At 38.3% G+C, this 144,179-nt stretch overlaps 6 protein-coding genes across 7 annotated transcripts in view; 4 read left to right on the top strand and 2 right to left on the bottom strand.

Moving 5' to 3' along the window:
- Positions 1-11,466, top strand: part of psmg1 (proteasome assembly chaperone 1) — a 14,562-nt gene extending 3,096 nt beyond the window's left edge. Inside the window, exons 2-7 of the mRNA XM_004076777.4 lie at positions 444-547; positions 2,014-2,159; positions 4,518-4,580; positions 5,218-5,416; positions 10,305-10,435; positions 11,300-11,466. Coding sequence (XP_004076825.1) covers positions 444-547; positions 2,014-2,159; positions 4,518-4,580; positions 5,218-5,416; positions 10,305-10,435; positions 11,300-11,377 — 721 coding nt within the window. The 3' untranslated portion in view covers positions 11,378-11,466. The remainder of the gene's footprint in view (positions 1-443; positions 548-2,013; positions 2,160-4,517; positions 4,581-5,217; positions 5,417-10,304; positions 10,436-11,299) is intronic.
- A 625-nt stretch (positions 11,467-12,091) lies between these two features.
- On the top strand, positions 12,092-22,095 carry ccdc15 (coiled-coil domain containing 15). The gene is made up of 10 exons (XM_011483908.3): positions 12,092-12,484; positions 13,451-13,600; positions 14,118-14,201; positions 16,273-16,389; positions 16,517-16,591; positions 17,990-18,103; positions 18,173-18,276; positions 18,820-19,011; positions 20,143-20,291; positions 20,374-22,095. Exons 1-10 carry the CDS (start codon positions 12,305-12,307, stop codon positions 20,421-20,423), a joined length of 1,215 nt encoding a protein of 404 aa, XP_011482210.1. The 5' UTR covers positions 12,092-12,304; the 3' UTR covers positions 20,424-22,095.
- A 324-nt stretch (positions 22,096-22,419) lies between these two features.
- slc37a2 (solute carrier family 37 member 2) lies at positions 22,420-37,744 on the top strand. The gene is made up of 18 exons (XM_011483906.3): positions 22,420-23,030; positions 24,572-24,653; positions 25,027-25,117; positions 26,781-26,859; positions 26,951-27,086; positions 29,039-29,115; positions 31,483-31,649; positions 31,756-31,793; positions 31,874-32,023; positions 33,163-33,253; positions 33,338-33,400; positions 34,198-34,283; positions 34,865-34,913; positions 35,388-35,461; positions 35,530-35,608; positions 35,695-35,792; positions 35,872-35,936; positions 37,147-37,744. The coding sequence occupies exons 1-18, from the start codon at positions 22,972-22,974 to the stop codon at positions 37,160-37,162; spliced, it is 1,500 nt and encodes a 499-aa protein (XP_011482208.1). The 5' UTR covers positions 22,420-22,971; the 3' UTR covers positions 37,163-37,744.
- Positions 37,745-38,783: 1,039 nt separating this feature from the next.
- Positions 38,784-55,640, bottom strand: pou2f3 (POU class 2 homeobox 3). The gene is made up of 13 exons (XM_011483990.3): positions 55,522-55,640; positions 55,171-55,227; positions 50,449-50,477; positions 48,828-48,929; positions 47,611-47,716; positions 46,172-46,260; positions 44,620-44,796; positions 44,156-44,297; positions 43,786-43,919; positions 41,981-42,145; positions 41,514-41,556; positions 41,257-41,365; positions 38,784-41,131 (listed from the first exon to the last, which is right to left on the bottom strand). The coding sequence occupies exons 2-13, from the start codon at positions 55,217-55,219 to the stop codon at positions 41,089-41,091; spliced, it is 1,188 nt and encodes a 395-aa protein (XP_011482292.2). The 5' UTR covers positions 55,220-55,227; positions 55,522-55,640; the 3' UTR covers positions 38,784-41,088.
- A 998-nt stretch (positions 55,641-56,638) lies between these two features.
- On the top strand, positions 56,639-84,924 carry trim37 (tripartite motif containing 37). 2 transcript variants are annotated; one of them, XM_004076825.4, is made up of 25 exons: positions 56,639-56,862; positions 59,391-59,462; positions 59,577-59,678; positions 60,430-60,470; positions 61,266-61,382; positions 61,538-61,625; positions 62,655-62,777; positions 65,586-65,709; positions 66,904-66,971; positions 68,297-68,421; positions 68,546-68,596; positions 69,392-69,473; positions 69,580-69,656; positions 70,232-70,411; positions 70,500-70,614; positions 70,988-71,176; positions 72,716-72,849; positions 72,971-73,053; positions 77,426-77,653; positions 78,962-79,270; positions 79,942-80,088; positions 80,681-80,876; positions 80,950-81,035; positions 81,320-81,430; positions 83,198-84,924. In XM_004076825.4, the coding sequence occupies exons 2-25, from the start codon at positions 59,442-59,444 to the stop codon at positions 83,242-83,244; spliced, it is 2,844 nt and encodes a 947-aa protein (XP_004076873.1). In that variant the 5' UTR covers positions 56,639-56,862; positions 59,391-59,441; the 3' UTR covers positions 83,245-84,924. The 2 variants fall into 2 exon arrangements, with proteins under 2 accessions (XP_004076873.1, XP_011482207.1); XM_011483905.3 differs by lacking the exons at positions 56,639-56,862; positions 59,391-59,462; positions 59,577-59,678; positions 60,430-60,470; positions 61,538-61,625 and having other exon boundaries at positions 61,294-61,382.
- Positions 84,925-88,520: 3,596 nt separating this feature from the next.
- On the bottom strand, positions 88,521-143,097 carry ppm1e (protein phosphatase, Mg2+/Mn2+ dependent 1E). Its single transcript, XM_023962845.1, has 8 exons — positions 142,580-143,097; positions 142,281-142,474; positions 103,242-103,363; positions 98,688-98,887; positions 96,970-97,158; positions 96,750-96,893; positions 96,352-96,445; positions 88,521-94,732 (listed from the first exon to the last, which is right to left on the bottom strand). The coding sequence occupies exons 2-8, from the start codon at positions 142,463-142,465 to the stop codon at positions 93,816-93,818; spliced, it is 1,851 nt and encodes a 616-aa protein (XP_023818613.1). The 5' UTR covers positions 142,466-142,474; positions 142,580-143,097; the 3' UTR covers positions 88,521-93,815.
- Positions 143,098-144,179: the final 1,082 nt, after the last annotated feature.

The following is a 144,179-nucleotide window of genomic DNA, read 5'->3' as shown; positions in this document are numbered from 1 at the left end:
AGCTGACGATGAATCTTCACTTACATTTTCGTTTGAACGGCTTTTAGAGAGATGTTGCTTCTCCCGTCCCGCGTGCACATTACGCCGTTGCCTTGTCTCCAATGACTGATGGGTTTGCTTTGTTTTCCCATTTATCTCTTGAGAGTGGGCCGAACCCAAACACTTCAGTTTAAAAGCCGGCCATGCTGCAGCACAGAGTGCTTAGGAGAGCTTTCATAAAATCTGACTAATAGGTACGCCGTGTTTCAGTGGCTGTTCCTGAAATTTAAATGTAATTAGAAGCAAACAAACAAAAACAAAAAAATGTTGACCATGGCGTAAAAAACGGAAAAGTTCAAAAGCATCTTGCTTGTAAATGATAATGGAATAAAAGCTGCCCTTTTCTTTAATGATCACCAGAACATTATAAATAATTGTTTCTAAACTTCATCTCCATTCTTCAGGGAGGTAAACCTGCTCTGGAATCCCGAAACTTCGCAGTCGCTGGCGTCTGGAAACAAACTCCAGTGTTCAGATTTCTTCCTTGCTGTGGGACACAATGCTGCCAGTAAGTATTGGGGGCAAAAACGTGCGCCTCCCATTTATTTTCCTGCGCCTTTAACATTAGCAGAGGTCCTTCATAGCTGCTGGCTGGGCGTCAAACAATTTGCCAGAAAGCGAACATTTAGGTTTTTACTACAAAAGAGCAAATAGTTGACAAAAACAAGCTGCTGCCGGATTGGAGTTATGCCAAGAGTCCAACTCTTCTCTGCGTTTTATTAGATCTCCTGGGCATCATTTTTAGTTCTAAAATATTTTAAAATTTAAAGACACCACAGAGAAAGGGGAAGTTGAAGACCTTACACTTTAACAGATCATCTTTTCTCCTGAAATTGATTCGCATCCTGACAAGGATCCCCTCCCACAACTCAGCGGTAAATTTCTAATGGACTCCTGCCACTCTGCAGAAACTAGGTCTTAGAAAAAACAACACAGGTTTGTATTTATTTATGGCTAAAACGGAACTATTATGTTTAAAAGACCACTGTGAACACTTTGAAAATAGATCAAGGAAATTGATTGGAGTGGGACTTAACTGCTGCAACCAGGAAAGTTTAAGGATCTGTTTAAGATTTTCTGCTACAGTTTTGCACAAATACAGATCTTGTCATTTTAAATGGTTACTATTAAAAGCTGAATTGTCTTTTTTTCTTTTCTGAAGCACAAATAAGACAAAATATATAAATCATTATAAAAAATCATTAAAACTGATTCAACCCAGAAGGCTTCGTTTTTTATCACTCATTTGAAGAACAGTCTCTGCTTTAAAATGCTCTTTTATTCACATTTTCTAACCTAATCATATGGACACATGCATACTTATCCATTCAGACCAACGCATGTGAATCATTTCATTCAGTCACGCAACCTATTTGTTAAAAGGTGAGACACCTGAGCTCGAGTGAGTGTTTACGTTCTTCCATGGTGGATGATAAAATGTAAAAGGAAAAAGGGAGAGTGCCCCGGTCATCCCCACACCAGGACCCCCACCAAAGCAGCGGTGGTAGCCAGGACCCCCCGCCCTAGATAGAGATAACTGCCCGCCGGGCAATCACATCTGCCACCCAGGTCAGCAGGACCGCCACGGGGGCCCAATGCCAGACAGCAGGAAGGCATAGGGGGACAGAAAGTGCAAGAAAATTTCACGCACAACTTTTCTCACTTTTTTTCCCTATATATATTCACATGACAAATTTTCATCCATGCAATAGCCACAAAATGTCTGTAGTGGCTGTAGGACACGACCCTTACATGATGTTAAATTGCGGAAACGTGCAGGCCTGAAATGAATGTGTAAATTATTAACAAACCCCAAATATTAACAGATCATGAAGACAGTCATTTTCTTAAAATATATATATTTGTTTTCAGATTTGAGATGTCAAAGCAGAGCTTGTCAAAGATGGCATGAGCTGCAGCGTGAATAAAACAGTTTTCCTGTGAGCTGAATACTGAGCGGATGTGTCTTCACAGGCTTCCTGTCAGCGTACGTTCTCAGCTCGTCAAACTGGGACGCAGTTGGACGTGCGTCGGTGTGGAACGAGAGAAGCCGGGCTGTGGCTGGGCAAAGCAGCGAGGAGTCGGCATGTGTTTTCTACAGACATAAGGACATCCCATCAGTGAGTGACGCGCAGAGAAAAAAAAAAGAAGAGCATATGCTTTCTTTTGCCTAACTACCAGTAGACAGAAACGCCTCACTGTTGAACTCTTCAAAATTCTGTGTTCAGAAGTTTTTAAGTGAACACGTTATCACCAAATCAACACAAGATGGCTTGGAATCATTATTCTAACAAAGGATAGTTATGCCGTTGTTAAAATAAAGAATATTTCTGTTTTTGAAAATGGTCAGGGGTTATTTCACACCCAAAGATGAACCTGGAAATCTAGTTTCCGTTAAATAAGCTGTCAGAACACAGACTTCCAGTGGACCGCAGTGTGCGCGGAGGCGTGCGGTTACTTTCTATTTGCCTGCTGTCGGTGGCTCATGATTTAATTGGGATAAACGCAGCAAATGACCACGTTTGAAGCACAGAGCTGCTGTGGAGGCTACAGATTTATCACCTCTTCAGATTCCTGCAGGGATTTAATGTACTGAAGGACAGCAGAAGCAGCTGTGGGCAAAGAATACTGCCACAGTCTGCCATAAATTACACCGCTGCGGGAAATACAGTTACCACCAGGGCTGACTTCAACTTCAAATGACTTCCGTCTTTTACAATATTTTATATAATAATTACATTTTAATAATTATAGTTGATCCTCTTTTTATGCTTTTGTGGATTTTGAGGATATTCGTCCAGTTTAGTTTCAAAATTAAGTCTTTGAAATTTTAAATGGATATAAAGGTGGCCAGTTCCTTGGATGTTGAACAGTCGCACTTTAAACAGTGATAATCAGATGGAAATTGGGGGAGAGACTATGACTCACCTCTGTCACAAGTGCTTGAGGCAAGGCAATTTGTTTCTACATCACTTTAAAGTGCCCAGAGATGATTGCTGTAAAGTGACGAAAATTACAAAAAAAAAAGTCTATTAATTCTGTGGTGCTTTCATGAAAGCTTGATGGAATATTTTACGACTATGCAAAAGATTACAGACAGTTTGAATAATCAAAATCCTGATATTAGTGTTTCCAGTTTGATATGCAGATTGAAATGTGTATAAAGTTTAGATTGGCCAATTTTGTTATTTAATAGGAAGAAAATATTAATACTTTTTAAACTTGTTTCATTGAAGCTACATACATACATACATACATACATACATACATACATACATACATACATACATACATACATACATACATACCGGTACATACATACATACATACATACCGGTACATACATACATACATACATACCGGTACATACATACATACATACATACATACCGGTACATACATACATACATACATACATACATACATACATACATACATACATACATACATACATACATACATACATACATACATACATACATACATTGCATGCATGCATGCATGCGTGCGTACGTACGTACGTACGTACGTACGTACGTACGTACGTACATACATACATACATACATACATACTGTACATACATACACACTGTACGTACATACATACCGTACATACATATGTACATACATATGCCTTAATCACAACCGCCTGCATGGGCAAATACCAGCTCTTTCTAAAAGAAAAGCTCTCTTGATTGATGAGAGCGGTTGCCATAGAAATGTTGACCAAGACCAACTTGGACCAATCAATGCTTACTGACTTCATGTGGCTCAAACGTGGCGCAGTCCATGTTGCAAAAAAAATGGCGACTTAATTGACTTCGCTGGTTTAAAACTAAGGACTCACTCAGTCCAGTTCTTATATATTGTCAATAAATGCAACACCTCTCCAAACCTTGTTTCATTTGTGTGTATTGGACAGTTTTTGTATATGTTTGTAACTGTTGCCACATTAAGTGATACTTGTATTGTTTCTTACTGTCATTTGCCAGTTTTTAGAGTCTCACTCTGATCATCTTTTGATCTATTTCAAAGCGTTCCCAGTGATCTCTTAATTATGATTACGTGTTTCACTTTTAGCCTAAATCAAAAAGCCTGTGACGTTTTTAGGACATAGTTTTATGCAGAGCGGCAGTAGTTGATAAGAAATTTGCTTCTTAATTGTGGGCAGGACCGCTCCCGGTTGCTGAGAGCTCAAAAGAGGAAGCTTCTGACCCGTCCAGCATATTTTCAACGTCACAAATAAACCCCTTTTTTCGTATGCTCTTGATTCACACAATTTACCGGTAAATAAAGAAAAACTCAGAAATGTCATTTTGAGCTTACGTTTCTTATATAAATGCTCATCATCAGAAAAAGCCCAGAGAACATGTTTAAAGCACCAAAAACACATTTTTTTGTCTGAGTGGGTCTTTAAGTACTGTCTGTTTTCCTGCTGAGTTGTTTTTTTAAATATGTCCGCACGTTTGTCTTTGCAGGTGCTGATCTGCAGAGTGACCTGCTACATTGCAGAAGACCAGCTTTTTCAGTGGACGGAGAAGGTCGGTGATGTTTATTGCAGATGTTTCGGGCAGCAGCTGCTTCTCCTCAGCTTGTAAAAGCGTTTCAAATTTACAGCTGGCCCACCTTTTTTTTTTTTTTTAACTCTCACTCAAGATGCGGCGCAGCGTGGCAGCAGGAGGACATAATTAGCATCTGTTAATTTGCTGCGGTGTTAAAAGAGCGTGAGACGTGATTGTATTGATGGTAAACATAACAAGACATAAATATGTAAATACGGCCTGCTGTACACATTCAGACAGGATCAGGTTTCTAATGCGTTTCACACAAGGAGAACAATTATGATGGTGGACTGATAATTGAGGCAATCTTGAGAATCAGATGCTACTTTAAGCCTACAGTTTGGAAGAATTTGTTGTGCATCAGAGAGCCAAACCCAGATTTCACACTTTGGGCTTTGTTTTTTCAAAGCTCGTAAAGGAAAGATTGGAGAAATTATCGCGTTCTCGTCTGCTGCAGCACAAGTTTAACCAATAAATCCTATTTTCTACTAAAGATTTTTTGTTTGTTGTGCTTCTGGAATATTCTCGTGGCGTTTAATGAATAATTTCTGTTGGAAATGTGTGCCTTAATAGGCACTGAAGAAGGTGGTCATATTGTGACACTGTCGCTTTGCAGGTGTTCGACTGTGTGCAGCACAGGGGGCTGAACGTGACTGTGCTGTCAGACAGCTCTGTGGCTGATTACAAGACAGAAAATTATCTGTCCAGCAGCTCTGCTCCCTTCCTGCGCTCTCTCCACACCGCTGCTTTCAGTGATCAGCCTGTCTGCCAGTCACTGGAGCAGCCCAACATAGTCACAGGGCTTCCAGCAGCAGGTACGCTCCCAGCTTCTCTTACCTCAAGGGTGACATATCCTCTGCTTGTGCTTTGTCTCACATACAGTGGGGCAAAAAAAGTACTTTTTCAGCCACCAATTGTGCAAGTTCTCCCTCTTAAAATAATGAGAGATGCCTAGAATTTCCATCAAAGGTTAATCTCAACTATGAGAGATAAAAGAAGAAAAAGAAATGCAGAAAATCACACTGTCTGATTTTTAAAGAATTTATTTGTAAATTTTGGTGGAAAAATAAGTACCGGTATTTGGTCACCTACTAAGAAGCAAGATTTCTGGATCTCACAGACGTGTAACTTCTTCTGTAAGAGGGTTCTCTGTCCTCCACTCTTTACCGTCTAGTAACGGCACCAGTTTGAACTTGTTTTATATATAAAAGACACCTGTCCACAACCTCAAACAGTCGCACTCCAAACTCCACTATGGCCAAGAATAAAGAGCTGTCTAAGGACACTAGAAACCAAATTATGAACTTGCAAAAGGCTGGGAAGAAAGATTTAGGGGATCTGTACAGATCTCAAACGTGAGGTTAAAATGATCTCAAGAACAGTGAGCAAAAATCCCAGAACCACACGGGGGGACCTAGTGAATGACCTGCAGAGAGCTGGGACCAAAGTGACAAAGGCTACCATCAGTAACACACTACACCACCAGGGACTCAAATCCTGCAGTGCCAAACGTGTCCCCCTGCTAAAGCCAGTACAGAGCATTTGGATGATCCAGAAGAGGATTGGGAGAATGTCCTGTGGTCAGATGAAACCAAAATAGAACTTTTTGGTATGAACTGATAGAATGCCGACTTGCACCCAAAGATAACCATACATACTGTAAAGCATGGGGGTGGAAACATCATGCTTTGAGGCTGTTTTTCAGCAAAGGGACCACGTCGACTGATCCGTGTAGTGAAAGAGTGAATGGGGCCATGAATCGACAGATTTTGAGTAAAAACCTCTTTCCATCAGCAAGAGCATTGAAGATGAAACATGGCTGGGTCTTTTAGCATGAAACAATCCCAAACACGTGTTGCCCGGGTAGCTAAGGAGCAACTTTGTAAGAAGCATTTCAAGTGTCTGGAGAGGCCTAGCTAGTCTCCAGATCTCAACCCCATAGAAAATCTTTGGAGGGAGTTGAAAGTCTGTGTTGCTCAGCAACAGCTAAAGAACATCTCTACTCTAGGGGAGATCTGCATGGAGGAATGGGCCAAAATAAGAGCAGCAGGTTGTGAAAACCTTGTGAAAACGTTTGACTGCTGTCATTGCCAACAAAGGGTATATAACAAAGTATTGAGTTGAGCTTTTGTTATTGACCAAATACTTATTTTCCACATAATGTACAAATAAATTCTTTAAAAATTAGACAATGTGATTTTTTTTTTTTCTCTCATTTTGTCTCTCATAGTAGTGGGTTTAGGGGCTGTCATCTGGACTTGGTTTTAAAAGTTAGAAGACGTTTCACCTCTTATCCAAGAGGCTTTGTCAATTCTGAAATGGCTGGTCGAGGAGCTGGTATATATGCGCTCATGGGGGAGGAGTCAGACCTGAAACTGGATGGTATTGTCAACTTAGCCTACATGGTTTCGGGTCGTTAAGAGTGTAGGCTAAGTTGACAATACCATCCAGTTTCAGGTCTGACTCCTCCCCCATATATACCAGCTCCTCGACCAGCTATTTCAGAATTGACAAAGCCTCTTGGATAAGAGGTGAAACGTCTTCTAACTTTAAAAACCAAGTCCAGATGACATCCCTTAAACCTACTACAATGGAACCAATCTGGATGAATGAGAGTCTTCATAGACATCTTTGTATCTCATAATTGAGGTATACCTATGATGAAAATTACAGGCCCCTCACCTTTTTTAGTGGAAGAACTTGCACAATTGGTGGCTGACTAAATACTTTTTGCACCACTGTATGCAATAAATTCAGTGCCAAACATGCAGTTTCTATCTCCAATACTGCAGAAAATGTTTGTTTTTTTTAACACAGAAAAAGCTGTTTTCATAAATATTATTTTCTAAACCCATGTTTCTAATCCTCACATGAATCATGGATTTGAAAACACGATGATTACTTTGGCATAGTTAGGATTTGTACAATAATTACTCATCAAATTTGTTTTCTAATCCCATCCAAACAACAGTGTTTGACAAGCTGCTGTTGTCCTGCTGTTTATTAAAACCGTCAGCTATCAAACACCAAGTTGGAACAAAATCAAATGTACATTAAAGGGACATGTTACTGTAGAAATGATTACCTTACAAATGGAGGGAATGACCTTTTTGACCCATAAACCAATGATCAGGGCTGTGGATTGTTACACAAATGGCGGTTAGATTTGTGAATCAAGATCAACGATTCACAGATCAAACCACAATTCTTCCTAGAGATGTCCTGAATCAATTACGTGATCTGAAATGGAGCCACGTAGTCTAAGATTCCCTCTGAATTGGATGTTGTATCCCAATCAGGGTCCAGATATTTATTTTATCCTTATTTTTTTGATCAGTTTGTTATTTATTTAAAATAAATCCCCTAGTAGGATTCCATATGTCATGAACGGATCATTTTATTACCATGAAGTGCAGCAAAGGTATCGGGATGTGTTTTCATTTCGATCCAGTTTTGTACATTTGTTTAGGCAACTTGTTTAATTATAAATATTTTAATTCGTTTTTTTAGTTTTTTTTATCTTGTTTCAAGTCATTGCATCCTTGTTTCCTGGACCACCTTTACGTTCCCCATTTCCTGTTCTTTTGTTTTACCGTCTGCTTTTCAATGCAACAGCTTTTATTTACGTTCAAAGTTGCAGCAACTTGTTATGATGATGGGAAAGTTGGACTGCTGTTTAAAGTTCTCGACATCACATCCCACAGACTCTCAACGGAGCACAGTCTGGACTCTGTGGTGGAAAATCCATTTGTGAAAATGGTGGTTCATGGTCCCTGAAGCACTCTGCCTTAATTTGACCTTAATGGATCCTGGCTTTGTCATCTTAAAATACATTAATGCCGCCAAGGAGGAAAAATATCTATTGATAAAAGTACATAGTCATTTAGTACTTCCTGGCTGTCTGCTGACATCTTTTTAGGAAGAGGAGACGCATCAAGTCGCTGAACTTGAGGCTGACTGGCTAATAGGAGCCCAGATCATAACACTTCCCCCTTAGGACGCACTGCCGGCATTAAGCAAGATCGATTTAACCATTTAACTCCTTTCTGTTATTACTGTAAAGCTTCCGCCTCTCAAACACCAAATAAACGTCTTTCTAGAAGATGGTATTCATCAAAAACCTTTCAGGTTTTGATGTTGTGCTAAAAAGCTTCCATTTTAATATTTCCTACAATGTATTCAGCTTTTTATTAACAAGTGGGTTCACTGATAATAAAACGTTGCATGTGGCCGCAGACTTTGCCTTATAGCATTGTTTTTATAAGGAACTAGTTATTCACGACAACAGTTTTTAAATTAAAATAACTATTTTTGTGTTTAGAAATCTGGAATAAAAGGTCAAAAGAGAGAAAAGTAAGGATAGTAAACACAATTCCTATCACACATTTAGTTAGTTTTAGAATAAATTAAGTGAAAATTTTCTTTAGTTGTTTTATAGCTGGGTTTTTTTCAACTTTTTTTGTGGCAAAGTGCACTTAATCCTTTAATTATCACAATCTACACCACCAACTGAAAATATAACAACTTCTATCAAAGTGTCTTAAATAAAAATAAAAACAAAACAAAAACAAAACCTTCTTTTATGCTCTTTTTGTGTGAATCCTTTGCCTTTTTAGACGAACAGAGTTAACGTCCTGGCAATAAGACCAATTAGGTGAAATTGTATAATTTCCAACGGCACACCTTACAACACACTGGTAGAAAAACACTGTTTTAGAATTTTGTTTAAATTCGCGAGCTTGATTTATAACTTTGAAAAAAAAAAACAACATTGTAAAATATTTTGGGTGTAGTTAGCAAAAAACAAACAAAAAAAACCTCAGTTGTCAAGGAAGTCCAAAGGTTTTCTTTTGCAGATTCTTCAAAAAAATTACATAGACCTGTTCGTCACCCTCAGGTGACAAAGATATAAAATGGTTGCTATGGAGATAAAACCATTCTTTTTCTTATGAATTTATCATACGCAGCTCTGACCAGGGGGGCAGGGGCAGAGGGGGAGTGTGAGGGAGACATGAGGGTAGCAGCTACAGACTATACCACGTCGCTTTCAGCTTTCATTTTTTTTTTTAACTTTATTTAACAAACCAAAACATGTAACAGGAGAGACGTACTAAAAGCATGGCTATAGTTTCACCAATTACAAAATAATGAACCTGCCTTGTTATGGCATTATTTAAAAAGCACATTTCCTTTGTCGTTGGCTGTAACTTAAATACACTAAACTCACAGAAGCGTTATAATAGCAAACAGGAAATGCTGGATATCCATCCCGAATGTATCATTGGGCAGATTTGCTTTCTAACGTGTCCCTTTGAGGTGTCCTTGTGGGGAAAAACATGAACTTCCCATTGATCCTGATGTGTGTAAGTGGAGAAAACAGTTACTCAGGACTAATGCGCCTGCCAACTGAATAAAATGTGGAGCCATTATGCTCCACTGCTCTCAGGGAGCCCACATAGTCCTGCATCCTGATTAGGTTATTTTAGTGTGTTCACTTACAGACACTCAATCCAAGCAAACAGATGTGTCACCTGGATAAAGAGTTGGAGTCTTCATCACAGATGCGTTACCCACCTGCAGTCAGACATGTTCATTTGTCATCAATTGTTCCATTGTGTGGTGCTTAGATAATCTTGCATTGTTCTCTTTTGTATGTCGCTTTAAATAGATGACTAAAATGTCATTGTTTTTGTTTTTAACCAGTGCTGAACCACTGCCAGGTCCACTGCATTGCTGCTGTTGTTTATCAGTGTTACAGTGATGTCATTGGCCCCGACTCTGTCACCATGGAGACCTATATGCCTGTGTTAACCAAACTTGGCAAAGTGATGCAGGTGAGCCTCCCGTTGTCTATATGCAAATGCCTTTTGAATAAAAGTCACAAATGTCCAGCATCATCGGATTCTGGCCAGAACCCAGCCTGTGATTAAAGTGCAGGTTCTGACCGCTGATGGAGTTGAATTTTATAGTTGAATCTATTGGTGCCAAAAAAGTTTTTTTTTTTTGTTGTTGTTGCCATTTGAGTCAGTCAAGTTTCCACAACTCCAACTTTATGCGCAAATTTGCTATTTTATTTTATGTCCGTTGAGGGTTGTCCAACAGGTTTTCATGGTTTCATTTTTACAGCTCTGATGAGCTTTAACAGCTTTACTTGTGGAGAGGAGGCCAAATCTGAGCACTTCATTTTCATGAGAAAAACTGCTGCCAATTTAATAAATAATACAGAATTTATGATGGAGATGGCTGTACAGTAGACTCGCCTTTCAGGCATCTTGAATTCCACCTGACCAATTGTAAGAAGTGTCAAAGTTAACATTCAGGTTACTTTTTTCTGTGATTAAAAACTTCTTAAAGAACTTTTAGTACTTTGCGCTAGCTTCCCGTAGTCAAATGGAAATGTAATTCTTCAGCTGATTTTCTCCACATGGTGATAATGTAGAGTTATTACCGGTAATTAATAAATGATGGAGGTGTTCATCTGGATTTTTCAGAAATAACATGAAAATTAAACGTTTTAAAACATTTTGTGAAAGCATTGTATAAAAATATACGCAACCCAGAGAGAATACTTTAAGTATTTCTTGTATTTCTCAAAAGTTCTCACTTTTTGGCTAATTCTTTTCAATTTACCGGTATTGGTATGAATTTTTATTCAATTTTTTTCTTTTTATTAACATTGTCTGTTCCTTTCTCCTCAGCTGGACCAGCCTCCAACCACAGATGTCTTTCGCAAGTTTGTCAGAACCACAGATATTCAGAGTAACCTTTATATTTGAGTGCCCATGTTGAACACTCAGTAAATTCTTTTTCACTGTAAGGTGGTCTTATGGTTTTTTTTTTAATAAATACATTGAAAAGATGAAAACTTCTGAAAATGTCCTAGTCGCAGTTATTTCTTGGAATAAAAAACACGTCAAAATTCCTGTTTCTGTGATAAACGGTGTAAAAGTAAAAATAAATGTAGACAAAAAAAATATTCATAAAAAGCAATTAAAAGCTTTGTGGATGTCCTAGAATGCTGTGGAATAATCTACATGCAGAATGAAAATATTTTTTTCTATATTTTGCAATATATTATGTCTGCATTAAAATTCAAAGTGGGCATTGTGGAAGATTAGGCTTAGCATCTCCAAACTTTTTATGTTGCTCCACCTGCTGGTTTTGAGCTGTACTTTAAAACCCCATTTTTCTGCAACTATGACAGCTGGGTTTATCTTACTTTACTAGTTTATTTTTATTTACTAAATGGGCTTGCTAGATAATGTTTTGTGTGTTTTAATATTATTGTCTATAAGGCACCGTATTTTTTAAAAATCTATTAGTAGTTTGCATTTATGTATTTCATATATATTAAAAAAAAACTTAACACTTGTTTAGATGTTTAAACAATTTTAACGTAAAATTTTCTCGTAAATTTATTTTCTTTAATTTGTTCGTTGCTGTATTTTTTCCTGTTCTGTTGTGCAGTGGGTCCTCCTCGCCACAGGGGGCAGTCATGAGCTGGACCTCCTCTGGTCTCAAAGAAAATGAGCGAAACTCAAACAACTTGGTAGTTCTCGGTTGCACCTCCGTCCATCGGGTTCTAACCATTACATTTGCTCGGGCGAGACTCAATTACTTCAATCCCTTTATTTATATTTTAAAAGGTGAAAAGGCTCCACGGTAATTTCTGTAAGTGCCTGTTCAAAGCAACTAAGTTACTAATGAGTGCTAAACGGGTGAGAGGTCCAGCAGCAAACCGACGCAGCAGCAGAGCTCCGGTCAGGAAGAACGCGGTAAACCGAGTCCCCGCATCCAGCAGGGTTTTGGCCGAGAGGAACCCCGCAGTGGTAGCTGTAGGAGCCTGGGTCGAAGAGGGACAGGATTTCCCGGAACACCCGTCGGTGAGTTTTATGCTAACACACCAAGCTAGCTTTTGTTTGTGTGTTTCTAGCAATGGTTTCTAGGTTGTAGGACAGATGGGAGGGGACAAATGCACGTCACGGTGTAAGCAATACACTGTCGTTGTAAGGTTAGTTTTTTTTAAGAAGAAAACATATATATTTTTAAAGTTGGCAGATGAATTGATTTGATCTTTAAGCAGTTTATTTTTGTCATGGTCAGACAAGAAAAAGATTAAAATAATGGGAGCTCCACTGTTTTTTTCAGTTCATATCACTTATTTAATTTAATGGGAAAAAAACAAATTGGTTTTAGGATAGAATAATATTTTCTTTACAATAGTATTAATTGAAAAGCATCAAATTAAATCATGAACTGAGTTTTGATTTAAAAAAAAAACAAAACTATTATTTTTATACAGTAATTATATATTTTTAAAATCATATATACTTTGACAACATCCATATTTTAAGTTTGCCCTATTTATAGTATGTGTAGTAACACTAAAAATGTGCTGTGACGTGTACCATTGTCAAAAAGCTGGTTATTTCACTAGGTGAAAATAGTTAACCAGCTCATTATTTATTATCCCCAAGTTTGACGTATTATTCATCTAGTTATTACGTTGTTTTTTTAGATTTCAATTTTTTTTCAAAATAAATAAACATTGTAGTTTTTTGAAAATTTAAGGATTTGATTTATCAATGTACATTTCCTAAGTAAAGTTCAGTTTAATATTGATTTATTTACAAAAAAAAAACTTAAACTATATCAAGTATTTCATTATAGATAAACTTAGACATGTAAATTAAAACTCGCTTCATAATAACTCAGTTATTGAACTCTACATTTGACCACAATATCCAGGGGTTTAAAATACATTTTTCTTGTTTTATTTTAATAAATAATCTTGTTGCAGTTCTTAAAACAAGGCCCTGTTGAAACTGGTCTCTCTTTGTCTGTTGGAGGCTCTTGCTTTGCTGACTGAGGAGCTGCAGGCAGAGAAGAAAAGAATAAATGAAGAAAGCCTTAGACGATTTCAAGACGAAGTGCGCCGCCGTCTGGCAAAACGAGCACAAGTCTGCGAGAAGGGACAACAACTTCATCCAAATGCCGGGGTAAAGTCTTCTACTTTTGAAGCACCATTGATGCAGTTGATTTGCAAGTCGAGATTATGAAATGTTTTCGTGTGCAGATGTTTTAAATCAGCACAGTTATACTGCAAATGGCAGAAAAAAAATCTAAATCTTTGTAGAACCACAAAGACATAAGAAAACCAGCATATTTTTAAAATAAATATTTATATGAAAGCACACAAACCCAGTGTTATTCAAGATAATTACTTAGCATTCACATTTTTCCTTTACATTAGGCCCATTTATTAGTGAGCAGAAGTTTGGGCAGCACTTCTGGAGTGGTTTGAGATTTAACCTCCCAGTTGAACCCTTTACGGAGGATTTCTGAGCGCTTTTGGTTTGACCCGACTGTGGGTTCGAGTCCCCAGTCTTGCATAAATGGTAAAAAAAAACAACATTTACAATTCACCAAACAGAAGGTGAGTCTGGTGAAACTTCTCCTGCTCTTTCTCGTTACGGTCCAGTTGTGCTGATTGCTTAACTGTTCTGTATTTTCCAGGTAAACCCTGAACGATCAATTCAGTATTATCAGATACGGCCTTGGCGTTTGTCTGCCAGTGAGAAACAGAGGATCTCTGAAGGGGTAAGGCTGTAAGGTGATTTTAAAAAACACAGAAAAAGAAAACCTCCTGTTAATGAATGTGCTTCTAGCTTTAAATTAAATGTGTGGATATTTTACTTCCAAGAGTATAAATCTGACCTTATAGATTATTTTCTACACTTTTCATTTCTGAATTGTGAGACTTTTCAGAAAAATGCTTTTGTGCCGTTTACTGGCGTTATCAAAGTTATTCAGCAAAGTATGTTTTTCTTGACACAAAAGCAGAGTTTGAGAAATATGAAGATCAGGAGTCAGTCAACTGAGATTTTTATATAGATATGTTGGGGAAAAAACAATTAAAGTTAAGGTGGAAGACATTTCCATCTTTCTAGTGAACTGTTCAGGCAACAAAGAGAAATGTCAGTTTGTTCAGATCTTTTGTTCCAGCATTTAATTTCTCAAACAAAACTTTTTCACATTTATTCATGGGCCCATTGGCATGCAATTTTAGTCAGTGATCACCCCCTTCAAAATGTCTTCATTCTAATAAAAGCTTAAGGTCAACCTCAGATGCTGCAGATAGTGCTGCTGTCTACATGTTTGTGATCAGTCTTAACAGTATATTTTCTGAAGAAGACGTTATCGGTTTCCTTTAGAACAGCTTTTCCAAGAAAAGACGTCTCCTCATTTTTCATTGAAAGGTGCAGTAATCTGGTTTGAAACAATAAATCCAGGTTTTACTTAAGTTTCCACTAAAATCAAATAGTACCCCTTAAGTGTCTCAAGATTTTACAAAAAAGCTTTATTTTAAAAGGCTATAATTTCGTTTTATATTTTCATAGTTTTTTTTTCTGACTGTTCTGCTTTCTCCAGTACAATTTTACCTACATTTTTTTAAATTTAATGTGCAAAAGCTCCTCTTTTGTCACAATTGAAACACATCTTATGTTTGTTTACAAAGCAATTGAGATTTCTAAATGAGGAGTAAAAGTGTTATCTTGCACTCAGACAAAGCTGTGAATGAAAACAAAACCCAAAACATAACTTTAAACTTTAACTTTTAAAAAGCCAACATTCTTCTTCTGTTGTTTAACAGAATAATATTTCAAAGAACCTTTTTATCTTTAATAACCACTAAAATGATCTTTTTTTATTTATATTCAAATCATTCCCAGTGGTCTTTTAATTAGGATTATACTGTTTTTAGCATAAATAAAAAACCTGTCGTTTTCTAGGACCTAGTTTCTGCAGAGTAGCAGTAACTCATTAGAAATTTGCCCCTGGGTTATGGGCGGGACTCTTGCCGAGGAGTAAGCCTGTCCGCACTTCTCATCATCCACCTTTTTGCATGCTCCCCCAGCTAATTTACAGCCACTCCCACCCCCAAGCTAACATTTCTGGTGCAACAAAAATGCCGTGCAATATTGGAGCTGTACAGTTTTGAGCCAAATGCCAGCAAATAAAACAGATGTAGTTGTCTACAAGCGGATGCTTCAGATTAAAACGGAGCAGGGAGCTTGTGGCTTGCCGTAGTAACTTGTATGTCTCTCTTACCAGCTTGTTCCAATAGTCCGCTCCTAATCTTAAATAAAGAAATACTCATAAATGCTCATGATTTCCTTTATTTATGTTCTCCAACATCAGAAAATTCCACAAGAACATGTTAAAAACACAGGAAAAAAATTGAATTTTCATCAGGTCTTTAAGAGTTCCCAGCTATTTTGTCTTTGTGTTTGAAACGCTTAAAATGTTACTCGACAGTTTAAAATCATAGTGTACGGTAATAGTTAATCCACCAGAGGGCACTGACTAGTTTTTCTACACTAAAAACACAAAAAGTTTTTAATATTTTAAGAGCTGGAATTTTTTTTTTTTAGGCATTATTGTCGCTAAGCAGCACTTGCCATTAAATTACAACAAGATGTTCTGCTAAAATCCTGTTTTGTGCTTCAATCATGACAAAGTGTCTGTCTGTTACAACTGTTATTTTTATTCTCGTCGGAAAATCCAGTTTCATTCAGAATGATTGTGCCATTTCCTCATATGACTTATATTCATGCTTCAGTTACTAACGTGGAAGTATATTTATTTATTTTCCCCTTCTTTTTTCCAGCCGGATGAAGGCACGAGCAAGGTCAGACTTAGACTTGCTGCCTGTCGACTCACCCAGGAGGGGGAAACGGCATCAGAGCTTCCCGGAGACAGATGGAAGATCTCTCCGACCAGACATGTGAGTGTTTGTGTCGAGCGCTTGGTTCCTCTTTCACATCCACTTCCCATTATTTATTTTTTTCTGAGTGAGCGTCTGCATACGTGTTCAGTTTATAATGAAGAAAAACTGTTGCTTCCCCCAACAGGAAGTTGAATCTCCTATGAGGAGAACAGAGGAGGAGGTTCTCGGTCAACATGAATGTCCTCTTGTTCAACAGAAGGTGATCAATATTTGTGGTTTTTTAAAATACATACTATAGTCAATTATTTTGAAGGATCTAGTACACGTAGTTTGGAGTAAAATAACGTTTATTATTGCAACCAAATCAGTTTTTTATTCAAATAGTATTTGAAGGTACAGATTCATCATATAAGGTTTTGCTAAATGTTCACATTTTCAAAGTAAACCATCAGCACCAGCCGATTTAAAAACAAAAAAAAACGTTTTCTCAATTAAGGTCCATAAAACTGTAAGAAATGAAAAAAAAAGGAGCAGAGAAATCGACTTCACCATGAAAGTCACAATTTTGAAACAGTGATGCATAAAAAAATAAAGATTTAAACTATAATTTGGTTAAAAGCTTCAACGAATCAATAATATGGATCATATGCTGGGTCTTACACGCTCCGCTCACGTTGAGGCTATGATATTTTTCTCTCCTCTTTCTTGGCTTGTAATTCAGACTGTGAGAAGATCATAGAAGATCTTTGTGGTATGGTCTTGATAATAATTACTTTACTTGTATAACCGGTAAAATGTTTTATGTCTTACAGTTGCTAACAGGAACGGCTAAACCGGATAGCGGTGGGCTTCAGGCCAGTTTACTTTCTCGATTTTTTTTTTTGATCAAATCACCACCTGCAGGTTTAACTTTAAATGTAATGTTTACATACGGGAAACCCAGGAACAACATTTAAAGACACAAATTTTATGGCTCAATTAGTACAGGTTTGCTGTAAATGGTATTTGTCCAGGTTACAAGAAATGGTGCATGTGATCTTTTATAGTCCTTTAACTGCATCTGAGTCATGTGGATGAGAGATGTTTGTTTCAGCAAGTCCTCCATAGGCCAAAAACAGTTCACAATGTCTGCAGTCATCACACCCAAAGGACTTTGCTTTCTCTGAAGATCTATGAAATATACAATGTTCATAATGCCTCTAAAAGCTTACCTTAAGAATTGCAGTGTTTTAAGCTAGAAAGACAACAAAAAAGATGTTTTTTTCTTCAAGATTTGAATTCTTGTGGTTTTCTGAATGGGATCCATTCAAGAAAGACAACACAAACTCTATTCATGTAAAACACATCAAAGGATGTGTCTGCTGTTTCAGTGATACTAATACTTTTAGTAGGTTTTATGTTCAAATAGCCTCTTAAGTGTCAATGTTCATCTTTATTGAGCTCTATATGTGCAGAAAACATTCCTTTAATTCCAATTTGTCAGCTTTAAAACTAGACCAAAAATATTTTTCTAATTATTAAAGATGATTGGGTTTTGTTATTAAACTATAAATGATAACATTCTGCTGTTGGTATTTAAAAAAAAATCTCTTTTAAGCATTGTTTATAGATCGGTGCTCAATTTTAGAAATACTGATAAAGATCTTTTGTTTTTCAGATGAGTGGACATGGCCATTCAGATCAGGCTAAATCAAATCCTGATCCAGGTTTTAAGCCCACAACCCCTCTGGTTTCCTGGCCTCTAACTGAGCAACAGGAATTAAAAAAACAGGTAGGCAGCAGGTTTTGAATGCTAACTTGCGTCCTGTCTGACGATAATCCCAAATGTCTGTTTCTGCAGCGACAGTTTCAGTTCCTGATGCACCGACGTCTGGCCATGAGCACCGAACGAGAACAAGTGAAGGAAAACAGACAGCACAGGAAACACCTGCAGAGGTCGGCCAGGTGAGGACGCCTCCGTTGGAGTCCGGGACTTTTTATGTCAGCGAGGCTTGGGTGATGAACCTAGCTAATAGCTTTAGCATACATTTTATTTATAATGAAGCTAAAGTACACTCATGTAAATGTTACTGGTGCATTTAAGGATATTTTTCCCCCAAAAAATTTACACTGCAAGGTTTTTTTCTTCTTAGTTTTTTAGGTAAGAAATTATTTTAGTAATCATTGTTTTTCAGTTTGATCAGTTATGTGAAATTTACTATAAAACGTTGTTTTAAAAAAAAGAAAAATGTAAAATTTAATTCAATCCCATTAAATTAAAGATCAAATTGGGAACTTTTCGTTTGTGAAATGAATCAATTCAGTAGCTTGGTGATAAAACTCTGTCCTAAACCAACAGCAGAAAATATTCTGATGATCAAACGTTTGACTTTTCAAGATGGGAGCTTCTAAATGACGCCTCCCCTAAGCGTTCGGGTTTGCAGGGTCTTGGGTCCAAAACTGGCAGCAAAGGAGTTCATTTTGCCTTGTTTCCTGATCTCACTGAAGGATCAAAGCAGAGAAAGAACAGATTCGTCTGGAGGAAGAGAAAAGATTGGAGGAAGCCCAGCAGCTGGCAGAAGCCAGACACAATCTGGAGGAGCGAGAGCTTCTGATTCTAGAGCGACTGCAGCTGGAGGAAGAGGAGAGAGCCGCCCTTCTGCAGAGCAGAAAACAAGAAGAAAGGAAGAGAGGTGGAAGGTACTCCCAGTGCACCTGCAAGAACACTATTGCAGTTTAGTGAAGCACATTTGAGCTCTGGGATGTTTCACAAACATAAAAAAAAGGATATTTATAGATTTTCCTGAGACTACGCAGAAACATAAAAATATGATGGACGGAATTAGGAAAATTAGGCCTGATCAAGTCGTTACTGACTCGAACGAAACCGGATGTTGTCTCCAGATCAGAATCATATATTTATTTTTATTATTTTGATCAGTACTTATTTCAAATAAATGTCTTAGTAGAAGTAGTAGAAGTCTGCCTATCATAAACGGATCACTGCATTTTACTGCCGTAAAGTGCAGCAGTTTGAGCAGGAGGCGAACAAAAACATCTCGGGAAAGTTAGCAAGATATTCACGGACTCTGACCTCGGGGCTCCATAACGCTTTGAAAAACGTTTAAAACAGACACCAAGTGTCTCTTGCTTTTTGTCTCGACACAAATGACCTACAAAGACAATTTAACAGAAAAAAGATCGGGTTTGTGTTTCTTCCGACAGAGAGACGCAGTGAGACGGCTGCAAAGCAGGCAAAAAGGTGATTTAAAAAAAATAAAACTAAATAAATCAACAATCTCTCATAAATTGTTACATTTATATGAGCTGGTCATGAAAACTCATCATCACATTCATGCCCCAACAACGATTTTGGAAGAAAGTCGATGCTTTTTTAATTTTAATGGAAATATGAATCACATCTGATGAAAAATGTTCTGAACATACTAAGGCTTACAGTCACTGTAGTGTCTCAAATGACTACGTATCACCTTATTGTCCTGCTGCTACAAAGATTTATCTATCTTTTTGAGTATTTTTTATGTAAACAGGAATCATAATTAACCAAAATCAAATGACTGAATCGGATCTGGGACAGAAATATCTAATAGGGCATCCCTAGATGGAACAAATTAAAAAAGTAAAACCATTGTATTTGTACTTCCTGCCTTATGATATTTTAAAAAGAAGTAAGACATTTAAAGTTGAGCAGATGATTTATAGCAGTTTTTGTACTAGCAGAGCTGAAAGTTTAAACACAGTGGGTCCTGGAGTCACGCTTGTTCTATAAGCAACTTGTGCGATTGTGTTGCTGAGGCTGTAACTCTGCAGGTTTGTCGATGCTCTGAGGGCTCAGATGAAGGAGCGTCTGTCTCAGTTGAAGTTGGAGCCCCCCCCTCTGTGCTGCTGTGCATCCTCTTTCTGGGACTCCCACCCTGACACTTGCGCCAACAACTGTGTCTTCCACAATAACCCCAGAGGTAGGGACTGCACCCCGCCCCATCTGCATTTCCCCATCGTATCCTTCCACCCAGCTTCATGCAGGTTTCATGTCTTCCACAGCGTATGCCCGGGCTCTACATTCAACAATGCTGAGTGTAGATCTACAGTGAAGGGACCTGAAAGCTGCATACTGTCTAAGACCAGAACAACTAGTTATTCTAGTTGTGCTGCTGCTCAGTACGTGTCATGGGGCAGTCAGGGCCATGAATTGCATAAAAAAATGCTTTATTCCTTTTACATATTGTCTCTTTATTTCTGAAAACATTTTTCTCATATTGTGACATTTTAAAAATACTGATTATTAGCTTTTTCCTTAAGAGTTATTTCAGTTTTACGGAGGTAGTAATACTTTTATGAGTGAGAATGCCCTTATCCGTGTGAATTTTCTGATATCTGGAAGAAACTTGTAGATGTAGGGTTGTTGTTTTTTTGCCAGCCTTAGTCAAACTCGATGCATTTGTGCTGATAAGCAAAACTAAATTTACAACATCAGCTCTCTGACCTGCTGATATAAGCTCTAATGATACCCAAGCAGCCTCAGAAACAAAACAAGACATGACAGCTTGACCTTTTTCTTTTATTTTGAAATATTTCACCATGGTTTGGGCTGTAATTACAGTTATCTTTTGTATTTGACACTGGGCTCACGCAGCACATTTAGAGTTTGCTGTTTGCTTTAGTGATTTTTAAGAAGCTATTCTCAGGTAGACCTGCTTTAGTTTTTTGGTCTTTTACACTGTTTTTTTTATTGTAAATCCTATTGATCAAAGGAAATATTTATTTACCTTTTAGAAATATTTTATTTATTTTTATTTAACCTTTATTTTGCCAGGAGGATGGGTTGAGAACAAATTCCCATTTACAATGAAAACCTGGTAAATCAAATGCTGCATGTCGCACAAACTTTCTCCAAATGGCAATTGTGATTCTCAGAGTAAAAAGTTGCTTAATCTCTTGCTGCATTGATATAAATTTGTGTAATTTTATCAAGTTTAAAAAACGACTTTACACCATTATCTGTAACTTTCTAGTCATAAGCATGGTGTTAGAGTTACGTAATTATCATTTGCTTAAATGCTATTCTCACCATAATGTGATTGTCTCAGTTCCATCTTTCAGTAAGAAAACTAAGACGTGAGAAGTGCTGACTATATAAGATATGATGTTCCTGTACTGTCTAATTGAATGGCCCACTTTTATGTTCTCAACCCTGGCCACCAATAAAACCAGACTGGATACACTGGGAAGGCAGAACTCCTCTGACAGACGGGCTTTCCCTTCTGCAGAAGTCTAGCAAAAACTCTCATCTCCTGTGTGGTTCTTCTCTTTATTAAGGAAAAAGTCAGAACCCTGACACAAGTCACAGGGTTTCTATCCCTATCTTCTATTAAAAAATGTATATCTAGTGCTTGATTTTTGTTTGACCTACAACTCAGACAGGTTGGACATTTTCTTGTGTTTAGTGTCTAGTTTAGCGTCTCTGTGTCTAGTTTGGGTCTTTAATCCATTTTCACTGTTGCAGTGTTTCTACTGAGTGCAACTGATAAAACTTCTGAAGACAATTCCCATTGTGCCTTATTTCAGCACAATATGTTGCACTATTATTACGTTGAATTGTGGACTTACTGTAGCAAATGTGCCATTGGTTTCCCTTAGTCACTCCACAATAGCATTAACAAATGAATATCTTAAAGACGCAATCCGATGAAAGTTTTCTCTTTGATGTTTTTAACATGTTCTAGTGACACTTTCTGATGATGGAGGACATGTATAAAATTTAGGCTAAAAATGGGATTTTTGAGTCTTTTCTTTTTCAGATCGTGAATCAAGAGTAGACAAAGATGTAGTTTGAAAAAAATTGTATTTGTTATGTATAAAAGTACACTGGGTGGGTGACAAATTCCCTGCTCTGCTCCATTCTGATGTATCCACAGTAAAGGGGACGGGGGGGGGGGGGGGTGCTCTTCTCCAACGGTCCCGTCCACAACTAATGAACTACTGCCTCTCTACAATCAAAATTCAAGTTTCTATTTTGGCTAAAAACGACAATCATTTTTTAATTAATAAGTTAAATTTGTTTTAAGTAAAAACATGACGAGTCCAAGTTACTTAAATCCTTCATTTAGGGTTTTTTCCACAATGATAAAAAAAAGAACACGTAATGCACCCCTGCTCACATATTTTAGTTGCTCCCAGCTTACGTAATGACGTCACACGTCTGGAGCGACCCCGGATCCTCCGCCTGGAAAATTAGTAGATTCAGGAATAGTTACAGTCATTCCGTTCAGCTATTAACTGACATCGTTTTCTGTTGCTTTTTATAAAACTGCGTCGTTTTTGTAGGCTGGCGTTTTTCCCACCGTCTGTCTCTCTATATATAAACATACATAACTGCTGAATATGGAGTTCAGCTCGACGCTCGGTTTCCCCGACCAAAACATCGGACTGCAACCGTTCCTTTCGTCCAGCAGCTAGCGTCTACTTTGAACCTCCGGCTTCCTTTCACCGAGCTTTACGTTTCTAACTGGCTATAGCTAGCTCTCTTTCGCGGTTCATTTTGCACGCGCATCTGTAGTTAGGCATTTACATACATTTACAAACATGTCCCACGTCAAGCGTTGAGTGTTTTCATTGTTGTTGGCTGGATATCCTATCAAAATGAGGTCTCCCCTGGCTCCCGGTATACGCCTCATCACGTCCTTTTCCCGGGATAGCTGGTAAGTCCGGTTTATCTCATTCGTTCCAGAACTGCAGCTGTCTGTCAGTGTGTTCCCCACTGATCAACAATGATTAACTCAATCACATTGACTTATATGCTTTCTGTGAATTTACATTGAAGTTATTCAGTGCAAATAATAATCAAATAACTAAATAACTAAATACTTTTACTCCCAATGAATCAATACTGTAAATTTAGGAATTTGCCAATTGAAGGATTTCTGTTGGTTTGACAGGAAATCCTTAGGAAATTTACTATGAATTCAATTAGCAAAATTCACCTGATAATAGTATGTACTATATAACAGGATGTAGTGCTTCTTTATTGTTATTTATAGAAGAAAATTTTAAAATGAGAATATAACAATTACTATTTTGTAATTTCAGATTAGTCATTTGGTTTGTGTTGCTTCAGCTGAAAACATTTGGGTTTGTAGTTTCTCTTGGTTTGTTAAGTCGACACCAAACTAAGCTTTAAAAAAGGGGAACAAACATTAAACACAGACCTGACTGCAGTTATCCTCATTAACTGCCATGTTATGATCAAAATAGTGTCAACAAAATAGTCCTGCATGTATTTATTTTTATTTATCCATGTTTGCCAACAGGCCAAAACCTTTTTAATAGGCAAAATTACAGTATTTCATATAAAATATACAAAACAAATATAATAAAACACTAAATATAATAAAATAAAGAGACATAGTTTGTGTGATTGCTTAAAATAATCCAGTTCTAATTTAGTGAGATAAAAAAGAGACATGTTTTCTTTATTCCATAGGACAGCAACTCTGATTGCTTTGCATGAAATATTATTACATTAACTATTACATTAATTATTAAACTTAATATTTGAATTAGTTGAACCTAATTGCTGTGGGAATTGCTCTTGATGACAAATGTCATTATTTAATAATTATATGGTAGTAAATGGCCTCAACTATCACTGAATATATGAGGACTATTTTTCTTTCATCAATTTAATTTTTTTTTTACACTGGCACCTTTTGAAACTTGCACAAATCAAAAAAGTTGTGAGAAGACATATTTTTTTTTTAAAAGTACTTTATTTTGAGTGTTTAGCTAAAAGGCTTGGTTATGTTGTCATTCAATAGCAGTTAAATGTGAACTGATGCTTCTGCCATCTTTGTGTTAAAAAAAAATCTCCTAAATGTTCGCTCAATCTATAGGTTTTAGTGTAAATGCTGAAAACTGACATTTTCATTCTGCAAATATTAGATGCTTAGTTCACTCTTCCCAGTTTCTCAGTGTTCAAGGCCCTAAACTGGATTTATCACATAATCAGCTGCTTCATGCCAAGTGGGTTTATGTTATTGGATAATAATGTCATTTGTGTTTTCAAAACAAATTTTTATCATCGGCGGAAAGAAGAAAATAATCTTTTTTTTATTTTGTGTTTCAAAAATTCTTGTCGTCATTTAACGAGAAGCTTTTATTTTGTTTTCCGTCCTTACTACCGGTAATGTTCTTGTTCGTATTGTAAACAAATGCATTTAATTTCTTATCCGGGTCTCTGCAGGTATCGTGGCTTCATTCTTCTCCTCACTTTCCTCTTCTACACGGCTTACCATCTCTCCCGGAAACCTATCAGCATTGTAAAGGTGACAGAAGACATGACTTTACATATAAAATTAAAACACTTTTAGGAGTAGCTGCATCTATTTTCTTGCTGTAGGATAAAAAGCAAAATGTAAACCAGTTTCTCTTTGTGTTTTCATGTATTAAAACAATATAGTTATTTTGTAAATGTATCTAAAGTCACCATGTACTTTATTACTATAACTTTTTTCTTTAAAAAGTCTTCGGTTTCTGGTGTAACATTTGAATAAATGGCATCAAAACATTTGTTAGATGCAACAAAAGTCATCCTAATGAAAGGAGTCACAGCAAAATGTATTTGTGGAAACGAGACGTTCTCATCCGTTTGTAAAGACACCTGTTCTGTTTTTGTGTGGGTGCTGTGGTGGTCTTCAGAGCGAGCTCCACAGAAACTGCTCTACAGTCATCAGACCTCCAGGCATCAACATCACTGACAATGAGACCTGGTGTGACTGGTCGCCCTTCGGTAAGTAAAAACACGCCAACGCTTGGCAGGTGATTCAAAATCTATTATATTTGAAGGGTCTTGCTTGTCACTTAAAGACTCTGTACATAGCAATAAAAAGGAATACATTAACATAAAAGCAGAGCACAATAAAATAAAATCAATCAACCAAAGAGTAGACGAAAAAAGCGAGAAAGCTGATTTAAGCAGGTGACTTTTGAGTCTGGATTTAAACAGTAGATTTGGAGGTAAGCCTGGAGGGCTTTAAATGTCAGCATGACTTTGAATTGAATTGGGAATCAGAGCAACTGCTGGAGGACGGGGTGATGTGACCACAGATTAGAGTTCTGGAGATTATGCAGGCAGCTGAATTCTGGACCTGTTGTAGACAGTGAGAAAAGGGCGGAGACGGTTAATTTTGAAGATGAAAGTAGGCAGATCGAGTAATGTTATTAATGTGAGAATGAAAAGACAGTGAACCGTCTAGGATGAAACCCAGACTCTTTACCTGAGGGGAGGAGGAGACAGCAGCTGAATCTACAGAGAGTGTGATACTTGACATTTTAGAAAAGATTGAATGGATTTGTAGACTACAAGAAGTACTTCGGTTTTGTCACTGTTGAGTTTAAGAAAGTTTAAGTGAACTGGGGACGGGAATAGAAGAGAGGAAACAGGTTTACTGGACAATTCAGATTTGCTTATTTAGGATTTTTAAGAGATTTTTCCTTCTAATTTCTCAATGTTCACTGTGTCAGTCTATCAATTTTATTGTCAGGTCTCACCTAAGGATGATTGATTCTGCATTAGTTATTGTCATAAACAATTAGAGTAATTTACTCTATCCTGTAGTTTTTATTGAACTACATTTGATTGTGTATCCTGAAGTACAGCAGTAAGGTCATCAGTTTACAGGGAGTAAAGAAAAGGTTGTTTATTGATCAGCCTGAAGTTGTTCAGATACGGTTCTCGCAAAGGTTACATTTTCCAGCTGCTTCAACTGTCATCTTGTGACTCATCGTCAGAATGAAGCTGTTGGATTCCCTATTCAGATTTCTAGATGAGCAATAATAACATAAACTGCTGGGTTTTTAAAGTCTTCATTCACTGAGTCAAATGTATACTTAATAATAATAGATTAAATTTATCTGTGCTTTTTCTTGGTGCTCAAAGTGCTTAGATGTGTCCATTATTCATTCATACTTGGTGATGGTAACTACTAATTTAGCCTCAGCTGCCCTGGGGCAGACTGACAGAGGCGTGGCGCCAGCTTACAGTCACCGGGACATACATGCACATTCACACAGCGCACTGAAGGCAGGGAGGGTGAGGTGTCTTGCCCATGGACACGACGACAATGGGGGGGCTGACCCTTTGGTCATCGGAGAACCTTCCCTACCACCTGAGCCATGTGAAATATCGATGGTTTTTTTTTTTTTTAAAAGAAACCTGCATTTCTCTTGGTCATATAATTTATGAGATAGGGGCTGTTTCAGTATCCATTCATCCATTTTCTAAACCCATTTAATCCCTTTTGGGGTCACTGTTGGGTTGGGTAGTTCTCCACTTCATGGTATTATTTAAGATTTTTCTTCATTACTTCAGGTTTAAGAAAAGTGAGATTCCTTTATCTATCATTTTGAATTATTGTCATTGCGGTTACATTTGTATCCTTTTTTTTTCCCAGACCAGGACAATTATCAGACTCTGTTTGGGGTCTTGGATAACTCCTTCCTGGTTGCTTACGCCATCGGCATGTTTATCAGGTTGGTGTCATCTGATGTCACATCCCCAGCTCATGTTTTCATCTTTACCTGCTTGCTTCATACTGAACCAGATGAATTCTTGTGTTTTCAGTGGTATTTTCGGAGAGCGGCTGCCTCTGCGGTACTACCTGAGCTTTGGGATGGTGACGAGCGGATTCTTTACATGTCTGTTTGGACTTGGTTTTTACTGGAACATCCATTCATTGGGGTACTATGCCTTTGTCCAGGTACAAGCCTGTCTAGTTTGGTCAATATAATGTTCTGGCTTTAAGAAAGCATTTTATTTTAAAGACCCACTCTGATCATCTTTTGATCTCCTTTAAAAGCGTTCCCAGTGGTCGTTCAATGATGATTACGCTTTTTTTTTTTTTGCTCAAACAAAAAATCTCAGGTGTTTTCTAGGACATAATTTCTGCAAAGCGGCAGTTCATAAGAAATGTTCCTCTGAGTTGCGGGGCGGGTCTGTTGGCACGGACCAACGCCATCCCCCCTTCAGCCGTACAGTTTTGATCCAGATTCCGGCTTGGATGAGGAAAACAAAAACTCACATGGATCTATTTGTCTAAAGTGGATTCATCAGAATGGAGCGGAGCAGGAAGCTTGTGGCCTGTCCAGCATATTTTCTATGTAACAAATATGCTCTATTTCAAATTACTCTGTTGATTCACAATGATTTGAGTAAAGAAATACTCAGAAATGCCTTTTTAATTTTGTTAATCATCTAAGGAAGAAGAAAAAGAAGAAGAAGAAAATGTTACAAACACCCAAAACACAATTTTCATCAGAGTGGGTCTTTACTGAGGATTAGCAGATCTGATTTATTAGACATTTAAATACAAAATATTTTAATGCTTCCCTGATGTGAAAATGGGTTTATAATAAATATTCATGCTGTCAGGAAATACATTTGTGAGAATGAATCCTCAAAAATGGAAGAAAGTCTGACTTGGCTAAATGTTCTTTGCACAGATGAATGCTTGTCTAATGAAAGAGTGTCTCTAATATGAGCTCCATACCGTACTTAGTTCTTGTTCGATAGTTAAAAAATCGAAATGGCGCTTGTTATTTTTGCGTAAAATGAGGAAACTTTGAACATCAACTTGTCTTTTTCAACCACAAAAGCAATGGATTTGACTAAAACATCTGAGCAGAAAAGGGAAAAAAGGAAGTAAATGGATCAGTTAAGCTCTTTGTTGCTGATCCAGTGAAAAGTACTGCAGGCTTTTAGGTTTCATTTGCAGCCGCGTTCCGGCTTATGACTACATCGGCATAATGCTTTTGTTTCACTTTTTGCCTCCTAATGGTTTTTTTTTCTTATCTACTCTAACCCCACCCACTTAAATGTCAGAAAAGCAGATGATCGCTAGAAGGGAAAGGAGCAGTTTCTGGAAAAATGTGTTTCTCCTCCAAACACCTAAAAAGTGTAACGGATGTTTTTTTTATCAACAAAAATCCAAAAATAGTTAATTACAATAACATAAATGTTTAAAACGCCGCATCTCTGTGCTCTACTGAAGTTGTTGAAATTTAAAAGTCCCAAAAAAAATTAGCATTTTTTATGCTCCACATCGTTCATTTCTTTGTGTTCTGCTTTATTCCTTTTTGATTTCATTGTGTTTTACAAAAAACACTGCAGGTTTGACTCTGGAAGTCCCACTTCGACCATCTATTGATCTATTTTAATCGCATTCCCCGGGGTCTTTTAATTATTGTTATGCCATTTTAAGCCAAAATCCCAAAACCCGTGTTGTTTTTCTAGGACATAGTTTCTGCAGTCCGACAGTACTTCATTAGAAGTTAGGCTCTAAGTTGTGGGTGGGACCATTGGCGTGGAGCAAGAGAAAGCACATTTTTATGAGCCATAATGTAAAAGAGAGTTCTAAGCAGTTCTTAAAGAATCACAATAGAATAAAAGTAAAGTGTTCCTTTGCCTTTTTCCACTTGTGACCCTTTGTAAACTCAGATACTTCCATCCTTTGAAAAATGTAGAGATCTCGTGCTTCCCTCTTCATCACATGACTGAGTTGCATCATGTGACTGCACTGGAGCGTGATGGGTTTGAAGTGGGAATGTTAGGAATCAATGGTCACTGTTCATGTCCCTTTTTTCCCCCAGCCAGGAGTGTTGTTCCAGCATTGTGATGTTGGTAGACATTTTCTCCCTCTGCTCCCTCCTGCAGGTCATGAACGGACTCGTGCAGACCACCGGTTGGCCCTCTGTCGTGGCCTGTGTGGGAAACTGGTTTGGAAAGGGGAAGTGAGTACCGTACACAGCCTGCTGAGCTTGCAGCGTTGGATGCTTGTTTTTCCAACTTGCTGAATCATACAGACACACTGGCCACCTTTCAAGAGCACAGTCGAGCTCTTCCCTGTGGAACATTAATCTGAACCTGTGTTTCTATTGAGCCACAGCACATTTTAATACATCCACAAACTCTAGGGCAGAGGTGTCAAACTCATTTTCATTTTCACATCAGCAGAGCAGCTGTCCTCAAAGGGTCAGATTTAACTTATACATGTAACTAAATACAATAAAAAATAAATGTAACTACTCATTAATGCTAAATAACTCATTATTTATTCACTATAAATTTTTAAAGTGACAATTACAGTTCATAGAAAACATATATTTGCTTGTTACTCTAGCATAAACCCTTTTAAATTTGATTCTGACATGTTAGGTTATATGGATAGTGTTTAAGTTCTGATCTATAGTTTCCCAATTCGATATTTCAATTCTGATTTCCCCTAGATATGAATAAATACACATCAATTTTTATTATAAAAAATTAAAAACTTTGATGCTCTTGCGGGCCACATAAAATGACACGGCGGGCCACATTTGGCCCCCGGGCCTTGAGTTTGACACATGTGCTCTAGGAGCAAAGATAAACAACACTCTGTAGCTTAACCCAGTGAAAAGAATAGAATAGAGTAGGTCATATGTTTTCTAGACTCGTGTATAATAACTTAGGGGTAAATCAGGGTTTAGCTGCTCTGTCTTTCTGGTTTTAGTTTTTATTGGAGTCAATATGTCATGAAACATTTAAAGTAAAATCAAAAAAGCTGTACTCGCCAAAATAGAGAAGTCCTTCACAGCAGTCAACCGAAACTTCCCAAAGCTTCATACCACGATGTTGGTTTAGTTCAGACAGCTCCTCTTTCTCCTGTAAAGTTGTATCCTTATGCCGTGTAGGTCCCTAACCCAGTCAAAGCTCAATGTAAAGACCAGTGTGAGCTTTGCACGGTGCAGCAGTGCAGACATACTGTTTCTCAGCAGGTGGATACATCTCAAGGTTACCTCTGTTTGCTAGAGCTGCCCCTTTAAATGGAATCCATTAATTGTATCAGTGCTTGAAAGCAGGATTTTTTTGTATTTTGGCCTTGAATTTATCGTAAGCGATGTTCAGGAAGAGGCCAGCTGACACTGGAAAAAAAAGAAAGTTCTTGAGAGAGGAGCCGGTGTGAGGCAAGGCCTCGATCCCTGCAGCCGGCAGGTGTTCTGAGTCTGGGATACGTTTTCTATTTTGTTCCCAGTTTTATTCACAGATAACTAATTTTCAGTTTTCTAAAGGCTAATGAATTGAACAGGATGTGTTCTCCCCAGTACACCTGATGACCTCTGGTCTACCGCAGACACTGGTTAAAATCCCTGATCTATATGACTGAATGTTTCTTTCTTAAAGTTTCATGTTTACAGCTATGGATTGTGTTTCATGTTTACATGCACAGAAAAAACTTTTCTGTGAATCTTATTGGAAAGTAAATCACGACAGGTTCACATGCACAGGAGCTGATAGAAGACATTTTCAGACATGCACAGATACTGGAACAAAGACAAAGCTGGAATAGCAGATTGCATGTACCTTAAAAGTAAACCTTTTCCCCATTTATTTGATTAATTCCTTATAATTAATAAGGAAAAAAACATGAAAACCCCAAAAATCCCAATTAAACTTTGAAGGGTCAAATGTTTGATTTTAGTTTTTGGGTTCTTAATCTGGGGTTTGTTGGCATTTGATTGCACAAACAATAATTTCAAATAATAAAATCAGAATTTCTTTTTGTTGTTTTGAAACAAAAAGTACTTCAGATGGCTGATATGTGTTAAATGGTCCAAACTGTAGATGCATGATTAAGTCATAGAATTGATTCATTTGGTTCTAACCAAAGGTCATCACGATGTCCACCAGCACCTTTAATGATTTTTTTAACTACAGAAATTTGTATTCTTTCTGTTCCTAAACTGGAGTTTTGTGGAATTAATTTGTCCTATTTTTTAAATGAAATGACAAGGAAACAGCGAACAAATACACAAAGTTTTTGTTTGTTCTGTGGCATCAGGTGTACATTAAAGGGCGTTTTATTTTAATTTTTGACCTGATGGAGAGAGCTTCATCTCTACTCCCTGATGCTCACCTGAAGCCTCCAATCCTCCAAATCTTTTATTTTTATTTTTATTTTTTTAGGTTAGCTTCTCGTGAAATGCCAAAAAAGGCTTCCAGGGGGGGTTTGAACAAAAACTGTTAATAAGTAGAAAACCAGGAGCTCTTAATGAAACTTGGTGGATTACTAAAGGCTTCACAGAAGCTGCACTGTGCTTATATGTGGTTTTTGCTGTCAGGCGGGGATTCATCATGGGCGTGTGGAACTCGCACACCTCCGTGGGAAACATCTTGGGGTCTCTCATCGCAGGAGCCTTTGTCTCCTCCGCGTGGGGGATGTCCTTCATTGTCCCTGGACTCATCATCACTTCCACTGGGATCCTGTGCTTCTTCTTCCTTGTTGAAAGTCAGTTTTCATCCAACAGACAAACAGATAGATGGAAATCACTCTGTCACATTCTCATGTTGTGTTTTTACCTCAAATGCTGCATGTTGTGCCGTCTCCTGTCCAGAACCTGAGGATGTGAACTGCAGTCCTCCTCAGCATCATGTGAGCTTTAACTGAGCACCATTGATTTGAATTGACTCATAACGGCATTGCTCAAGAACATATTGGTCTTTGTGTGTCAGAGTGAGAAAGAGAACGAAGAGACGGAGCCTCTGCTGCAGAACTTACCCAACGGCAACCAAACCATCAACGGCGGCGTCTCCGCCGAGTCTCCGGTGACTGTGCACGATCACACAAAGGCAATAAGTTTCACTGGGGCGCTCTGCATACCTGTGAGTGGAAATAACTGCTTTTTAAACTGCTGCAGTGTCAATAACAAATCAAATGTAATGCACTGACCACCATCTGCATCAATGAAATGTTGATTTAAAAGCCAAAGAAGAAACAAAGTAAAAAAAAAAGGACGTCTTTGGCTCCCTCTAGTGGTTACACGAAGAATGACGGAAATTTGTTCAGAAAAAAACTCAGATTTGTTATTGTGAAAAGTGTATATTTGGGATTAAACTTCTATTCACTTAAGATCACTATTAATTATATATTTCTTTACCATCAGATGTTATTAGCTTCTGTATGTCCATAATCTAATCAGTCAAAAAAACACCTGTTTGTGGCAATCACAGCAATAGTGAAATACATGTATTTGTCAATAAGTATAGTTACAATTTAAAGTAATAACATTACCATGGTCTCCCTTTTATATTTTGGAAGTAATGTTCCAAAAAATAACTTGTTATAGGTGAAATCCACAAAGCGAAGTAGTCATCTTTATTTACTACAGTAATTAGATAATTTAAGGCTGTAAACCCCTCACTACACAATTCATATAGACTTTTCTCAGACATTTTCACATTTCTCTCTCTTGTTTAAACTCTTGAAGTTCAGATCTTCATAGAAACATAAGTCCAGTATCATGAAATGAAAACAAAGATCTACTTCCGATCAAAGATTTGTGTAACTTTGATAAACTGAATGCAAAAAAAAAAAGAAAAGCATGCACAAGTGAACGAAAAATAAATTTGTGAACCCGCATGAACCGCAATAGAGCGAGTGACCGCTGTAAATGGGCTTTTTTGTTTTCCCTATTTTGCACCGAGTTTGTACATATTTGTGTGGTGGAAGAAAATCCAGTGGAAGTCTGTTTTTCCCAAAGAGTGCTGTGTCGCCACCAAAACAAAAACATAACTTATCGCAACTACACAAAACGCGCAGTACTTTGCACTGCAATGATGCAGAGCTGGTTCCTCATGACATTTTAACGAGAAAGGACGAATAAAAGATGACTTAACAGCCTTTTTAAGTTTAGAATTAGAAAAGTTGCAGCATCTGCAGAGACATACAACTTTCAAATGCTACTTTTTGTTTCTGTTGTTGTCCAGCCCCTAACGGTGGCTTGTGTTTTGTTTTAACACAGGGAGTGGTGGAGTTCTCACTCTGTCTGCTGTTTGCTAAGCTGGTCAGCTACACGTTTCTTTACTGGCTTCCTCTCTACATCTCCAATGTTGGTAAGTAACTTTCACACTAATGCCTTTTAGTTTGATAGTAAAATAGCTAAACAAATTAAAACGATGTTTCCTTTTCTTCCTCAGCACATTTTGACGCCAAACAAGCTGGAGATATGTCGACATTATTCGACGTGGGAGGGATTGTGGGTAGGCTTTTTGTCCGTCTGAGTCAAATCCTTGAATCTGTTTTTAAAGTGACTGTTTGAGGGACAAGTTTCAAATATGCTGTTGAAAGTTTATCTTTATAATCAGCCGAAGTAAACAAGAGGACACACATTTTTAGAATCATCAGAAACTTTTCTTTTTGACATTTAAAAATCAGGCAAAACCAAAACTTAAATGTTTGAAATGTTTCTCTTGTGGTTGATTGATTTCAATTTATTTCAGCCATAAAACCTAGGAAAAAGACAATAAAAATTATAAATACATACAATTCATCAAATCTATTTAAGGAAATAATTCATAAATTGATTGGAAAAAATAAAACATGTTAAATTCTTGGCATATCATTGCTTTTAATCATAAATCGCCATATTGGTACCTTCCAATAAACACATATGGCACATTTAATCCATTGGTGGTTTTTTAAACTGGTAGGAAATATATGAATTTTTCTGAGGTTTGTGAAGAATTGATTTATATTATTTTATCATTTTTCTATCATAATTCTAAAAAATCCTCCAATAAACGTTTTTTTCCATTAATCATGAGTTTGGAAGCTAAAATTATTCTGTATTCTCAAAATTCAAAAGTTTTTTGTTACTATTCGATTCATAGTTATTCCTCCAATGATTTTTCTTTTCTTTTAGGATACTCCCATAGTTCACAGCAGTCCCAAACAGCTATAAACAGCATGTCTATTTCACGACGAGAGAAAAATAAATAGATCTACTCTACTTCAGATCTCTCTTTAACTGGTCTTTTGTACGTCTTCTGCTCAACAGGAGGAATCTTTGCCGGCCTGGTGTCAGACTACACCGGTGGAAGAGCGTCCACCTGTTGTGTCATGCTCATTGCTGCTGCCCCCATGGTGAGCATTCACTTGTTAGATTAGAAACGTCCAGATTAAGCAGTAGACGGATTGCCCCACAACTCTGGAACTCCCTCCCTTCTGATCTACAAAATATGGACTCACTTACTCAGTTTTCCAAACACCTCAAAACTCACCTTTTCCGTCATGCTTTTAGCTCATAATATTTAAATTGCTGTTTTTAACTGTTAACTTATTTTGTGTTCTGGAATTTTACTGTTGTATGTTTATGTTTTTACATACTTTGTTCTGTGAGGCGACCTTGAGTGCCCAGAAAGGCGCCATATAAATAAAATGTATTATTATTATTATTATTAAATTAGCTGGAAATGATCTCTTTGGCTTAATTTTTAAATGTCGGTGTTGGGCCTACTTTTAACAGCTTTACACTTTTTCTTGTTTGATTAAAAAAACAAAACACAAGAGAACAACGATCATTTTCTGTGAAAGGAAAACATAAATTCTTCTTTTTCTAAACCGGCTTAATTAGCACACAAGAGTGAATGTAGTATGTAGCTGTTAGATGTTTGTTTTTATCTCCATTTGACGCATATTGATCTTTTGTTTTGTTCTTGTTCCAGCTTTTCCTGTACAATTCCATTGGTCAAAGAAATCTCGGAACAACAATAGGTATAAACTTTATTTTTAATCTTTTTTTAGATGTTAGAAATTATTATTCAAGTTGCTATTGACAGATTACCGGTAAAATCTTTGATTTCAAAACAAAAATCCATAAATTGATATAAAAAGGAAAAAAAAGTGCAGTTTTTAAATTAGGGTTTAATTTAAAACAATCAGAAACCAAAAGCGAAACGTTTGGTTTTATGAACTTCAGCCAAAGAAAAAGAAAAAGCAGAGAAACTTTTGCCTGCAAAACACAGCTCTGATAAAAGTGTGTGACTTAGATATTTTCAAATTGACCGTGAGATAAGGTGGTTGTTCAGCAGATGACCTATCGACCGCTTGATCACACGTTTGCTTCATGGTCCCAAAGAAGACGACATGCTCAGACAGACGGTGGCTGTTGGAACCAGTTTGAACTGAAGAGGAACTCAGACGTTCAGCATCTCAGTGGTTTGAGAGTGACGTGTTTCGTCTCTGCAGGGATGCTGTTGTTGTGTGGAGGCCTGGTGAATGGACCGTACGCTCTCATAACCACGGCTGTGTCCGCAGATCTGGTCAGATTTTGTCGTTTGTGCTGCTTTAACCCGCCGCAGCTCCGTCCTGACGTGTCTTTGTGTCGCAGGGAACACACGAGAGTCTGAGAGGGAACTCCAGGGCGCTGTCAACCGTGACCGCCATCATCGATGGGACCGGATCAATAGGTACACGGAGCGGGTTTGAATCTGAGGGATGGATTTCATTTGAGTGCGTTAGAGTGACCGGTCTGCTTTCGTGGTGACCTCTGCAGGCGCTGCGTTAGGTCCTCTGCTCGCCGGTGTGATCTCTCCCACTGGCTGGAAAAACGTCTTCTACATGCTCATCACTGCCGACGTCCTGGCCTGTCTGGTCAGTGTCCTCCTCATTAGTGATCAAACATCTCTGCCGCCACACGAGCTTGACTTGATTAAAAATATTGTTTTTACAGTTCTTGACCCGACTCGTCTACAAAGAGGTCCGGGGCTGGTGTGGACGCAGCTCCAGAGCCAGAGGGTGAGTGTTACCATGGCAACGTTGGCTTCAAGGAGGAGGGCATCATTTTTTATTGTTTATTTTAGGTTACATGTGTAAGAAATCAGAGCAGTCAGTCAGGATCAGTGTGAAGAGCCACTGCGATCAAAATAGTGTTTTTGGTGTTTTAACTCGTTCTTGAGATGATGCAGGACACATACAGACAAAATTTATCTTAAAATTAAATCTCTGGGAATGTCTTCACTCAAAAATGTTGTGAATCAAAAAATTGAAGGTTGAAAAAGATCGTATTTGTTAGAAAATACAGTGGGCGGGACACAAGCTCCCTGCTCCGCTCCATTCTGATGCAGAGATAGATCCATGAACGTCTTTGTTTTCCTTGTCTGAGCTGGAATCTGGATCTAAATTGTACGGCTGGATAGCTCCAAAATGGCTCGCCATTTTTGTTGCCTGGTAATGTTGGGGTGGGGGCGTGAGGGGCTGTAAGCTAGCGGGAGAGCATGATCACAAAGAGCTCTCAGCAACAGGGAAGGGTTGCTTGCACCATCAGTCCCGCCCACAACTCAGAGGGGAATTTCGAATGAACTTATGCCGCTCTGCAGAAACTATGTCCTAGAAAACGACATAGATTTTAAAAAAAAAGATGATCGGTCGTCAATTGGATTGAAGCCCCGCCCCCACATTTATTTAGGATCACTGCCAAAAATAAAAATTCTGAATTGAAAGTGTAAATTGTAAAGGGATTGAACGTTAAGAGAAATGAAAAGAACAAAACGAAAAAAAATTCAAATAAACATTATCTTTAATTTGGTAACATTTTTTAATAGTTTTCATTTAAATTTTCAGTATTTCTTCCAATTTTAAATACTTTTTTTATAATTTACTTTTTTTTCTTACATTTTTAATATTACTTTTAAGTTTACAATTGTTTTCAAAATTTAATTTTTTATTTTTAAATTTACAAACTGGTTTTTATTCACTTCCAGCTTATCCTGATTTGACCCTATAAATCAAAGCTCAATAGAAGCCGATGAATAATCTCTTCTGCCATGTTATGCAATTAGATTCACATTTTTCAAGTCATATTTATTATCATAACTTCAAAATTTAACAAGAATGTTATTTATTTTTTTGAGAAAGCTTAAAATAATGAATCTTTTAGACAAAAAATTCTGTAGCAACTGCATGAAAACTTAAGTTTAAAACTGTTTTTTGTGACTGTTTACTGCAGGATCAAAGACATTTGAAACCAAGCAGAGAAAAGCAGCAACACAATGGATCTCTTCTCTTCAAGGCACTAAGCTGTCAACTGAAGCCTTCTCACTGTAAAACAGAACCGTGTCTTTTTTAAAGACTAAAATCCTTTTTCTACTGCTTTCCTACTCATTTAAATGTTTTATTTTATCAATAACGTGTAAATATTTTAATTGGTTTTATTTTTTTCTGTTGTTTTATGTTGTAAGTAGTGTAGAAAAAAACAGAAAAAAAGCTTTTTTCTTTTTTTTTTCAAGACAAAAAAAGCTTTTTACTGACTTCTTTTTTCTGCAGGATGTCAAAAGTCCACCTGAAGAAAGTTGCTGCGACTGCTTTAACCTTTCTATGAAAGTCGAAATCTTCTATTTTCAGACAGTTTTTGTTGAGGTTTGGAAATCAGATCAATGATGGGAAAGATGATCTAATCTTCAATCCTTTCTGAGAAGCGGAAGGTTTTCCTTGTAAACCGACAAATAAGTTGATCATAAAATGTGTTGTAGCAGCTCACTGTTCAGCCATCCACGAATCACTTTTTGACTAAAGGAACGCAAATGAAATAAAACTATTCAACCTCCTATGAGTCTTTTATTGCCTTCTTAATTTATGTAATGAACCCTTGTGCTATCCTAGGCACTTTAACATTGGGAGTGGGTCATCTAGACCCACTAGACAGTGCTCTGAACCTTTTATCTTCAATGATTTGTGATCTTCACTGGTGTCCATGGATTACATGAAATCTTTCCACCTTTATCCACCTTTTTCATAGTAGGGAGAAAACGTCAATGGAAGGGTGGGGTCATCTAAGATAGCACAAGAGTTAAACAAACACAGTTTATCAAATGGTTCCAGACAACAGAAATGCTCCTTGACAACCAAAATTACTGCATAATTAATGTTAGGTTTAAATATATATATTTATGCTTTATTTTGATTTTTCAACAGAACACAAAATGTGGTACAAGATTCATATGATTCATATGCTCAAACAACATTTTAGTGAACATCAACAATAGGCATAAAAAGAAAGAAAAAAAAAACATGGAAATGGGGATCATATATACATTAAGGTTTCATTTATCTTATAAAAAATGTTTAAATGGTTGCCAAATTTCCTCAAGAGTGCTCTATTATTTTTTCTTATCTGCTCTATTTCAGGCACAAGCAGCATTTCATTCAACCATGTTTTAAAAGATGGAGCAGAAGGAGACGTCCACTGTAAAAAAATTAGGGTTTTTTTTGCAGCCAGGGTACCCTAATGTGAATAGATGTTTCTGGGGAGAGGAAGAAGATTTTGCAGACGCAGCTAATCCATGTGTGCTAAATGTAAACATATATTTTTAACAATCCTTTACAGGGTTCAGAAAAAAAAGTTATGAATTCACAAACCGAATCATCGGTTTTGTCGCATGTATTCAAGTTTTGGCCCTGAAATAAAATGCAGAACTACGTTAAGAAAATAACCAAGACATCACAATCAATTAAAATAACTAAAATGGAAATAAAATTGTAAAATAATAACATTCTAATTACAAACTTGTCTTGTATCATCTGTCCTAATGATTGAAAGGACGGTAATAACCAGCATGAAAATAATGTTTCCACAGACATAAGGAATTCATTGTGTTTGATTTCTTTTTATTAGTTATTTAATCAAAAAACTCCTTCTGTACCAGAAAATGCCAACATTTTGCATTTAAAGTCACTGTTTTTATTCAACAGATCTTTACATTTAAGCACAACATTTGATCAAATATACAATAAGCACTCAAAAATGGGTTAAACAAAGGGCCACAAAACAGTCAACTGATAAGATACCTGAAACTTGACAAAGAATTGTAAATATGAAGTAAATGAAATGGCTTGATAGAGAAAATCAAAAACTCTGACATTTATTTTAAGTTAAAAGTTTGGTTTTGTGTTTTCTTGCTCTTTTTGGGCCTAATTTTTATGACTAACTTGCACCTGTATTGTGAAAAAAGTCCTAATAAAAATAGTTTTGGTAAAGTTTGCTCCTTATTTCTGCAAAACTGTTTCTCCATTCAGAGATATTCCATTCGTTAATTACCTGTATTCAAGAAAATGTTGAGCATTTAATTTGAGAAAAAAAAGCAGAGATTGTGTGTCTTTTTTTTAAAACCAGTTAAAGTTGTAACCATTACAGTAATGTTTTACACAGATGGAGGGAATTTTCTTTTAAAAACTCATAGTGGAGCTGTAGGAAACTGACCATGTATGGAAATCTTTATCCAAAGATTATAACCCGTTCGTGAAAAAGGCCGAACATTTTAAACACTCATCCCTGACTGAGCCCATTAAGATGAACAGAGGCAACCCCTTACCGAAAAACAAATTCCAAACTTTGTGTCAATTTTTTAGAGTTTGCAGATCATCTGCAAACTCAAACAAGTGGTTATATTCCGTTTAATCAAGTTAATTATTTTAAATTTTAGACCAACATCATGTAAGGATGTTTGTAATTGAATTTAACAGTAATCACTTTGAAAATGCTGTTTTAGTTTCAACATGGTCTGTTCATGCTTGTCTCGAATTCATTACAGTTTAGGTCTTTTATTTTGCCCTGCATTGAAGATTTTAGGTTGAAATTGTAGCATAAATACAGTATCTGAGAGGTAGTCAGCAAATTTTAGACTGTCAGGACTCCAAATTTCTGAAATAAAATAATAAGTACACACTGCCTAATTCCCAACAGCACTTAAGGAAGATTGAATTAATCTTGTTTGATGCAGTAAATTTCATTTTAACCGTTAAATGCATCATTTGAGTTGAAACCACTCCAGCTCAAATTACAATATTTACAAAATAAAAAGCAAATCAACATGTTTTCATTTTTAAAAGGTGAGGCTTTTTTTTCCTGAAGGGGGATTAAAACTGGCAACCAGCAGGTATCAAGGTGGACCAGGATGAGCACAAATTTCATTACATAATGTGACATAGAGCAATAGAACATGAGCACAAACATCCTCCATATTACCTATAAAAATTAGGTTACTGACGCCCAGAGAACAGAAAGATATACACTTTTAGTAAAGTTGTAGTTAAAAGTAGGAAAAACGAATCCAAACCTCCCTTATTTTTGTGCTTTTACTTCTCAAAGGTTCAGACATTTTCAAAACCACACAGTGTCAGAAACGTTTAAATGAGGTAAACAAATGGCAGATGAACGATAGAACAAATATTTGTACATTTATGTATTTGACAAAAACTAGACTAGAAAAGCAGAATCATTGAATAAAGAATAATAATTGACAAATATTTTAGAATTGGACCACTAACAGATTTTTTTCGTCTTTTTACTTCTCCTTTGCAGTCTACCGACAGCATCTCAGTCAGATTAGTGTCATAACATCAAATGTTAAATGACCAACCTCACATTTATCACAAAAAGAAGTAGGAGTGCAGAGTTTCAATGAATTTAAGCTACCCATCTCTGGGCTACAAAATTGATTCTTCTCCTGAAAGTTTATTCTTTCTCTTGAAATGATATAGTTTGTTCAGCCGGAAAATAAGTTTGCATAATTTAGATTGTCCTTTTTTTCTCTTTAATCTCCAAAGACTATTTTCTTAAATCCTAAAGTATAAAGACTTGTAACAACAAAGGCATGAATGTAACTTCACAAAATGTGGTCCCTGTTTATATAGGATAAACAAGGAAACGACTGCCTTTAAATGTCTTTTCAAAATAAGAGCGACCACAGATTGATGAATGGAGCAGCTGGAGGCTGCAGGTGATGGCATGAATGAAGGCTGATGAAGTGTGGTCATCAGTGATGCTCTGCCCTACGGAGCGTCTCCCTCTCAGCTTTATCATGGTAAACTGGTTCAAAACAGGGGAAATCTTCTAAAACTCTTCATCCCCGCCGAACTCCTCTTCAAAAAGCCGAACATGATGCAGTTTATCTCAGTGATGATATGCAGTGGAATTCCATGTGCGGTACCAGGGTCTAAAAAGGGCACAAAACAGTTTAATCAAGCAAAAATGATGATTGTACAGCAAAAATACACAAAAAGGAGGATATTGTTTTTTCTTAAAGTGCAAAATTTAGCAGTTAATTGTGATTATGTTTACCCTGGTGAGCTGTAGGAAGCTGGGTTGATCTGAGAAGTGATAGAAGCCGTGGAAAGACCGTTAGGAGAAGGTTCACGGCTTCCACTGTTCGGAGAGGAATTCGACGATACTGAAGGATGGAAGTAAAAATGTCAGCTTTAAAACAATAAAACAAAACAGAAAACATGTTTTTAAGTAAAAAATATCTGTTAAAGTAGAAAAATACTAGACTTTAGGGGACAGGTTGGAATCACAGTTATCAGCTGGAAAGCATTTACCTCCTCCTGAGGCCAGAGGACTGAAGGAGCGGGATGTTGCAGCCTGAGATAGAGTCAATATTTTAGAACAGAACAGTAGAATTTTTAATACCTTTAATACCTCCATGCCTACATTTATTTTCCATTTATATAAAAAAATATTCTTCAGTGTTTTTTTTTCTTTCAAAGTGATGCTAACTGAGTGGAGTCCTGGATTAAAGAAACATTGTAAATCAGCATCATACAATGTGAAGGAGTTAATGGATTTCAGTCTATAGTATAACTATATTTCTGTACTTTCATGAACATAAAAAGGTCATTAGCATTTACATTTACTTCTGTTGATGCAAAACAAATGGGATTGTTGAATAATTGAATAAACAGTTTTGCGAAGGTTCTGTCTTTGAGAACAACCTTCAAAGACTAAATGTGTCTTGGTCATGTGACCCTCTATGACTTGGAAATGTTTTGCTGACATCCTCACTCACCATCCTGGAGTTGTAGCTGTGAGACTTGACGGGGATGGTCGCCACAGGACAGTAGATCCTCTTCTCCTTTTGACGACGGTTACAGAACCAAACCCGAACCACCTCCTTCTCCATGGACAGCTGCTCGGAAATCAGGCTTATCTCTTCTGAGTTGGGTTTGGGGTTCTAAACCGCAAAAGATTGAACAAGATTTCAACTCTAGTTTACAATTTTAATGGTTGACATTTTCATATTTTCTTTGGACAGCACTCCTACATTTTTGTTAGATGAAATACCAAATTAATGTTTCTCATTAGGTAATCAGATACTTTGTTCTAATTGCCTAAAAGTGAGACCTGGCAAATGTTACCAAACAAAAAAAACTTTGGAAATAGTCTTATTGTTATGTGGAGGTTCTATTTTTTTTCTGTATATAATAAATTGATATTTTTCTTGATTATAACTTTTCTGGGGTTTTATCTAGTTTATATTTGTTTTAAAATGGTAAAAACAAACAAAAAAGGTAAGTTTTTGTGTGGAAGAATGTCCTGACAAAACATTTTGGTCATCTATGTTACTCACTATATATGACACTATTTGTTATATGTGTTTAGACATTGCACAATCCCCACAAAAATTGCCAATTGATGGACAAAAAATTTGCGAATTTTTAGATTCTGAGTTTTACTCTAAAGGGTAAGAAAGAGGTTAACCCCACATTTTAAGTGAAGCTTCACTTAAAGAGAATCCTGCCCTTTTTCATGACATAAAGGTCACAAAACCTATCAGCATTGAATATTGAACATTTTTTTCTCATTGTTTCAGATAGGGGGTCTTGGATTTTGATGTTAAAATTGCAAATATGCATGGCATTTTACCATCAAATGCAAAAAAACCTACACAGGTAGGTACTTTGAAATATATATGTATTAAAATCCAGGATTTGTCACCGATAAGTAAATAGTATGACCGTCATGCTGTGGAGGAGTTAAGCAGATATTTATTTAACCTAATTGGAGAATACTTAATTGATCCATAAAGGAAAAATAAAAAATGTCAAATGATTTGCTGTGGCAACCCCTGATTTGCCGAACGAAAGGTCAACTACAATGTTGGTTTTGTGGGAAGGTTCTCTTGCAGAGGTCAGTGTTGCAGAGGATTTGAAGAAGCCTCTCCCTGAAGACACTGGCTTATAAGAAATATTATACATTTTCATCTACATTAAATCTAATATTTAGTTTTAACCACTTTTTTGGTCACCCGTTTTTAATTTTTAGAGCCTTGCATGGACAAACTCCTGCACGTTTTGCTGACCTTTTAACCCCGGACTCTTTGGCCCAGTCCCTGAAAGCTTAAAACCAAAAACTCTTACAAATTCCAAAAACCTGCTATAAACCGGAGGAGACGTTGCCTTTCAAGCGGTCGCTCCTCGTCATGACAATACATTATCGACACGTTGAGAGTTTTCAAAGTCAGGTCAAGGCGTTTTTATTCAGAAGAGCTTTCAGCTCATCCAATTTTGTGTTTTTGATGTCTTTTACTTTGTTTGTCTGTGATGTGTCTATGATGACTGGTTGTAATTTTTTTTTTATTTTTTACTATTGTGAAGCACTTTTCATCTGAGAAAGGTGCAATAAAATAACATTTACTGAGCTTAACAGGAGCGTAATTTCTGTTTTTGTAAATAAAATAACTGAAATAAAACAGTTTGTTGTTTTAAAGCTTTCAGGTTCAGATCCAGTTTTGTTTGGAAAACCAAGTGTTTGTACAATTGTGAGCAACTGACTCCTCCATATGCTGTAGAATGGGGATCATTTGAACCTTACATCATGGAAACGTTTCTCCAGAGTCATCTTTATGTTCGTTTCAATGCTTGTCCTCTTTTTTCTTTTGCGTCCGTAGCCTTCCATCAGGGGCGGCAGGGAGCTTGAACTTGTCATGGAGTCAGACGGGGAGTTCTCTGAGTCAAAGGTCAAAGCAACATGAGTGCAAACTCTTGACATGTCCCAAAATTCACCGGCTAAGTGGCAAAATGCAGTGTGCAGCATGGTCTCAGAATTAAATCATAACATGATCAGATTCTCAAAAATTTGATTAGTTGTTACGAATCAATGCTTAATCAAAATTGTGTGTTTGTGATCCTTCTTCCTTCTCAAAATAGTAATGTATAATCACTGTTTTGTTGTTGTTGTCTACCTGCATCGCTCAGCCACTTTTCCAGCAGAGGTTTGAGCTTGCACATGTTTTTGAAGCTGAGATTGAGAGCTTCAAATCGAGAGATTGTCGTCTGGCTGAAGTCATTCCCGTACAGTTTCCCCATGGCGAGGCCGACGTCTCCCTATGGACGAAAACAAACTTATGCAGTCTGTGCCGGAGGTCTATCCACAGTCAAAATAAATTAAATTTACAAATAAAAGTCTATGAAAACTCTCATTCATCCAGGTTGATTCCATCATAGTAGTAGGTTTAGGGGATGTCATCGGGACTTAGTTTTTAAAGTTAGAAGACGTTTCACCTCTTATCCAAAAGGCTTTAACTTTGATTTACAAATAAATGTTTTAAGATCAGTGTAGTTTTACCACTAATAAATGTAAAGTTTGCAGGATTTAAAGAAAAAAAGACAAAATGTTCTTGTGTTCCTTGTTACTTTTTTTTTTTACCTGAGTGAATCCTAGCTTGATGCGTCTTTGTTTGAAAGCTTTGGCAAACTGCTCCAGTTCCTCCAGATCACTGGGTTCATCCTGTGTCTGTACTGACAGGTGTTTGGGTATCTGCAGGTGAGCCATGTCCATGTGGTTCTCCATGGAAGACCCGCCGAGACCAGAACGGCTCATAGCCTGGACCAGAAGAGACATCAGGTGATGCAGAACAACAACGGGAAACTGAATTTTTTTATGTGAAACAAAATGTATCTAGACCTAGATGGTAATTGACGACAGTTAAGAAAAATCTGCAAAGTCAAAAAAGCTCTGCCTAACCTGTAAAAGCTTATTTGCAGCAAACATGTTCAGAAAAAAGTTACTTAAAAACCCCAAACACACCAATCACAAATGTAAAGTGATTTAAAAAAGAAAATTGAAACCCTTTAGAATAGTAGTTTGAATTGCCAGGAATCTTTTAGTATGCCTCTAAAAGGATTTAAAATGTTTCTAAAATATATTTTGAACCTCTTATCATCTAATTGTTTTCTTTTTGAGAAAAAGAATCCTTTTAAACTGAGAAAACGGGCCACCTAGAAATAATTCAATTAAATTTTATCAGCCCAATATTACAACACAGTTATCTCAGAACATAATATCAGTTATAAAATACAAGAGCTGATTGCTAAAGTAAACTAAACAAAGTTAGCTAAACTGGTCATCCCTGCCCTTAAACCCTGCTTCTCGGTAAATAAGACAACAATACTTAGAATTTGAAAACAATAAGAAAAAAAAGAAGAATGATTCTAGTCTGTAAGAAATGTTTTCTTAAACTAAGATGATTTATTTTGCTTTTGGAAAACTTAAGATTGTTTTTCTTGCAAGACAGAAAATACGATAATTTTGCTTCAAACAAGTTTTTTTTTTTTTACTTACTTAAGATTCTGTTTCGGCATTAGCTCAAAATAGTGTTTACAAAGTCGTAAAAAGTAAAAAAAAATTCAAGTTCTGCTTGACTTTAGTTAATGTGTCTTTTTTTTGTAAATTTTTCTGTTTTTTAATCTATGCATTTTATCATTTCTGTAATGAGTTTGTTAAATCTGTGTAAATTCTTTATTGCTTTGACTACAATGCTTGAAATAAATTAACAAATCAAATCAAGTTTGTTAGAGATACTGAATGTGAGGCCTTTGTAAATTAAACAGGTAAATACAATTTTAAAAATATCTAAAAAACACCTTTGTTCTAAATGTCTGAGCCAGAAAATATCTGCTTGTGGCCATTCATATAAATATAAATCAAATTTGTTCATGTTTGGTGAAAATGACTTTTTGAAAGCAGTTGACTCTGAGCTCTTATTGTGGTAAAGGCTACGGGAAACATCTGGGAGTCTGAATTCACCAGCAGGTTCCTGCATTTGTCTGCTGACCAGACTCAGCAAATCAATAAACAGTGTGGGTCCCATCACCATCTGACGGTGCCACACCGTCACAGTCACTGTGTGCAACAACAGTCAGATTTTTGCGTGATGAACCAATGACTGCATCTTTCAGAATTGAAATATTGTCTGTACCTGTGGAGTCAGAGCCAGGCCAGACTGATGCTGAAGAAGAGCGCTCTGACTCGGGCTTGGAAGAGAGAGCAGGTTCTGCTGCAGGAGAGCTGCAGGACAAAAGAGCAGGATCTTCAGAAAAATGGTGGACGCAACCAGAAGACAGGATTCATGGATCAACTGGGAGATTTTGTGGACATGTCACTTTGGGCCCATTCTTGATACTAAGCCACGCTAGTCAATAATCTTCCTGCTAGCTTGGATAAAAAATGTTTTGACTCAGGAGCTCCAAATAAAAAAAAAAGAGCTTGGAAGTAAGTAAAGTTAATTTATATATCACTTTTTACCAAAAAGAACTGCCAAGTACTAAACACGATGGGTAAAAAGTACATAAAAACTGGATTAAGAAAGGGAAAAAAAACGTAAGGATAAACTAAATGTTAAATTATAATATCTCGCAAAACTAAAAGCCCCATTTTTAGCTTAATAAAAAGTTCTTCAGGTGTTCTGTAACCCATGTGCTATCCTAGGCACTTTAATGTTGGGAGTTGGGTCATCTGGACCCACTAGACACCTGAACCTATTTTCTTCAATGATTTGTGATCTTCACTGGTGTCCATAGATTACATGAAATCTTTCCACCTTTATCCACCTTTGTCATGGTAGGGAGAACACGTCAATGTAAGGGTGGGGTCATCTAAGATAGCACAAGGGTTAAACGACTCTGTTGAGTCATAGAAGTAGAGTTGAATGTCATCTCTTGGAACGTTCAACTCCTCTAGTTTTATTATATAGAGAGACAACCAATAAAACCTGAGCAGAGAAATTAAGAAAACACCAGAAGGTTTGTGGGTTCTGAAGACCTTAGAGACATAATGACCATGTGGAACTCAAAAAGGGAGAATTGACATTTTTTAAATGGATTCTAAAATGTGCTGGGAGTCAGTGGGGGTTTTTAAAACTGCAGTGATGTGTGCTCTTTTGCCTGTGTGGGTTAAAAGACAAGTTCTGAACAGCCTGGAGGCAGTGAAGCTCCTTTTGCCTTAAACAAGTAAAACACAATCCATTCTTGAATGTTCATTCCAACTTCCATCCTGGAGACCAGAGACCTCAAATTGGAGATGCTACTCAGATGGACTGGTCTGGACGAACGGGCCAAAAGAGAACCATTATGACGTCTGATCGATGGATCTTTTCCTCAGGAGCAGTGATTCAAGTTTTATCTGGTTTAACTGGAGGAAATTGGCACTTAGACACTGAATGATTCAGCTCAAACAGAAAAGAATAATCAAAAATGAGCAATGCCAGGGTATGTTTTCACAGCAAAACCAATTGTTTTCCTTAGCTCTCCTCAGATTCTTAGCAACAGGAGCTTTTTACCCTGCAAAGCTGCAGTCCATTCAGCGTCAGTACATCAGCTTAAATGACTCCTTGGTGGAGTTTTCTGGTTGATGTTCTACCTTGATGGCTGGTGGGACTCTGGGAAAGCAGGAAGGGTGAGGGCGATGACAGGTGAGTGGGCGGCATCAGGACCAGCTGCTGCATGGGATGCAAGGATGTGAGCTCCTGATGCAATACAAAAACACACAAACATTAAACCGAGCACAGAACCTGGTGTGCACACACCTCATGTAATGTCTTTGTTTGTGCTCAATAAATGAGCTAATCTTACAATGAAAAAATTCACTTTTAAAAGACATTTTCTTTTATGTAGTTCATATCTTAAACTCTTTATATAAAATATTGGAACGTCTGCACTAAATATCTAAAAAACTGTTTATTTATAGACAACGATTAACAGTGGTCACATTTAAAACTCAACAAAGGTGACATAAAAAAATTGTAAATCAAAAATTGTAACATTTTAAAATCAAATTTAACACCACACGTTTACAATGCTAAGGTAACTGTGCATGAAGAGGCAGAAATTGCACATTTTGAAATTATTTGGCACTTCTCAGCATAAAAAGATTATCAACTCAAAATAATACACTATAGAACACTGTCATTTTATTTTTTTTAAATAATAGGTTGAGTTATTCAAAACACTTCATAAGTTAAAAACTACTACTTGAAGAATAATACTTCTAGTTAAATTCCTGTTTAAATGAGGTTTGGTTCCCACATGTTGTATATACATGTTACTTGCAAATCACCTGTAACTTGCATGTTACACATGTTACTTGCAAATCTGAAAAAAAATCAATCCGAATTTTCATCTTCCAAAATATTCCGAATTTTGTGACGTTGTAATATACTTTTAAATTTTGAACATAGAGACTTTATTCTGAATTTCCTTTCTGTACTTACATGTTATTGACTCTGTGCACATAAATTCACATAAAAGGGGTTGGCAGGATGACTTTTACACACAATTTTCAGTGCACTCAAACGATGGGTCTTTCATTCATCAGTGTTGAACATAGTTTCTGTTTTGTTGAAAACTGAACAGATCTAAGACCTAGGGTGTGCAGAAACAACTAACAGTGTTGATAATGTGACAAATAATTGTCACATCTGAGGATGTTAGTTTGACATTTCAGTTGTTAGGTGGCAATATGATGTGGACACTCGTTTAGACATACATTTAGAATTGTGGTCTAGTATTTTGTCTTCTTTGTCTTTCTTCCTTTTTTTCGTTTATTTTTAATTCTCAGGAGTTTTGATAGTGTCTTACCCCACTCATCTGACCTCCATGGACCGGAGAGGTCTGTGACAGACATGCCGTCTTCAGCGAAGAGGCTGAATGAGGTGAATCATTGAGTTCCTCTGTTTTTATCTGAGAAATGTAGCATAAACTATATTCATTATATATATAATCATATATTTATATATTATATATATATCAAAATATTGTCTCATATCAACAAAAATATATAAGTTCATGGTCCTGCAGGGGACGTCAAACAGTTTTTAAAGATGTCATGCCTCGTGCGACTGGCTGTACAGAGGTGAAACTTTCTCATGGTCCAGTTTGCCACTAAACATAACACAAAGAGTGATAGACACTCTTCCTCCCTTAGAGCAAACTGGTATGCAAATATCTTCCCCCCTCGCTATCCCAGCAGCTAACCCCTGCAGCCATGGCACTTCCTGAAAGCACAAAGAAACGTTGACCTGAACTAAAACTAATAAACAGAAAAAATAAAAATAAAATCCAAAGAAATGCAAAAAATAGTTCTATTTAGTTTAGCGTAAAATTTTATGAATTATCCATGTTATGAAAAATATTGCCCATAAACTGACTTTAAAGCTGGCAAAAAACAAAAGATTTACCTGGAAGTGAAAAATAATACACATTATAAACAAAATAACCCAGTTTAGACTTTTCATAAAGAGTGAATTTTAATAAAATCAGTGGACCTCTGTCTTCACACATTACTGTTTATCTCTCACTAATATCAAGTAAAAATCAATTAACTATTTCTTTGATGAATAAGGGGACTTTCAAGACAAAAAAATAGTAAAGGAAATGACAAAATACATTCAAAACATATCGCATTATATAATGTGAAGTTTGTTCAAAACATATGTCAGATGACAGATGATTATTTTGCATATCATCAATCATTACTATTTTCAAAGCATAGATTTTCTTTTAGAGTAAAAAAAAGATCAAAATACTTATTTTTATATCCCAATTCCGACAAAAACACATTTTTTTCCTTCAGAAACCATGGATGTCTGGGGACGTGTTTGTTTCGACCTCAACTATGAGTTCTACTTAATATAACAGAATAAGAGTTTATATTTGCTCATAATAAAAAATATGTATATAAAAAGTCTAAAGCTCCAAGTTAGTAAAATGTATTTGTGCATTTTGCATGAGTAAGTCACACGTCCATAGAGTGTTTGAAGCAGAAAAGAGTGAATGAAATATGCCTTAAGTTGCTGATTTAACAGCAGCTTGGATGCTTTCAGAATTTAGTTTGTGCCAAACAGATGAAAAATGGAAAGCCTCACAATCAAATGAACAGCGCAACCAGTGGAGGGACTGGCCAGCTGTTTCATCTTTCTGTGGAACCTGAATTCACAGTAGTGCATTGTTTACTGGTTTCCTGTCATCTCCACACTCGACCCAATAACCTAATGCAGGTGTTTGATCTTGAAAGTTCAGAGGAATCCAATCCAGCTACATGAGAATTTGTTTCACGAGGACATAAAAAAGAAGGCGCACGCAAGCGAGCAGGAAAAAGCTGAACAAAGCAGTTCAAGTCAACCCGATGAAAACAGAGCCCTCATTCATGCAGTCCTCATTCATGCGAATTTGAGCGCAGGAAGTGAAACTCAGCACTTACTTGAAGATTGAAGTCTATCCCATTTCGTTCTGAAAGTTAAAAAAAGAGAGAGAAAAAACAGGTGTTGAAATAGAAAACGACTTCAGCATTCAGAAAATTCAGAAATAATACTCAAATTACTTCTGAATAATTTAATTGTTTAATGTTACAGATTAGTGTGAAAATAGTTCTGCTCATTTATTGAGGTCTTTTCTAATTCAGCAATATGAATTTAAACAAATGCAGTAGGGTGGCATAATTATTTTAAATCATAATCAAAACAAAAATCTTTTAAAGTCATTTTGGATTATAATATGTTTAATTCACAGGACAGTGCGTGTGACTTTGCAGCAGTTCTCATGCAGAAAAGGGAATTTATTACTGACATCAGATCTGGTCTTACTGACATGTTTGGTGCTGTTGTGCTGTTTTTATATGCCGAAATAAGGTAAAATCCTGTTAACCAGGGAGGAGTTTTTCCTTCAATGCTTCATTTGTGGCAAAATCATTCAGATAATGATAACATGTAATGTTTTAAATTCGATTTTTGCAGATACAGTTGATGAACAGCTGCGTTCAGCTGCTGGCTGCTTTCTTTTGTGTGATTCTGTAAATCCTATTTGGACATAAGGTTCAGTATTTTATTGCAGTGAAGAAAAGAGGATTTAGCTGTGTGTAAGTGCTGAAAGTCAGGTCTGAGTCTGTTGTGACACCAAATTAAGTTTTAGGTTTATTTTCACAAAGTTCAGCTGCTCCAATGGACTCTATAGGATCATGGTGGTTTAGTGACAGGGTTACGTAAAATTGTGTGTCACGTCACACAACTAAGGGAGAATGCAGGGATTAAACAGCAGAGGGGCAAGTACGGCGTTCTGAGCTACTCCATATGTCATTGGTGATACGATCATATTTCTGATTTATAACCCTGGTTTCAACCAACTGTAGAATGTACCTGTTAATTCCACCCTGTAAAGAAGGATTTTTTGATCCACGGTAAAGGTTGAAATCAAATCAAGCAGCAATAAAACCGATGTTTTTCATTTGTCTGTGACATGACTGCTGTTTAGCACTTCAAGAAGTGTTGTCTCTTTAGTGCTGTGAGATTTCATAAACCCTGACTAAAACTTGTATGAATTTCTGTTCAAAAGATTAATCCGATTTTTTATAAAATAATGTTTACAACCAAAGGAAGATTAGAAACTGACCTGCAATAATTACTTGTGGCGCATTCAATAAGAACTGAACCCAAGAGCGTCTAAAGATTATTTAATGACCAGTGTTGGGAGTAACTCATTAAAAATGTAACATATTACACATTACTTTTGTTATCAAAAGGCCCAAAGGCTTAAGTTGGAGTAAGAAGCTTTGTGAAATGTCTTATCCTATATTATTATTTTTTGTGGTCTAACTTGACTAAAATTGAATTTTGCTCCTTCAAGTGGTTAACCTGTTCTTTCGCTGTGTTTTTTACTTTGTGCTTTTTATTTTAGTTTTAACTTCGACACCAGACCCTGACATGGAATGAAGCTTGTTGTCCAGAGGGTACCGTGCTTTTCCCCTGCAGTAGCTGGGATTGTATCCAACAGCCACAATAAGTGAGAACAGAGGATAAATGCATCCACCTTATAGCCCCTCATCCAAACGTGAAATCATTTCCAGTCAAGTCAGATTGCTATGTTTTATTTTTGGAGGTAACATAGTAGCTTAAAAGTCTCGCAGGTGAGGCATTACCGTTGAATGAGGAGTAACCTGTTATGCACCACAGTCCACACGTGTTATTATTTAAGTTTAATGTAAAAATTCTTAGAAAAAGACCAGTTAATGCAATTAAAATGTTCTTGTCTGTGTTTTCAGTGATTAAAATTCTGAATCTGATTATTTTTCTGTTATATAAAAAGCTAAAAAAAAACAACTCTATGGATTGACAAACAATGCTACAACTTGATCCCTTTATGTTTTTGCATATATTTAATAGCTGTGATAACTGTTGACTGAATAAAAGATTAAATGATTGTGGGAAATGTAAACTTATAACTATTTTTTGTGGGGGGTAAAAAACATGTTTATTTAAAATGTTTACATTGCACTGTAGGATCTGCATATTGCAGCCCTGCAAGCTGCACCAAAATAGACTGATCTTTTCAAGAAGCCTCAGCTGAGCGCGTGTGAAGGGGCGGATTACAATGCAGGACGGCTCAAAGGTTTTCTGGATAAGTCACCATCATTTGAATGTCAAATTGGGCCTTTTGGGATGTGTGTGAGTGAGAGTGCGGGAGGCAGTTTAGTTGCTGGAGACACATAATGCAAATATACCTGTGCCCCCCCTTCCCCCCCTCCAGTGCACCAACTCCTCTACATGTCGCTTCTCCACCTCCACCCTTCCCTCCCTCCGACAGCACATCCAACCTTACAGTCAAGGTTCCAGTATGTAAATGACAAAACATGCAAATCAGGCCTGAATGCAGGAAGCTTGTGTCTACACTCACATGAAGACACACACGAGAGCTAAAAACATAAGTTGCACCTTGTTACTGAATCCCCAAAAGTCTGTTGCAGGACTGCTGTTTTTATTTGTATCTTATAGATTCTTTTTTTTGTTTTGTTTTGTTTAAATTCGTTCGGGAGTCCTAAATGGGTGCAGTTGCGCCTTCTATGTAGTTACAGTTAACAGTTGAACCGTCAAAAAAGCACCGGGAGTGACTGGAACGATATTATCTGTTTCCCACCCCCACACAGAAACCCTGAATGAAGAGCTTCACTGTTGTGACAGTTTTGTTGTATATAAAAAAAAAGGGGAAAGCACAAGTTCACAGTTTGGGTCACAGCCAACAAAACTCCATGAAAAACCAGTTAGTCCTCAAAATTTTGTGACATGTGGGGAAAACAAATTCCGCTCTTTTTATTTCCATTTCATTTCTTTTTATCAGATGTTACTAATATAAGGATATTTTTGAGAATATTCTATAAAAACCATTAATTTGTATCCTTTCCAGTCCTTCCCTACACACATTCAAAAACCTGCTTGCACAGTATTTGAAACAGTATCTGCTATTATTGGCACCATTTGTTTGAAATTTGACTTTATTTGATCTCTTATAACCTGTTACACTGATTTTCTTTGTCTAAGTTTATCAACAAGCATGACTCCGGCCTATAAAGGAAATCATTTAGAGTCAATTAAGCCCTTGACTGGCTTGAACTGTGCAGTCCACTAAAAAAATAAGCTGATTACTTCATTTGTTATTAATTGGAACTTCATGACAGAGGGGAGGATTTTATTAGCTAATAGCTTTTCTTCTATTAGTTGCTCCAGGTGTGAAAATATAACAAAGTATTAGAGAGAACTGTTGTGTGTAGCACAAAGCATGGTGATCAAACTTTGGTGAAACAGTTTTTCTCTCTTCTGAAGCCGAACTTGACTTTCAGTCACTTTCCTCTTTTTTTTTTTTACAGCAAAATAATCAAACAAAAGCATCATTTCTGCACGTCAAGCAGCAGCTTCTGACTTTTAACAAGCAGGTGACATCTGTTCTTATCTGCCACAATCATGCTTTTAGACTTTTTTTTGCCTATTTACGGAACACTTTTAAATTTCTATTGTTTTGTTCACTTCATATTTCAGTGTTTAGACAAAAGAAGTGTAAAAGCTCAGCACCACAGTTGAGCTATGAGAGCAAGTGTCCCAACTCCATGTTTTCCTCCGAATATATTTCAAGACCTTGTTGCCTTAAGCATTTCAGCCTGCGTGGTGTTTTCCTCCCACTTCACATGACATAAGTAGAACTTATTACTTACAAATGAATTATGAAGGAAGGGGAAAAATGATTAGTAATACTACAATATCGCCCTTTTTGTTAGTCTCCAACATTTAGGGACAATTCTGAGAATAACAGGGCTTTGCTGCTTTCTAGGGTCTTTTTGTACAGAAGGATTTAGGACTTAGAACACATGACGACAGGTTTTAAAAAGAAAGACTTAAAACATGAAGATGTTCAGTCCGTCCTCTGGGGAAACACAGTTGAACCCCAGGCACGTCTGATCATTGGTTAACCTAAAATGTTAAGTTTGGATGTTCTGGAGAAAATCAAAAAATTTCGACACAAAAAGGTTTCATCGTCACAGAAATTGATTGTTTTTCCTTCCTTTTCTGTGTTTTTGTTAAGACTCCACTAGTTACAGTAAATACCAACAAAAACACATACATTTAACACTTCCATGCAGCAGAGCCATCCACTTCCCTCATGCAACCATTGTCTCAATAAAAGTTCCACATTTTTCTACTGCAGGTTCCTGGTTTTTGTTTTTGCAGCGGCATCTGCAGCTTCTGAAAAGTCTGTTTCTCTGGTAAATTAGCTCTCATGTGCATTCCTGTACAAAGACCTACTTCTCTAACTTCTCATAAAATTCAAATAGTTTTAAGGTGCATCTATATACAACTACAGTGGTGAGAAACAGTCCCCTCATATTTTTTAACTTTTTCTCCATCAAGCCAATATGGCGATAACTAGAAATTAAACCAGATGAAATGATCAAAAAGCGCACGCATCCTCTCTGATTACCAAGATAAATAGGCATGTAAAAAAACATAAAGATACACTTCATTTACAAAAACTTGACTGAACTCTCTTACAGTACTCTCTTTAAATACCCAAGTGAGAAATCATATAAAGAAACAGCTTGAAAACAACCTTTTTGTTCACAGGTTGTTTCAATTCAAATGTAATTTTGTTTAAACGTCCTTACCTGTCTGTTTAGCTGGAGCCTCCGACTGCTCCACAGTGTCTGCGCTCATCTTAATATCTGTAATGATAAATATAGCTGATTTTCCTACAGGATTTGAACTTTTCCAGGACAATGAAGCACTCAGGCCACCCAGGAAAATGATCTTGAGAGTATTCTAATCCGCCCTCCCCTCCACAACCAACTCTGCTTTGGTAGTACCTACTTATAATTCTCATAATTAATACAATTAGTAAGCACAAAAAATCCTACATTGATATTTATGCATGTAGAATGAAATGGATAGCAATTTGTTTAAAAATAAAATCTTTGAAAGTACTGCAGAGATTATATGATGCTGCTAGAGTGACTCACCTCAACCAGAGAGTTTGTGCCGCTCTAATTCCTCTGTTTGCGATAGACTTTCTAAAAGATAGGAAGTTTTGGTACAAAAAGTTTTGGAAATTCGCAGCTGCTCATCAGCATTTTCCTAAGTGAAGAAGCGTTCACTTCTGCAGTACACCCTGCACCGCTCATTTGAATATGTCTCTGTGTGTCCTATCCAACTTCAGACTCTTTGCATAAAACAACAATGGAGCTATGCTGCAAATTCACAGCACTGGTGTGTGCACGTGTGTGTGAATATGTGTGTGTCATTGTGTAAGTTTTTTGGAAATAAAAAGGCTGAGTGGAGCCATCCTGAGGGTGCTTTGGATAAGAAGATGACACAGATGTTTTTACTGTGTTTCTCCCCACAGATCAATGATTTTATGTAATAAAAAAATCCAAATAAGCATTTTTTAACTGCTAATCATATTTACCTTCCCCGCATAATGATGAGAAGCAAATAAAATTCTAAACAAAAGCAAAAAACTACCAATTCAATTGTTTTTTTAACGTTTCATTAGATGTTGCATGTTTTGTTAGGAATAACAGGGTAAAAAAAGACTCCTCTACAGCATAATAAACTGTTTCAATGTGGCATGTTTAATTGTTTTTACCACCTGACACTGTTCTATTTTTTTTATTTAAGTGTAAAGAAATATACTTTTTGTTTCCAAAATACTGATTCTTTTATTATAATTTTGTCCTGTTTTGTTCACAACAATAAAAAATTTGGGGTTAAGAAAATGTAACATTTTTCTATTGTAGACTAACAAATTTTGTTACTTTATAAGTTTGTTTCACGGTTTTCCACACATTTTACATTTAGTTCCTGAGAATACTAACATAGTTTATATTTAAAGGCATAAACGTGTATTTTAATTGGTTTATTTTATTTTAAATGTTTTAAACATATTTAATGGCCTTTTAAATTAGCATAACATGAATTAATTTTAATTTGAATATATATATATATTTTTAATTTTGTCAGTATGACTGATGAAGGCTTAGTTTCTGGTAGTAGTCCAGAAATTCCAGTAGTTGGCGCTAGGGGTTAGTTTCAAACAGCAAAAAATAGATCGGCGAAGAAGACAAACGGCGCCATCTGATTGGTTATTGCTAGGGGACAGACTGCCTTGGATGCTCCGCTGCGGTATCATCTTCAGTTTGGGGCAAAAAGCAGTTTCTTTAGATCACAAACGAATGTAAATCCGTTGACGCGTGTGAATGTTTGCTAATTTTGTTCGTATGTGGAGAAACCTGTAGAGACAACGTAAAATGACTCAGCTGTTTCAAACGCCTGGCTTTTAGGTGTGACAGCTCCCCAGAGAGGTAAGAGTCCCTCTGTGAGAAAAAGCTAGCCTCTCTCTGCTGTGTGTTTGCGCGTGCGCCTCACGTCGTGTATTTTGTTTTTAATCCTGGGCTTCTCTGGAATCGATTGTGTTCACGTCACTTTTGCTGCAAGTCTTTTTATCCTGCTTCCAGCGGATTATTGATCCGTGGGTTTGCTAATTCTGCCTCTCACACAGTTTTTGATTCTGTCGGTGATATTTTCTCAGCAGAAATATCACGTGGCAGAGGAAAACAAGATGTTTTTTATAGTTTATTAGCATAAACTCTGCACTTATGGTAGCGAAATTGTTTAACAACATGTTCACATTGCTGTATTTTTTCCCTAGTATCTTTACAGTCTAATAAAGGGATATATTAATTATTAAAAATATAATTTAATAAATATGAGGTCATGTGAGGTGTTGCACTCCTCCAAATAACTTATATTTTTGTATATCTAATAGCTCTAATAGCTCTCTTTTCATAGCTTTAACTCAATCGGTTGTTCCCATTAGAAGTGTTTGATTTTACCAGATTTTTAAGAAAGAAAGAAAAAATCCTTTCTAAACTATACTAATCAAATATGTAAGTAAATTCCTGGTCAGTTCTTATTAGATTTTCTACATTTTAATTTTATATGCTTTAATTTAAGTTCCAGACTTGTCCATAGTTATAGTGACATGAATAGAAGTCATCCAAACTGTTCGTGAGGAAATGAGACTTTTTTGCACAAGGGAATATTTCAAAATCATCAAATACAAACGAAACTAAGTGCTTCACGTTTTTTTTTCTTAAGCCATTATCCTTGTTGCATTTTTTTCTATATTTGATCATTTTGCTGCCAACTCTTTACAGTTTTTGTGTAGTTAAATGTTTTTCCTACTTAAACATAACCATGGTTTCCCAGTAAACCAACAAAGCTGTGGGTCAGGTGGTATTTGAACTCTATAACTCTGCATTAAATAAGCTGAGTCGGTTTGAACCCTGTGCTTGTAGTTGTTCATATCTCCAGTCTGCTTTTCTCACTATTACCTGTGAACAGGTTTGTCTAGGTTTAAACCTCTCTCAGGCTTTGTTCAATTCAATTCAATCCAATTTTATTCATATAGCCCAGCATTTCAACAAAACTCGTATAATAAATAGGAAATAATAAAAAAACATGAAATCGTAGAATTCAATAGGCAATCGCTAAACTAAACAGACTAAACTAAACTGGGCATCCTTGCCTTAGACCCTCCTTCTCGGAAAGAAAAATTTCCAGAAAAAAAACCGAAGAAACCTCAGGGGTGTCCACATTAAGGAGCGATCCTCCCCCAGGACGGACAGGCGATGTACCAGAACTCTTAGAGAAGAATTGCCTAATCTAACTCTATAACTACATGTTTAAATAGTGCAGCAGATGAGCTTCATCCAGATGGACTTCAGGCCTCATTTGAAAGCTATGAGAGCGATTAAAAAAAAAACAAAAAAAATACCCAACAACCTCAGAACTTGATTTTGGAATAGAAAGTAGAAAAAAAACATCAAATTTAAACAAATCTAACGAGATTGTGAAACAAGATTGAGACAGATAAAAGAATGTCATACATAAAAGAAAACTAAAAAGTAAATGTGAAATGTTTCAAACTTTAGTTATTTCATTTAACCAGCTTTGCCTTATTATTTTTCTAATATCTTTCAAACATAAACTGAAGATGTCTGTAAGTAAAGATGTTAAATGTTTTTTTTTAATGTCTTTTTATGGTGAAGTGTATTTCCAATAACCTGTTGCGTTGTTTTTCTACGGCCCCCACACTTTGACTACACTTTATGATGGTTATAGAATTTTGACCCGATTCTAGTTGACGAGTGATTGATTCACACAAGGATTCTTACCTGCTTTATGGTGGCGTTTTTGTTTGCATTCATAAAATAATTGACATTACAGCTTATTTTTTTCATATTACAAGAAAATAACTGGCTTTATGTCTTCACAACTTCTTTTTTCATTCATCAGTAAAACGGCAAATTGTGTATACTTGTATTTGATTCATAATTCTACACATGCAAACATTTAATCTCCCATTCATTTAGTCTAAGACTGATTAATTTAAAGGGATTACGAAAACTGTATTGATATACTTAAACCGAACACAAGTGGAATTTTTGGAACCAAAAAGCAGGATTATTTCAATAAAAACTAACATTAAAATGTATTATTTTTCAAGAAATGATCAAGCAATTGATTTAAACAAAAAAATGGTTCCATAAATTTGATGAATCAATATTGTTTAATTAGCACCATTCTCTATTAAACAGAGCCCTCATCATGTTAAAGAATTATTATTTCAATGTTGACTAAAATAATCCCGATTAAGATTTAAAAGCGTCAAATGGGTCAAAAAGTTTTGTTCTTTACGTGCAAATTAGACGGCATTGAAGCATACATTCTGTTGTTTTTGCCTTAAAGCTTTAGTTTGGGGATATGTCGGTTTTTAACTGTCTTAAAGATATTTTAAGTGTACCTCCATGTGTGTTTTTCTCTCCAGGCTTTTTTTTTTTCTAGCTTTTGCTTAAAGAAAATCCTAAAACTGGATGAAATGGATGAACAAAGTGTTGAGGTAAGTAAACAGTGTTATTTTTTTTGTTTTAACTCGTTTCCGTCCCTCTCACACGCAGTCCGTGTGTTTTTGCCGCTGTGGTTTGGGTGGTAAATGTGCGTGTCTTTCCCACAGAGCATTGCAGAGGTGTTCCGCTGCTTCATCTGCATGGAGAAGCTCCGGGATGCTCGCCTCTGTCCACACTGCTCCAAACTCTGCTGCTTCAGCTGCATCCGAGTGAGTGTTTTCCATCCAACACAAACCTGGCTGTGCTGGACACTCGTCACTGGAACATTTTATATTACTCAATTAATGTGTTAGAATTTAAAGGGTCTGAAGAAACAAAAAGTGTGAAAGCTGCTAAACTTGAATAGCTTGAAACTAGGCCTTTACAATAGATTGCAAATTTATCGTTATCCCGATATCAAGTTGTGCAAAACGCATATCACAACTTCAATACTTGGAGATTTTGTCTTTGGTGGAGGAATAAAGGATTGAAGTGGACGGTGGACGGCTGCAGGGACACTGATGACTTCACAATCGGATTGCAGAGATCCTGCAAGCCACCCAACAAGAAATAAAACATGAATAAATCGCTAATCAAACAAAGGAGCTTCCAGACATTTGTAACACTAACAATAAACATTCAGCTCACCTGTTCAACTATGTTTAGTTGGTCTGCTCTGCTGCTGCGTGGCGTTCACTTGCTGCACTGTTTGCTTACTTCGCATTTTCTTCTCTCGTAAATTTACGACTAAATTTCGTAATTTGACTTTTTGTTTTTTTGGTGGCCATAAAACGCTGTTGTAGCGCCAGAACAGTCTTCTACTGCAATTAAATGTATTTGCTCTTCTGTTAATTGGGGAGATGGGAAAAGGTTTGGAAAATCAAAGAACATTTTTAGCTAAACTCGTAAGGTCTTAGAAGGATTTTTTTGTCCCAAAACGTGAAGATTACCGGTATGTTTAAGCTGAAATGTGTTTTACAGAGATGGCTGACAGAGCAGAGAGCGCAGTGTCCTCACTGTCGGTAAGATTCATATTCCATCACTTAAAAGTTAAAGCCCCTTTCTAGTGAAAATTGTGTTTTTGATGTTTTTAACATTTTTCTCATGATGGCGGACATGTATAAAGAAAATTTGGATTAAAACTACGTTTCTAAGTATTTCTTTATTCAAATTGTAGTGAATGAGTGGCAGATGAAAAAACGCAGTTGGAAAAAAAGCTTGTAGTTGGTAAATACAAACTACACTTGGCAAGCCACAAGCTCCCTGCTCCGCTCCATTCTGATGCATCCATTTGTGGACAAATAGATTCATGTACGTCTTTGTTTTCCTCTCATGGACAGCCTCTCTATTATTCGCCATTTTTGTTGCATCGCTGATGCTAGCTTGTGGTTGTGAGGGCTTTAAGCTAGCGAGAGAGCGTGTAAAATGAATGATCATGTAAAATAAGCGCAGGCTAACTATGTCCTAGAAAACGACAGATTTTTTATGATTTTTGCCTAAAAACGGCATAATCATAATTAAAAGACCACTAAAAAGGCTTCTACAATAGATCAAAAGATGATCGGAGTGGGACTTTAAAGAAATAAATATTATTGTAGGGACTAACTAAATATTTTTTAGTGAAATTTGAATCATATTTATTTTTCTTGTATTTGAAAGACTTTGAGTATTTATTGTAGTTACTATTTTGTTTAAATCCTCAGTTCATGAACTCCTCTAAAGTTCATCCTTTTTTTAAAAAGTTTAGACAAATTCAACTGATGCATGCTGTAGATCAGTCATTGGGGTTTGTAATGCAATGATTTTGGTGCATTTAGAGCTCCGCTGCAGCTGAGGGAGCTGGTGAACTGTCGCTGGGCAGAAGAAGTCACCCAGCAGCTGGACACCCTGCAGCTCTGCAGCCTCACCAAGCATGAGGACAATGACAAAGACAAGTAAGCAGCTCAGAAGTCCTCAAAGGTTTTGGTCTCGGTTCCACCTTAATGCTCACAACACATTGTGATTAGACACCCTCATAGGGGTTTATTGTTTTTATATTATCCACAAAACTGTAGACTATCTGATTGTAATAGTTTGTTTGTCTGTGCAGATGTGAGAACCACCACGAGAAGCTGAGTGTGTTTTGTTGGACTTGTAAGAAATGCATCTGTCATCAATGTGCTCTTTGGGGAGGCATGGTAAAGTCTTTGCAGAACAATCTGTGATTTCTGTGTTTGAAGTTCATTTGGTTCTTAAAACAACACATTTGTACTAAATTTTTTACACCAAGTCTTTTCATTGGTATTTCACATTTAAAGAGAGGGTACTAAGATACAAGTTTGACAAAGTGTACAAACATCCTCCCGTCCCTCCCATTACTGTACCAATCTCTTTCAAACTGCAAATATTTTGTAAAATATACATTTTCAAAAGAAAATAAACCTCTCGCCTGCAAATTACCGTCAGTTGTTAAATATTTGAATGGCAGGAACAACTAAATTCTTCATATAACTTAAGAAGGGATTCCAAGTGGTATAAAAGTCTTGTGTGTAACCTCTTGCAAAAAAAAGGAATTTTCTCCAAAACCAAAAACATGTAAGAGATCATTTATCTTAAAAGTTGGAGAAAATTGATCTTTCCATTTAAGAAGAAAAAGTCTTCTAGCAATCAAGGTCCCAAAGATAATTATATTTTCTGCTTTGTGGTTGAGATTAAGATCTCTTGGGACTACACCAAATATTGTTGAAATTACAGATTTTATAGGCCTTTGTACATTTTTACTAAATACAATATTCAACCTGGACCATAAAGGACTGGGCTGAAGCATTGCACTTATTGAAACCCATAAAATAAGAAAACCCACGGATACAATTCACACAGAAATGTTTATATGCCATGAACGGAAAATCAAAATACTTCACAAAATACATATTCATGTGTGCACATACATGTATAAAAATGGACATTCACAAATACATGTTTACTAAAACATAATTAAAATTTCACTAGCATTGACCAATCATTGTACATTTTACAGTATTGACTAATGTACAATCTTTATCTAAGCAATTTCAAAGTTTTGTTTCAAATAAATAAGCAATATCCAGGTTTTTATTGTGGTTTTACCTTTTAAAATGATATAAACCAGAAGAAAATGTAACTGCCTCTTTATGCAGACATGTCAAAGTAATAAGAAGAGGATCAACCAATACTACTTTTGTTTACAGCATGGTGGCCACACCTTCAAGCCTCTGGTGGAGATCTACGACCAACATGTGCTGAAGGTGAAAGAGGAGGTGGCCAAGCTGCGCCGTCGCCTGATGGAGCTCATCAGCCTTGTGCAGGAAGTTGTAAGAACTTATTTTGCCTAAAAAAAAATCAAATGAATTAAAAACCTTGACATTCAGTGCACATGTTAACTCTAACAGATAGTAGTTACGATAGTAAACAAACAAACAAATAAAAAAAAAAAAACAGATTCAATTTTTTTTTGGGCATAAATCAAAATACAAAATGATAGATTCTGAATTTTACTTTGAACTGAAAGATACAAACTCACCCTTTAAATGATTATTCCAGCTATTTTTTTCCTTTAAAGATGACAATCATTACATCCCATCATATTAGTCTTGTCAGAAGTCACTGGTTTGGTTGCGGGCGCCTTTTGACAGATTGCGTCATTTTCTGTCCTTGTTGGTCAAAATCTTCTCTTTTTTTTTAAGGAAAAATGGTAGACAGAGCCACTGATCACTTCCATTTATTTTAAACAAAGTATTTGTTTTGCTTAAAGAATCATCTTTTCCTCTAACTGATAAATAAAATAATCAAAATGATGAGTGGAAAATCATACAACACACAAAATAAAGGAAACCGATGTGATGTACTTAGGATATGTTTAGAAGCTCATATAATAAATGTACATCCTTTTCTCTGGTATATAGGGGTGTGTATTGGCAAGAGTCTGGGGAAATGATGAGTATCACGACGATATGCATCTCACGATACGATATGTATCGCCATACATCTAGAGCAGTGTTTTTCAACCTTCTTTTAGCCACGGCACACTTTAACCTTGACAAAAAATCCTGCGGCACACCAGCATCCCAAAAAAAAAAAAATGGAGAAACTCTTTAGTCTGTATTGATCTACAGTCCCTCTGCAATCTCACATGCATTTTTGTGATAATTGTGGCAGAAAAAGCTGGAAGCTGCAGCTGTTTTTTCTAAAAGATGTAATAAAAGTTAAGTTAGAAGATTTAAAAACTGTTTGATGTGTGTTTGTTGTGGTTTCAAGACGTTTAACAAGGAAGACGCATTGTGCGCTGAGACGCTGTCACTTTAACCCAATGCATCATGGGAGATGTAGTGCAAACAGCTGCCAAACGCAGACTGACTCGCGTCTCTGAGCTTCATTGTTTTGTTCACATTTTCCACGGTCTGACACCAGATTCTGGGGAAAGCTACACCGCTAAAGATGAGCTTTAGCTGTTATTTTTGTTGGAACTTTATGAGCAGAATCAGAACAAGGGAGTGAAGACTTTAGCCACTTCTGATTGGTCAGACTGATGACGTGTGATTAAGCATCCAAGAATGATTGGCGGAGACAGTTAAAGGGGCGGGTTTTTTCCGAAAACGTCTGAAGCTACAGCTAAATCGCGGTACCGTCATTCTTATCAAAATGTCTTTAATAGAATCAAATAAACACAAAGAAAAAAGTATTTTACGATCTTTCATATTCCTAACTACTCAGTGTTTTATCAGGGCCTTTTTGGATGAACAAAGACCTGATATCCTGGAGTTGGTAAAGTTCTTTAGATCAGTTGATGAGGGCAATTTCCCACGGCACACTGGTTGAAAAACACTGATCTAGAGTATCACTTGTCCTCATCGGAAACCCACTTAAAACCCACACAATCCACGTTTTATGTGGTACTGGCAGCAACGTGGCACAGACTTTCAGTTCGGTATCCATCCCAAGCAAAATCTAAGTTGGACATGTCTCACAACATTAAAAACTGCAGAGGCTGACTGGACATTTAGTGTTTAACACGAACTGATCTCGTGAGATCTTCTTCTTTTATGCGGTGCAGAGCTGCTCAGAAAGGCTCGGTGTGCTGTGCTGCCAACTAGCGGTCTGGGGTTTAAGTGGAAAACAAGAGTGAGACGCTGAAGGACTCTCATAAATAAAGAAATATCGTTCTGACAGCATTTTCAATCCATGCAAGTATCGCCAAATGAAATATCGTGATATATCGCCAAAACGATTTTCCTCTACACTCCTAATATTGACTAACATAATTTTTCAAAATGTTTACCAGCTTTTACAGGTGCAGGAATGACAGGTTTAACAGAAACAACTAAACATGAATATTTCTTTCAGTAATTGTGACATTTATTCTGTTTATTCGGTCGGTCAGAAATATTTTTGCAAGTAAAAATACTGAGAATGTGGCACAGCACCATGCTAAACGGATTAAAAAAAAGAACTTGTTTGCCCCATAGAGACAGAAACGTCGCAAATGATCCAAATCTGAAATCAGCATGTCTTTGAATAAACCATGAGACAGTTAATGAGGCACTTGTAGACAAAAACACGGATCAGATGAGCAAAGAAATAACAATTACAAAGAGATTAAAAGTACATTTCTATATGTTAGCAGTTGAAAATGTTTTTGTGAAGTAAGAAAAACTATAAAATAACAAAATTGATAAGATATGGCATATTTTAAATACTCTCAGCTCAAACTGAAAGCGAAAACAGATGAATGTTGTTTGCAGCACAAGCTTTTCCTCGCAGCACTCAGATGACGGAGGAGACTGTATTTAAACTGACAGCCACATCTTTATTATCCTCCCATCTGTGCTCCATTTCTTTTAGGCTTCCTCTTCATTCTACACTTAGGCAGTTTGCAAACCCAAACCTTTCAGAATACAGCAGTACATAAAAGAACTAAAACAGGGGAAACTCTGGCAATAGTTTTTAAAGCTTTTACGAGGGTGCGGTTCTTGGGGTTCGGTTCCAATTAATGAAAATGACTGAAACCATTTATTTATGTCAGCTGCTTTAAAAAAAAACAGGTAAAGGCAGTTGTGATAGTGAGACTGTTTTTATATCCATCTCCTCTAGATGGCTCTGATGCGTTTGTGTTTGCTCCTAAGGAGAGGAACGTTGAGGCCGTCAGAGGAGCGAAGGACGAGAGAGTCCGAGAGATCCGAAACGCCGTAGAAATGATGATCGCTCGTCTGGACAACCACCTGAAAAACAAACTCATCACTCTCATGGGTATGTGCTCAGCTCGCATCACTGCTGCCGGTTCTTATGTTCTTAAATTAAGATTAAGTTCATCTGAATAAAAAATAAAAATCTCTTTTGATGCTTTTGTAGCTTTTTTTATATTGATAAGAAATTTAGATCAAATGTTTTTACATTTTTGAAATGACTTGGGTCACGTTAATGTGAAAATCATCAAAATAACTCGTCAGAATAACAGAGGCTCATTTCAGAGAAGTACATAAAAACATGTTTTTTTCAAGCAATAAAACCAAAGAATAAAAGACAAATCATTAAAATGTATCGATATATCAAACCTATTGAAGATAATAATTCATAAAAATATTTACAAAATATAGAAAATAACAGAAGATGGTGTCATCTCCTTGACATTATCATCAAAAGACATTTGCATGTATTATACAGAATCCTAATGCCTATATTGTCACCATCCACATGGAAATCTGTCACCACATCATTGCAAAAAAAATAAACATATAGTATGTGCACCCAGAAACCAAGTAATGGGTAGGTAGCTTTTTTAATATTTTTACCTATTTAAGTAAGTAAAAATGTGCAGTATATTGCAGATAAAAACAAATAAATAAAAGAATAAAAGTCATTGTTGTAAATAAAAAAAGCTATTGAAGTTAAATAAATAAATACATTGATAAGCAAATATACATTTACATTTTTATGTAAAATATTGACAAATAGTTATGTTTTACTATTTTTTTTAAATAGTTACCATAATCTGGTTCTTAACATTTATTTTAAGGTATTTATACTTGATCAGTCCAAGTCCTTATTGATTATCATCAGAAATTGAAGAGAAGCTAACATTTGTGTGTGTAAGCAATAATGTTTAAAAAATAGCAGATCACAGACATTCAATATCAATAAAGTTTATAATTATTGGTGTAAAAACAATTTTTGCAAGAAACTCCACCTGCAGTTAAAATTTCTCTTGAGTTTTAAAACTTTTCTCTTCCAAAAATACTGACGCTCCAGCCTAAAACACTGAGAGCGACCATTCATAGACACCAGCTATGTGCTTATGAAATATGCATCCTGAGTGAGTGTATGGCCTCACTCAGCACCCACAAACGCAGCCCTCGCACCCTTCCACCCACTCTCGCCAGCTTCCATCAGGGCCCACAATGTGCACGAGTGCTCTTAAAATAGAAACGCGTTTCTCCTCACCAGGCCAGAAGACGTCCTTGACCCAGGAGACGGAGCTGCTGGAGTCTCTGCTGCAGGAGGTGGAGCATCAGGTTGGTGCTTCGCAGCAGATCAAAGCCTTCTTTCACACGGTTTCCACCTCATGCTGCTCTGAGTTATGGGATAAAGATGTGGCAGCAACATTAGCTCAGCAGCAGCTCCACTCAGTGGTGCACATGCTGTCTCAGACTGCTACAAAACATTCTTACTGACAGCATTTAAGAAGAACAAGCTGCAAAAACTCATGACTTTATTGCAATATATGTAAGATCTGTTCTTACAGTTTTCTTTGAATTACATTGGTATAAACACAAAATAGCAGCTCAGCATTTACCAAAGCAGTTCAGGAGAGTGCACAGCTTTGTATCTGCAGCCAAAGAAATCAGATGGAGACCTGAAATTCTTCTAACACCCATTTAATTGTTAACTTAATGGGTTTTGTGTGTTGTTTTATTAATTGTTTAATAATAAGTTTGCATTTTTACCTTAAAGGAAACATTTTAAGTCCTGTAGCAAAAGTTTTGCAAAAAATGCAGCCTAAAAACCATGCAGGAATTCATTTTTAACTAGAAATCGGACAGTAAGATATCAAAATCTGGAAAAAAAGGGGTTCCACACAAACATTCAAAAAGGAAGAATAAGCTTAAAAAATCAGTTAGAATCACTTCAAATTAAATGTTATTCAGCTCTAAAGGTATTCTTTGCTAGTTCAAAGCTAATGGTTTGTATTTTTTTGTTTTTTTCTATATACCCCATTGTAGTTTATTTAAGTGACAAAAAACTAGTGTAATAATTGGAAACGACTCATTTTAGAACAAGATGTGAATTAAATGAGAATGCGGTCTTTGTTGGCCTGTCTTAATAAATCCTCACAGAGTGTAAAGCTTATTCTTAGAACATATAAATCTAAATTTTTGTTTTCATAATAATGATAAGAAATGCCGGTTTAACTGGTCAACATTTATCGAACTTTAAAATCGCATCCTTAAAACTGAACCTAACATTTCAGTACAAGCAAAGCTGGAGAGGACACAGCTTTGCATCTCAGATATAGACCTGACAGAAATTCCACTTTCATGTTTTTTGTGGTTTTTTTTTTAATGTTTTTTTTTTTTAATAACATTTATGGATTTTTATTTATCATTACCTTTAAAGTAAACATCTTAAGTCTCCTGCTCTGAAGAACTCCAGTTTGACAGCATGATCATGTAAATCTAGATTTCAGGTTATTACTGCTGCTGTTTGTGGCTCTATCAGTCACATATTACTTCAATGCATTTCACAACAGAGGTTGATGAATTTATACAGATCAAACCTTACAGTGACATAAGGTGAAAGCAGTAAACTCGCGTACATGTTTTTTTTTTTTTTTTTACAGCTCCACTCTTGCAGTAAAAGTGAACTCATCTCCAAGAGCCCAGAGATCCTGCTCATGTTCCAGCAGGTCCACCGGAAACCTATGCAGTCCTTCGTCACCACGCCGGTCCCCCCAGACTTTACCAGGTTGTCTGCTTTATACAGACAAATGTGCCTTTGACAGCACATGTCGTTTTTTGGAATTTTCCACCATTGATTAATTGACTCTTAAAAAAAAGTTTAATTACTGTTTTTTGTTGTTGTCTTAAAGTGAGCTGGTTCCAGCCTACGACTCCAGCACTTTTGTTCTGGTTAACTTCAGGTAAATCCTCTCTTAACTGAAGAGTAGTGTGCGGTCCTGCCAGCCCTGGTCTGGGGGTCTGGCTGGATCGCCCGGCAGGCAGATTCAGACGATTGATGATTATCTGGATTTTTTTCTTTTTCACTTTGTCTCTCATAGTTAAGGTCTACCTATGATGAAAATTACAGGCTTCTCTCATCTTCTTAAGGAGAACTTGCACAATTGGTGGCTTCTCAATGTACATGCTGTAAAACAGAGAATAATATGACCCACATTCCTGACGGACACACAACTAATTTTGCATCTCTAAATGAAAATAAACAAAAAAAAAAGAAAGGGATTATGGTGTCCTAATGCCATACGTGTTTTTATTGCAGTTAAATATATAATGTTTTAAGGAAAGAGCTTTTCTTTGTCTCGTCAACATGCACTGCAAAAATTTGATCATTGGAAAGTAAAAAGACCCTTCCTCTGAGAAAAATTGTCTTATATTCTGTCTTAGAAGAAAAATAATCTTGTCCATAAAATCTTTCAAAAACAAAATAATCGTAGAAAATATATCGTCTCATCAAGTCCATTTATTAACCAGATTTTTCTTGTTTATTTAAAGAGAAATTCAATTATTTTTAACTTGTTTCTAGAATGGTTATTTTTGTAGTGCACATTTTTTATAGTTTTTATGAAATATCAATTTATTCTAAACTGCCAAATATCTTTTTTAATGGACAACTAAAATGAGGATCTTTTAAAATGATTTCAACAAAATTAGATCTAGTTGTTACATCAGGTCTTTCCTTGACATGTATGTGTTTGCAGTACTCTGAGGCAGCGGGCTGACCCAGTCTACAGCCCCCCACTGCAGATCTCCGGCCTTTGCTGGAGACTCAAAGTCTATCCAGTAAGTTTTCAAACAATTGTATGATTTTTCATCTTTAAAAAATGTCATTTAGCCATAAACGTGGGATTTTTACCAAACCAGCAACTCTGCTAATGTGTCTCTTCAGGATGGGAATGGTGTCGTCCGTGGAAATTATCTGTCTGTGTTCCTTGAACTGTCTGCTGGACTTCCTGAAACATCAAAGTACAAAACATTTCCTTAAAAAATCCCTTCCTTCTGTGATGTCCACATGTATTCTCCTAAATTTTCCAGTAGAATGAATCAAAACATTATTGCGTTTTTGTTAGGCTTCTATCTTCCCTCAAAAAGTGTTTTTTAACATGTTCTTATGACATTTTTCCTCATGATGGAGGATATATATCACGAAAATTAAGCTTAGAGTTGCATTTCTGAGTAAATCTTTAAGCAAATTTCTAATGTACTACTGGCACTCTGCAGAAGTGATGTCCTGGAAACTTACAGATGTTTTGATTTTGGGCTGAAAATTTCATAATCATAGTGGAAAGACAACTGGGAACACTTTTGAAATGATACTTGGAATGGGGCTTTGACATTGTCATAAGTAGAGACTCATATCTGTGTTTTGAAACCACTGCTTTTAACGTTTACATGAAAACATTATTTTCGGCTACTACACAAATTGGAGTTGGATCAGCCTCTGTCTTTCAGTCCAAATCTGAAACTTATTTGTGCTTCATGTCACTTTTTACATTTCAGAAATGTATATAAACATATATGTATAAAATGGATTTTTGCAGATATGAGTACCGTGTTGAAATGGTTCATCAGGCTTCCAGCGACCCGACCAAGAACATCATTCGGGAGTTTGCCTCCGACTTTGAGGTCGGTGAATGCTGGGGCTACAACCGCTTTTTCCGGTTGGACCTCCTCGCCAGCGAGGGTTACCTGAACATGCAGACTGACACGCTGGTTCTCCGGTGGGTCCAGACTCGCCTTATCCCACAGCAAAGGCTCACACATACTCTTTTCAGGCAGTAACTTTGTTGTCTTGATTGTTCTGCACAGCTACCAGGTACGCTCACCGACATTCTTCCAGAAGTGCAGGGATCAGTACTGGTACATCAGCCAGCTGGAGTCGGCCCAGAGCGGCTACGTCCAGCAGATCAACAACCTGAAAGAGGCATGTTGTGTGAAAGATGGAAACGTGCTGAATAACTTTTTTTGAGATTTCTTTGAATATTGTATTCTCATAAACATAGGTCAGTGTGTTGAAGGCTTTTGTAAGCATGTTGTTTGGTTCGACCCAATGTGTCATCAATTTAGTTATTTTAAGAACTTTGTGGGAAATATAAAAACAGATGTAAACCATAAAAAAGGAGAAAAATGCGTGCAATGACGCAAGATTACAGAAACTTGTGAAGTAAGTGAGATGTCGTGTTGTGAATTGTCTACAAATGGACAATTAAGAGACAACAGACGTGTGCCGGCTTTGCCTTTGACGGCCTAAAAACGGTCTTTTAGCTGCTTTGAGTGATGAACGTATTTGATTCCAGAGGCTGGCCATCGAGTTGTTTCGCCGTCAGACATCACGCAGTTCCTCGCCCCCTGACCTGAGGCCTGCTGCAGGCACCACAGCATCTGAAAGAGACCCGCGGTCAGTGAAGAGCGACGGCGACATCCAGAATACTCTGAGCAACAATAAGAAGGAAGAAGAAGAAAGGACACAGCACGATGACTCGAATGTAAGAGTTGCATCAAACTGAACTAAGAAATTTCCAATAATCGTTTTAACTATGTTCAAAGCATTCCCAGTGGTCATTTATTTATGATTATGTAGTTTTTAGCCAAGTTCAAACAACCTGTGTCATTAACTATCATTGTGTTTCTGCAGAGCGACAGGAATTAGTAAGAAATGTACCTCTGAGTTATGGGTGGGACCGTTGGCATGAAGCAAACCCCGTCCCCTCTTCCCATTGCTGAGACCTCTCTGTTTAAGAGAGGTTTAGGCTGTTTAAGCAGAACAGGGAGCTTGTGGCCCACCCAGCGTCACAAATACCGTATTTTCACGGCTATGAGGCGCACTTAAAGTCTTAAATTTTCTATAAAGTGTAGGGGGCGCCCTATGATGCGGTGCGCATAATGTGTAGATGTGGGGCGTAGAAGGAATCGGCGTGAGAAAGGGGGAGAGAAGTATGGGCCCGCTGGAGCATCACTCTCAGTGCTGCCAATTTTTACAAATTCAGTAAGGGAGTGGTAAGCAGGGAAGTAGTTTGCCCACCCTCGTTTGCGGCATTGCAACCCATTTACTTTAATCACAGACAAACATTGTAACAACATGATAGTGACTTCTCTTCACAGCTCCCTAACTCATGGTGTGGGATATCAACACCTCGCATGAGTCTTAGTGGCCATGGGCGGGGCTAAGCCCCGGGTCCCCGCAACATTGTTTACAAAATAGCTGAAGCCTTATTTAAACTGCAGGCTATCAGCTACTTGGATTGATGGATTTTCAGATGCTGTTTTATGACTGAAAAAGTAAATGAAAAGTAACTCCTGCTGCATTTTTTAAACACACACCAAGTGTTTGTGTGTGTGCTTTAGCTGTCGGTGTCTTCACTAGCGCATATTCAGGAAGGAGGAAAGCAGAGATCCGGCGTCCCGTGCTCCCGCGTGAAGAACAAGTAGGGGGGGCCAGGTGCTGAGCGCAAGTGAGTCTGTGAGCGCGCATTCAGTTTGTGTTACTCAATTAAGGGGAACTGTAAAAAAAAGAACAGAGACTGGTACTTTTATTAACCCGCTCTGGAGGCTCTGAGGGTCTGAACGGGGCGTTAACGTGCCCGTGCCTTAACACCCGGTGCCCTTTTTGTATGTGTCAAAGACTTAAAAATCCCTCGTAACTGAGACCGTGCCCTATAACCCGGTGCGTCCTATGGTCGTGAAAATACGATAAGCTCTTTTTCAAATTGCATTTTTTTTTTTTTGTCAACTCTAAAATCACAACAATTTGAAAAAGGAAATACCCAGAAATGCAATTTTATTTTTTAATTTTGTTGATATGTCCTCTGTTATCAGAAAAATACCACAAGAACATGTTAAAAACACTAAAATCTCACTGGAGACTTACTCGTAAGTTGGTTATCTTTTACATCAAGTGTTATGGGAAATTTAAACCAGAAACTAGACTATAATACTTGATGAGATTTAGTGTTTTTGCAGCGAGTGGCACAAACTGTCACCAAAGATGGGAGATTTTACTTCATTGATCATTGTTTGGGGTTCAGGATCTTTCGGACGGAGACCTGGAGGTGGATTGTCTGACGGAGGAGGAGGTGAACCCACTGGATGGGAGCAGCACGTCTGGGAGCTCCACAGCCACCAGCAACACAGAGGAGAATGACATAGACGAGGAGACCATGTCAGTATAAAATCCCACGTTCTATTAGGACTCAAATGATTGTTTTACATCAAATAAGCTTTTAAAGATCACCCTGGATTTCAAAATAAAATGATAGTCTCTTTTTTTCAACTCTGCACAGGTCAGGAGAGAATGACGTCGATTTTATCGGGAATCTGGAAACTGAAGAAGGCGAGCTCCCTGACGACATGGTTGGAGCCACAGGTACGACTCAATCACAAGCATCAGCCATCTTTTCTCGTCATTTTTCTTTCTTTCTTTGCAACTCCTGGAGTTTAAACACTGCTGTGGGAATGCAGCTTTCAGAAAGATAAAGTTGCAGCTGCTGAGGCATTGCTGCCTGGATGTTTTCTGTTTGAGGGTCAGTGTCGTCTCATAAAACACACGCAGGCAGCTCAGAATTTATGACTGTGCTGCTACTGCTCACCTTTGCATTTGCAGGCAACCGCTGCATTATAAATGACTCTCTGTGCATCTCTGTTTTAGAGCATATTTTGTGATGAACGACAACTTTTTTTTAGAGTGGTCATTTATAACAAGAGCTTCACATTTTGCTTCATAAATCTTTAAAAATGACGCATGAAAGTGGTATTGTTTTGTGACTTCCCTTTTTGCTTTTTGGTCATAGTTTCACATTCAGTGCTCTAAATTTTCCTTTTTAATCCTTTTTTACCTTAACAACTTTATTTTAATTATTCTTTAAGTTTGTTTATATTATAATAAATAGCAAAAAATTGTCCTTTGTATGATTTCTTATGTCTCTTCTGTTTAACTTAATATAAAAATACAGAAAAGGTGAGCTTTTGTTATAGTCTACATATTTAAAGGTAGAATTTGAAAATTTTGAAGTCTAAAGTCAGTTGCCAAGTCAGAGAAACGTAAACAATTACTAAAGTAACTAAAATGCAAATTGGATTATTGATTGATTATCTTGAATTAATACATTTAAGGCGTTTTTCCACTATAAAACCTAAAGAGGTGGCTTGTTTTTGTTTTTTGGTCACTTTAAACATCTGGTGTGGTTTTAACAGAGACCTGTACAGAGAGCTCCATTATCTGTCGCTTTGATGAGATGAAATCTGTGTCACGCCTAAATTGGCTTCATATAATGTTGCTACAAACCGCAACAAAAACAACACCAGACACTTTTATTTTTCCCAGTAAAAAGATCACATCCTGGCACCATAATCCTGTAAAAGCTCCTCTTTCCATTTACAACCAAATTATAAACTAACCAATAAAAAAAATCCACCCGGGCTCCCACTGTGCTGATGTGAGTAGCATCTGTCATCAGGTGTTTACCAGGAGTCGAGAGGCAAAAATTGAGCAGGAACAACATGCAGAGTCTAACACTCCCCAATAATGTATTGTCAGAAGTGCTAGTAGTGATCAGTTCTAAGTCAACCTGGATCAATCAATCATGCATAAGCAATCACCTGTCAGCAGGAGTACTCTTTGGTACTGATCTACCTATGAAAAAGGTTTGTTTAAACGGGGCACTTAGGACCGCTTCCTGGTGTTTCTCCTTAACCGACTTGCAGTGATGCTTCACCAAAACCCAGATGAGAATCACTCGTCTGTTTGACTCATAAATAGATTACAGTGAACTAAAGAGACAAAATGTAGTGAGAGCACCAGGGCAGACAGACCCTAGCTTCATTTTACTCTAAAGAAAATCATGTTTTTGGTGTTTTGGACATGTTGCTGTGGCATTTTTTTGAAGACTGAAGGCGTATATGAAGAAAATTGAGCTTAAACTTGCATTTTGAGTTACTTTTGTTAAAATTGTTGTGAATCAGGAGGAGACCGAAAAAGGCTATTTGTGACTTGAGGGGAAGAAGGAAGCAGGGTTGCTCCACACCAACGGTCCCGCCCACAACTCGGAGGTGAATTCCTAATGAACTACTGCTGCTCTGCAGGAATTATGTCCTAGAAAACAGTTTAAAAAAATTTGTGGCTAAAAAACAGCATAATCATAATATAAAAACCACTGGGAATGCTGTTAAAATAGATCAAAAGATGATAAGTGTGGATCTTTTTAAAAGAAATTCCAAAAGAGTTGGAAAAAAATGTGGTGGCGAAACAAGAAGCACTGTGGAAACCTGAGCTCCCCTTCATATACGGGTAGTTTGAGGAATAAACATGAGCATTTAGCTCTACCAAGACTTTCTTAGTCCTGATGCTTTTCTCTGTCTTCTTTGTCATTGCTTGATTTTTAGAACACCATCTCCAAATGTTGGGGCGGTTGTCGCTGTTTGATGTTGTCTTAGGGGTTTGAATGAATCCTTTAAACAAATAAACAAAACTAAACTTTTTCTCAACTTATTTTTACCAGTCAATCAGTTTAGGTCTGAATGTGAGCTACATCAGCCTTGAAGAACCCAAAATGACTTGAAGAAATAAAGTGATGCAACAGTCTTTGGAGTTTTCACACATCGACTGGGGCAGCCTCTAAAACTGGAGCAAAACCGGAGAAATTTAGACCGTCTTCTTTAACATTGCTGAGGCTAAAACCATCAAAAGTTAATGTTTTCTTATCCCCCGAAGGCTCGGTTTTCTCTACGGCTGAGCCACACCAAATCACGATCTCCTTCGCGGGGTTTTAAACCTTCCATTTGTGTTGTCTGACATCAGTATGGGACTAACAAAGTGATGGGATGGCAGGCCTCCCTCAGTGGCTGTGTTGGTGTTGAATGTATTAAGAGATGAGTCATTGCTGGTGCCCTGTGCTCCTTGCTGCATGCTAATATTGGAACACTTGCAGTTTGTACTGTATGTTTGGAGGGGAGGGGGTCTTTTTACTACAGTCTATCAACACACACTTTATTTTCAGCGGTCAAAGCTACACTGCTAACATTATTTTCTCAATTTTACACTTGTGTGAACAGGTTTTTTGTGCAAAACATTGACTGAGAATAAAATACCCCAGGAGCTGGAACTGGGCCAGTTTGGTGTGGAGTGCAGAGATAATGACTCAGAGCCTCTTGAAGCCGAATCACAATTTCTGTTCTCCAAGTTAAAAAGGAGTTACACAACAGCTTTGAAAAAAAAAATAAGAATTGGCTATGCGGCATTCAAGATATTAGTTTTGTCTGTTTGAGTGCTTGCATCAGCATCGCATTTTAATGCAAAAAAATGCAGCAAATGTGTCGGATCAGGAAATGTTTAGGGTTGGTGGTAACTCTGCTCAAAGGGTGGATGGAGTCACATTGATGCAGAGACAGAAATGTGACTGTTTCCTTTAGAAAGATTACAAAAATATACAGGAATCTACCAAAAAATGTTAGTACCCACCCCAAGGTAATTACAATCATTGTATTGATTAATAAATATAATGAATGCTGATAATATACAGACTTTCTGGGTTCATAATATGCACCTTGGTTTTGGCACAAAGGGAAAAAGCAAATCATGTTACGTTTTTTCAGCCGAATTTGAAGCATTCACTAAATCAGACAGGTTCCTTAGCTGAAGGGGTTTTTCTGTTTTATTAAATTAACTTATAAAAGTAAACGGAATCAGTGAATGCCTTAGGGATTTTTGATTATAGGAGTTGCAGCATAAACGTTAATGCAAACGCAGAAAACATATATTTATTATGGTAGAGTGAAGCAAAAAAGTCACATACTCTGCAAGTTGTCTCATTTAAAAGACAGAAGTTTGTCATCTTCATCATGGATGCACTTTGAAAAGGAGATTCCATCTCAAGAGACTTACTATTAAAATGAAGTTTAAATGAAAAGAAAAATAAATAAACTTCAGCTGTAAGAGACAGAACATTAAAAAATCCATGATATTGTATGGTTTTAAAATAATTTATTTGTATAATTCTGCAGAAAGTGTGTATTTAATTTCAACAAACATGCCAGAAAGATGTCTCTGGCAGACCTGTTACTTCTTCTGTAAATACATATACCCTACATTTAACTTTCAGAAATCCCGGCGTGGTTAAGTATTGATGGGAAAAAAAGAACATATTTCTCCTGATTTGAAGAGTTGGAACACAACCAAAAATGTGGATCAGTTTTTACCTCATTGATGATGTTTGTCCTTTGTCTTCCCACCACCACTTGTTAAAAGCTTGGTAAAAGTTAACGCGAGGCTTCCTTTTGTGGCTTTTTCTCTATTTGTTGCATGTTGGTGATGTTTTCTACCGTTTTAAAATCCAACATACTCTCCAGTTCTCATCTGAGCTCAGCCTCCTAGGATTTATATTTTCATCATTCATGTTTTTTTGCCCCCCTTTTTATGGTTTTTTTTTTCAGATTATTTCCAACTATTTTTTTCTTATTTTTTGCACATTAGTACCATGATGTTTTGATTTTATTACTAATACAATTTTCTGAACTAATATCATTGAACATTTATTTTAATAGAAGAAAATATTATAAAAACGGCTATCCAGATTAAAGTTTTTAAGAGATGAAACTTCTTCAACAGATGATTCTATAGAATCATCCTGAATGAATGGAAGTCTTCACGGACAAATTTAAATGAATGTTTTTAAGAGAGTTATTTACATTTTGGTCTTTATTTTCTGTCTAATAGTTCAAATAAATCTGTTTCTGATCTGCAGGTGGTGCCAGCTCCGGCCTGCGCTCAGCTCACCGCAGCGCCCCTACTGGCCGCAGTACAAACGGCAGTGCAGCTGGTGGCGGTGCCGTCGGGCCAGGCAGCAGCAGCAGCCTCCTGGAGATCGACCCAGTCATCCTGATCCAGCTGCTGGATCTGAAGGAGAGAAGCAGCGTGGAGTCTCTGTGGGGGCTTCAGCCTCGGCCCCCGGTTTCTCTGCTCCACAGCCAAGGTGTGCAAACACGTTCAACTCGTGTGTCAACAAAACACTCCAGCTAAACCGACAGTCGATACCTGAACCCACAAGCAGAGCTCCTCAAATAAAAAAATCAATTTACACCATTATGTTCGGCAGAGGCTTTAAATGTGACATTGATCCTTCGTTTTCACATCGCAACTTTGGAGGCAGAAAGAATCTGTTTTTTTCCTCGCAGAGACTGAAACCAAATGACATAATTAGTTCCTGCTATAGTATTTTGCACACACATTTCTTTCAATTTACAAATACATTTTTCAGTAGTTATTTAAGAAGTTTATTTTATTTGTATTACGCTTCCTCCGGCAACAAATGTTATTTACAGGAATGTGAAGGAAGCAACAGGGTCTTTTTTGTTTTAGATTAGAAACGAGGTCTGTGTGTTTAGACTTTCCCTCCATATAATCCAGCGGAATATATGTGAAAAGTGGGTAAAATGCCATTTAAATAATTTTATTAGCGATTCTGATCTATAAGTATTTACGTATATTTGACTCCAATCTTAGAAATGAAACCTTTTCACTAAAAACTTCGACCCTGGAAAGAAAACTTAATGGACTTTGGTGTTTAATTTCCATCCAAAATGCTGTGTTCACACAGAACGCGATTAACGCGTCAAATTTACATCCCTGCCTCTTTTGACTCGTGTCAATGTCACTGCTAGACGCTTGTCCAAAAGTATGTTGGTAAACCTGACAGTCCCTCAATTGGTGGGAGGAGCTACTGTAGAATTGCCATTGAGAGATAAAGTTTATTTATTTTGAAGAGTCCTACAAAAACAGAGGTAATCCCTATCGGTGTTCATGAGATCCCTCAGAGACGGTACTTCTGTCTCTCTGTGACCCAGTTTGATGATTTGCTGTCCCACATTAGTCCAGGAGGGGAGGGGGGAGCAACGAGAGGAACTTTTTATTATTGTCTCGATACAAATAAGTCAAATATCACAAAGTTCAGGAGGAGAACAATTAGATTCTTCCCCCTGTTTTGCTTTATTTAGTCGCTATATAATGCTGTCGTCGCTGATTGCGTCATCAAGTCACAGGCCAAAGCTGAGTTTCTGATTGGTTCAGGAGACACAAATTCTTTGCCAGATATTTCAACTCCAAAAACGTGGGGCTACAACACCTGAAATACACCGCCGCTACAACATGATTGTTCATTCACCTTCTTACATCCTGTCAAATGTGTCTACAAATGTCGGAGAGCGTTAGTTTAACAAGACAAAGCAGCAAACAGAGTTTACACTTCATAAGCCTTGTTTCCTCTGTGTTGACTCACCTCCAGCCCATGTTCACTCGAGAAAAGAACGAGAGCGGCGGCCTCAGGCGGTGCGGCGATCGGCTCCAGACTCCAGCGTCTTGATCCGCCTCAAAGCTCAAATGGCCGAAGTCCGCAGCAAGATGTCGGATGTCAAGAGTCAAATGCTGGAGACCCGGGTGTCTGCGGAGGCCCGGCCCGGCCCATCTGGTGCTTTCTGCGCGGAGGAGGTCTTGTCTCACCATGGCGATGCGGAGATGACAGCCTGCCGTAAGCCTGGTGAGCTGGAGCTGGGGACAAGATCAGCGGCAGCTCGGCCCAGGCCCTGCCACTCTGGTAAAGACCCTTATAGGATGTGTACAGTAACTCAAATCATTTAAATGAAGTGTCAAAGAGTTCATTCTGTCTGAAGACCACAGACTCCTCTCTGCTGGCGTTTGCAGATCCAGAGAAACTTGAGGATTTCATTGACTCACAAATCACAGTTTTTGACTTTTACGTCTTAATATTCTGCTTGAATTAACAAAATAATGTATCTTTCAAAAAAAATTACCTTCAGCGTTTGGCAGAAATCTAAGGACAGGTATTAAATAGTAATGTGCCCCAAAAGATTTATTCATGACTTTATACATTTCTGTAAAATGTAAGTGTAGAATGTAAACCCTCGAACTGACTAAAAAAGGATTTTGGCTGTGATTTTTTTGTCTTGCATGAAATCCTTGAAATTTTCATTTGGATGTCAGGATGAAGAGTTTTTTTTTAGAGGTTTGCCTCCAACAAAATCACTAAAAAAGCTAGAAGATATTATCAGGACTTTGTAAAAATATTACATATGCACAGATTAAAACTTAAGAAAGCTTATTTAAGAATAAAGTTTAGCAAATATTGTTCGAGCAGATGGACTTCTTTTCAGGTGATAAAAAAAATAGAACTTACAAAGACAAAGTCTTTACAGCATTATATAACTTCCGATAGAAGAATAGATGTTGCTTTTTTCCTGTATGCAGCCAGGAAGTCGCTGTCCCCCGTGCTGGACAGCAGCTCTGTGGTTGTGAAGAGGAGGAGTCCAGAGGAGATGGACACAGAGCTGAGAGCTGCAGAACCTGCTGCAGAGCTCACCCTGCATCCTGCAGATGTCATGTCCACTGCAGATGGTCAGCCATCCTCCTTTTTTTCTCCTCATAACCACACCTTTTACCTTTAGTGGGCCTTACGGGAAATGATAAGTTGTAAATACGGTGTTCTCCTGCTATATCGCCATTCACTTTTCACTGTCTCACTTTTTCGCAAATTTATTTTGTTCTGCGTCCTGATTGGCTGTTGTCGAAAATGGATTGTTTGAAAACCTCTCCGTTGGTTCTTTGTTGTTTTCTCTGAAAATGTTCTGTGAGTTTGGCAGTGTTCGCTCTTTCTTCCTGCTTCCTTTCGTAGCACATTGTGTTACCATTTCACAGCTCTCTTTACACATTTGTCACATTTGATTAAAAATAAAAATATGTATTTTTTTGTTCTCTAGAACAAACACTTACTTTACACAATGTTGACTTTGTTGAACTTTAGATTGAAACTTCACACTTCCCTTCGAATACCTTTTACTCTCGAGGTTGATAAGGACGTTAAAGGACTTCTGTTGAACTTGTTCATCTTAATTAGGGACAACAAATAAACTTCATTCAGTCATGTCTTTAATGGATCACTGAGTTCTACTGCTGCATGTGACATTTATTTTGGTTGTCTCTGTTCCAGGAGCGGTGAAGGCTGACGTTCTTACAGGGACCCTGGTGTCCCTCGGCAGCTCCACATCAGAGCAGATTTCCTCCTCCAAGCAGCAGTATTGTGTGGAGCAGCAGCTGTACGGGGCCTCAGGATCCAGAGACGATATCTTCACCCTTGGGGGGCCAGGCTACCTAACCACCAGCAAGAGCTGCAGCGGCAAAACCGGGTGCGGCTGAGGTCCGTGGTGTATCTGTCTTCCGTGGGCTTTTCTTACCGCTCTGCATGTCTTCTTCCTGCAGAGCTGCTATGTTGGACTGTGAGGCTGGAGGCTCAGGAAACTCCCATCAGTCCTTGCTGGAGGGAACCAATGCACCGCCTAGTGAAGGTTGATGTCTTCTTGTAAATCCGGGCCCCAGCTTTATTCTCAGCATCTCTACTATAAAGTTTTTCTGACATAAAAATGTCTGAACTCTGAGCCTTGAAAAGCATTAAAAAACTAATTTGAGATATGAATTCTTCAAAGTTTTTCTTGCAGCATGACAGAAGTTTCCTAAAGTCTGCTTCATTTTCATGTGCAAGATGCTCAGAAATTTTACTGCCGGGTGAACAAAGAAGTGAAATATTAGATCTAATTGTAATGTTTTTGTCTTTTTCTCCCCATAACTAAAGATCAGTCATCGTCCATCCTGGTGGCGGCAACCAGCAGTGACAGTGACTCTGAGGATGAAGCTCTGCAGAGCTGCACCTCTCGCTATGACAACCACACTCCTCCCTGCACAGGTACATACACTGCCCCAGGTTTCAGTTATTTATTTATTAGAGACGAGCCACACAAACCATAAAAATCGATACATTTTTAAAAGTAGTTGATCAGCCTCGTAGGCCTCTTAGTTACCAATCAGTGATAGAATTGGTTTTGATCACTGCGCTAGCTTCTTTAAAAAACAAAATTTTGCTTTAAAAACAAGCGGTAAGAGGTGAACTTTCTCTCTGAACCGATGCTTTATGTATGACCAGCATATACCGGTATATCACCTTTCTTTGCCGCTGCAGCCGAGATTGGAGGTCGGTGCGGCTTGTTGTCACTGTAGCGTGACAATGCGCCGCACCAGATAACAAATAGTCTACTTTGTGTGAAAAAAGCGATCCAAACCAAAAAATACCAAGAAGAAAGTACTGAAAACTGATTGAATATTTATTTCTTTTGTAAGTGACCATGGTATAAGTGGGTAATGGTCTTCGAAGTTTGCATTATCAGACATTAATCCACTTTGTGCGTTAATTTCTGATAATGCACACTTTGTCGGCCATTAACCTTTAATTAATAGGATGAATAATAACTATGGGTGTGTATCTTTCCCTCTAACGAGATTCAATATGCATCTCCATACATGGCCCACAAATCGAAACATGGAAGGTGATAGATACAGTCTTTTATATTAAGTTTTTTTACTGGCACTTAAAATATGTTTCACAAAATCGCTTCAAACATAAAAAAATCTGTCATTTTGGGTCTTTTAGACTGTTTTGTTCTTCGTGGTTCGGTAAAAGTGTGTCACTTGTATTGTTTGAAGTGAAAAAAGGGTTATAGTATGTTTAGTGCACACAGCACACATCCCTCATTGTAGTTTACCTTCAGTCAATAGTATTTGACTCGCCATGGCAGAAGCTAGCTTCTTCTTGTTTGCCTCACATGTACATAAAAGGCAGCGACAGTAGAAACACAACCAGAAGAGAAACTGACAAAGTTTACCAGAAATTGATCATTTACTTCCTGATTGGTTTTTATATTAATTTTTTCCAACATTCGTATTTGTGGTTTTAAGCTGATACTGCTGTTGCTTCCATAGCTAGATTAATTTTTTGACATGTATCTATTCTCTTTACATTTTTATTATTTCTATATCATCTCTATTATGCCAGAAGGAGAAAAACTCATTGAGATTAAAAAATATATATTTTTCAAGTGAGGTCTGGGCAATAATGCAGCAGAATAGGAACAAAATACAACCACAAAACTAAAATAAACTCCATGAAGTACATCTAAAGAATTGAAATGAATTTCAAAAACAAGAGCATCCTTAAATGGATGTTTGAAGTGGAAAAATGTTTCCATGATTTGCTGTTTCTATTGTCTTCACACATTTAGCTTCTACTTTGGGGATATCACATGTATTAAAGTAAAAATAATACTTTGTTTAGCTAGAACTTAGTAGGAAGCTGGTTCTGATGAACCCCAGCGTGGAATGATCTACTGAATCTGAGTACTAGATAAGACATTTTATAATTCAACACTTGTAAAAATGCTTATTATTTCCCAGAATTCCATGAGAAGCAAAAATGGCTTCTGCAATACAATCCAACCTTTAGTAAGGCTGAGTTTCTTCATATGCAGCATCGAATCCTTCTTTTTTATTCATCTTAGTGACATAAAATGACCCAAAATGTCAAGAGTTGACCGAAAACTGTGTCAAGCAGTAGAAGCGTTTGCATTTCTGTCCTTGTGGATAAAAAAGGCGCGCATCGTCTGTTTCTGCTCTGATCCAGGAGAACAGCTTCTGTCCGAAGACACGAGTCTGCCCGGCGACAGGTGATTCCCTCCCACCGCTGCTTTATCCTGCGAGGACAAGCGGCAGCGCGACGCCACGACGGCCGGAAACAGCCACACGCGTGCGATTCCCACAGACCTGTAGAGTAGAAACTGCCTGCTGTGCATGAGTTCACTAAGAAGACGATTCAGGAAACTGGATCTCCTGCTGCCTTCAGTCAGTATAGGACCAAGCTTTCACCGACCACGTGGACCGGTCTTCACTATTCCAGACGATTGCATGCTTTCGTCTTACTCACTCTGGTCTGGTTTGTCTTGTGATTTAAAAGTTGGTCGTCATGTTGTGTAGGGGGGTGCACATACTTGGGGGTCATTTTAATGTTACATCTCAGACCACAGTGTTCCACCGTGACTGAAGCGCACGCCATCATCGGCGTTTTCTACCGTGCTCATTGTTTTTGTGCTTTCGGCTCTTCTCCTCAATTTCCCATTTATTTTTAAAAAACCTCTGCAACCTGTCAGCTACTGAACAGCATTGTGCGTTCTTTCCGGAGGTGAACTCTTTCTGATCATTTATGTAAATGCCTTCACCGTGAATGGCAGCCGCGGCTTCGTGCCCGTTCTGAAGGCGCATCAAGGACTGAACCGCATGGAACGTGAATCCCAGGCTGCTCCCAGAGCTTCAGGCTAAAAGCTCCGCAGGACGCCGCTGACTCCAGATGGATGGCAGAGCAGGTGTTGGTTTCTTTCCCCTGACACGGGAAGGCGTGTGCAACACCCCTGCGTGCACGTGCAGCTTCTACACTTCCAGATTTTGTCCAATTAACTTTAACACGCAGCTTTTGCTCAATCCGAGGCTCTTTTTCCACATTACAAGCTATTATCTGAATTATCAGGTTATTTGGATTTTTGGTGCATTTTTTTAAAGGGGCCAGTTCACTCTATTCACAGAAAAATGTCCTCAAGTCTTAAATTGCAGTTAGAGACACGTTAAGAGCAGCTTCTTTCTCATTTTTTGATTAATTATACCCTTTGTAGTTCATAAATTACTTGTACATTTACCCAGACAACTGGATTTTCATTTCTCCTCTTGTCTTGTAGATGTCCTGTCAGACAAATGATCAACAAACGTGGAAAATATCAACATTGTTTTTGTAAATATGAATGAATAAAGATGAATGTCAGCAGTCCTGTGGTACTAAACTTAAAATATTGAAAACTGACAACAAGCAACAAAAACTCATTAATTTTGTGTGAAGTGAAGCTCTGCGTCGTGCTGTCGGAACAGTTCTCAGAGGAAGCCGACATCCACACCCAATAGAAGTTGATTATATAACAGATTTTCTGCTGCACTCTTGGCTTTTCTTGATGGATTTGTCATTTCACACCTCAGTGATCAAACAAACAGAGCAGACACAACGTAAAGGTTGCAGCAGATTTTTGCACAGCACCAGGGGAACAGGCAGTTTTTAGGGCCTTTCTGCACCTTATCTTTAAATGTGAAGTGGAGCCAGACTTTTTTTTAGCATTTGAAAACATACTTCTAACCTTCAAGAGTCATTCTTTTCGTGTTGATAGAAAGTCTTGAACGGCTTTATTAGGCGTTTCCCCTTTAAATGCTTCTTTTTTGTGTCATCTACTGAATGTTCTCACAATGCAGCCTGCATTATTCTGTGTATATTCTTCCTTTTTGGTGTTAATAAATAGTTTTATGAAGTTGCACTAATTTCTGTTGGATTCTCTTATTTTTCAGATTGGAAAATAACATTTACTCAGGAATATATTATGAAATACCGTACTTTTTATTTCTAATTAAGGAAGGGCGACTTTAGGAAGAACCAATTTGTCACAAAAAAGACAGACACATTTTTATTTGTTTTGTTGTATTTTCACTGAAGATTTAGCTGGTTTTTTTTAGCAGGTACTACCTTACCCCTATTGGATGAATGGCTGCCCTTCACCCATACATGAAATCATGCATTGCTTATTTTGCTCAACATTAAAACAGAATTTTGGATCCCGAAGATCATAAATTATTCAAAAATAGTAAAAAAGTAAACATCAATGGCGTGCAAAAATTGGCCCAGGGTTTATTATATGTGTTCAGACAGAACAGAAGACTTGGCTGTCTGTTTTCTTAACTTCACAGTCCTGCCCTACTGAAAGTCCAAACTGGTGTGATGGAGAATCAAAGGCAGATTAGAAGTGAGGTGAAGTGAGGAGTCTTTTTATAGACGGAATGAGGAGGACCGACCGACCGCTCATTTCTGCAAAGCTGTTTATGTAACGTCAGACAACACTGCTCCAGGAGAGCCCTATTACAGCATCACATCTATTCAAGTTGCGACTTCCAGCATCTCAATCTGTATACCTGAAGAGAAACGATTGAGCTTCTCTTCCAGGTAAATAAAATAAAAAGAACTTTTCAGCATGTTAGCACAAGCTGCAGAGGAAGCAAAAAAAAATAATTGGGTAATCAACTTTGGAAATGATATTAACCCTTGTGCTATCCCAGGCACTTTAACATTGGAAGTGGGGTCATCTAGACCCACTAGACAGTGCGCGGAACCTTTTTTCTTCAATGATTTGTGATCTTCACTGGTGTCCATGGATTACAGGAAATCTTTCCACCTTTATCCCCCTTTGTCATGGTAGTCATCAGTGGTCACTGCTGTTTTGATTTCTGAACCTCCAGGTGTTAAAACTTGAGACTGCAAAGAGACTGTAAAGTGGGACCTTCGTTGGTCAGATTTGTTTCTCAATCCCGAGTTTAAATTCCAAACATCTTGCAACCTTTTTTTCTTTCTTTAACACTCCCTGAGTGAGATCCAAAGCTGCAATAAGGAAGCAGTAGGTGGCAACTTCCAGCTGAAATCCCAGATGTTTTTTGCTGAAATGTTTAGCAGAATGTTTCAAAAATTAAATCTACTGCATAGAAGTTTGGGTTTGATTTTACAGTCTAAAACATCAAAATCAACTCAGCCCAGAAAAATACAATATTTAACTCTTCAGAAAAGGAAAAAGCATCAGCCAGAAACTTGGTCTAATCTTTATATATACATTATTAGTCACCAGTTACAGTACACATTTATATACTACAGGAACACCGACAATACAGGTACTCAGTGTTTTTTTTTCTTTTTTTCCCTTATCTAATCTGCATGTTGAAGAACAACCAATCATGGGGTTTGCCTTCAATCCTTGGGGTAGGGGGCAAGAACGGGAGTCTGCCCCATCATAAGACACCATCCACTGGTCTACATTTGAACAGTCCAACAAGGCCTCTCGCTTTTCTGCTGAGGAATGCCAATTCAACGGAAATGTCCTGCCTCCTTTATCTCAGCTCCTCTGAAGGAAGAAAGCTTCACATTCACAATTTCATCCACATAAAGATCCTCTAAATTTAAAATGAGAAATTATAATCTTGGATTCCTTATGTATTCTTTTCTTAAAAAAGATTGAGGAGTGAATGGGAAACTGACTTCGTAAACCCTGCAGTCATGCTCGTTCAGGTATGGCTAACAGAACAACATTTTGTTTCATCCTTCAGCAGAAGACAAACCCACAGAGCCTTTTATTTTTTAATGCAATGTTATTATTGCTTACAGAGAAAAAGAAAAGCTTCTCGTGTACACAGACACAGTGCAAATAGATTGATGGAGGTCCCTATAGTTAGATAATGGGAGCGTAGAGCTGAACGTCTTGTTTTGCCACCGTCGTGAGAGGAGGAACATTTTTATGCAAGGATGAGCAAAGTATGGGGGTGACACGAGCGAAGCCGGGGGGGGGGGGGGGGGGGGGTCACCACGATTGTTAATTCTTTTATTGCTTGTGATCATCTCAGGGTTTGATTAAAAACAGCAGAATTAGGACAGGGTAAGTGCAGGTAAGCGGAATGGTGTTGCATTGTTTTTGAGGACCTCCTGTGATCCTTAAAATAAACGTACAAGAGGCTATGGAAAGGTACAATTGCACTTCACAGCTGCTGAGTGGCCACGAGTACATCATGCTTAAGTGTTTTTAATCTGCACAGATGATAAAACAGGGCTACAGTCCACTTCCTAAAAAAAACACCTTGTTAGTCTTGAACCATTTTGTTATGATAGGGAATAATTTATTTTACCAACGCAATTGTCAGGACGGTCACAATTGTAACCCCACTGTGAAAAAATTGGGTTTTTGGTGTTTATAACATACTCGTGACATTTTTTGATGACGGAGAAAAATGAAGCTAAAAAAATTTACATTTTAGTAGTTTTTTTTTAATGAAGTCATTGTGAATCAGGAGCAGATGAAAAAATGCAGTTCGGAAGAAAATACACTGGGCTCTCTTAGCAACAGGAAGGGAAAGGGGGGCAGGGTTGCTCAACTCAGGTGAATTTCTAATGAACCACTGCCACTCTGTAGAAACTATGTGCTAGAAAAAGACAGTTTTTTTTTTTTGGCTTATTAAAATCCTAATTTAAAAACCACTGAAAACAATTTAAAGATGTTTAAAAGATAATCAGAGTGGCTCTTTAAGATTTCCACTAAACAAAGCATTTCGTCTTGTTTATCAAGCCTTATGTCATGAGGCAAAGTCATCCGTAACCCTTGTGCTATCCTAGGCACTTTAACGCTGGGAGTTGGGTCATCTAGACCCCACTAGACAGTGCGCTGAACCTTTTTTCTTCAATTATTTCTGAACCTCACTGGTGTCCATGGATTACATGTAATCTTTCCACCTTTATCCACCTTTGTCATGGTAGGGAGAACACGTCAATGTAAGGGTGGGGTCTTCTAAGATAGCACAAGATACATTATCAACTGTTGATGGCAGCTCTGACTTTTCAGTTTGCAGCCGCATTGATATTAAATATGAAAAGATCGAATCCATCCGCTAAAACAGTTGCAGCACAGTGGCCAGTTGTTTAAAGCGCTCCATCACCTGCAACTCATATTGTTGAAGTGAAATCCTGATTCAGTTCACTGATTTCTGCCTTAAAAAAAAGAAAGGATGAATGAATGAATTGTCTCGTTTAGAAAGTCGTTTTATGGATCTTTTCCAGGGTGGCAAAGCAGCAAAGTCGTTGCAGAACAACCCAGTGAAAACCAGAATGACTCAACACCTTTACACTTCAAGTTTCCTATTAATCAAAATCAGATCCTTCTCTTATTTCAGGGATCTATTCAAAGCAAATTCAGCAGATGATGTGAGTGAGACATGGCTAGGACGGCTGATGCGTCACACATGTTCTCCAAGAACTCGCTTATCCTACAGTTAGTACTGACAGCAAACATGCACATCCATGTCTATGTGAATTCTTTATGACTATGATTTCCTTTTTATTTCTTTATTTGGCAGACATTGTGGGGATAAGTCCACAAAATGACTCATTCGCTTTTTCGTTTTCAAGAACATTCCTTAAAGCACCCCTTATAATATGACGGACAGAAAAAAAAAGAAGCACACCAACTCCTGATGACCTAATTCACCACATTCTAGGACATGAGGTACATTCTGCTCTAGTGACGCTCTTTGATAGTGAGTCCATAAGGTTTTCGCCAGATAATTTTAGGATATCAACAGCAGGAGCAGAAGAGGAAAGGATACTGGGAAAATGCTCATTGGAATGCTAGAAAGGTTTGGCCACTGTTAAAAAAACTAAATAAATAAAATTGCCGGCCTGAACGAGGTCATTGTCTAAGTAGTATGTGGATTCTGCACATACCAGGTCGCATGTTAAAGTGCAAGGAACGCATTTCTGTTGGTGAGAAATCCTATTATCAGAGAGAAAACTAACTTGACTCAAGATTATGAGACAGTTTCTTAATAAACAATGTTTGAGTTGGCATTTATTGGCACCAAAGAGGGCAGTTCACTACTATTGTTCTATTAAAATTACTTATAGGTCTTCCCTTGCCGAATCTTTATTGTAGTTCTTTCAAAGCAGCAGCTAATAAGTAATAGTAGCAGTAAGAAAGGTAAAAATTATTTATTGAAATAATGGCTCCATGTGGAATGAAATTTTCCTCCAAACATACAAATTAAACCCTTTCCTTTATCAGTGCAGCCTTTGTCTTAAAAAAAAGGGGGAAGTTAGGAATATATCATCAGCATATATTGATATTTGCACTTTTCTGAATCGCTTGTGTTACTGAGAAAAATAAAACACAATAAAAAAGGTTTTAGGTTCCCCATAATTTGAAACTGTTTTTCTTCTTTAAGTTGGGTCATTTTAATTTCCTATTAAATCAAAAGAGAAAAGGTTAAATGTTGCTATTTAAACAATGTTTGCATTTGGGACAAATGTTTAAACATTTGTTCATGTGGGTCTCATATGTTTTTAAACTTGTCCATAGTGAACGCATGCTTCTTGCTGTCACTTATCCTTAAATCGCAGGTAACCAATCAGAAAGCTGGACATAGTCACGGGACAGTTTCTTCCTTCTACTTTAAGGTTTCAGTGTCGCACAAAAGCTAAAGTTGAGGCAAAACAGTTTAGGAAAGGCGATTTGAAACTGCAGCAGGGAAAATTCTGATTTAGATTTAAAATTGTTTTTTCAAATTTATACAATGAGAAATACTTTTCTTAACAAATTAAGGATGGGTGTGGTTTAGTTTTCCTTATATGTGGTTTTCCGTTAAAATGTTTTTGCATGTCACAATTTTTTAATATCAGGCATTTAATAAAAAAATACAATTTAAATTTACAATTTGAAATTCCTAAACACTACACTGACTTCATTTGGACATTAATTGTTGTATTCAAAAGCTTATTTAAGTCAATTTTAATTTTTAATCATCAAAATGTTGTAATTATTTTTGCTGTAATTCATTTTAAAGACTATTAATGTCCTCCATAGCATGGGCTCTATTGCCTAAACTTCTTATTAGGGATAAAGATTTTTCATTTGAATCATAAAAAATATTAGATTACAAATATATTGTTTTTTTATTTTCTTATTTTTATTATCTTTAACAAGAGGGTGCTATATTTTTACTCCTAGTACTTTTCTCTGTATCATTAGGTCTTCCAACAGGAGCTACAATTCATTGTAGTATCCTTGAAAAAAAAATTACAGTGTTTGACACTAATGAGCCAATAATGTCCATGTATTTATTAATGGGGAAATATAGCACAAATTTCTATTGTTTAAACAGCATAAAAATGTTCTTTTTGGGTTTTTTTGAAAAAAAAAAATCTGATCTCTAAAAGCAACTGCTACACAATTAATTTATTGAATATTTCTTTCTTTAATTGCTTGTCGCACACGTTAAATATAGAACAGATCCAAATTTAAAATTGAATTTAATTAGAAAGAATATTTTTACTTTTTCCTTCTTCAATTAGAAAAAACTTGACATTATGAAATACTTGTTTAAGTCATGTTACTTTAAAATCTGCAAAAAGAAGTTCTAACAAAGAAATACTTTTCAAAGACAAGTGCTAACATATATTAGTTAGGTAGTAGTACAAATGTGGATACAGACTTGAGAGCAGTGTCAATTGCCATGATACTTTTTACATTTTTGCAGCATTTTCCAAAATATTTAACCCTTGCTCTGAAGTTCTATGCCCTCTGTAAAACAAGATATTATAATGACAAACGCCTATTAAATCCCACTTTTAGCTATCTATAGCGCGAGGACAGCAGGGGTAATAAAAACAAATAAAAGGCACTATTTTCGTCTTTTTTTAGCTTTTGTAGCAATTGATTAAAATAGTGCATTTTTGTGAGATACATAAATTCTGCCGCATGTGCCACAACACCAACAACATTTTAGTTATCTAAATATTCCTAATAACTCATGAAGACTTAGGGTTTCTGTCCCCATCTGGAATACTGAACCATAGAAAGAAATTACTCAAGTGTGTGAATTCTAATCTTTTATAATCCAACACTATGAGCTTTCTATTGTGGACAAATTGTTGTTTAATTGCTGGGTTATATACTCCACTACAACGGGCAGAACAACATGCGCCTTCAGAGCCTAAAACCAGGGGCAATGAACGTGCAGGACTTATATGTAGATGTTACCAAAAGGATTGCAGAAGCAGGATGGGCCAGTGAAGCTTAATGCTATGCAGTCACTCGACATTCTTCCTATCTGTTGTGACAAAAAGATGACATGTTAGTTTTTCCTAAAAATGATGTAAAACAGGAAAAGGAAAGACAACAAAAACCCATGAAACCAACGAATCCTTTACTCACTGCTGGTATGGAAAGAGGGGCTGTCATTAGGCCTCGATGCATGAATGGAACGATCATCCACACCACAAACAATGAAATTTTAGTGTTGTTTTTGGTCTAAATATTAGTGAAAATGATTTTTCAAATCTTAACTGGAATCTAAAGCTACAACAAAATTTCAGACGATGTGTTTTCCCCTCCTCAGGCGCGTTTAGAGAAGGATCAGGCTTCACAAAGTAATCGTTATGGCCATTATTTTCATAAACATTTGAACAACTACATGATATGTCTAGGAGGGTATGTATATATATATATATATATATATATATGTATATTATATCATCTGGTAGATTAATTACAATACAGAAAGACAAAATATAGGTTTTCAACTAATGTATTGCTCCTATGGCTAAAAGGGCGAAAATCCCTGCAGGGCTTTACAACATGAGAATGCCTGATTGGCTCCTAATCAGACATTGTCCTAATCATTAGGACAACCTTTTGGCCTTATACACATAAATATAAAGAAGCAACTTCCAAATTTATTTTTTATGCCTTCTGTCCAAAATAAGATCCATCTGTTTAAAGAGTGCAATAGAAACACCAGGGGTTACTAATATAATGCTAAAAGCCTCATCAGACTGAATGCAAACTTAGCTTAAGCCTTAGTCACATGCATCCGTACAGGGGTCGACCCATGCCGGTGCTGCCAGTTTTTGGGTTTGTCCGGGCCTATGGAGGGTCGTAGAGAGGAGCGGCTGCCCCTTAAGAGGAGTGCAGGTGTGTCGAACAGTTACCTAGAGGCTCCTCGGTTATCTTAAGTAACACCGTGAAAATTGAACGTACCATTGTCATGCGTGTGGTAAGTGTATCATGACGTATTTGTGTTTCTGTCTCAGTTACTCCACCCGTACTTGCCCATGATCTACACTGGTCCATGTGCAGTCCGTCTCCCTTGCGCTGCCTGGGGAGTCCATCTCACAACTGTCAGTTAGTTTATGTTATTGCTGTTGCTCTTATTTCTCTGGCTTCTGGAGAAGGGGGTTTGTCCACCACCCCGTGTCATCAAAACATCCAATACTTTCACAAGCCCTCCTCCTTACAAAATTAAAATTTGTCAAAAAATGGACCCCGGTATTATCCGGTGAGTTAACAGGCGTTGTCTTGTGGGCATGTCACATAATATAAAATAAACAATTTTGAAGTTTTATTTTGAAAGTAAAACAGAAGTTTTTATTTTGAAACCTGGACCTGTTTACCATTTCTCCAGATTTTTGTCACAAAATTGACGCGCTGATAGACTGGAAATAGAAGTCTTGCCTATAGCTTGCGTCGATTGCAGGGGGATAGACAGCAGACACAGCAGACAATGATGGAGGTGATGTTAAAATTCACACTGACTAATAATCCTCCAATTTTTTTGTATCAACGCAACGGAGACGCACTGCAGACGGACCAGTGTAAATCAGCCTTTACCCTTTTGTGTGGTTTAAGTGTTCCCTACGACCTGCCATGTGTAGCATGCCCATAGAAAAATGTGAACATTATCACTCTGGGGGCTCACAGAACAGCCTACGACCTTGATATTCCCTGTGCGACCTGCATGCGTTGTACAGGGTTTGCCCATTTTTCGCCCACATATCAGTTGTGACTAAGGCCTGAGCTTTACGGTTCGTAACAAAACTGAGTGCATACTCTCTCACGACGCCTTAATGTCCAGCTATAAAATGTCATCAGAACTTCATTTGTTTTGTTCACCCTGACTGACACAGATCCAACTGTGATTTCAATGCCTGCAGTAAACGTGTCACCCTGCTCTACAATTCATTTTACATTCACTTTGGACACAACCGACATTCCCAGCTCTGGCTTGATGTTAGCCAATCAGCAGGAGAGGGTTCTGTTTGGGCTTCATCGACAGGATGGGGCGGGGGCTTGAAATATGAGGGTCTGCTTAGGTTTGAAAGCTTTCAACCGAGGACGGGGAGCACCAGTCCTCTGACAGAAGCTGTGTTCAAATTAAGCATCTGCACACTCCGAGTGCACCGAATGCCATATTCTCTGAAGCCCAGCAAGAATACAAGGCGTAAACTGAATTCGGCCACAATTCCAACCCATTTCCTGTCTAGCCTTAGCCGTTTTCATTGTCTTTTAGCTCAAAGAATTTTTGGATAGGCTGCTCTTTCGTAGTTACTCCCACTGCAGCCTTTTCTGCTGAAAATAAAGATAACTACAAAATTTTACCCACGTTTTTAAACACAACTCCACGGAGGATGCAGCCTCTTAGTTTGGACACAGCGATAGATTAAAACCACATAATTACTGCAGGAGCAACAACTACCTACTATCAAAGAAAGATGTGTTGTTAAAGGCCCAGGGGGCTTGGCTAAGGGGCGAAAAGACTGAAGAAAGGGCTGAGATGATTTGGATTGGACCACCCCTTCAGAAGGTGGCATCAGGGGGCAGGTGAGGAACAACCACTCCAGGCCTCCAGGTGGAGTAGCACTGCATTTGGCTGGATGGTATCAGAAGCTCCCTGGATTTGCTTGGCCATCTTCGGCCCCACCGGCGAGAACCGTGGTCGCCGCGCCAGGGGTTCCGCCTTACTGCTTTGCTCAACAGCATGGCTGTCTGGGGCCACAGTGGGTCCGTGAAGCCAGAGATTCCCGGCTCCTGAAAGAGAATATTTGACCTGCGCCCCAGCGGGCGCTCTTCGCGATACAAGTGAGAGGTCGTGAAGAGGTCAGGGCTAAAGTTGAAGCAGGCCTTCCTTGAGCCTCGTGTCAGGGAGATGCGGCCCTCCAGCGACGGCCCCAGCAAGCTGAGGCTAGTTCTGTCCGTGAACGAGTCAGTTCGGTCTTCGTAGCCGAGGTCGGCGGGAGCTGAGCACTGCTGCAGGGGCCAACCTCCGCGGCCCTTCCCCCCAATGTCTGCAGTGCTGCCCCCCTCACCACCATCACGCTCAGCTCTAACCGTTTCATCTTCCTCCTCCTCTTCTTGCTCCTCTTCTTCCACCTCTGTTGCATCTTCTTCCACCGCTTGTCCCTCCACCATAGCTTCATCCTCCTCCTCTGTGCTTGTGGGAGGTGGAGAGCGGGGGTCCCGCAAGAAGACAACTATGACAGTTATGTTATCACTAGATCCAGCGTCTCGGGCTGAGGCCACCAGCTTGTGTGCGACCATGGTGGTGTCTCCGCTGTTCTCCTGGAGATGGTCGCTGACCACTCGTACTGCCTCCTCTGGACTCACGGTGTCCCAGAAGCCATCGCAGGCCAGAATCAGGTAGTCTTCGGAACCGTCTAGAGGAAAGACACTGTGGTCCGCATCACCGCAGATGTAGGGTTTGTGCTCAGAGTCCCCTGTCATCAAAGGCAGCATGTTAACAAATACTTTAAGTAAAGGATCTTGATGCAAATTTGTCCTCTGTAGACTTGAATATCTCCCAACCACTGCATGCTGCTGAATTAACTTCTTTTGAGATCCACTGAGGACATTTCGGGATTGTCGATGATACCAACAGTAAAGGGATGGGGCTCTTGAAATTTTCGTTTTTGGGAGATTTAAAACAATTTTGACTGGGCGAAAGGTTTTTATTTTGGTAGTCAAAGGGTTAATACCTTTTTGCTTCAGAAACAGATGAACAAAATGACAAATTGAAGTCATTTTATGTCAGACAGAACACAGTTTGTTTCTGCAAACCAGCTTTTTCTGCTCTTGCTCCTCGGGTTCTGCATGTTTTCCTGCTTTAAAATCCTGATTTAAACCTAAAAAATATCAGACATTAACATAACCTTTAAAGTCCCACTCCGATAATCTTTTCACCTATTTCCAAAGGGTTTCCAATTGGTCTTTTAATTATGATTATGCTGATTTTAATTTTCTTCATATATGTCCTCCATCATTAGAAAAATGCCACAAGAACAACATTTTCATCGGAGTGGGTCAATAAGAGCAGGATGCTGGAGGATCAGGATTTATAAACCATGAAACTTTCTCACAACTAAAGTTGTCTTGGTGTTTTACAGTAATCCGTCCTTAAATCACTACTTTTTGTATTACTCCACACATGCCTTCATTGGGTAACATTAGAGGAGAATGTCTCATATTTCTTTGTTTTTTTTTGTCATTGGCTTTTGGCTTCTCCCTATAGGGGTTTCAATGGCAAATTATTCGACTTCATCAAACCCGTTTGAATAGAAACCTGGACTCTAAAAGAAGACTTAAAGCTGTCCTTACAGATTTTGACTTTGAAATATTTTCTCTGAAGGTTAATTGTATTCATTGTAGAAACTACTCAAGACAGCAGAAAAATTTAAGTTTCATGTTTTAGGCTCCTCTGCTTCATTTGCCAACACTGTGCAAATAAAAGATGGCATCAGGGACTGATTATAGTCAAAAATGAGAGATTTCTTTCAGAAATGTCTGGATTCAGGATCACCGTCTGCTTTGTTTATATGGTTCCCATCAGAGAAAATACATCTATTCAATCAACTGTATTCTATTAGACATTCTATTAAAGGTTGTGTTCTGAATCCATTTATTGAATTAAAGTAATTCAATTTATTTTAATCAGATTAAGTTCAGTTTAAGATAGAGATTGGTATTATGGCCAAAATACTGAATTGTTTTACTGTTTTGTTTTGTTTTAATTTATTTATCACATTTCCACTAAAAACGCCAATTTTTTTCTGCACTGAAATCTGTTTTTACATAACTTATATTATTATAAATAATATAAAGGTTGAGATGATAATTCAACGATTTTTAAGATTCTCCCTAAATTTAACACAACGATTTAAATTAAGGATTGTACAACCACAGCCAGATAAAAACAAAAAAGAAGTGGTAAATAATAAACTCAAGTTTTACGAATAAACAAACACAACCCAAAAAATGGTTTAAATGCAAAAAAAATAATAAAAAAAACAACAAACAATTGCATCGGTTTGAGTGATAACAGGTCACATAAATTCTTTACCTATTGCTCTGGAGACAGAAAGACTACCATTGACCCTCCATGTGCCAAACCAGATCACGCATCCTCCCAGGGCTTCAATCCTCTTCTTCTCATCCTGCAACAAACCGGTGATCTGTGTCATCGCAGCTGCAATTCTGCAACCACTGTTAAATTGCAGCACTTTTCCTCCCTGGTGGTTACTGTAAGCTGTTGTCATTGGGTAGGTAGGTCTACTTTGGGGGTTTGGGGACAAAAAAAAACCTGAAATGTGCGCTAAAACTGACAAAATATCTACCAGGAAAAAACATTATTTACAGACAAAAGGAAATTTGCCACAGCTGAGCTATGAATTTCCAAAATAAAGTTTATTTAAGCAGCTGTGAAAGCTTTACATTTAGGGGCTCATGTTTGTCCCTCACCTCTCTGTCTGGTTTATGTGGTTTCATCAGCTCCACCACTTGCCCTCTTCGAACCAGAATGACCTGAGAGTCTCCCAGCCAGGCTACGTACAGCGTCTGGCCTCGTAGAAACGTCACCACTCCTGTGGTCCCACAGCGGAGTTTCTGCCCAGAAATCCCACACATGAATAAATAACTGGAGCTAAAGTTTTACATCTATGAAAATGTTACCTCTCGTTACCTCTCGTGAGGCCTTCTTCACAAAGCGCTCATCAGTGACCTTGAAGGCTTTGCAGAGCGCTTCGATGGGATCCTGGCTGAAGGATTCTTGATGAACTAAGTTGACGTGCAGGTGGTTGGCAGCGTAAATAGCTGCATCCACGCCTCCGTGACCATCGAACACAGCAAAGAAAGCCTGCTCCTCCTGATCCTGAGGGACCAAAGAAAACAATCCAAAACAATAAATATGATAACATCCAAAAAATGTTCTTTTATAAAGGTCAGAAAAAGGAAATAATCGTGTGAAGCAGAAAAGAGCTTTTTGTGCAGCAGCTTATAGTTTGCATTGAAAATACAGGTTCCTTGAAAAAGAAGTCAAATATTCTTGGAATTTGAAAATTTGTCTTTAAATAAGAAAAATGAGGTAAAATGCCTTCTTATTTCAAGAAGAAAATCTGTTCACCAAGACATTTTGTCTCAATTTAAGATTATTTTTGCTATTAAAAAAACGACAGAACATATTTTATTCTTAAAACAAGGGTCTTTTTACTTTCTCAAGATTCAGATTTTGCTGTGTGATGCCTTAGTATTTCAAAATCTTTCATTCATTTGAACGTTTGCATTTGAACAGATTTACTTGAAAATAAGATGGTTCATGTCTGTGGTTCAAGTGTCAATAGTGGGAAATTTGTTTGCCAAATGTGACCCATCCCCTGAGGTAGCAGCTGTAACCCCACAGTGTGGAGTCTACAGCAGAGAAGCATTTGTTCTTAGACGATGGCTTGAGCCAACAGCGGAATCGAACCGACCATCTCTCAGGCATTACTCTAAGACCTTCATCACATGCACCTGTACTGAGACTATGGGTTTTTCGGGTTGTGGAGGTTCGTAGAGAGAAGCGGTCGCATCTTAACGGGGAACCCAGGTGTGTCTTACAGCTCCTTTGAGGCTCATGCCTCCCACCACAAGGGACATCATGGAATGTAAACATACCATTGTTGTGTGTGGGTAAGTGTATCTAGCTATACACACTTATGATGTACAGGTGATGCTATTGTTTGGTGTCCTTACACACAGACTGTGCTTTGTCTGATTTTCTATTTTCACACACTTACCAAGTGCAGAGCACTGACGGGCTTCCTGCAAAGTATTCAGGGGGTTGAAAGAATAAAAATCCCCACAACGTGCCTGCATCTTACCTACTTCCCACTTCCTTACCCTTGCATGTTGTTTTAAGTGTTTACCACAACCTGTTGCCTGCAGCATGCTCGTAGAAAACCACGCACATTAACTATTTCACTCTAAGGCAGGGTTGTCAGAATCCAGGCCTTGAGGGCCAGTGTCCGACATGTTTTCCAACCAATCTGCCATTGAAGCTCCCTATTGGCTATGCACACCTGATTCAGGTGATCAGCAGCAGATGAGGCAGGATTTCTGGAGAAGCACCTGCAAACAGCTTGGATCCACCCATTTATGAAGGTTGTGATGTTAGTCTTGTCCTGAAAAGCTTAGTTTGATGCTGTTTTGGAAGTTTTCGCTAGTTTAATGAATCAGATTAAAAAATGAGATCTCTGTTTTGTTTTTTATATTTAAAAAAATATTTTTAGCTCTGAAATTATGTGTAAGTAATACTCTATCACTCTGCCTGATGAACCCAGACTGACAGATTGTGACATATTTCTTCCCAGTTTAGAGAAAATGCTGTTACTGTTAGCTACTCTGCTGAATTTCTTTCCATACCTGGATGTTGAAGAGCGTGTTGAAGTCTGGGATGATGACGTGTTTGTCCTCCATCTTGCGCCTCATGTTCTTGATGGCGTGAATGGACGTTTCATAGTACGGCAGCGGACGGCGGTGGAAGGGGAGCTCCTTCAGCCAGAGGCAGCACATCTCAAACAATATATTAAACACGAGTCGGGCCACCGTCACAGCCTCGATCTCTGCAAAATCAAACAAACAAAACACGGTTAGACAGGGGGCTGAAAAAAACCTACCACTCGTTTCTGTCATTACTTTCTAGATTCAAGCTTAGAGGAAAATATTCTCCTTTATTTATTTTATGAATATCAAATTTCTTCTCATAAACATCTGCTGCCTGAAGATTTTTACAGCCTAAAAAGTGCATGCAGAAATTTATCTTCGAGTGTTTACTTATGTTTTATGACGTACATTTTCTTATAAACAGCTTTTATTTAAGATTATTTTCTCGAGGATCTTTTTTCAGAAAGAAAATGATCAAAACAATTTAGATCTCCAGATTTTAACTCTCTGAGCTGGAATAAAAGCTCCGCAGCAAAACTAAACGAAAAGTTTTTTTAGCTCTACATACAGAAGTGCTCAAAACACAGACATGGACCAAAGTGTTGATATTCCTCTGTTAATAAAAGACTTGGTCAGTAAGATAACCTAGAATGAACCAAAGTATAGGTAGGTAACAATAATAACTGTAACGGACTGGAGACCTGTCCGTGGTGTGCATCGCCTTCGCACTAAAGTAGCTAGGATAGGCTCCAGCAACCCTGTAAACCCTAAAAGGAATTCAGCAGGTTTCAGTAACTTGTGTAAAAATCAACCAAAAAAACCAACCCAGATGTTTCTCTTGAGTTTCTACTTAGCTGAGTCATTTAGAAAAAAGAAAAATTGTGGAAGCATAGCCAGGTATAAATGACAAAAAGACAAAAAAACTATATGATCATTTAGAAGATTTAAGCGGTAGCCTTGAAATATGCTACCTAGTGTCAGAAAGACCTTTTATTTCCCTCAAGCAGGTCATTTTAACCCCACAGAAACAAAAAAAAAACAAGAGTGAAACCATTTCGAAATGTCTTCCTACAAGCCCAGACGTAAATCCTGGTAAAGATCTGTAAAAGCAGCTAAAACGTGCCGTCTGGAGAAAGAAAAACTGAGCTAATTAAAGTGTACTTATGAGGGGAGGGTAAAATACCTGCACACAGGTGCAAAGGTCACATGTAATATAAAAGATTACATTGATTGACCACTTCATGTCCCGCTCTGATCAAATAGTTTCTACAGAGCGGCATTAGAAATTCACCTCTGAGCTGTGAATGTGTGTGGGTGGGAGGGGGGGGGGGGCGTTGCTGCTGAGCAACTCCGCCCCCCTTTGCCCTCCCTGTTGCTGAGAGCTCTGCTTATGTGTTTTCCCGCTAGCCGACAGCCCCTCACACCCCCAACCTAACATTATCAGAGCAACAAAAATGGCGAGCAATGTTGGCCAGCCGTACAAATTTGCCGGGAAGTCGTCCACAAGTGGATGCATGGCAATGGAGTGGAACAGGGAGATTGTGGCCCACCCAGTGTATTTTCTGCATCACAAATAAGCTTTTTTTTGGTCAAACAGCATTTGTGTTTGTTCAATTCAATTCAATTCAATTTTATTTGTATAGCCCAAAATCGCAACAACAGTCGTCTCGATGGGCTTTGAAGTAAAACATGAAATCAAAAGGATCACGAATACAAAGAGTTCAATAGGAAAATACTAAAATGAACTAACAAAATGACTAAGCTATACTGGCATCCCTGCCCTTAGACCCCCCTTCGCGGTAAGGAAAAACTCCCCAAAAAAAACGGATTCCGGAAAAAACGAAGAAACCTCAGGGGTGCCCACATAATTTGTTTGTTCTAGATTCACAATGTTTTTTGAGCAAAGAAATGCTCAGAAATGTTTATTTTAATCTTATTTTTCTTTTTATATGTCCTCCATCATTAGAAAAATGCCTCCAAAACATAATTTTCATCGGTTTGGGTCTTTTGGTGTTCCAAATTGACTGTTTTATTACTTTAAATTAACAACTGTTAATTGGTGGATTTTCTGTACATTTTTACCTATTTTCCATTTGATCAGTTTTAAATCTGTTTTAGGGAGCGTAGTGGGTTTTCTTTTTTCTTCAGAGCGGCACCAGCAGTTCTGTCCATGTGTGTTTCTAAAATAGAAAGGAGGGGAGGGGGGAAAAAAAGAACGGCGGAGTGCAACGAAGCAACTGCAAACAGGATGAGGCGGCTGTTACACAACATGTGAACTTTTAGTGAGCACGCATGGTGAGCTTCGGCGCAGGTCCATGAAGATCAAGCCTCCTCCATCTCCCATGACTTATTCAAGAATGAGATTACCAAACACGTTCAAGGGAGGATGTCTGTCGTATCGGACAAGAGCCGCGTTGTGTTTTCATTTGAATGAAATAGTAACAGTGGAGCTTTTTACCTGCATTTCACTTAAAGCAAGAAATTTGGACAACTTCACGCTTCAAGCTGTTTTTGTGAGAAGTGTTTTCTTTTTCTTCAATAGTTAAGAAGGAGTTAATAGAATTAATTTTAAATTGTGTTCTATTTTCTTGGGTTTATGTTTTTGTTCGCCACATAAAAAAAGGGCTGTGAGCCACATTTCCATCTTAGAACAGCTGTTCACAGCCAAAACTCAGAAGAGGAGAACATCTGCCAAGCAGTGTATTTCTGAGAAAGTTTTAATGAACGTTTTCTAATTCACAAGGTCATTTCAGCAGAAAAAAATATGTTTTTTAAAGCACAGCCTAACAAAACCTCTGCATGAAAATGTTGTTTTCTTATAGTTACTGTATTTAAAACTTTTCATTTTTTTGGTTTTGGTTTTTGAGCCTTTGCTGATTTCTTGTCTGCTATTTTCCAGATTTATCGTATTATTCATAAAGTTCGATAATTCATATATTTTTTTAAAAAGACTTCAAACAGCAAAATATAATTTAAATGTAAAAGCTCAGTTTTCTTCCAAAGTAGTTTTGGAAATATGAGATATTTCCAACCATAGCCATAGTCATCATTCCCTGTTGTTGTCATACCCTGAAAACATATTCATTGAAATAAATGCATTTTTTTGGTAACCTTTCAAACAAAGCTTTAACAATTTAAAAATCTATCATTTAAAAACCGCTTTGCTTTCTTACTTTTTGCAATTTATGCACAATTAAATAATGTTTGCAAACAAAAACTGCACAGAAAAGACAAAAAATATACAACGCTGGCATAGAAACCTAAATAAATAGTCCATCTTTGCTAAGCTAAATAGCAAATGTCAAGCAAGGCTTCAGTTAGTAACAAATTATTCAAACAGTTACTACTTTTATTCTGGTTCCACCCACGTGAATGACCTCCTGACCCAGTGTGTACCAACCTAGTCATCTGGATTGAATTGAACTTTATTTCACTCAGAGAGGAAAAAATTCACTGGCCTTTTGTCAATACTTACAAAGGCCCAGAAGTGAAAATATCAGCAAAAAGTCACTCAACGCAAACGCATTTTAAAGATCACAACAATTAAAAAAAGCAAAACAAATAATACAAAAACACTTTTATATTTTAGAAAACCGAACAACCAAATTCCTGAAGCCAAAATACAATTCCCCCCCAAAATTTTTTAGAAACAAAAAAGAAATGTTTCTGAAAACCAAAGTCACTACTAGTAATCAAAATAAAAACTACGAAATGAAACACAGTAAGAAACCAGTAAAGGTAGGTTCAATGGAACATCTCTGATTGGATAATGACATTTGAGGCTCTTTACTGTTCGTGTACTAATAAAAGTTTTGTAATTATTACGGAGCATATCCAGTATCGCTTCATACCAAAATAACTTTTGGTTTCAATGCTGGACAAATGTCATCATCCACTCAGCAATGTCCCATAATACCTACCTCTTCCGGTTCCTTTAAAAAAATAAAAATGTTTCAAAAATAGATGTAATTTCCGAAAATCAAAATGTTAAAAAATGAAAGAAAAGAAGAAAATGGAAAAGGAAGGTACTATTGCACATCAGTAAAATGTCTCATTTTGATTTTGCATCATTGTCATTGTGATCTTTAATATGTTTTTGCGTTGAGTGACAAGCTACATTCAGCTTCTATGCTCCACAGATCTTTTTAACAAAAGTTTACATCCGCACTGTTAGTTTAAGCTTTTAAGCTTACTGTAAAGCCTACTGCTTACTTCAGCTCGGTTCCAAATTTTTATTTGAAAATTCACCTCTTTCATGTTTCTTTTAAATTTGTCTTGCCTATGCGAGGGCACTATTGTGCGTCCAGATGAAAGCAAAAGTTCTTTACGCCGTTTCCTATCTACATTCCAGCTGTGAGTAAATCTTTGAGCCTCATCTGCGCCGTCCAGCGGTCAAAGCCCTCTTAGTGCACTTTGCATGGGAGAACTGGGACAAAGCCCTGGTGGTATCATGCATGCATGTGTGAGTGTGACGAGAGAGAAAGACCTAGTTTGTGTGAGACAGTGGTCTCGTGGGGCCCCCGCGGGACTCACGTGGTAATGGGTCAGCTCCGTCTTCTACAGTCTTGTTGAGGTGGTGAATGGAGAGGTCAGTCTGAAGGATGCTGTCTGCGGTGGCTCTGGCTAAGGCGGCTGCCAGCGAGCAGGGACAATTGCTGTGGTGGGGAGAGAGCACAATGGGGAACAGGTCAGAAGAAGAAACCCAATTCTGAGTCCTCTTTGTAGGACAACAGGGTCACCTTTCATTTTTGCAGTAAAACGTGTCCAAATGTGCAGAAAGTGTGCAATGTTAGATGGAACCCTAAAGCAGCAGTTTGCTGTCTGAACTTTGAAAAGTTTCAGGCATGGACTCCTACAAGCTGCACACCAAGTTATAAACTTTATTACTGCGCCCCCGTCACTGCGAAATGTAACACGAGCTGATGACATCATCTGCAATTGGAATTTTACGCCCGTAGTGCCTGCATACCGTGCCATTTAACCTGGACTGCATTTAAGCAATTAAAAGACGCGATGGCGGAGCAAACTCAATCCAGAAAATTGCCCTTCCAGAATTTCAAAGACAAGCCCACCATTACTGTATTCTAAATACAAGAGGGGTTAGATTCAGACTCGGTCCCAAAAAAAAAAAAGAAAAAACATTTTCACTGCATATTGACTTTCTAGTACTGGGTTTTCATGTGAAAATGTGTGAGAGACAACCATACGGCCTGCATTCTTTCAACCTTTATAATAAATAACATTCAATGTAAAGTAACTATTTCGAGGACATTCTTGGATACCGTTTGATCCTTCACATAGAACAGAAACAAATATAAAAACATTTTTATCAAAATTACTGTGATTTTTTTTTATATATGAAGACTTGAAATAAAATATAAATAAAGTCTGTCTGGAAACGAAAAACACTTAGGTCGACATTAAATCTGGATTCAAATGAAATGACACATATTATTTGCTATTAAATGCTTGCTGTAAATTTTTAAATGTAAATCATCTGAACAGTTTTATATTTATTTATATTATATTTATTCAGAACTACAACCCACTGTGGTTTTGATCCCAGAAAGTCTGTTCTTCTCGTTTGGCCCTTAAAGCTCTGAAGGTCAAGTAGCCACAGGTTGCAACGGCTTTTTACCTCATTTGACCAATCACAATCAAGAAACTGTAGTTCTTAGAAAAAGCTGGGAGCCAAATATTATTAATTTTATGCCAGAAGCCTGCGGGCCAGTAGATATTTAAACCCAGTAGATATCTAAACCCAGTAGATATTTTGCCCACGGGCCAGATTTTGGACATGCCTGTTCTAATGTAAATATAACTTCAGATAAATTCGATTAAGATATAGAACAGGTGGCAAATCCTTTCAAATTTAACATTTTGTTTTCTAAAGTATAGTTATTTTGGTGGATCCAGTTATTAAAATAATCGTGCAAAGCACTTTAGCCACGAGAAAATCTGTAGGTGCCCCTCAGGTTTAAAGATGGTATTTTGTGCATGAACAGCCCATATTTTTTAGACTGGGGCAGGTCGAATCTGAATTCTTTAGTAACAATTGAGTGTATGGCTACCATCTTTACAAAGATGAATTTTTCTCGTGGCTAAGGTACCTTTCTGAAAGAGCGGATCCTATGGTACATGCCAAATTTGGTGCTCATACCACAAAATGCAGGATTTATCCAAAATATCAACTGAACAGGCTCGGCTGTTTGGTATGTTGAGGCTTTTAAAATCCCCCCCCCCCCAAAAAAAAACCTGATGTACCACCTACCTTGTCTTATTAATATAGATGTCAACATCTTTAGAAAAACTTTGTATATATAAAAAAAAACCTGTATGTGTATGTATAAAAATAATCTTAAAGATCCCTGTATCACTATAAATAAAATACCAAACCACTAAAATGCTGGAGACAATAGCGTCATCAGGCTTGAAAAGTATAAACGCCACTCAGAAATTCACCACAGGCGAAACCGGCCAACCTTTAGAATGAACTGGAACACATGATTGCGGTAGAGATGCAATACGATTGGCCGATCGCTATAAAATAGTCTTCAGAGTAACAAGAATATAAGATAATTCTGCTCGTTGCAGCAGGAGTATCGCAACATCTGGACAAATGTGTGTGCGTTGAAGTGTGCCAATGGTGGAGAAGGCGTACCTCTTTTTAAGGTTAACAAGAATCAGTGAGGGGGAGGACTGGAAGGGGAGGAAGGAGGGGGTCATTTCAAGGACTGAACCTAGCACTCCCTCTCCATGAGTCACAGCCATAACTAGGCCACCTCCAGATGTAAGTAACCATGGCAACCAAACGTCTGGATGATATCCATTACTTTCCCCATCAAGTTGAAAATGAGCCTGAAGTCAGCGAGGAAAACGGAGCAAATGCTCGCAACTGTGATTATGACAACGGCTGGATGTGACAAATCTGGTAATCTGATCATCTGCAGCCAGTCGCACCTCTAATCTGGCCTTTTTAATGTAAGTATAAAAGAACAAACTTCAGGCTCACAGGGGATTTCTGTACTAAATTTCAGCATCTAACTCTCCGTGACTCCAGTCTGGACTTCACTGAGTTGCAACATAGCCGCCTGAAATGCCAAACTTTGCAGCTACGATGGAGAGAAGAAAAATGTATGAATATAGGATTCCTCACTTCTGACATAAATGCTTATCCATTTAAATTACAAATTATAATAAAATGTTTGTCCATACTCTCCCTTGACATTTTTTGCCCCCCTCTCAAAGCCTAATAAATTGTTAATCAGTACCTCCTCAGTCTGTATGGGTTCCTTTTAATCAAATATCTAGCAGGAGATCAGCTGAAACCTCAAAGGCTGCCTTGCATTTAATTTCCCTCTAACACAAGAGCCGGGGTCGGTGGAGAACAACACAGGAACATAATGTACAATTAAATACTCAGCATTCGGCGTGAAATGCTTTCTGTGGTTCGTGTGCCAAAACACTGGGCTTTAATCAACGAAAGTGGCCGGCCAGAATTCTTGTCTGTATGTTTTGAGCCACAGCTGCAGCTGAAGGAGCAGATTTTCATGAACAAGAGACGGCTTGATAATTGATGAGTCGAAAAGCGAAGGCTTTTAAAGAATCTGGGAGGTGTTTCTTATTATAAATTAATATTTATCCCATTGTTTTATTATGCTCTAGACTCAAAAAGAAAAAAAATTTGCCCATCCATCCACTTTCTGATACAACTGAATCCCCTTTGGGGTCCCAGGGCTGCCAGACCTATCCCAGTCCCTGTTGGATGAAGGTCCTAAGATACACACTCACTCACATGCACACCTAAGGACAATTTAGAGATTTCCAACCTATAAAGCATTTTTTTGGACTGCGGGAGGAAACCAGAGTGCCTCAAGAAAACCCACACAGGCAGTAGGAGGACATGCAAACTCCACACAGAAAGGAACGAGCCGGGATTTGAACCAGGAACTTTTTGCTGTAAGACAAAAAGAGCTAACACTAGGTTTGTTGACCACCTTGAAGACCATCTTGTTACTTTTCTTTTAATTATCACCATTGGGAAAGGTTGATGCAGCTTCATAACATTAAAGGAAATGCTGTAGCATAGGTCCTCTGAATAATAAGTAAATCTCCTACTGAGCTGTAAAAAAAATATAATCTCATTTCAATCCCCTTCATAATCATAAAGCAGGTTTCTCTCTAGATAACACCCACATTTTTTCTTTTTAAATTTTTTTTTTAAAGAGCCTTGATTTCGTCACGACTGTCTGGCCATAAAGCAGAGCTATTTGTCACTCTGAAAGGTCAAGGACGGCCTTTAAGGCCAGGGATACAGTATGTAGCATAAAAGGTATTAAATGTGAAGTTTCTGCCTAATTTTAAATTTAATGGCCGTCCATTACAACCTTGTGGTCTAACTTGTGCAGCTTTGTCCCTGTTATAAACTACTCACACGTTCAGACTAGGATTTGCTTACTTTTAATGACTTTGAACAGTTTGATGGGTTGTTTTTTTTGGTTGCTAGTCCGTCAAGGCAGATTAGCAACAATATTCTTATTTTCAAATGCAAGACCTTCAGAGGAAGGTACAACAGACAAAAACATCACCAAAACGACAAGAAATACTAAAATCCCACAAAAATAATATTATAATTAGATGATGACTGATGACTGTGATCCTAAATGTACGAGTTTTAGGGCCACCACAAAAAAAAACTAGAATTACGAGATTTTAAGTCGTTAATTTACGAGAAAAAATCTCGTAAATTTACGAGATCAAAGTGGAAGTGAGCATACAGAGCAGCAGCAAGTGAACGCCACGCAGCAGAGCAGACCGACTAAAGCCAATCTAAACCCAATAGAACAGGTGACCTGAATGTTTATTGATAACGTTCCAAACGTTTGGAAGCTCATTTGTTTCATTTAGGATTTATTAATGTTTTATTTATTGATGGTGTCTTGCAGAATCACTGCAGCCCTTTGATGAAGACATCGGTATCCCTGCAGCTGTCCACTTGAATAATTTCTTCCTCCACCAAAGACCAGATCTCTACATATGTGTGACGCCATCGTCAGAGGAGGAGCATTTTTTGGCATTTTTAACGTTCTAATGTTAATATAGCAGACTATTATCATTCTTCTTTATTGTTTTATGTTAAAACGAGACGTTTCATCTGGAGGAGGGGGCGTATGTAACACTGTTTACTTCTGCATTGGTGTTCGGATGACAGGTTCATGACGTAAGGGGACAAATGAACTTCAGGGTGTGATAATGAAAAGGAAAATATAGGCTGCAGCGGTCCTCTACACCCAAACGTGTCTCTGAGCTCCTTATTTTACATATGAAAATCTGCTTTACTGAAACCGAACCGTGAAAGCCGGCTCCACTGAAAATAATCTGATTTTGAGTCGCCAAAACGTTCAGAATCTCTTTGTTTTTTAAACCTATCTGGAAATGAAGCTTCACAAAAGGCTCCACATATTTCATCTTCATGCTAGGCTCCAATAAACGGAAAACATTTGTGTTTTTCCTCGTTAAGCAATGAGATAATGAAAATACTCGTAAATTTAACAGTTAGGACTTTCTTTCTTGTAAATTTACAACTTAAAAGTCGTAATAAAGAAAAAAAATTGTAAACTGGCCCTAAACCTCGGCCTATAACACAATAAAATGTATTAGAAATTTTCAGCTTTTTTTTTTCAGCGGCGCTGGATGGGCTTCCCATCTACGCCTGGGGCTGGGATCGGCCCTTCCCTGGCTCTGGGGCGGGACGGGTCAACCCTCTTGGGGCCCCCGGTCGCTCTGGGTGTCCTCCGCTTCGGCTGCGGGGTCTGGGGGGGGGTGGGGTGGGGGGTCTTGTCGGCCCTGACCTGTGGGGTGGCATTCTGGGGGAGGGGGGGGGTCCACTATTGGTACGGGGCAGGGGGGGTTGACGGGTCGGGGTCTCCGCTGAGGCCATCGGCGGTTTCCCCGGCCGGTTGGCTGCCTTGGTCCCGTGGAGGCCTGACCAGAGCTCTTCTAGGGCCGGCGTTTGGGGGTGGGGGCCTGGGCTTGCTCCGGGGGGGGGGGCGGCACTTTCTGGCTCCTCTCTCTCTGTGTGGGGGGGGTGGTGCTGGGCCTGGGGTGTCGGCGCCTCCGGGGGTGGGGCCCCTGGGCTGGGTGGGCCTGGCCCCCTTGCTGGGGGGGGGGCGGGGGACAGCTGTTTGACCACCGGGGGACAGTCTATCAGCTGTCCCCAACTTACCCCCTTCCTCATATAACCTCATAATAGGGTGAGGGGGTGGGGGGCTTAGCCTGCGATGAGCCTTGGGGGGGGGGTTTACTAGGCAGTGGCCCCCCTCCTATGGTTGCCGTATGGAGTGGGCCCCCCCTCTTTCGGTTTTATTTGCACCTTAGACATGTAGGGCCCTTGGTAGGGGGGGTGCTTGGACATCACTGCCAGCAAGCAGTGGATGTCCTCCTAGCACCCTACCCGCCAATTTTAACCGCACCTTAGACATTTAGGGCCCCTTGGTGGGGAGGGTGAGGGGATGTCACTGTGAGTAATCAGGAGATGTCCCCTTAGTGCCCTACCCGCCAATTTTGACTGCACCCCCCTTAGTACACACACCCCTCCCCCCTCAATATATACATCCCAACATAAACACACACACATGCACACACACACAATCTCAAACACACATACACGCACACACAATTTGCAAGGAAGGTGGGACCTAGGTCCGTCTGTCCCCTGCCTCTTCCCTGGTGGGGGGTGCGGGCCCCTTTGCAACGGCGGCCGTGTCCCCGGGGTGCCGGCTTCCTGGGCCCGGCGGTGCTCTCTCCGCGCGGTGGGGGAGTTCACATTACATCTGAGCCGGGGGTGTCTGGTCCCCGCCAAATTTCCAACTGTGGCCGAGCCTGGTCGGGCCATATTTATAACACCCCTTGTGGGCCCTCTTTTTTTCCCCGGGGTTCCCCCTCCTGGGCGGGGGCGGCGGGCCCCCTGCCTCGCTCCTCCCTGGACCAACCGTGGGCCGGGCGGATGGCTGCCTGGAGTGCGGAGCGGGTCTCCCTTGGGGGGTCCTGGCTCGTACCTGGGGTTGGGGCGGGGGGATGCCCGGAACTCCTGGGTGGTGGTGGGGTGCTCGTTTGGGGCTGTGGGCGTCCTTCTCCGGTGGGGCTCTGCGTTGGGTTCTCCCGGCGCGGCGGGGGGCTGCTCTCCTGGTTGGGCTGGGGCGGCGCTCTCTTTCCCTCCGTGCTTCCCTGGCCTATGGCTCTGGGGGCCTTGCGGCGGCCCTGCTGGCCCTGGCCTGGGTGGCGGGCTTGGTCGCCCGGGCGGCGGTTGTTCCCTGCCGGTTCCCGTGTGGCGTTGGGGGGATTCCGGCTGCCGCTGCTGCTGCGGTGGGGGTCTTGGGGTGGGGATGGCTGGGCACTCTCCCTCCTTCTTTTCACGTTCCACCATCCATTTTAGAAGAACATAAAACCTCACCTGAGCACTGGTGTTAGCTCACCTTTGCACTAATAACTTGCATGATTGAATGAATGAAATATCTCACACTAGTTGGTTTAAAGGCATAAGTATGCGTGTGTGAACACTATCTGTTTTGTGTACATGTTGACAGGTGGACATTTTTGCAGCTAGCAGGTGTGTTTATAACATTTGAGTGTGTGTGTGGACAGGCCCCGCCCTTTTTGTACTGCATTTGAACCTTACCATAATGATTAACAACCAGTAAACTTGTTGCTTTATGCTGCTTCATGGTCTTATCCCCCTTCCCCTCCTATTATCACCCCCTACCCCCCCCTCTCTCTAGCGTCCCTCTCTCTTCTTCCCCTCTTTCCTTTTCCGTCCGGTCCAACACCAAAGATTTTCAGACATGATTGAAATTAATAAAGTTTGGCCTCAATTACAAAAGGGGTTTATTCAGACATACCTTTGGTTTGTCAGAAGATTAATAACCCCTCTTGTTAAAGCAAAATATGTCCAACACAAGAGGCCCTCAGCTCTCGTCTGTCTGCCCAGCTGTTGGACAGGACAAGTTAAAAAAAAAAAAAAAAAGAAATTTTCAGATTTTTCAACGACAACAATTACAATAATAAAAACCTTCATGCAGAATTTGTTAAGTAAGGCTTAATGGCCGACGAAGTGTGCATTATCAGAAATTAACAGAGGCCGTGGGAGCCTGAACCGAAGCAGAGGCTTCACCTGGACCAACATGTTTTGTACGTGTGTGACCTTAAACTGGCCTCTTTCTGGAAAACATTTTCACCTTGGAGATTATTTTTGCACCAATGTTCAGTTTCACTGAGAAATGCACAGGTGGACTGATTGAGGCGTGGTGGTGGAGTGTCCACCCTAATACTGGAAGATTGTGAGTTCAATTCCATGGTCAAATAATGCCCAAAGCTTTAAAAATGAGATCCAATACCTCCCTGCTTGACACTCAGCAATACCCCATATTGCTGAGTGTCCACCAAATGGTTCCCCAGCATGGCTGTGTCTGGAGCTAAAACGCTCCCCCAGGGAGAATAAATTTCACACACACATAAAACTAATGAGACTTGCATGGGACTTAACTTTTAATTTGCTTCTATTTCATTGTGTAACTGTGTTCTTCTGATCCTGACCATTTACATGGGCAAAGATGATATAGAAGTTTTAATTAATAATCTATTAAAAATGCTTTTCCTCTCTGATTGTTGATCTTTCAGGTTTGGGCTGATCTGAATTTGCTTGGAGGCAATAATATGCTCACATGTTCACGCAGGTTTGTTTCGAGTCGAGTTTCCAAAGTTGCTTTTGATCACCTCTGCTCAAAAAACAAATTGCTGCTTTTATTAAAACTTCAAAATCAAACAAAACAAACAAACTGGAAAAGGTTCCAGAGGTGGAAATGGCACGGATTAATGAGGAATTTGTGAGATAATCAGCCCCATGGTTCATGATAAGAGGAACGTATGCGAACCCTGCTCCACTGCTGACCTATGAAACGTTTTTTGTCACCTGAAAGGTTGGTTAGTGTGTGTTGGAGGTCAAAGGAAACACCACAGGAAAAGCATCCGGCCCAGCTGCTATTTTGGAATAATTTGCATTTTTGAATATAGATTTGTTTCTACAAAGGTTAGTTGACTAAACAACTAAAATATATCAGCTGATAACCAGAATTGCTTCACATTTCTATCAATTTTGCTGTGTAGATGTGTTATAAATATCATTTAGTAGTAGGAAGCTCTTAGTGTGTCAGGAGTTTTGTCCAGCATTTTATTCATTTAACACTTTTCTAGTATTTAAAAATAGCTAAAGTCTCCTGAAAATTGAAAACAAAAAAATTCTCAGAGCATGTAAGAATATTTCAGCTGTCCTTGCAAAAATTAATGGAGGCCGGAATTTCCTTTGCAGTTGAGTTGAAAGGAAATATAACACGGAACATGCAAAAGTCCAGAAATGCTTTCATTCAGTTATGCCGGACTATTTCAAACTCTCCATCCAGCCATATACGTACTACTTCTGACACATTTAAAGACATTTGTTTGTTGGATCATTTGCCTGAAAGCTGTTGGTACAAAATCTTGTTAAAACAGAATCTGAAAAAATTCCTAAAAAGACTTTATGATCCAGCATCTTTTATCATTTTATAAGAACAGTCTGTACACAACTTACTTTTAGTACATTAAGGTCTTAAATAGGAATTTTCTCTTTCACCAGGTCCTTGATTTTATTCTGAAACTGTGTCAAGAGCTAGGAATATAAGGAAAAGTATTGAAATATGCACCTATAAAGCCGTAACCATAGTAACCTCCTGGGTAAAGTTCTCCTTGAAAATGCGAGCTGGACATCCGTGACCTATCTTGTTCTCATTCTTATAATGCAGCTATCAGGTAAAAAAGTTTTGAGTAAAGGAAAAAAAACAATAAATGTAAATTTTATCTACCTAAAACAGTCAAACTGAAATATTTCAGACATTTTGTTGTTAATCTGGGAATTGTTTAAATCTAACTCGCATTTAAAATGCTAAATATTAGTTAAAAAAAAGTTATATTTTTTATGTTTAAGTCATGATCTATAAAAAGTATCAGTATCAGTTTTTAGTGTGATTTAAAAATAAAAATAATAAAAGAAGCATTAGACACAAATAGGAAAGTATGGAAGTGAGTAAGGGGCGGAGTCTTTTTAAAATGCCACTATTTGGGTTTCTTCGTCACCCGCATTCTCTTCTTTGTGATCCATTCATAGAAACCCACTACTTCCCTTTTTCCTCTCCCATCTCCCTTCTTCTGTCTTATCCTCCCTTCACCACAGGCAATCCGGTGGGGGCGGATGCTGAGCCGCTAAGCTCTGATTGGCCGCAGGTCACACAGGAGAAGACACGACGCACCAATGAGGGATCCCTGTGGCTCGTGCATCAGAGTGAGGTCATGTGGAGCGGAGGAGGATTAAAGGACAGCTTAATCTTAGTCCACTCCATCACACTGTAGCGGCACGACGCACTCCATGATGCATGACGAGCATTGGTCTGACTGGTTCTGCTGGAAAAGGTGCACAGTGATGCTCTTTTCATCACTCAGGCAGTTCATCTGGAGGCCTCCTTTTCATCTCCTACTTTTAACGGGAGGAATCTTTAGGAGAGGATTATTTAAAAACACGCCTAAGGCACACAAACTGCCAATCAAGTGCAACTTAAGGTTGAGTTTAGGATGAAATAGATTTTAAAGGAGGTGAAACAGTTTTGTACAGGAGGCTGCAGCTGTAGTTTGCTTGTTGTTCAGTAAATTTGCTGCAGGACTTGTGTTCTTTATTTGCTCCAGACCTGAGTTTTGCTTCTGAGCTTCCTGGCCAAATGTTGAAATATATACACCAGTGGGTTTGAAAGGGTAAAAGGAAACTAAAGCTCATGTAAGTGGGTAAATAGGAATTCAGCATGAAACACTAAAATAGACTCACCTTTCCTGGAGTCTATTCAATTTATGCTACGTTCATACTGAGGATGTGACGCACATTCAAAAATGTGCAATTAGCCCATGGTGTTCACACTGGACAAGTAGGGAAGGGCTTCTTTTCGTATGGCTACTGTTTATGACCGCATGTACACCACCTAAAGTTGGAAAAAGCTTGGTGTGAAATGTCAAAGTTTCTATTCTGGTATATGAAAAAAATCTTCTTCTTGTTGTCCTTTACGTCTTGAGACACTTAGGGCAGCAACACAACAAAATCTTTCCATTTCTGATGGTCGCGGGTCTCCTCCATGATCAATTTTCAAACGGTTGCCGCTTCTGTGAATTAAAAGTGACGCCATCCATACGTCACTACCAAATCCGTATCCCTGATTAGTCAAACTTCAACCTGAGTTTGACTTTCAATGTGCCTTTAACAGCACTTTTTCATTTGCATTTTGTACGTAGAGTCTAAAAAAAGGTAGTAGAAACTTGCATAGTGACGCATGAAAGTGAGTTTTAAACGTGAAAGTACGAAACGCGTGTTTACGTAAACTTGTCATTGGAAGTATTTGCTTGAATGCGCAGTGCAGAGGGCAGTGGGAACATAGCGTAATTCAGATTTTCACAAAGAGACCTTGCGATAAAAATCTGTATTTTTGTATTTTTATGACTTTTGGAGCTCTCAGCAACAGGAAGGGGAAGGGGGGAGGGCTGCTCCACGCTAACAGTCCCATCCACAACTCAAAGGCAAATTTCTGATGAACTACTGGCGCTCTGCAGACATGATTTCCTGCAAAATGACACCGTTTTAAAAATGTTTGCTAAAAACGGCATCATCTCAATTTAAAGATAACCAGAAATGCTTTGAAAATCAGAGTAGGACTTTAAATACTTTTGCTTTATTTATCAACTTAGCACTTAACTCAAAACAAGTTTAAAAGATCAACAACCTAAACCAAATTTCTACAGCAACCACTTAACCTTACAGCAAAGCCAAAAAAGCTGTGCACCATTCAGACACTGTCCTTGATTAAAGGGAACCTTCAATGCCTTTTGGCTTTGGTGGAGAACATAGCGCTTACTGTCAGAAACAATCACTTTAAGTGTATTTTTGGATGTCAAACCAGCTCTGTTCATAAAAAGGGAGTGTTTTCCTGGCAGAAATCTGGAGCTGCACTCTTAATAAAGCTTCAAGTTAACGAAAAGGCACATAAGCCAGCACCGCTACATCCACGGTTAGGACGCTGACGATGAATGTCACACCTTTCTAAAGTCTAGGCGAAAGAAAAATTCCATATCTGCTAGCCGATGGGTGTCAAAGTCCAGGCCTCAATGGCCAGTGTCCTACGTGTTTTCCAACTAACTTGCCATTGTAGCTTAGTTAAACTAGTAGGCTGGGATTCCTAAAATCCAGCAGGATGCTGATGAGTCCAACAACACTAACAGAGCGTAGCGCTCAGTGTTGTTAAACACGCATGTGCAGTGGCATAAAGGATGTTCAGTTGGCTGTTTTGCATGTCAGTCAAGTAACATGCATCACAGCGAGGATGATGATTACTTGGTGGCATTCTTAAAAAAAAATCTTTATTTCTTTAGTTTATTTATTTTTGATGGCCCGCGATCTAGCGACCCTTCCTTTGCGATCGACCGGTCCACAGCGAAGGTAGTTTGAGATTGCCGTATTGGTCCTCTGTTAGGACTTTCTCAGATAAGAACTTTATAGTACAGTATAAATGTTCCTTAATCAAAAACTTGTTTAGATCTATGATTATTAAACTATCATAAGATCTCACTCTTCATTGCTGGACAAATGTTACGGTGTCACTTCTCCAGTCTTATTTGTCTTTAATATTTGTTAGCATCTTTAGATGGATTACTTTTTTAATAAAAGTGATTGAAAATAACAAACAGATTTTGGACTAAAATGTCTAATAATTTCCTCAGTCACTTCCTAAACATTTGCTAAAATGTGCAGCCGGTTATGTTGGCATATGTGAGTCGTGCTTTGCTGCCTTCTCACATAGTTTTCATGCAGTCTGTGGTTGCTTTTATCGTCTCATGGGGTCTCTCTGACGGCTGTGCTAAGCTACAATCAGGGAGCTGTGATAGGCTGCTCATAGTGATAATGCCAGAGCTTTGGGTGTATGTGTTAGCAGATGACTCATACGTGGAGCCATGTTTTTTTTCCCTTCTACTTCAATGCTTTCTACAAGCGTTTTCTCCTCTACAGAATTAGCCTCGGAGTGAAGCAACAAGGTTGTTTCCATAGCAACTAAGCAGCAAGTGACTGACAGTCAGAGGTGTCAGTCGTCCTGCTGCCAAGCCCACAGAACAAGCACCCACTTCGTTATTCTAAATATTGAGCCTCTTTCTGTGCCAAATGGAGGTGAGAGTGGAGATCCACAGAAACTGACTCGGCTCTCTTCAGTTTGGATTCCTGTAAGGAGGCATCCCTCATATCAAACACAGACAGAAAAACCTTTTTTCAAGCATCAAAGAGACGCCTCAGGCTATCACCAGCCTCACTATGACTTCTCTTTTTCACATTTCCAAATGAAATGTTGATTTAGCGTGTTCCTAACAACTCTGTTATGTGAACAGTATTCTCGGGAGGGAACAAGAGGGTTGCATAACTGAAAGTGTGCCAGGAACACTTAAATGGAGGTATTTTGCTGCTGCTGCTCCCTTAAGATGGCTTTCGATTGACTTTGATAAATTCATTTGTCTCCTTGGTTCACACACACCATGTGGCGCTCGATTCTGTCACTGGGTTTTCTGGCATTTCGATGGGGAGCAGCAGATCTGAGGATGCTAATCTAAAAGGACAGAAAGCAAAAATGACACGGCTTTCTGTTAAACTCGTGTTTGCCTCTGATGTTCTGAACAGATAGAGTAGGAAAGACATCAAGTATTTCAAGTGTGCTTGTTGTTTTGAAGAACAAGAGCATCTTTGAAATTGTGAAGTAGTTTGATAATTAACTTTGAATTGAAAATTGGACTTTTTTTAAATAAAAAATACTATTTATTTATATATTTAATGAAGCATAATTGCAAAAATAACTTTTGAACACTTTAAATGTTTGGTAAAAAAACAAACGTTTGAAGATGTGCTAAAAAAATATGCAAATTTCTATTCATTTTCATAAGGTAATGCATATGAAATTTAATGCATTCATAAAGGTTATTCCCCCTTCCTGTTTCCTTTTCATTTTGCCTAGCTGTAGTGTTCGGCTTCTCTCTCTGCATTTGCACTATTTAACTATAGTGTGACACTTTGCGCCTTCAGCCGTGAAAACCAAACTGAACAAGTCACTTTAGCTTATTGCGTGCAAACAGCATTTGGATTGGATTGCTTAGTAATGACTATTTATTAGTCAGTAGTGCTGGATACTATGAAACTAAAAAATAAACTTTTAAAAAATTCAAATCTTAAATCAATCAGCTGATTCCTGATAATTATGTAGATACAATTGACTGTATATGAGAACTGGAGTGAGTGTGACATCACCCACAGAAAATGACTTACCAGTGTCAATTCAGTTGACACTGGCATGTTGGGGCCAGACGCTAGTAAGCAGGGATTGGTCTGAGTCATTGACTGTATATAGAAAACTGGATTGAGTGACTTCTCCCCCATCGCATTCCAAACAGGAAGTACCCAATGACTCCAAAAAAACAAAATCCCATAGACTTCTATTGAGAAATAAACAGCTATTACTAAGTCATTCTATTTGTCAGAATAACCATTCTTGGTCTGATACATTTTTCGAAGTTTAAATTTTTTTAAATATAATTTAATTTTAAATTATATACTTATAGCAAGTTATTCAAGTTATATACTGATACCAATCAGATCCCTCAGTAAAAGCATGTGGTGCCCACTGGCCCCACCTCTAACGTTTGATTGACAGATTCTCCTAAGCCGCTTTCAATGGAAGGGGTGCAGAATTTGAACAAGCTTACTCATAATTTGCGACAGTAGTTGCCATAGAAATATTGACTCATTAAGAAAAAATAGGATTAGCAAGAAGGTGTTAAAAACAAGCACCGGTAGTAGACCAAGAATGTTTATGTGGAATTTTGGCTTCTTGGAGCTGGTGGGTCTTGTTTGGAACGCAAAGGGGGGAGGGGTCACCCAGTCCCATAAAATGAATGGTAAATACTCGAAGTATCTACCACAGTATATACTTTGGATGATCCGCCAATTCATGGGCCTAACTAGCTGAAAATTCGACTAAAAGTTCTGAAGCTGCTGTTTATCGACGTTATAAAATTTCTTCAGATCAGACACAATTTTGGACACATTCACAGTGGAAGTAAGATCCTTTTTAATATTGTAATGCTATAGTAAATAAAGTTTTTGAGATTCTTCTCATTTGACAGCAGTAACTGTGAAAGAATGCCCTTGAAATCAGACACACATATAATAGCTCTTATCCATTAGAGCTGTTTAAATTAAGAAGCTCCTGACCATTGTTTAGGCTGGCATTCAGGTCTCAAGGCCCAAAGTGTCACACAGCTCATGGAAACAGAATGGGTAAACCATTAGGCAAATCCAATTGCAAATAGGATTTGAAAATGCAACAAGGAAGAGGAAAAGGGAATTTTAAAAGGGAATTACTATTTTTTACAATCACTTTTAGGTATCAATGGGATTAAAAATCGCAACATAAATGTAGGATATTAGGTTTAATTTGTTGTTATGTTGTAATCAAGATTATTTTTGTGCAAATTTTCTGGATAATATGAGAAAAAACAAATAACTTACTTTCTGACATTAGTCAGACAAATCTATCATTTGTAGTAATGCCAGAATCCCACTGAAATCCATCTCAGAGCTCATCCTGCATGGGCCCTTTTAAAAATAGGTCAAAAATAGTTTGTTCCATTTCAACAAGTTTCCAGGTAATGCCCTCAAAAAAAACTAGGTGCTCTGGTTTTTAGCAAACAAAAGCATCCTGACTTTTTTGTGGACCTGGTTCAGTCATGACTGAAGGAATGTTTGGTTGTGTATTTCCTGTTGCGAAGCAGGGGCCACATCTACAAATATGTTTTCCCGTGAGCAGTAAACAAATGTGTGGTAAGCGTGTAAGCACATTACACATGCTTCAGAGTATGTGATATGAGGGTTTTTTGCAAGTCAGGGCTGCTGCATAAATTTGTTAATGTCGATGATTCAAAGCTCGGTTGTCATGGTTACGGGAATCAATGGTTTACCGGTAAGTATTGTCATGTTTTAGATAAACCACTAAACAGCATTAACAGCCTACTGTCCACTTTGAAGTAAACAATAATAACAACTCGTGTGTGAAAAGAGTTGTTGGTGCGATTTCACAAAAGATGGAGCCAACTAATTTAATGAAATTGCACTAAGGGACATGGAGAAGCAAAAGTGTTCTTCAAAATTTAGCAAAATATCTTTGGAATGCTGCTTTATTTTGAAATTCCTTGCAGGGTTGTCGCTTTACTCTGAAGCAAATCAAGGCTACATAGAGAAAGTATAAATTACAACACGCATAAGTGCTAAATACAAACTCTTGGAGAAAAATTAAATCAAAAACAGTTTATTCCAAAGTACACAAAAAAGACAATGGAAAGATGTGTGTTTTGAACCTTTTTTTCTTAGGAAAAACATGTTGGACAATCCTAAATCTGCATTTTAGAAAATATTTTATAAATTTAATGTCTGACTTGAAAAGATGATAGACGTGGTCTATCATCTTTTCAAGTATTGTAATTATATTTACAGTAATTATATGATAGATAATTGTAATTCTCTATAAATATAATTATAATAAACTGTAACATTGCAGACGTGGTCACTTGTCATTATGATTTTTATCAAACTTGTTTTTTTCTGTGTTCCAATTTTGCCAATTTGGTCAGATATGCAGTTACAAGACAGTGGGAAAAAATGCAGTATATATATATATATATATATATATATATATATATATATATATATATATATATATATATATATATATATATATATATGTATATATATATATATATAGTTTTATTAGAGTAAATGGGCCCTTTTTAGTTTGTGTGTTATGCTGTGTTCACATCGAACGTGATTTGCGTGTCAAATCCGTGTCCTCTTTCACCGCGCGGCGAATGCCCTTCCTGACAACCTTGTATTTTGAGTGAAGTTTTAAATTGATAAAAAGCTGCCAAAATAATTTCTTTTGCCACATTTCCTAAGCTTAACTATGACCTCATAACAAATGCAAGAACTTCTAAATTTGTTCACTTATCAAATTCAGCTCAAATTCCCCCCAAAAAATTACATTTCTGTTGCATTTATATTTCTTCATTTCAAGTAAGGAATTCAAATCTGCCCATTATAGCGTAACAATTTCTTCCTCCACTAGAATAAATCCTCTCATTAAGTTGCCATGGCAGTGTAACCTTGAAGCCCCCCCACGATTTCATCACATTACATGCAACACCGCCGGATTCAAACAAGACGGATAAAAGAAGCTGCACTCATTTCACACTTTTCTGTAAGACGGGGTCACTAATTCATTTACCCAGTCACAGTAACTGAGGCTCTTTTCACACCCTCTCGGTTTGCTTTCAGCTTTCTTACTCTAAGGCTTCATTAAATTAACATTTTAAGTGCAATCATCCCTGATGTCTGTTTCCCAGACCAAAAATTTGATTGTTTACTTTTCACCATGAATTTCACTGAATTTATAGATTAAAGAAAGAAAAAACACAAATGTGAAACATGTTTTGTGTATAAATTAAAGTAATAAATTATTTTGTGGGAAAAGAAGACAAAAAAATGTTTTAAAATAAAGATAAAAGACTAGAAAAGAAGTCACACTCTTTTGTAAACCTTTGCTGTAAACACAGATGAAAAACGTACAAAATTCATCTTAAAACTCAACAATTCTAAACAAGTAGAGGCTACAACATTAATGTTTCAAGGTAAAATTAAATGTTTTCACCTTAGTCTGAAATTCACTGTTTATATGGATAAAATCTGGTCTAATGAGGTTAAACATGGTAAAAGTTTTTTTAAAAAGTGTATTAGCATGACTACAATAAATGTCAAATGCACCAAATTAAAAGCAAAAATACCTTAACTTTAACAAACTCTAAAAAAGGATTAAAAATAAAAATTCTAAATGATAAAAGACAGCACAAAATCTAGCTTCACTTAAGGTCATTGACCCCCCTCTATGATAACAAATCCCAAAAAAGAAAAGCATTTTAAATCATTCACATTTATAACAATCAGTCAGTTCACATTCAGACCAAAACCACTGAATAGTTATATCATTTTCTAAGCATCTAATTTATTTTCCTCATCATATTTGATCTTCCCAAGCTTCATTTTGCAAGAGCAAGTCAAGTCTTTGACTGTGAGATCACATGAGGTCTCAATAATTAAAAGTCTGTTAAAGCAAGCGTTTTATTGTCCTAAACTGTCATTAAAGTATTCTAAAACAGCCAGTGGGGACACGAAAGCAGACATTTATTGTTTCTGCAAACTCCTGAACAAAACAACAGCAGGAACATAAAAATGGAACCTTTGTTGGATCTCAGAGATGACCCTGGAGAGAACAATAAAGATAAACAAAAGAAAATTGTTTACGAGGCGCAAGTCTCAAGTGCTTTGGATCAAGCCTTAAGGCAGGTCTTAGGTCTGCCTGTGAGACTTCAGTGCAACTCACAACTTCGTGAATTTCATTATTAGGATACTAAGAAACAGTAACTTTATTAAAACTAAGGTGTATTTGAGGAACATGGAAAGCAGAGTACTTCATCTTATTTATCTGCTTGTGGGCAACGGAGAAAAATGCATAATTTCTGTTTCAACCTTCATTCCGCACAGTAAATACCATCCTAAATAAATTATACAATAAGCATTAGAGAGTTGTTTCTCTTGGTTAGAGGACATAAGAGTGATTTTCAGGGTTAATGCAGTGAAGCAGAAGCAGGTCTGTACAGATGTGCTACCAATCTGCAGTGCACCTGAGAGCAGGCACGTTTTGCCTTTGGCTCGCAGATTCTAACAATGTTTTCTCCTCTCAGCAGTTCTTCCTTAAAACAACTGAGCACACCTTTCTCTGAGCTCTGCTGACGTAACGGCGTGCGCACGAACCGGATTGAATATGATGGAGCAAGTGAGACTGCCAACGTCACAGGGCGCTGCTGCATGCATTTGCAACTGTGCTCCACTTACAATGAAGCGCACAATGACGGCTGCAGAGAGGCATGCATAATCTGTCTTAAAATTAGAAAAGCGTTCAAAGCCAAACAACTCCTCCATGAGCTCTTGGCACATCTGGCAGCACTCTGCAGGCTGGGGTGTCACCGTAAAGGTGAAAACACTGAAGAAGAAAAAATGAGGTGTGTGGTTTCATTTCTGCATGACTTTTAAAAGGCTGTGAATCTGTTGTATTTTGGCAGTTTTCAGATAAGCCTCAGGCTTTCACTCAGCCTCCACAGAAGGACTGTGGAACGTACAAGTAATTCCTGGTGAAGCTGTTGAGTGGCCCAGCGCTGCTTTGCACAAAGCCTTAAGGCAGCATTATGTAATCTCTACCAGCTGGATCATTGGTGGATCACTGGGAGAGTGAAGGGAGGGGGGCACATCACAGCCTGACCTGAACCATCTCTGGGAGCTCTTTTAATTTAACAAGCCTCTCACGAACAAAAGTGTTTTCTCTGGGTGAAATGAACGATGAAGTTGACATCCACGTTCACGGACTGCTCCAGACCCATTCTTTCATCTGTCTGCACCCAAAGACTCCCCTGCAATTTGTTTTTCAAAGTGAAAACCCCGAAGCTCAGGAGGGAAATTACAAGATCAGAACAAAAATCTCGTCTTCATTCATGTAGAAAATTAGAGCTGGAACATTTGCTAAATTTAGCATAAATGCAGGAATCAGGCTGGTACAACACTTGAAAAATATATTTATATTGCTGGATGAAAAAAAACACACGAAGGACCACTGAATTATTAACGATTACGAAAAAAAAATTAAAAAGGTTATCTGCTGCCCAAATTAAAAGGGGCTTAGTGAAAACAAATCTAAGCAAAATACAACCTAAAAAAAACATTTATTTAGAATTTCTGCTTTAGCAAATGCTGAATGAAGAACCAGCTGTTGGAACAAGGAATATTTAGAGGCATGAATAAAAAATTACATCTGTTTTTCAACCTTAAATTACTCTTTACATTTTTGGCTGATTTGATCACAGTACTAAAGTACGGTATTATTGGTGGTCTCCAGTTTTTTCAGGCCGTTTTTATACAAGAAACTTAGTTTAACGCTGAAATGGCCTAAAAGCTGCTTCTAATACCAGGAAGTGTTTTAACTGGCCAGGAGTCTGCTGAAAAAACGAGTTCATATAAATGTCTTTTTAACATTGCAAAATTAGTTCATTTTTTGCATAATGATAGTACAACAATTTATCCAAATACAAATGACAGTATATTGAAGAGCAACAACAGCTGCCATTTTTTACTGTATTGTTCAACTTGTCACTGGGCTAAGAAAAAAATCTTTATATGCATGCATGCACCAGTTGCAGGTATTGTTACTTTTCCTCTGTAAGGAAATAGCTCTACTTCAACTATAGTATTCCCCCTCATATTCGCGGGGGTTAGGGACCAGAGACACCCGCGAAAATAATCCACAAATATGGGACCTAACTGGGCGCCCACCCCACACCCCTGTGGCCAAAGAATGTCCATCACCACCGATCTTTACTTACCAAAGACACATTTCGGATGCTTTGTAAAATATTTATTAAAAAACATTGCTCAACTTTTCTTTTTATTCTGTCTCTCTGTACCTTAAAACCAGGAGTTCCTCCTTCATTAGTTCAGTGCGAGAAGCCATCTTCTTTCAAGAAGAGGCCGGGTTTGTTCATATTAAACATATTGTTCTTATTAAACACCGGCACCGGATGCCGGATCATTCCAGCTGCCAGCTGATAAATAATCAGCTGCCAGCTGATAAATAATATTTCACAGCTGGCAAAGAAGCCGACGGGTCAGCGTGTTCTTCATCCCCCCCCCCCCCCCCCCCTCCTTGGATATTCCCGCAGCACCTCCTTCAGACGCAAAAGTCTCATACAAACGTCTTGAGCTGTGTCGAATACGTGAAATTGCTAATATTGAAATGCGAATAAGGGGGGGGAAACACTGTATATCCTTTTATATTTACTTGAACAAGCTTTAACTTTTTTAGAAGTTTATGTTGGGGGAGCAAAGTCTTGTTTAGAAGTTCTTTTTACTTAAAAAAATCTCCACAGAAAAGTTAACCCATCAGAAAAGGCCCAGTGTTGGTGGGGGGTGGGACATAATGATTACAGTAACCACCTAAAACAAGCTGAGGGGAAAACTGAATATCGAATTTCGCTGTTTTGAATAAAAATACAAAGAAAACAAACAAAAAAAATCAGAGTAAAATTTTGTAAAAGAAAAATGTGGGGTTTTATGTGGATGTGATTTTGTAATTATATGTTTTAATCTACTTTTTCTTCTGTTTTTGATTAGGTTTTTACCTGCAAGTCTTTATTTCCCTGCCATTATTCTTATACAGCATCTGAGCAACCACATAGATTCTGAGGGCTGGTTGTTTTCGACAGATTTTAATTTTACAGTTGAGGTTCTGTTAGAGGAATTGGGGGAAACTTTGAATAAACCCCTTTGGTGTTGAAACCAGGGGTAAAAGAAGACAGAGGGGAAGGGCTATGGGGTACAGAAAAACAAAAACAGTGAACATAAAGAGAGCAGACATCTAAATGTCAAAATGCTTATTGTCCTAAACTAAGTCAGAAAACAGAATGATATGGCCTCTTTTAATGGATAGTAGTATGATAAATTAATATTTATTATTATATTAGTTTTTCTGTGTACTTTAGCTTTTGTCCACCCCCCACCCAAAAAGCTGCAGGCTAAGTTAATTTGTTTAAAAGAATGAATGAGCATTGTTCCTTTTCTCTCTAATTTGTCTTAGATTTATGAACATGCTGTTGCTCTGTCCTTTTCCAAGCACTCATTCACATTCAGATATTGTTGTGTGCACATGTGTGAGGCTTTTCAAGGTCAAAGACATGAGGATTCTTGCCTGTAGGGTGAGCTGAACTGCTTTGCATTCAGTTGCACTCAATAGCATCAGCAGCAATGGACTGGAGTCGACTGAGGAGGCTTCTGTTAAAGCGTCCACAATCCTGCAAGTGAGAAAGGAGGCCACCACACACTTTGAAGGTCACTGCACTTCCAAAAATGGGGTCTCTCCAGAGTGAAATAAATGAAGGCGCCTGTTTTAGAGACATCAATGAGAGCCGCTGGAGAGACTCGATCCCATGCAGTCCAGTGATGCAGAGATCCAAACCATAAACCTGCCAGACTGCAAAACCAGACTGGAAGTAAAAGTAGTTTTTCTGCTGCTGTGTGGAAATGCAAGCTTCTACAGATCTGATCCCTAAACCATTGTTTTATTATAACTACGAATATGAACAATGAAATTCTGGTGTTCTACTGTTTAACAGTGTTAATATTTATCCAGGATGACCAAAATCACAAATCCTTACTTAATATCAGCTCAGCGCCAAAGCTAGTAATAAGTAATATAGCTGACTAACATTTAAAAAATCTAATCCGTGGTTTGTGTTTTTTCTTTTAATAATTTAATCCAAGGTTTGAGGCAAGGATTTTAAATCAAATTGCAAAGCAGTTACGTTTATGTTCTGTTATTATTTGTGATATCATGATGCATTTTGTGTTTTATGTTTAAGAGAAAATCCTAAACTTGTTTAAATATTTTGTGGAAAAATGATGTAGACCTAAAGAAAATTACCGTTGCCTAAAGCTTTTTCTTTCCTGAAAGTTGTTTTATCTTAATATATTGTTATCTTTTTATATCTCTCCACGTGTCATCTCACCGGCAACAGTTTCAAAACCACAAGATCAGTTTTACGTTTTCATTTCACTGTGGAAAACTTTTTTTTTTCTTCCTATGATCCGTATTAATTGAGTAAATTGCCTGTTTATGAAAAGTGGCAGTATTTATAAATGTGGGCGGGGTCCTATAACAGCGTGAATGGACCCTTTCCTTATGACGCCGTGGAGGAAAAAAGCTTATTGTGATAAGAAATTGTCTCTCAAACCCGATTATTTTTTCAAATCCGAAAAATACAAACAGACGACAGATCGAGTGCTCATTGTTGTCTCACAATAAGCCACCGTCTTTCCCTCTGCGTGCCCCCACGTTGCCGACTTCTGGTTTACACAATTAGCGTATGTCCAGAGAAGGGTTTCTAACTGTGTGATTATTCCAGGCAGTTTGGTTTGCCGCACCTGCTGATTCCCTTCTAGAAGGGCAAAAATCAAACCAAACCAAACCAGACAAAGGCATGACATATATTAGCCTTTTGTGCCCAAATGAGCCAAATCTGCAGGTTTATCCGATTGTGAGAGCAGCCTAAGGGGCCGACTTATGGAACATTAGCCGGGCAGTGCCGTGCTGAAAGCCTGTTAAGGAATTTGCCAACCCTTGGTCCATTCATAACTTCTTTAGTATCAGCATCGAAGCACAAACCCTTACAAAGTCTTTACTTCTTCTGTTGGTAGCAATATCTCCTCCCATTTCTAGAAACCCTTTCACACCAGGTCAGGTGCCGTGACAGGCCTCTGCGAGGTGAGCCAGAACGGCACCAGAGGGATCGCATGAGCTACCAGAAGAGCCATACTTTGGGGCCAGATGGACTCAGACGCTGCCCAATTGGTGTGTTGTGAGCAGGCCTTTGGAGCAGGAAAACAAAGCTCTCGCCACTGAAGTTTGCATGTTTGCTTCACATTTGCATGCTTTACCTTTGGGCGCTCTTTTTCTTTCCTCCTGCAGCTCCAGTCATAGCTGTGTGCCACAGTCCGGTTTTCCACTCTACCTCCGCATTTAATACTGGCAAAAATCCCAACCCGGTCTTTTCCCCAGAGTGGAATTTTACATCCAATCAGTTTGTGAGCTTCAGTCAGTTTAATAATAAAAGTCCCTTGTGACACTAAGAAGAGATCTTAAATATAACAACACACATTTAAAACTTTATGAGATCTTTTCCCGATTTATTTACCACATTTTACTTTCCAACAGACCAGGGAGACGTCTGTCTAGACTCCCAGTGATTCACTCAACTTAGATAACAAATTGCAATTCTTGCCAAGTGCATTTTTCCTTTGCTAACAGCCCATCTAGAAATATATTCTGCAGTTTATGCCTCTGATTCTTATGCTCAAGTGGGAAGCAAATGATTCAAGCATAAATGCTTATTAAGGCCATTTTTTTTCCTGTAGAAATCCAGAGATCTACTATTTGCATGGACAGAAATCATTTTTGTTTTTCATAATGAGGAACAGACACTAAATCATTTTATTTACTATAAAGGTATTAAAAGTCATCTGTTCAAGAATAAGCTCTAGATTTCAGCTTCTGGACGGGACAAGTTAAAAAAATAAAATTAAAAGAAAAAATAACTTTTGCAGCAAAAATAAACTGCATCCACTGCTGCCAGCTATAAGTACCTTTTAGGAATGAGAAGCTACTTTTTGTTATTCATTAATAGAGCATCTTCATAAAAAACTGGATTTGTTGGTCGGATTTCTTCAAAACCGCCCGGGTTGTACTAATTCTGCTAAATACTATGACAATCAACGCCGCGTAGCTGCAACGCCATCCCACATTCCGACTCTCTGTGGTTTTTTCTTGACCCACTACAATCCGAGTAGTCAAGACATCCAGGACACTAATCGTGCTCCAGGAAGAAATGTGCAAAGCTGAAACAAAGCCATTACCATTCGTAGGAGAGAATTCACTGCAAAGTTATACTCACAAATGCCACAAAAATGTTGTTTTAACTGAAAGATCATGTTTAATGTTCATATACAACATTACAGCAATACGTTTAACTTAAATAATGTAATGATAAGTTTTTATCACTGGTATTTCCTGTCTGGTATTTCCACCCCATTACCTTCTGAAGTTCATGTTGGATTTCAAAATAAAAGCAGATGTACACACTCCTTAATAACTACTTTTACATTACTATTCCTTTTAATACTACAAATTTCAGAATTTATTTAGAATGCATTTCAATAAGTTGGTGAAGTATTTGTGTCACCTGTTCCATCCACAGATGATAATTGTAGATGGCAACAGCTGCTGCTTTTGGTGTAGAGTGGTGACTGAGGCTGCTCCGTGGGGTTATACCAACGAGACTCTCTGATTAAGGGATTACTCTTCAGTCCTCAAAACTGATTTCAGAGGACGGCATAGAAGGAAACAATAGAGGAAAGGAAGTGAGATGATCAACTGATGAGGATGGAACGATGTAAAAACACCAAACACGGTCCTTCTCACAGTACTTCCAGCAATTAGCTGGTCCTGCACTCAATAACTAGGCTGCTTTTTTACAAAGTCAGAATCCCTCAAAGTCACAGACAACCCCCGATTAGGAAGCGACGAGCCTGAAAAAAAAAACAGCTCCAGTTTTTAGAGTTGCTCCAGAAAGTCGAGCCGTTACTTCCCAGGAGCCTCGGAGGATGTTCATCTCCAGGGGGATCAAATCTCCTGGCTTTTTGTTGCTCTGATTAAAGAGTGAAAAGCCAGCAAACAGACAGATGGCATCATGAAAAGTAGGACTTTTCAACATTCCGTGTAAACTCCCTTTCAGCCCAAGAGCAAACTGGGACTTTCATTCATCGCCCTGTGGCTCCTTTTTTAAGAGTGACGGCTACAACGTGCGCAGTAGACGTGCCCGCTGATGTTCCACTGTGGATGTAATGGACGTGGTGAGTGCTGTATGCATTGTCTTTGAAACTAGTTCAGCTCAAAGGAGGTCACTTCAATCTAAGACGGTGCATGTGGGACTCTGGTGGATGGTCTGATTTTTCTGCTGCAAAGTGAGAAAATCGTCTAACATTGGCTTCCCACAGACTCACTTTGAGTGAGCCTTGGACTGCAGCTTCATTCTGAATCATTGCTATGGTAATACACACAATGCATCCCTCTGTGGCATTGCCGTGCTTTTCTATGGAAGCTTCTGCTGTGTGTCTGATCTTTGACGTTCTAATTAAAGCAGAAAGAGGAACAAATTGCCAGATATGTTAGCCGTCTGCGCAGTGCAAGCTGCCTCACTCTGCTGGCTACAAGCTAATGGACAATGTTCATTAAAGGAAAAATCCAAGTCACCTTGGCATGAACCACGCCGCCACCATATAATTAAGGTCCGCAGCAGTCCTTGACTGCAAGAACCCGACTTTTTTTTGCAATTCCTCTTTTTTACTGTGCCTTTAATTGCAAATTTTGCCGCCACCACCTATTCACCATAATTTGTGCGCACTTTGTACCAGGTTGAATCCGGCTAGATAGGTCAGTTGACAGGGTGTTAGACTGACATGCAGGAAACCTGGGTTTTCTCTTTTAGGGCGCTAAATGAGCTTTATCTAGTGTGGGTCCCTAGGCATGACCCTTTACGCTGTTGCCTAACTCTCTGCCAAATCACCTGTGGGAATCAGTAAAAGCTGTTTCCCTGTGGCAACCCCTGACAGGACAAGCCGAAAGTTAAACAATAGCCTAATGTCAGGTTGAGATGTATTTAGGACATAGAAAATAATCCCTCCAAAAACTGAAGACATCACAGCAGGAGAAACCATAAAAAAACAAAGAATGGGGCCAAAATATCTACTAGGGTTTAAAAAAAATTCAAAATCAACTAACGAAACCAAAACACATGTCTGGGATATCCAAAGGAAGCTTTAAAATTACTATGGGAGAGCCATAGGACCTATGGCTTGGCAGCCATTTTGTGGCTAAAGGTAAAATTTGTGATTTGTTTAGCAAGAAGTTGTTAAGAAAAAGGAATTAGAACAAGAATGGTTAGTCTGACAAACAGTATTGACTGAGTCACAGCTGTTTTTTTCTCTCAAGAAATCTTTGGGACTTTGACTTCTTGGACCCGGTGCCTACGTCCTATTTGAAATGCGAGGGGGAAGTAATTGCTTTGTCTAGTTCTCAATATACAGTCAATGGCTCTGACCGGGGTGGCAGGGGCAGATGGGGAGAGTGAAGGGCCAACAGCAGCCACTCAACCTGTGAGGGCAGGTGAACTGAAACAGGGGGTAAAGGAGAGGTGGCGAGGGCAAAGGCAGGGGCGGGTAGGGTCATACAACGGCACTAATGGTTTAAAATTGAATCTATTTCTAATCCGTTTAGCTGTTGAGCTACTTTGTCGATACTATTGTTAAAGTAAATAAAAAATATGAAGAGGGAAAAACTTTTTTCTTTGTCTACCCTTGGAGTCATGCCTCTTCCTGCATGTGACAGCTGCTTTCTGCTTGTTAATTACCCCTCAGTGTGCAAGTCTATGATTTTCTGTTAGTTGAGTTCTCTGTTTATCATCCTTTTGTTTCCTCTTTCTTCTAGTTCATCACAGCTGAGCTTTGTCCTTTCTTGTGTTGTTTATTCGAGTTTCTGCCACAAGTCTCCTGCATTTGAGTTCTTCACACCACCAAATCCCGACATAAACGGTACGCAGAAGTAGTACACCTCACTCGACGTCCACACACTAACGCAAACTGTGAGAGTGTCACTATTGAAGTTACATAAGGCTGTGAAAGTAAATTAATATAAACAAGACCGACGTCGGAATGACTGAATGCCATCACTTTAGCAGATTGGATACGCCCTCCTTTGTCACAAGTAAGCAATAAATAACAGCAACTTCCAGCAGTTTATGGGTAAGACACAGGGGACGCTTAATGTTCCTGCGATAAAACACAGAGCCATGATTCTCAGCTGCAAATGAATTGAGACGGCTTACAGGAGAAATTACAATCCCCACTCTGCTCCTTTAAAACCACAGTTCATCTATTTTTATTTTTTTTCTTTGTCATACTCAGACGTCGACTTGTGCAAAGAATATATTTACAGACTACACTCGCTCAAACACCGAGATGAAATGAAAAACTAGAGAGTAAACAGAAATGAGGCATTCTTTTATGACTTAGCAATGAAAACGCTGGCTGGCACCAAGGCAATTAAGCCAGCATATCTTTTCACTGAGAAATTTATCTCATCCTTAGATAAGATGATGCAATTACTGCCAAACTAATTAAAATCTCATTATTCTGCATTGTTCCTCTGTGTTGTAACAGGTTTTTTTATGGTTTTTCCAGATATGTAAGTGTTTGTGAGAGCCCTTTGGAGTGGGAGGGGTTTAGATTAGCCAGGTTGGCATCAAAGCCTCGGTTTTGGCAGTGGTTCTCCAGTCCGTCGTTCTTCTCTTGCCTGGGGGAAGCCCTGATAAATGAAGCCCTTGAGGGATTTGCTTATTTCAAACAAAGTGAGATTGTCCTTGAAGTAGAGGACGTGACTCATATGGCTGAGGTTTGCCCAGAGAGCAGTGGGGGCTTGTTATTCGCCAAATGTTGGTGTGACTGATTAGGAAAAAATACAGTGAAAGTGCCTGGCAGATCGCAGTTTGAAGTCAAAATCAGAGATTTTTTCTTATCATCACAAAGATTCTGTCATTGATATACTAAATATTTTGTGGCTGAAAGGAAGAAAAGTACAAATTGTCCAACTTGTGACTTTACTTGAAATTGTATTCTTAGCCTAGATAACATTTTGTCCTCTCTCTAACTTGTCGCTTTCTTTAAATGACTATAATCATTTTTTTTATTCTTTCTGTGATCTCCCTGATTTGTAGCGAAGACAGTCCTTTGTTTTGTCAACTTTTACTATAATTCTTATAGATTGGGGCATATTTTAATACCCAAAGCTTTGAAGGGTAATTGAAAAACATGTAAACCTTTTAATTTGTTTGAACATACTGTTTTCTTATGATATAAATACTCTATGACACATTTATTACTGTCAGTTATTGCAGTTCCTAGAGCTCTTTTTGTGGTCATATAGATCTTGTTATTGCAACATTTTTTTTTATGTGGCACATTGCATCACAAAAATATGAAAGAATTTATCTAAAAGAGTTCTGACAGGTCCAGTCCTTGTTGGTTTTGGCAGCATTTCTTTAAGCTAAATGAACTTATCTTTGAAGTATAATAAATATCTCTTGTGTACATTTAAGGAACTAATCAACAATTACATTCATATTTTCTAAAATGTAAAAAAATAAAATTGTTGGAATTCCCTGCATTTGGCAACTGAAAAAAACTGACATATGTGATTAAAAATCATGCTAACCATAATGACAGTTTAAATCCTGATTATTTCATTATCTGTTAAATCAGGGAAAGCAATCTCAAGTTATGATCCCAGAAAAAATGGCATCTTCAAATAAAGAAATGCTCTTTATTTTCTCAATATCATTTATGAGGAAAATTCCTCCTCTTTTTCACTTTGATTAAATAATCTACCAAGCATCACAAAAATAAACGTAATTAGTGAGACATGAAAATGCTGAATAGACAATCTTTTTAAGCTTTATGCGCTGTTCTTTAAATGTGTTTGAGACATAACTTTTGATCAATTTTTTTATAAAATAGTATTTAGAAAAAACAGTAGACCAAAACATACACAGGAAAACTTGAAATATCTTAACATTTTTGGCATTTGGCATACCTTAACTACTATTAGAGATAAATTATTTAAAAATAAACATCACTGGATGGTAAAGTGGAGTTTTTACCCATTAAAACCAAAAGCGCCAAAAGTAAGAGGATCATTGAGAGGAGTGAGTTAGTCACAGACAATTACTTGCTTTTCTTTAAATTCAGTGTGAGGATCCAGAAAAATTAGCTCTTCTTTTAAGAGAAAACAGTGTCTGATCTGCTAAAAAAAAACACTAAATTAACAAAAGAAAAATTTGTCTTTGCTGTGGAGATGATTTAATGCGAAGAAGACTACGATGACATTGTACTGTACATCCACAGCGGCTCTTTCCCGGAGTTATCACAGTCTGTGGTTTATCCTTTAACAACCCCTGTCACCGGCAGCTCCTCTTCAGCCCACTCTTTAGTTAAGTGCGTGTGTGTGTTTGTATGTGTTTGTGAACACTGGATTGTGTGGTGTGTGCAGTAGGAAGCAAAATCTAAGCCCTCACTCTTCACAGCTGTAGGAGACGTTTCTGTTTATTCAGGTCCAAAAAGACTTTCCCCTCAATTATCACTCATCTCTGTGAGTGTGTGTTATTGTGTGTGCGTGTGTGCATGTGTGTGTGTGTGTGCGTGCGTGTGTGTTAACTCCCCCTCATACTGCTCTTCAAACCATCAGTTCATCAGCAGTCAGCAGAAATTCACAGTAATATCAGTTAATTTTCTTATCATAAATGAACTAAAGTGATCTTTTCGATGAGACTCAGGAGACAGAAAGTCTTCCTCTAAAAAACTAAATCTACAATTAGCACCTTAAATATAAAATTTTGGATTTATATCATTATCTAACTGACAACTAACACATAAATTAAAAGGAAATGCATAGCGTATTCCCGCAAAGATATCGTTGATCCTTCTGTAAATAAGACAAAAGCTTTAAGTTTGATTTGACATTTAAAAATAAGTCAATGACTGACGTTAAACATTAAGATTTAAGCCAATAAAAGTAAGTTGTATTTACAAGATGGCCTCATATTTCTTCCTTCTTTTACATTTGTCACTAACCTTCAGTGATTACAACTGTTGATGAGAGAAATCACAGTTTAAAACCTTTTATTGTGTTTGCATTGAAAATCTGTTCATTTACCACTTTAACTTTTTTTTACAGTTGGAACATATTGAAAACTAAAAGTACAGGCGCGATGATGAATTATTTTTGAAAAAAATGCTAATTTTAACAACTCTAAGGAAATTGTAGGATAGGAAAATATGTAAAACAGACAAACATTGATTTTGATCTACAGAAGCCTTTTTCATTGTGAAAGTAAGTAAAACTTAGCATCCAATTTGAAATTACATATTACATTTCACACTGAAATTTGATTCTACAGTTTTAACTACATTTGTTTATGTAATTTTGAGTTATGAATTGTGCTAAAGAAATCCGTTTTTCCTTGTAAAAACCATTACAATTGTTTAGTCAAGTGCTTCAGTAGCTAAACTCAGTACTTGTTATTTCAAAAACCACAGAAACATGTTTACATTTGGTTATCCATTAACCCTTTAACACCAGAGTTTTAGCTCCAGTGTTGACTTTCTGTTGACTTAACACAACAACTCTTCACATAAATAACTTAATCCCATTGGATTTTGAAGTGGGGGAGAACAGTTTGTCGCTACAAAATCGATTTGAAAACCCGCCTTTTTTCAATGTCAGAATCAGCTGATTCAGGTGAGGAGTTACAGTAGGTCAAAGAGTGTGTGTTATTTATGCGTTGCCGGCGGCAACTCCGGTGTTAAAGGGTTAACTTTGGTTATGTTTAGGCATGAGCTCTACTTTATAATGATTAGGAAAATATTGCTATGTGTGTTTTACCCGTTAACACCCAGCTAACAAGAACTGGATGAGGAATCTGTTCCATGTATGTTCAAAAATAAAAAATCTTGTTTTGAGTTGTGACAATAAGGTGCAAGGTGTAAAACAAAAACAACTAACCTGTGTTCTTGTGCGACACAAACAAGTGAACTTATTGGGTCAATCTCCAAACAACCTCTTATGAGTTAACTACAGTGGGAATGGGAACAAACCAAGTATAAATGAGATAAATACTAATTGATTTGTTTTATTATCTTTTTAATTAATTTTCTGTTAAGTGAGGAGTTCACGTCTATCAGTAAATGACAGTTAGAAGACTTGCAGGAATACCCGGTGTTTGTCTTTGTTCATTTTTTATTCCCTATCACCTCCAAAAAGAACCAGCTGCTGTGACCCCATGACATTTTCGGATTGTTTGGTCCAATCAAGTGTGAAAGCAAACCAAAATTAAGACACATTTTTGGCATTTCCATCACACAAGAACGTCCACAGGAACTTAGCGTGGGAAAGTATCCTCAACGTTTGTGTCCTTTGTGATCAGAATTAATTCTCAAAATAAAAATCTTCAAAGAAAAAACCTTTTGTGGATTCCTGAGATTTGTCTTAGAAAGTTTAAACCCCAATTATCCTCATGGCCTCTCTAAAATGAGGGAGTAAATTTCACTTTAGATGCTACTTTATCTAAAAAAACAGATGAACTGGCATAGAATCTAACGCACACACGTGCTGAGTCCACACCCCCAGACTTGTTCTAGCACACTAAGTGTCTCACCCACCCTCCAGCAACACACAAAAGACACACACATACACACAAGAGGGGATCTCTCTCTTCTTGCAGAAATCTATTATTAGATGTTCAGCCCAGAGACAAACTAATGACACACTGGGATGAATCACCATTGCCTCTGACTATCATTACACTGGCAGCGCTGCTACAGTAGACAGGATGCTGGCCACCACGCACATATAAACACACTCATACCGTCACGCTGCTCCAACAACTGCAGCTAAAGTCCTCACCCCGTAAGCACAGAGGCCCACCTCACTGCAGGTTTTCAATCAAAGAACTCCATGCTGAGCTAATGCCCCCGAACCCCTGATGGTCAACAAAGATGGACCAAACTGTCTCTGTGGGGACCAACGTCAACATCCGACAGAACCAGAATCTTGTGGTGGAGAGAAGATTCTTCATGCTGAGCTATAGCTTTTACTGTATGTAAACAGGTAAACACCATTGGACCACCAAAAATCACTTATGTCACACTCTGGATCCTGCACCATAAAAATGAAGTGGGACCATTGTCTGTTTATGACAACAGGACTGAGTGACTCCTCCCCCCTGGCTTGGAAGTACCCGCTGGTCCCAAAAAGCCAAATCTCAAAAGACTTCTATTGAGAAAAAAGCAGCTGTTACTCTGTCATTCTATCCGTCAGAATAACCGTTCTTGCTCTGATACCTTTTTCTCAACATGTTCTTGCTAATCCCATTTGTTTAATGATAATTTTGTCTTTATTGCAAGTTATTCAACCAGGCCAATCAGATGCCTAAATAAAAGTATGTGGTCTCACATCCAACGTTTGAAACGTTTGATTTCAAGTAGCCCGCTTTCAAGTGGTAGGGGTGTGGCCTTCCAAAAAAATCACTCCCGATTGGTCATACCAACTCTGACAAATCGCTGCTCACTGACGACGTCTGGTTCCAAACTGGCGGCATCCACAAAATGAATTTACTTCATTTGATTGGAGTTGGAAGTAAGACATTTTCTATTGTTGACGTCAGTCTCGCTCAGTCCAGTTCTCATATACAGTCAATGGTATGGGTACATTGACTGTTTGCCCCACCCACTCCAACAACGTTCTTAAAGGTGGGGTGTTGGGTGGAGCAGAGTAAAACAAGAGTTTTGTTGGGTCCGCCTACTTCACCTGACAATCAAAAAACAGACACCTAAAGCTAATTTGCCCATCAAATTTGCATCGGATACCTCTCTTTCGCCCAAATCACGCCACAACGCGACACAACTGACACTCAGATCCCATCACAGGACCTCAGATTGCGTCTTTACATTGACTTAACATGAAAACTGGGCGCCCCTGATGCACGAAACGCACTCTGTGTAAACGCAGCGTAATGCAGATATGGATTAACCAGCATTAACCATCAGATTAATTTCTGAAACCAAGCAGTTTATACACTAATGTTTTGAGTAAAAGGGACCTTTTAACATGGGAGTAAATAGAAAGTTGATCCTTTTTGAAACCTGCCTCTGGTGTTCTTTAGAGGAACTGCAACACCTGGTACTTTTGGGTTTCTAGCAAATTTGGTAACAAAAGATGGGGGCTCAATAAAACCTCTCACACCCTCTGCATGCACATTTAATTCCACCTTTTTCTGTCAAATTTAAACCATCCCAATAGGGCAGAAAAGCTGAACTGAAAAATTATATTGTACCTTTACAAGGCTTGTTTTTTATAAATAATAATTTAGCTTATGCCACCTCCGTGTTTTTTTTAATCAAAAACCATCTGATTGTATTTATTCTAACTGGCAGGCATTCAAAACATCAGAATACAATCAGATGTTGATATAACACAATAAAATTATTGTAATTCTTTTCTCAAGAGGCTACACAAAAGAAGCTCGTTTAAGCTGTTTGTGTGACTTTGACTAACAAGTCAACAGTTTATCATCAACTGCAGTGCTGCCAAGTTACCAGAAACATTACAGAAATGTCCTTCAACACTTACAGAAACAAAATGGGGGAAAAAAAGTTTTTCGAACTTCTAATTAATTTCCACCTTCAATCTTAACAGGATTGTTTTCTGCTGCTTGTTTCTGCGTTGATCAATGTTACAGATTCGTCTGTGTTTTTACTTCTTTCTGTGAACACAATAACAATGATTCATGAAACCATAGGAAAGCCTTTGTCTGCATTTTTGACAGAGGGGTCCGAGTGAAAACGCAACTTAAAGTGGCTGCATCCAATGTTAATGGACGTTTAAGTGATACATCAGATCATATATCAAGTTTGTATAAGCCTTGATATATGATCAGAGCTCCGTAAACCGCTGCACAAGTCTGCAGGTCTGACTTTAAATGAGTAATGCAGTGGATCATTTACAACATCCAAACACTGAAAGCGACGCCTGTTTTAGAGTATTGCAACAAAACAAAAAAAAACTTTAACCTAAACAAATATTTGCTAGTTTGCAAAACTGTTTACTTTCAATTTATCTCACAATGTAAAAGTCCAGGCTTAAAGCTAAAGTTTTTGAAAGCTTCTCACTGCTGGAAGTCTGCATTTCTTGTTTTACACTGATTCTAATTCCTAATTTTACTGTTAAGATGCATTTATTAACTTGGATTGTGATTTTTGTCTGCGCTTTTTCCAAATGAGACAATAAACTTGTGTTTTTTTTCTATTTAAAAATTTACATTAAAAATTACATTAGAGGCTGATGACCTCAATCAGAACCACAAATGAAGAAGCTCTTCATCGTCCACTGTTCTTCTTGTGTTTTTCTGTGAAGACTCAAACAGGTCGATCAACGTATCTTTTGCCAGAAAATTAGACGAGCAAATTTCGCAGAGAGTAAAATGAGTCAGTGAGTTATTCTGGAAAGACTAATGAAGGCTTCACACGTCTACATTTAAACCGGCATTCTGCATCAAACTTCACCACTTGATTTACAGCTTGATTTACATTCCCACCGTCCGTCCACAAACTCCAAAGAAAAGGAGATTACCGGTAATTTGCTTTTATACCTCCCTCAATGTGCTGGAGCAAAAACTCGTTTTGTAGGTGTTTTTTTTTTCTTTTTCTGTCTTTCAATCCATGTTCAGACAGAGCAGGTGTAACCGCAGGCTGATCCAGACACGGCAAGTATAAATACGACTGCAAGAAAGTCTTTGAATAGCTTCTGCGCAGGAGTGCCAGTCAATTCTTGTGCTTTAGCTTTACGTCGGTGTCATAACAAATGCAATCCCTGGGGATAATTACATAAAAGTGTAATAAATAAACATGTTTTTTTTAAACAACTTAAATAACACTACATGAAACCCTCTTTTATTAAAAAAGTACATATTTGAAGTTCCACACCAATCATCATTTGATCTATTTCGTTTGATCTATTTTCAAAGGTTTATTAATTATGATTGTGCTATTTTTATCCGAAATCTAAAAAACTGTCGTTTTCTAGGAAATATCCTGCAGAGCGGCAGAAGTTCATTAGAAATTTGACTCTGAGTTGTGGGAGGCACTGTTGATGCAAAGTAAGCCTGTCCTCGTTTCCCATCATCCCTTTGTCTACACTCTGTCACGCTAATTTACATCCCCTCACAATCCCCAACCTAACATTAGCAGTTGCAACAAAAATGGCGGGTAATGTTGGCGCTATCCAGCCATACAGTTCTGATCTTGATACCAGCTCAGACGAGGAAAACAAAGACGTACATGGATCTATTTGTCTGAAAGAGGATTTATCGGAATGGAGCAGACTAGGCAGCTCTAGCACCTGTGTTGCTGCTACGGGCTCACCCAAATTTGCATAAAGAAATACTCAGAAATGCAATTTTAAGCTTGATTGTCTGCATATATGTCCTCCCTTGTGCGAAAAATGCCACTAAGAACATGTTAAAAACACCAAAAACACCATTTTCATTTTTTCATTTCTTTAAAATGAGCTTTTCCTAGCATTACACATGCTATTAAAGCTGCTCTTCAAATACGATCTTATGACAACATATTTCTAAATCTATTATTTTATAGAAATAAAACCATCTCTTATTCAGGCCCTGTGGTTTTCATGTTCTTTCTGATCAATTTTAGACACTGTTGAGAAAATGAAACCACGTCAGATTGCCACAAGGGAATAACTGTTGGATGCTGTCACTTCTGCAGGAACATAACAGAAGAACTGAACAAAATCTCCATTTGACAAAGTCAAATCAGAGTAAAGACTGCAGAGTTAAAACCATGAACGTTTTGGAATTATTTTTTTTGTCAAGGCCTTTGGTTCAGTTAAAGAGTGCGTCCTTCAGTGCTTGTTTCCATAACGGTCACTGATTTTATAATTGCCTTTGAAAAACAGATCTTACTAGAAAATAATGATAAAAAACTGGATTACACTTCTAAAAACCACCAGATGACGGTTTTTAAAACATATTTTATGCATTGTCTATGAAATAGACTAGCTGTAACACACAAGACCAGCTAACCACACTCTGCCTCCTTCTCTGATCTGCAAGATCTGACTTGAAAGTCGTAAAGGAATGCCAATGAGATAAACTGCTCCTTTCGGCCTCCTGAAAATACAAGCTCCTCCTATGTTATCTAAAAACTATAGCTCCCTTGAGTCTTTTACTCAAGTCTGTTACAGTTGTGGACAAAATTGTTGTTAGCCATCAGTTAAAGAAAGAAAATCCACAATGCTCACTGAAATGACTTGAAACGTTCAAAAGTAACAATAAATTAAAATTTATTGAAAATTAAATATTCAGAATCAGCCATTACTTTTGCGTTGTTGATTAACAGAATTATTAAAAAACAAACTAATGAAATAGGGCTGGACAAAATGATGGTACCTCCATAAAAGACTGAGAACTAATTGCCCAGGGGGTCATGATGAACTCAGGTATGTCCTTTAATTGACATCACAGCTGTTTTCAAACCCATAATCAGTCAGTCTGCCTATTTAAAGGGAGACAAATAGTCACGTTGCTGTTTGGTGAAAAGGTGTGAACCACACTGAACATGGACAACAGAAAGCCAAGGAGAGAATTGTCCCAGGACATTAGAAACACAATTATGGACAAACATCGTAAATGTAAAGGCTATAAAACCATCTCTAAGCAGATTGAAGTTCCTGTGACGACAGTGACACATATTATTCAGAAGTTCAAGACCCACGGGACAGTAGCCAGCCTCCCTGGACGTGGCTGGAAGAGGAAAATTGATGACAAATTGAGGAGATGGATAGTTGGAACTGTATCCAAAGAGCCCAGAACAACCTCCAAAGACATTAAAGGTGAACTCCTAGATCAAGCTACATCAGTGTCAGATCGCACCATTCGTCATTGTTGGAGCCAGAGTGGACTTCATGGGAGACGACCAAGGAGGACACCACTGTTGAAAGGAAATCATAAAAAAGCCAGACTGGAATTTGCAAAAATGCATGTTGACAAGCCACAAAGCTTCTGGGAAAATGTCCTTTGGACAGATGAGACAAAACTGGAGCTTTTTGGTAAAAGGCCCATCAGTTCTATGTTCCTAGACTCAAAAATGAAGCATCCAACCAAAAGAACACTGTCCCTACTGTGAAACATGGAGGAGGCTCAGTTCTGTTTTGGGGCTGCTTTGCTGCATCTGGCACAGGGTGTCTTGAAGTTGTGCAAGGTAAAATGAAATCTAAGAATTATCAAGGCATTCTGGATAGAAATGTGCTGCCTAGTGTCAGAAAGCTTGGTCTCAGTCGCAGGTCATGGGTCTTCCAACAGGACAACGATCCAAAACACACAGACAAAAAACCTCAAGAATGGCTCAGAGAAAAGTGTTGGACTATTCTGAAGTGGCCTTCTGTGAGCCCAGATATAAAACCCATTGAACATCTGTGGAAGGAGCTGAAACAGGCCATTTGGAGAAGACACTCGTCAAACCTGAGACAACTGGAGCAGTTTGCTCATGAGGAGTGGGCCAAAATACCTGTGGACAGGTGCAGAAAACTCATTGACATATACAGAAACCATTTAATTGCAGTGATTGCCTCAAAAGGTTGTGCAACTAAATATTAAGTTATGGGTACCATCATTTTGTCCAGCCCTATTTCATTAGTTTGTTTTTTAATAATTCTGTTAATCAACAACGCAAAAGTAATGGCTGATTCTGAATATTTAATTTTCAATAAATTTTAATTTATTGTTACTTTTGAACGTTTCAAGTCATTTCAGTGAGCATTGTGGACTTTCTTTCTTTAACTGAGGGGATACCACAATTTTGTCCACCACTGTATAAGAACAAAGGGGGAGATGTAGTTTTTAAATTCTTGCAGAGTTTTTTCTATGTGGATGACCTCCTTGTATTTTGCCTTGAATAGTCAGAGAGCGTGCAGGTGGAAGGGGCGTCAAGCTGCGTGAGATGATGAGGATTTAACCCTCAGTGACTTAAGAACCACCAGACCACATCCTGGAGGAGGAGATCCGCATCGATCCAAACCTCCAAACCTGACAGCTCCAGCAGGTTGAAGAGCGAAGCGAGAACGTGTGACATTTTCACCATATACAGCCCTGCTGGAATGACCTTATACTTGCTGCAGGCTGCAGGCCGTGCATGCAAACTGGTCATTAATGTCACTTTCAGACGTACAGGCATCGGTCGCCTTGCTACTTTTTGCCCTACATGAGTCCTTCCCAGCATAGTTTCTGCACCTATTTTGGATTCAAAAACCAGGCCAGGCAGCAGTGCTCAGGGCAGGGCTAACTCAGTTTCTGCCAAGTTTCTGCATATCTCAGATGGAGGAGTATGATTTTGTGGGCTGTCCAAAAAAAAGGGAAAAAAAAGAAACAAAGAACAAGAAAAACGCATTTTGAGGAGAGTTTCATCCTCACGGGTTGCTTGTATGAATAGCCAACAGTGAGATCAATGCAGGTGTCAGGCACCCCCCACCCCCTCTGTGTTGTGTGCTGGATTTCATGGATCGAGCCTAATATCATAACCAGTGAGGTTATTTTTAGCGCGCTGGAAGATGCGCTCACTGTGATGGCGATGGTCTCCTCCTCCCGCCTCCCTCCCGCAGCAGAATGACGCTGTTACGCAAAATCAGGGGTTCACCTTTCCGTGGACCTCCAGCTCCGAATCTGCGCGCTGCCTGTCTATTTGTGGCACGAAGATAGAAACGCGCGCGCAGATGGCGCAGAAGTTTTCCAACAGCCTTCGCCTCCCTCACGTGAAGTGTGATCTAGTAAGGCTCACTTTGAATTCCCCGTGCCGTTTGTGCGCGGAGAGGAGACACTTGTCTGAACTTGCTGCTGGACACACCCTGCATCTCGGGGGGCAGGTAGCCGCCTTGCTTTGTGGGAGGAAGCCAGCGGGGATTCCTGCGCTCCTGATGGAGCCCCATAGGGGTCGCCGCTTTGCGCACAATAAACCCTCAAAAAGCGCCCACACTTATGACTAACTGACAGGGGGAAAAAACGGCATGCCAGAACAGAAAGTGCAGACTTAACTATTTGTAGAGGTGCTGGAGGCAAAGGTCGAGGCATTCTCCTTCTATTTCGTCCTCAGACACCAGGTCCGATAAAGGACGCATCGGCACAGGGTCGCTCTCCTGCAGAGGCATCCTCATCTCCCGGGTAAAGAGCTCCAAGAACCGTCGGAAGGTTTTCTCCTCTGCTGCAGAGCCGGCCATCATTTCTCATTCCTGGAGAGACAGACAGAGAGCTCCGCCCGTCAATGAGACCAACTTAAGAACTGAAGAGTCAGAACACTAACCCATGTAGGGACTGTCGGTGCGCCACCATACTACCTGAATGACAGTGTTGTCCCAGAGAAGCAGGGCAGTGGACTGCCGGGGAGTCTGAGAGGGGCGGCGCGGAGGAACAGACCGTGGCGTCTGTACGGAGCTGGACGAGTTGGACGAGCTGTCACCGGCTGAACTGAGCCCCCATTCAGAGCTGAGCGGGAGCGCGCCGCGTTATCAGGGATTTCGGCTGATCAGGAGGCAGTGACGTCAGAGAGGCGGAGCGCGCACGCAGCTCTGCTTCCTCGCGTCAACGACACTGTGCGTCTTTGTGTATTTTTTATACATTGTAGCTAAAACAGAGGAGGGGGAATTACCACACAGAAAGAGTAAAAAGTTTGACAACAATCCAATGTTTCCAGAATGTATAAAGAAATATAGATTCTAATATCTTGTTGCTCCATGCATATGAGAATGGCAAAAAGACATTTTATTTACCAAAACGTATTTCAAACATTTCATTCATCAAAGGACCTTACACAGAAATAACAGCTGAACAGTGTCTGCATTTATTCTAGAGTAAAATAAAATATTTTATAGGAATTTCATTCAAGAAGATCCCTCAAAGGCTTTCACTTGTCTGTCCAGTTCATCCCAAACCAGCCCAGTGGGGACTGCTGACCACGCCATCTTGTTCTTTTGACTTCAGGTGATTCTGGTGTGGTATAGATTAATGTTTTAGTCCATTGTCTTGCTGTAGGAAGCCAACTAGGTCCATACTTGAGGAATTGCATGGCGTTGCAGTTTGCCCGTACAAGTCTGGTCCCAAAATACCGTCATACTTCCTCCACCCTCTGTGGGATTTTTATGCACAGTGGAACCATCCTTTCCCCTTTTTGACAACATTCAAAGAGTTTGCATAACACCTTCCAGGCAGTCCATGCAGCAGCAAATCTTTAATGAGTATTTAGGGATGCAATGATATATATATAATAATTTGGGGTTGACAACACGATTCATAGTCGATATCTGTTCATTCTGAACAATTCTATTTAATCTCACATCAAGAAGGCCTCTGGTTCAAGTCCCGGCTGGGGGACCTGAAAACAGAACAACAACGGGGAACCTTTCTGTGTGGAGTTTGCATGTTCTCCCCGTGCATGTGTGGCTTTTCTACGGGGACTCCGGCTTCCTCCCACCATCCAAAAACATGCTTCATAGGTTAATTGGTCACTCCAAATTGTCCATAGGTGTGAGTGTGAGTGTGCATGGGTGTGTGATATGTGTGACCCTGCGACAGACTGGTGACCTGTCCAGGGTGACCCCTGCCTTCGCCCATAAGTGTCTGGGATAGGCTCCAGCAGCCCTGTGACCCCGAAAGGGAATAAACGGTAGAAGATGAATGAATGAACGATTTAATCCAATAGACTGACCTAAAATCGATCCAGGCCAAAAATTCAACCAATGTGACTCAGAGATAAATACCAGGGTACTGAATGAGGCAGGTAAGGTTTTCCAGATTCCTTGTATATCCTGCAAGATAATTGAGTGTAAAATAAATATATGTACAAACAAACAAGTAAACAAGAATTAATAGCAAATCTATTCACTTTTTTTCCCCCTAAAGTTCAGCCCACTGTTGTTTAGAACATTCTACCACCCTGTT

The sequence above is a fragment of the Oryzias latipes genome, chromosome 14 (genome assembly GCF_002234675.1).
Source record: "Oryzias latipes chromosome 14, ASM223467v1".
NCBI classification, from domain to species: domain Eukaryota; kingdom Metazoa; phylum Chordata; class Actinopteri; order Beloniformes; family Adrianichthyidae; genus Oryzias; species Oryzias latipes.
This window is presented reverse-complemented; position numbering and strand designations above follow the sequence as displayed.

What these genes read in the sequence shown, in the direction of transcription:
- pou2f3 (XM_011483990.3), bottom strand. Translation starts at nt 55,219, where the DNA reads ATGAGCGCAGACACTGTGGAGCAGTCGGAGGCTCCAGCTAAACAGACA. An exon ending in GGATAGACTTCAATCTTCAA is followed by an intron (nt 48,930 to 50,448) that starts GTAAGTGCTGAG and finishes TACATTTCTCAG; the next exon opens with ATAAAAACAGAGGAACTCAA. An exon ending in ATGGAGGTCAGATGAGTGGG is followed by an intron (nt 47,717 to 48,827) that starts GTAAGACACTAT and finishes GTATTGCATCAG; the next exon opens with GAGCTCACATCCTTGCATCC.
- ccdc15 (XM_011483908.3), top strand. Translation starts at nt 12,305, where the DNA reads ATGAGTGCTAAACGGGTGAGAGGTCCAGCAGCAAACCGACGCAGCAGC. An exon ending in AACTTCATCCAAATGCCGGG is followed by an intron (nt 13,601 to 14,117) that starts GTAAAGTCTTCT and finishes TGTATTTTCCAG; the next exon opens with GTAAACCCTGAACGATCAAT. An exon ending in AACAGGAATTAAAAAAACAG is followed by an intron (nt 18,104 to 18,172) that starts GTAGGCAGCAGG and finishes CTGTTTCTGCAG; the next exon opens with CGACAGTTTCAGTTCCTGAT.
- trim37 (XM_004076825.4), top strand. Translation starts at nt 59,442, where the DNA reads ATGGATGAACAAAGTGTTGAG. An exon ending in GCTGCTTCAGCTGCATCCGA is followed by an intron (nt 59,679 to 60,429) that starts GTGAGTGTTTTC and finishes TGTGTTTTACAG; the next exon opens with AGATGGCTGACAGAGCAGAG. An exon ending in TGTCATGTCCACTGCAGATG is followed by an intron (nt 80,089 to 80,680) that starts GTCAGCCATCCT and finishes TCTCTGTTCCAG; the next exon opens with GAGCGGTGAAGGCTGACGTT.
- ppm1e (XM_023962845.1), bottom strand. Translation starts at nt 142,465, where the DNA reads ATGATGGCCGGCTCTGCAGCAGAGGAGAAAACCTTCCGACGGTTCTTG. An exon ending in TGAAGAAGGCCTCACGAGAG is followed by an intron (nt 96,894 to 96,969) that starts GTAACGAGAGGT and finishes ATTTCTGGGCAG; the next exon opens with AAACTCCGCTGTGGGACCAC. An exon ending in CACATAAACCAGACAGAGAG is followed by an intron (nt 96,446 to 96,749) that starts GTGAGGGACAAA and finishes GGTTTGTTGCAG; the next exon opens with GATGAGAAGAAGAGGATTGA.
- slc37a2 (XM_011483906.3), top strand. Translation starts at nt 22,972, where the DNA reads ATGAGGTCTCCCCTGGCTCCCGGTATACGCCTCATCACGTCCTTTTCC. An exon ending in AACCTATCAGCATTGTAAAG is followed by an intron (nt 24,654 to 25,026) that starts GTGACAGAAGAC and finishes GGTGGTCTTCAG; the next exon opens with AGCGAGCTCCACAGAAACTG. An exon ending in TCATTGCTGCTGCCCCCATG is followed by an intron (nt 34,284 to 34,864) that starts GTGAGCATTCAC and finishes TTCTTGTTCCAG; the next exon opens with CTTTTCCTGTACAATTCCAT.